Source organism: Rhipicephalus microplus, chromosome 2 (assembly GCF_043290135.1).
Source record: "Rhipicephalus microplus isolate Deutch F79 chromosome 2, USDA_Rmic, whole genome shotgun sequence".
NCBI classification, from domain to species: domain Eukaryota; kingdom Metazoa; phylum Arthropoda; class Arachnida; order Ixodida; family Ixodidae; genus Rhipicephalus; species Rhipicephalus microplus.
In genome coordinates, this window is record NC_134701.1 from 142,539,043 (window position 1) to 142,683,221 (window position 144,179).

The 144,179-nt window shown below is 46.9% G+C and overlaps 2 protein-coding genes across 2 annotated transcripts; one reads left to right on the forward strand and one right to left on the reverse strand.

Annotated features, from left to right (window-relative positions):
* Positions 1-18,625: 18,625 nt before the first annotated feature.
* LOC142786377 (uncharacterized) lies at positions 18,626-21,178 on the reverse strand. Its single transcript, XM_075884041.1, has 2 exons — positions 21,141-21,178; positions 18,626-20,285 (listed from the first exon to the last, which is right to left on the reverse strand). Exons 1-2 carry the CDS (start codon positions 21,176-21,178, stop codon positions 18,626-18,628), a joined length of 1,698 nt encoding a protein of 565 aa, XP_075740156.1.
* Positions 21,179-34,358: 13,180 nt separating this feature from the next.
* Positions 34,359-91,736, forward strand: LOC142791927 (uncharacterized). Its single transcript, XM_075885587.1, has 7 exons — positions 34,359-34,587; positions 50,173-50,343; positions 71,348-71,570; positions 78,772-78,922; positions 80,277-80,389; positions 84,147-84,297; positions 91,701-91,736. Exons 1-7 carry the CDS (start codon positions 34,359-34,361, stop codon positions 91,734-91,736), a joined length of 1,074 nt encoding a protein of 357 aa, XP_075741702.1.
* The last annotated feature ends 52,443 nt before the right edge of the window (positions 91,737-144,179 follow it).

Below are 144,179 nucleotides of genomic sequence, written 5' to 3' on the forward strand. Positions count from 1 at the left end.
TCGATGAACGCACCCGCGGGCATCGAGGCACCATATAGCCGACACGAAAGCGAAAGCTCGGTCCATTAACATGCCTGACACAAAATAAAGTTTTTTATCCATCCGTTTAAATAAAAAAAAAAGGCAGATCTTCCAATCGACGTTATGCAAAGCATAGGGAGGGAAGGTGGTCGCGTTGTAATTTTGTTATTGGGCCTCACGTTACGAAATGGCGCTTCATATATGTCCAAATGTTGCACGCACAGACAAATGTTGAACAGTTGCAGATGTTTATGTAACCAGTTGGTTGCACTGGCGCAGTGGTGCCAACAGGTACATGAGCATTAGCAACACCAGAAGCGATAAGCTGATAAGAAGCGCTGGTGCTTGTTATCAACATTGACTTACTATTTGCTTTTAGTGTCCCTTTAAGGTCTTTTTTTTCAAAAAAAAAGTGCACGTTGGAATTGGGTAAGTACGGTCTCTACAGAACGGTGAAGCTGCGAATTGTACACCAAAATCGCTCGTGAGGAGGTAATGTGAATACGCCTCATAGTCGTTGAAATTATGGTCCCGGGACTCCAATACGAACCAACACACCACGGTGGCTCATGTGGCCTCTGTGCTACTTAACAAGCCAAGAGGCTAGAGCGGGAATAATTCGGCAACTTGACGCACACAGACACGCAATATGATAAATCAGTTTCGTGAGACGTGGCTAGATGGATGACGCATGATGACGAAAAAAAAAAAGGCATCCAGCAGTTTGTAGCTGAAGGCTACAAAAAAGCCGTTCTAATTTCTCAAAGTTGAGCTTGTTGGCGAAAAATTCCTCACGTGTAGGTCTTGGTCCAGGTTTTGACCCCCCCCCCCTCCCCCAAACAGAATTATTTTTCAGTCAACTATGAAGCTGTACTTCATGTTATTGGCATGATTTCCCTCGTAGCTTATAATGTTACAAATGGGTCTTTATCAGTTTTTTCTTCCATAACCCTTCCGCCACAATGCAGGATTCCGCAGAAATGATTTGCTGAGCTAAGACAAGCTATAGCTTTTTTTTTACGTATGAAAGAACGCTGGTAGAGTTTGTGCAACTTTGAATATACACGCATTGATATTCCTAAAAAAATCAATGAGGCTAGACTTTGCATTGACTGTTGCAGGATAAAAATTAATAAGAACATTTATGCCAACCAGCCTTTCGAGAGTTATGTAAGATGAATCATTGAACGAAGCACAGAGTTAGGAGCGTAGATTCAAGTTTACTCACATTTCTTGTACCGCAGGACGATGCCTTTCACAGAATATTTCAAACGTTGATCGTTGCGGGAAAGAATATCTGCAAGTTCCAAGGGGCGCTTGTTGTCATCAGGTCACTCGCGATAATATCAGTGACTGTCTTAGAGCACACTGTCTTACGACACACAGGGTCCATCATGTGGTCATGAGCGAAGTGGAAATTTTTCATTAGGACACTACGATCATCGCTCCGCCCGAACTGGTGCACGAACGAGGTCAGTCACGCCTGAAAAAATGCACACATCGTTCGCCAGATCACGTCACGTGGCGAAGACGAATCCGCATGGAGGTTCACTGAAGAGGTCACCAATATGCTGTCATTGATCTTGAGGACGCGTCACAACACAGAGCTTGGAAATCGATGTTTGTAGAATCAGACATCAACGCAAAGTCCTATCATCCTAGAGGATGATGTACGGATGAGTTTCTTGCGAAACGCTGTGACACTAACGTCAGGTTAAATAGTCAGCCGAGGTTCGCTAGAAATGCCAGCAGCCGATACTACCTACAACTTGTGATCGTCCACGTGAAATCAGCATGTCCAGAGCACGCAAAGGCGAAGGTTGTCCAGTTGTGTCCACTGGTAGCTGCAGCAACCGCGAACGTCACCTCTGGTCTCCACAGGGGCAAACCGTACACTGCGGGTGCACCCAAGCCGCAAGCGGTCTGGTGTCAGCCAGCAGTGGCCAGTTTCCATTTGTGCGTGTTTCGCTCGCCGTCGACTACAGCGCTGTTGTCTTGTTTGTTTGAAGTGCACGATTGCGGGCGGGAGAGAATGCAGGCGGGACGGAAGCGGCAAGACCAAACGGCGCCTGCGGTGGCGGGGAGAGGGTACACTCGGGAAATAAGAAAAGGACGCTCGGCGTTTAGCGATGGGCGTGAAAGAGGCAGTTTGAAAGCAAAACACAAAGGGGAGGGAAACGGAGACGGGGCCTGCACACAACGGCAACAGCGGTTGTCAGACCTGGAAATTGGGCTCGTTACACGCATGTAGCTACTCCTGTGCACCCGGGGCAGTGTTCGTGTGCTGAGGAAGCTATTGCCTTGCGGTGGAGTTCCAGATCCCCGGCTTCCGATTCCCGCGCATTTTGTTCGGAAAGGAACGTTCAAGAGGCAATCATGGGAGAGTAGCGGTAGTGCTGCATGGCAGAATCACGACCTTTCTGTCGAAAACGTTGAGACATTAGCGCCACCCACTTTGCGAGTTGGCTTTGTCTCGGAGGAAGCGCTGTTGGTTGCGCTTGAAAAGACATTTATCTGAACCGTGGCGCCTCGTCTCCGGTCAACTCTGGACAAGTCCTCCGGAGAGATAATCGTTTATCCAAAAGATGTTACAAGATGTTTTTGTCAAATAACGTGTACTTGGTTTCTAATTTGTTTTTCATTTTTTCTGATAACATGCACTTGGTTCGTACTGTGCGAATGGCGCCACTGTCATGTAGTCCATGCGCATATTACTCATTTAGGGCTACACGCCCTGTCGAGACTGAATTGTTCTTTTTTTGGTGCACTCCAGACAATTGAAGCTTTATGTACTGCTGTCGAATAAACTTTATGGACAATTCTCTGAACAGCGCTGCATCATTTGGTTATTTCAGTGATAATCCTGCAATAGGGACACGATCATCGACTGATGCAAGTGGTTTTACTTATGCGTTTAATATAATTTTACGTCAATACACTAAATATAACCTTAATTTTAGCTTTGAAGTTTTTTAGTTCAGCAACGGCACTTCTAGAATGCCCTGTAGATAATTGTTTATGTACATTTTTTTAGAATGTTGTGCCCTCTGTCACGATGCGAGTTGCTTTTGTGGCGACTTCGAAGCATATTGGGGCATTAATTAATAATAATAATAATAATAATAATAATAATAATAATAATAATAATAATAATAATAATAATAATAATAATAATAATAATAATAATAATAATAATAATAATAATAATAATAATAATAATAATATGCGTTAAGGATAATTGTCTGGTGATTAATCAGAAAAAAACGAAATTATTTTCCTTTAAAAATCTATTGAAAGCAATGGTTATGAATGCACACCTACTTCTTCATGCCCGTGATTGCGCCTCCTGTAAGTGTACTCCCATTAAATATGTTAATTCTATAAAATATCTTGGTGTGTTCTTCGATAGCGACATGTCCTGGAATGATCATTTGGCTTACATTTGTGACATTGTGACAGACTACGAAAAATCTCGTGGTTACTCTTCAATATTAGATCAATTGCACCCACCAATACTAAAGTGACCATCATGCGTATAGTATCCTACGATATGGCATCACTTTATTTGCTTTCTGTCCTTCGCGATGGCAACGTCGGGTTGACAATATTTTAAAAAGTATGTTGAAATCCATTGTATACAATCGTTCCTCAACAGACAATGTAAATTTATTTTTTCTACTTCGCCTGCCGTCTTTCAAAGCGCCCTTTAACCAAACTGTTGTCTTACGGCATTTCTGGGGCTCTCAGTTCAAAAACGAATGCATTGCCCCTCGTATATTAAGAAAAACTTCTCGCTTTTCTGTACCATTCGTCAAAACACGATATGGCAAAGCTACTAGAAAGGTCTATGTCCCTACTGTTTTTTTTAATGACATCCCTGACAGTGTTTTTTCGGCAACGACTAAACTCAGTCTAAAAAAGAGCCTAAGGTCTCTTTAATGCTGCATCAGTTATCGCGTTATTATTTTTTTCTTTCCTAGTTTCTTGCATACTGGGTATAATCTGCTTAAAATTTTTCAATGCTTATCTTCACATTTCTGCTGTTTAGGTAGTATTTCTTCCGCTAATTTGATTTTGATTGTTATTGTGTTTAAATGTAGCGTAAACGATTTACAAGTATTCTTTCTCTGATTGTTTACATGAAAAGTTTTTCAACATGTATGTCATCTCTCGTTTGCTGATGTGCCGGGCCAAGTCCTCCAAGCCATCATCTGGCTTTTACAGGCCTGTTATTTGTTTTGTACAACTCAAGATGACAATAAAGATTATTATTATTATTATTATTATTATTATCAACATTTCAATAATATTTTGAGTAGTAGTAGTAGTAGTAGTATTAGTAGTAGTAGTAGTAGTAGTAGTAGTAGTAGTAGTAGAACATAACATTGGTGTACTGTTTGTAATTTAACCCCTGCGCGTGTCACTGTGGTGCTGCTTTTGCATGCAATTGTTTGTAAGAACTTTTTGGAAATATGTAACTTCTAAATACGCTTGTTCATGTTAATGTTGGCATGTTAGTATTCCCCTCTACTTTCGGGCCGGCAACATCGGCCTGCAGGATCATGAAATAAAAAATAATAAAATTATAGCGGAATTCACTTATATTTTTTATGTACTTTCAAAGAATAGCAAAGCTGCTTTTATCTGCCTACAAGTTTCGGTCGTCCCAAGAATTTCCTGTTGCATTAGATTTTAAACAAATAGGGATATGCAAAAACCACTGACAACGATTGTAGGCCTTGTGAGTGCGAAGTACTGTAAAAATCAGGAGCTATTTGAGAAAATGGGGGCGAGAAAGATGCTTAGCGTGAGCCTGACTGACCTGTTATTTTTATTCGCTTCTGTACTTTATTACATACCACTGCGCAATGCTCCCTCTTTGCTTATTCCTGCGTCCATGCCAGGAATCTCATTCAGGTGGGTGCTTAGCAGCGCAAAGCTTCCGCTGTAACAGGCAACACTGCATGGACGCTCATGCCTGAAGCATTGAAATGCAGCAATGAAAAGCAACAATCAAATGCGGCAGTGTTAAATGACAAGTAACCTCGACAAAAGGTTAGGCTTATTGCCGACAAGCCCACCATTGAGAGTGCATTGGTTATTGCGAACCTGCGCACGCTAATACGCACCTTCGGGAGCCTCGTTTGTGTAGTAGACCCGCATTTTTGTACACTCGCCACGTCGGGCTTTTCGTGAACTGTGTCGCCGCCATCACATTTGAGCTCCCCATGAAGCAAATCGCTTATAGAAACGCCAGGAGTCTTATGCAATACACCAGAATGCATTATTTATTCATACAAATATCTCACAGGTTCTCCAGTCTCCGCGTGATGGGGGAGAGAGGAAAAGGTGTCATGGAATGACCAAGCATAAGAAAATAACGCAAAACGTAGTAGAATTGTCGACTCCTGAATATAGAAAATGATTACAAATAAGCGTTACAGACATTCATGTATTACCGACAGTATTGATGATACGTCACGTGACATCATCATATGACATCGTCGCTTAGGCTAAAGTGAGCTGTAGGTCACGGAGGCAACGCAAAACGAGGTGAAGAGCAGAATGCTTGCCTACAACCCCGGAGGCAGTGCAAAATCATAATAATATCAACAGAGAAGAAAAAATATAGTGGCTTTAGCATTCGAGTAGCTTTGAGAAACCGCATAGAAAACCTTGTGGTTTCTTAATATTGTACTCATGCTCACGGAGTTACCCTGGCGTCCCTGGTGCCTACCGCTCGCGCAAATTAAGCAACAAGTAAGGGGGTCTTGTTCATTTGTTTTCCCGCGTCTTTTTTTTCTGACCACTTTCCTTCTTATCTTTATTCCCCTTTTCTCCGAATGCCAAAATTCTGGTTGACCTCCCTGCCTTTCTCTCAATCTGCTCTTTCTCTCTCTCTAGCCGATTGCCTTGTCTCATTTGTGCGTGAGCTTTTATTAACGCGACCACTAGTCATTCATTCTAACTGCGCACATTTCACGTCGTTGCCATAATTGTATTGCGCATACGTCTTACGCACTTTTAGGGCGCAGAATTTTCAGCCACTTATTCAGCCGCTTAGCATAGCAACTATTCATATCCTTTGTCATGTCCTGGTGCTCTTTGGCCACGGAACGGCCCTTCCGCCATAAAACAACACGTAGCATGAATCAGTGCTAGCGGAAGGCGTGAGAGACGTCAAGAGAACTAGCTCTTCGGTCAGCATGAGTACGATGACACTCCTCTCTCCCCCTTCCCCCCAATTGCTCGTTGTTGTGGCTTGAACAATTGTTTCGCATCTTGCACCGCCATCTTGACACAAAGCGAAAAAGAGGCGACTCGGTCAACTCTTTCAAACCATTCCATCCCATTTTGTGGTGAAAGACAGGGAGATAACCCCACACATTTATTCTTTTGATGCTTTAGGTGAGAGCATGAGCGGACAATTGTAAATAAACGGGCAAATAATACTGAAGACTTAGTTACTGAATACCGACCAGAATTACCAACAATCACCGACAACATTAGCAAGAATTATATCTGGGGCTTTATGTCTCAAAAGCACGACGTGATCACGGGAGACGCTGTAGTGGAGCGCTCGGCAAATTTTGACCATCTGGAGTCCTCTGGTGTACACTAACATCGCACACTACACGGACCTCTGGAATGGCACCTTCAGCGAAAATGTGAGCGCCACGGTCGGCATCAAACTCTCGACTTTCGGGCCCACAGGAAACCACCGTAACTGCTACACCATCGTGCCGGAGTGCTGCTATAATATAATACAAGCGAACGTGATAGGTGTTACAAACCGAACGTTTTTGTTTCCAGAGTTCATTTTCTGTTCAAAATAATTAATGGTATGCTGTATATTATTTCTTTATTTTCCGCTTTTGTTCCATGGGTTTATTTTTGTTCTAAATAATCAACATTAGGCTGTCTATTGTTTCTTAATTATAAGTTTATGTAACAATTTTTTGTCCTATTTCACTTGGCTGATACTCGATCTTAGCACAAGAACAGCGCTCCTTTAGGAGAAGCTATAAAGAGCCCCTGCAACCCGCTTTACATATTTGGAATGATATCCTTCGCATTTAGAAGTAATGCCGCCCCTTTCATTCGGTATACGTGGTTGTGTGTTTTGAAACCACTGTCGGGAGTACACGGAAAGAAAGGTACGCACTTGCCACAAAAAGCTGCACAAATTGTCTAGCTTCTTGGAAAAGGAAGTTCTTCGCTTCTTTTATGAAAGAATTTTATTATAAGAACCACCCGGTTCTTGGCCAATTCCTCAGCGTCGGTGTGTGCTACAGATTCAAAGCTGTTTGGTTTCTTGTTTCCTCAGCATCTTGGCGCAGCCCTATCCGGGGGATATGCCATGAATCGGGCGGTACCTTGCTTAGAAAACTAATTCACTTACTGAGGGAAAGGATTGAAAATGATTCGTTCAGCCATTGCGAGTAATAATTTAAACTTGTAAGGCTTCAAAAAAAAAAAGAACTATTAGAGAATCAATGGTCTGCTTTATTCTACTTCTATTCCTATGTTTTTGCAGATGCCAGCCTGCCTGAACTGTCCCACTCATGCTAGCCCTTCGGGATGCTTATGATATTATAGAGTTAACCAGTGCTGCAGAGTTGCCATTCCGGAATTGGAAGGATTCCGGAATCATTCCACATTTCCGCGACCCCGAATTGGAATGGGAAGGGAATAGAATTAGGCGCCTTTTTGTGTGGAATAGAGTGTGAATGAAATTAGGTACTTTTACAAAAATAGAGCACGTTTTTGTCCACGTGATCTTTTCCAAACTTCAATCGTTAGTTTTCACAGCATACTGATGATTTTCTTATTACGTGCTTCGTTTCTTACTTCACTAACCCAAGCTACCAGAATGACATGTAATGCCGCAAACACTTTTGACTTAACACTTGAAACGCATCCTGACCTTGCCTACAACATGTTTATTTATTTATTTATGTGATTTGCGTACACGAACACACAAGCACACAGAGGAAAGGAGAAAGCAAGCTGGCACCTGCCACCTGGAGGGGCCCGACGCCTGCTCACTTTTTTCGGAGGAGGGAAGACGTTACATTCCAGTAACTGTTTCCACACGCCTCCCTTCTTTGTTCTTGCGTCTCTCGCTGCCAGTGCAGTCGGACGCATATTCGAAAATACGCTTTTCCAAGTTGCGGTGCCTATTGACGCTCGCGCAATGATTGTGTTCCCTGCAATCTTTCGTATACCGGCTGGCACGCTAGCCGACTTCATACTCCCCCCTCCCCCCTCTACCCAATTTTTTTTCTCTTCAAAACTGTCCTTTCCTCCCCTTCTAGACAAACGGTCCCGTCTGTTTGAAACTGCACGAGATATGCCACCAAGGTACTAACGTTAGACCTTGATAACGTGTTTTGCGTACTTGTACAATTCTTAATTTACGTTGCCCCCTTTTCGGAAGTCTTTTTTTAGATTTTTGTCTTAAACTACGGCGCAAGCGACTCTTGTTATGATCCCATAAGAGCTTTCGCTGCAAAACAAAGAAGTTTTACCAACGTTTTATATACGTAAAGGGAACGTTGCAGGACACTGAAAGCCGCCGGGCTAATAGCTGGGACCTTCCTTGGGTGCATTGAGTTAGCCTATAGGTGGATGAGCAGCTCCTATAGTTTTTATGAAGCTTGTCTTTTGTCAGCCGTTGAGAGGCGGCTGGCGTTCTTCAAGCGACTTCAGTCCTTGCTAAGGCAAGCAGCTGTGCTGTAAGCGAGGATCGACAACTTCCTGCCTCAAGATATCCGCTATTTGCATTTTTAAACTTACATATACAGTACTATAGTTCAAACAAAACAGTGCACGCGCCTACATTGATATTTTTTTACGGACGCGCTACCAATGCATCCCACTGAGGCATTTATTCGTGTTGTGGGTTTTTTACGAAATATTTTATGAAAATATCTCGTTTAACAAAGCTGAGAATGCACAGCTTTTTGTTTGTTCAAAAGAGAGAGAGAGAGAGAGAGAGATAAAGATGCAAGGAAAGGCAGGGAGTTTGGGTTTTGCAAAAACCTACCCTGTGCCTGCATTGCCTGTTAACTCACAGCTTTTACTCGGTCACAAGCCCTCCAATTTTCACTCTTTGCGTTCCTGCCTTTGTTTCGCTTAGCACTTAGCCACATCTTGTTACACTCGGTAAGACAACAATTTCGTACACTAAATTGGTGCAAAAGTAGCTTTTAAATTGTTAGTACGACATGCCGGTGCAGTGTAAACACGATGTTACTTCGTGCGCTCTGATGTTGCAATCTGTGCAATCTAAATGTTCGCAATCTCATTAAGCTCTAGTAAACTTCACCAAAAACCCATTTAAATACACCCTATGAACTTGCGAGCAAATATAGGTTTAGTTTACTGATTATAGTGTAGGTTTCAAAATTATCAGTTTCTGTTTCGGAGAGGTCTATCAAAGTTGTAAAAAGAGAGCACAACTCTATAGAGAACTAGATAGAGATGCCATTTTTGCTGCAGCACAATTCTGAATATCTCTAGATTATTAAAACATTAAAAAGTGATGTTAATTTTTTGAATATCATTTCCAGGGGTGGAAACATGCCTTAATGTATCTGGTGACACAAGTTTGTAGGGCGTTCATTCTTAACTTCATAAATGTATCAAGATGCCTTTCTTAGGTTTAGGAGCTACTGGACTGTAGTGGAATGGCCCGGCCATTGACGGAGTGGGAACGGGCTAAGTTTAATAATTACGAGGAATTCAAAGGAATGGAAATGGGGCAAGTTCCAATTCACCGGAATGGAATTAGAATAGAATGAAGGCACCCATTCCGCAACGTTGGTGTGAACGCTCTCACGTCCCCAATTTGTCGGAGGACACCGCAGCGCAACCCTCCCGCGGCTTCTCGCAGTGAGATTTCCTTTCACACTCTGTTTCCGTGCGGCGCCATTTTACGAGCTCCCCGTGTTGCCCTCCTTCTCTCGATGCGTTTTCGACAGCGCTCAGTGCTAGCTTATCGCCGAGGTTCAATGCTATCATCAGCCTACACTGCGTCCCTCTCGTTTTCTCTCTGTTTACGTTCCAATGCTCGTTGTCTTCGGTTAGGGGCCGCAAGCACACAGGACCGACTTTCACTCTCCACTTACTTCCATTTCGTGCTCTGCGCTCTCTCCTTCTCAGTGCGAGCACTCACTAGCAGGCACGCAGGCTGAGCTGGCTTCGTGGATTGCGATTCGCACGTCGAAAAGCCCCGTCTTTTTGGCTGGGAAGCGCCGGCGCCCGCGGCAGTGGTGTTCTGCGGTATTATTGAGGGTATGGTCGCGGCGATTCGCACTTCTATTGTTTTGTTGTTGTCTGTTTTTTATGGGGTGTTGCAGACTGCTTCTTTTGATGCACACAGCGCTGCGTATTTCAGCTTCTCTACTGCGAACCTCAAATTGAGCTCATGATCGTTTTTTTTTTTGAAGAGGGGGAAGGATACTGCCACTTTCGATCGGCATCGCTTAGGACCAACGACTTTTAGTTTCAAAACTGGTGAAAACAATCGTATAGAGTTTTTACAGGACGTCCACTAAGCTTTTTCTTACTGATGCGTTGACTTATCCTAAGTACGGCAGCCGGACTACTGTAGCCGCCGCATGCGGCCTCACACCGCGGTAGCGGGGCCCGGCTGCTGATTCGAAAGACCCGCGTTCGATGCTGCGTGGTCGAGGATGTCACATTTCGATGGAGGTGAAATGCTAGCGGTACGTCTACTTCGATTTAAATACACGTTAAGCAACCGCAGATGAGAGAAATTATCGGATCCCCCCACCATGGCCTTCTTAACCATATTAACCAATCAATTGACGGAAGAAACGAATTTCCCGGATATTTTCTCTGTGGCCTTGTATTTTGTAACTCGTATTGAGAAATTACGAAGAAGCCGCTCGTTTCAATGCTCAAAACTATACCTATCGTTCAAGTGTGACGCAAATAAAACTATCTCTTTCCCTCGGGCTGTCAAGTGATGGCCGTGATATTGCCTTGTTGTCGTTATTCCATAACTACGTGTACCATCTCGACCGTCATGCGTTGGGGCCTGCACACATCACCGCACACATCTCGTAGAATACGTAATAATATAAGCTCCACGCGACTTGACGGTTCCACAGACGCCTTCAACTATTCCTCGCTTCCGTGAGCCATGCACCTATGGAACAGCTTACCTGATGATATATAGTCGCGCAAACTAACTCGGCTAAATTCAGGCAATCTCTTACCGCGCGTGTCACCGACAGACCACGTTCTGCCCAACTTATCGCTCGTAATGATCAGTGCTTTCACTCGGGCGCTGCGCAGTTTCATGCGCAATAGCGTAAATGTTGTAATCTTCCTCCCCCCCCCCCCCCCCTGCCTTACTTTTTTGCACCGAAGATATTCATGTGTCGTAGAATTTGTATTCTTCTTGGTGGTAGTTTAACATGCCCTATATTATACAGTACAACTCGTATTTCACTTCTTAATTTTACCATTTCTGCTGGTTATTGTATCGTTCACCATCTATAGAATTTCGATAGTACTCATTCTCTGTTTTACATGCTGTGTTCTTGCATAACAAATTTTGCTTTTTCATGTGAATTGGTTTATACCTTTGGTGTATGTAATTTCGGTAACGTCCGCCTAACTCAATGCCCATGTGGCCATGTAAGGTATTTTAAATAAATAAATAAATAAATAAATAAATAAATAAATAAATAAATAAATAAATAAATACTGGAAGGACGCGCATTGGGATGGTAACAAAAAGCATGGCTTCGACGTAGGAGCACGTTCAATTTTCATCACATGTGTATGGCTTGGATATATCTAAAAAAAAAAAAAAGACCCTTTCTGATCTAACTTGAATTTACTCCGTAGACTTCTAATTTCGGCATATACTTTATCTTATTTTGATAAGTAAATTGGAAAAACAGCGCTTAGAGGTGACTCATTAATAGTCAAGCAGTCAAACTACCTCCAGGTAGTATTGAGCCTAACAGGCAACAATGCCAGGGAGAGTATAGGGAATGTTATTAGATGTAACAGTAATATAAAAGTGTAATTGACGTTTACATTACAATTACATCTAGTAATATCCCCTATAGTTTCCCTGGCGTTGTTGCTTGTTATTTTTTTCAATATTGTTGTGTCTAACAAAAAAAAGCAGATAAAATTACGCTTTAATGTTTCCAGTTAAGTAATTTATTAAGGAATTTAACCAGAGAATGAATAGTGAATGAATTACTAGTAGAGGTTATCCTTAAATGAATCAATCGGGCATGAGATAGCTGACAAGAGCAAAGCCTGATGAATTATTCGTAGACTCCGACCACGCAACGAGGCGTATTCCGAAGGTAATGCTGACGACAACTCATGGTTTTGCGCCATGAACGCTTCGGGTGACCCCTGTTGGCCGGTGGAAGAGATGGGGCTTGCAGCTACAGATAGCGGGGGGTCACAAATGGACATAACACGCCTCGTGAAACAGCTGCCTTTTATTTCTACCTTAAAGAACGGTCGAACTGAAGCGCCACGCCAACTCGATCTGAACACTTTGTCAATAAGTTGTGCGGTGTGCGGACACATTCAGCCTATTTCTAGCTGCGTTTGTGTTTCAAGTATGTGAGTCTAGAGAAAGTATTCTATGCATAAGCTTTAGAAAACTACAGCTAAAGCTTTACCGCCAAAATAAAAAAAAAGTGGAAACATAAATAAGTAAGCTCCGCCGCAGTGCAAAAAATACTGCGGTGAAGCACAACAAAACGCGAAAGGGGTCGCTGTCGCGGGACGTTGTAGCCCCGAAAAACGTATCCCTCCGAGCATGAGCTTTACGAACCACCCTGAGTTCTGTGGACCCTTGCATTTAAAACCATCCCTATATCTCGCAATTATTCCAAAACAGTATCGTTCATGCACCATTTCAATATTTTTATTTAGAAGGGTGAATTACGCAGGGGGGGGGGTGCCTTGTACTCTCCCCCCATCAGTTCTTTCAGGAGCTTGTTGATAAATAAACCTTATGTTGTCATGCCTTTCAATGCAAATGTTTTTGCTGGATTGGAGCTCTCATAACTCGAATTCAAGGGTGCTATGTCAGAAGGCGCCAAGAAGAGCACTGATTTCGTGAGATATCACATTTGTTTTAAAGAACATAGACGCCATAATCTAAAAAGCTAATTACAGACTTACATGACTCAAGAGTCGACTCACGAGCATTCACTCAAACTCAGATCGAGTCGTGAGTGTGAGTATGAGTGAGTCCGGGTGAAGTAAACTTTCGTGAGTGTGGGTCCGAGGCTGTCCGGCTCAGGAAGATTTTGCTTAGTCTGGTCCTAAGCACAAAATATGTTTAATGAGGGAGTCTGAGTGAGCTCTACAATTTTAGCCGACCTATGAGTGGGTGCATAGCCAGGTAGAAAAGATTTCACGCGCACGATTGGTCGTGGTTTAAAGCATGCGACCCATTACGCAATGCGATAGCTTCCCTGGCACAAGTGACTTTCAACTTTATCAAATAGATTGTCGTAATCGACAATTTAAACTTCTTGAATAACATCATACAATGAAAACTACGCACTAAGGGGTTGAAGTAGGTACCAAAGACAAGATGTCGCTATTGCGTTGAACTTTTTTAGCGTTCCCCAATTTTGCTGTCCTCACCTGTGCAGTGCTCCAATATAGAGATACAGTACAATCATTTATAAAATCTGTGGCAGTACAGCTCTGGAGAAACTTGGCTTTTCTTAAATAATGCTACTCGCTGACAAGCACCATGTCTACATGATGATGGGGCTTTACTAAAGATGTCTCCGCAAAAATATCGGTTGAATGAATTTCTTCAAATGTTTTCGATAAAGTATATGGTACCTGTTTTTATGGCACGTGTCACGTTGCGGCATATCAAACACTATTGTGACTGATATCCAAAACGGGCCCGCAAGACAGATTATCCGCCGGCGCGTGCAGCGTTTCACCTTTCGTGTCCCCCAATTTCGCTCCGTGTCCTGCAGTGTAGCAAAAGACAACCCGAATGCAATGACGCAAGACAAGACGATGCAGGGAAACGCATCAGCTGGTGGCGCAACAATAAATTTCACAATATGTGCACCACTTCTATCGTTCGCAGACACCACGTGCACGGATCGCCCACCCAGTGGAACGAAACGCAAACCTCAAGACGCGAACTGTCGCTTGCCAGGCGGCTGGACCTGACCGCAAAGCGGACACTGCTGCGCCGTTTTGACGAGAGCTTAGCCCTAACGAGGTCCTGCCTGTACGCAATACGAAGCCAAGGCAGACTGCGTGGGAACGGGGGGATGACATCGTGGTATGGGGAGGAAGCAGGAGGAGTCGAACCATAAAAGAGGAGAATGCCGTAAAAAGAAGGGCCGCAATGGGAGGAAAAGAAGATGGCGAAAATTTTCTGAAGAGGGCAGAGATCGCCGCCAAGGTTTCCTCAAACTGAACAGCGGGCGTCAGAGGGAAAGGGCGGGGTTGGAGGACGCGATATTTTTACAACACTGGGCCTCACGGTCGGCAGATCTCTTCGTCTCCCAGTGCAAAAGGGCAGTCGAACTAGGCTGTCGCTTGTCAGGAGAGTTTGGGGACAGGATTGAAAAGATAGAGCGCCGTGGTTGCCTTCTCTGCGTCGCCTCGAAGTGCCCGTTTAAACGAAACCAATTAGTGTGGTTTCGGTACTGAAGGAAGGCGATCCCGAAAGAAACGGCTTCTTGTTGCCGTTTGCACCCTGAGCGGGGGTGGAGGGGGGTGTTACCGGGGGGTGCACTCAGAGGGGTGCCGCTTTGTAAAGAGAGAGCGGGAGACGGCAATTATTGGGCAATTCGGAAGCAAGGGAGCACACCCGGCGGCGGGACTTGAGACCCCCCGGGGGAGCTTGTTGTCGGCGATTGTTCAGCCGATGGGTGCCCGTAGACGCCGCTGACGGCTTCCTTTTCGGCGCCGATGCGGGTGCGTGCCACCCCCACTATCTCTCTCTTTTCTTTCACTCGTACAAGTCCTGTACTGGGAAGTTCAAGCCGCGCTCCCAACTAGGGTTACATAAATGTAAATGTCATTTTTGCCTCACCTGAACGGTTCACGGTCGTATTTCGCTTGCTTAAAAAAAATGGCTTTGACTACTGTTATCCGATTGCGGCAGCTTGACAGCAAAAGCGTAGCGTTGACGACGCAGGTTCAATTCGCTGCAATGACGGTAACGTCGCTATTAGAATGAATTGCCAAAAAAAAAGGAAAGAAAACGGTAAACACACGTGCTCTTCGATTTAGGCACACCTTAAAAGCACCTACACGGGAAGAACCGATTTCACACTCTCTTACTGCGTCATATCTAGCACTCATATCTCGGTTATAGAATTGAATACCTACGCTATAAATTATCGTCTTTTATAGCGATAGGTGTTATGAGACCACAAGGGTCGCCTGCGCCGCATAGTTGTCCGCCGCCGCCGATGTCCGTAACCAATATGGCGCGAAATAATAATAAAAACTAAGTAAATGGAAAACGCGAGGAGCACAATGCGACTCGAATCCGGGTCTTCGGCGTGCCAGCCCGGTATTTTGCCACACAGCTACGCTGGTGCTTGAAACTCCGTTGCAAACAAGCCTTAGGTAGGCTTGATGCCGGGAAAGGAATCGCGTTAATGGGAGTATGCAGCCTTTAAGAACAACCAAGCAACAACCAGGCGTCACACATTGCGAATCGCCTAACGAGTTGGTCATCAAATGCTCCAATCCACTACGAAAGCTTGAAGCGTAATTCTCCATTTTCGTCTGCCACAGCATGAAAAAAAAAATCGTACTAAATTCCTTGCACGTATGTAGCGGGTACCATGCTTCTCCGAAGAATGACGAAGGTTGGAATAGTGGATGCCTCCGTACTATACAAAATTTACGTTGCTTTATGGCGTAGTGGGTACCCTGGAAGTGTGCTTGTAGCAAGTACCAAATAGTGGTTAACGAAGCCAGCGAAAAGCCGCTCTTCCATCTTTCGCTGTGACTGTGCTGCGCGTTCAGCGCATGCCTGGCGGTATTTTAGTTGGCTTTTTTTTTCACTGAAAGTATGTTATTTACCTGCCAATGATAACTTGTCACGGACATATTCGGTAAATCTGTAGCAATTTTGTTCGATGTCTAGCGAAGAGTTAGACTGCACCACTTCACCGACTACTTCAATGATAAATGTCGTTTTAATGTTTTAGAGACGTGGTATAATCTATGCGTGATTATATTACACGCATATATTTCGCGATCACAAACATCGCAAGCGCCTCGTTTAAATGTTTTGCGCATGTGAATACGGTAACTTATTGGCTATGTGATAGCATCTATTCACAGCTAAGCCCCTCCAATTCAGATATTTAGAAATTGCAGTGGTACGCGTTAATATGTGGTATTCGTCATGATTTATTTATCTTAAGTATAGACAGATGAGAAGGTTAGCCTTTTGAGGGGTCATTATCCGAAAAGATGTCGCTATGCGGAAAGTCTGCGAAAAGAAACATCTCATTCATTACATGCACAAACCGAAGTGTCATGCCCGCACGGAGTTTAACAAACTGAAACAACAATGAACCATGCTTTCAAGTTCTCCTACTCCCTCATAACGACGTGTCGCCACACTCGCAGCACCATGGCGGAACAGTCCCATGCGGTGAAGTCGACGGAAAACGGTTGCACACGACGGGGTGAAGAGAACCGAGCGGGAATGATGGATGCTAATGGAGAACATATTGAGGATAAGTAAAGTGCGTAGAGCACGAACTGCGCGTGCGAAAGGACGAAATGAAGACCGAAATGTTCACTGCTTCGGGCTAGAAGGGTGAATCAGAAAGTGAAGAGAGGAAAAAAAAAGGGGGGGGGGGGGGCGAGGAAGCCCCGGGGTGGTTAGAAGAGCTCATGCAACTAAGGAAGCAAGGGAAAAAAAGTGTGACGGGAGGGTTGCGGCGCAGGAAGCTATAGAGATAAATGGTGGAGTAGTTGACAGTGCGCTAATCGCCACGAAAAAAATTTGAAGGGCCTTGAGCACGCACACACACAAAAAAGCGAAACAGCAAAGAAAGGGCAGGAGCAACGCACATAAAGTGGGCCCTGCCAACGTGCTGTTCATGGAGCTTTTTATGGAGCTTTTTTTCCCCAATCCTCGCTCATAACAATTGTTGCTGTCTCCGTACATTCTTGCATGAAAATAATGTCACATCAGCTGCGATAGACGCTTGGTGTATCGCCGGGTCAGATTGACGTGGATGTACAGTCATTCATTGGAAGAGGTTGGGAGCAGCTGCAGAGAAAACATTAAAGGGGCACAGAAGAGAAAGACTGACTTGGTTTAGATTGATAAACTGTACTTTGATAACTCTAATGTGATATGTTTCACTATATTAGGGTTCTTATTGGCAGATAAAACCAAGGTTTAAAGTTTCCTTTTTAATTTTCGCACTCATCGATACCTCGACTCGTGACGTAACAAATTTCAAAATGTATTTTTCCTATTTTCGTAACATTGGCTCAATAAAATTTTCTGAAACTTTGTATGTCAGGCCAATGGCATCCCGAAACGAAATTGTATTTCAATTTTACTGATTGGAAGCAACGTATGACGTGATTGACGCCTTCGAAATTTACGCCGTCATAGTGTTGGCTGCGGGAATTTCAAGGTCACGTGTCCACTCGCACTTCTTCACGTATTTTATCGTTTACCTAGCGCCATGTCACGGTAAAATTGTTGTTTTCAGAATAGTGAAATTTTACTACACCTTAACGCAAAAAAATGGTTTTGCTCGTTAATGCCCCCTTAATGCTATCGCTACCCATGGTCACTGCATGAGTGAAATAACAATAAGTTGAGGGAGAGTATCACCAGACTTTCCGTTTTAGAACGCCAAAAAAGTGGGGTTGCTATGAATTAGTCTTTATGGAAGCAAATGTGTGCTCAATAAAGACACAAAAGTGTGCATGTTGTGCGCCTTTACTTCTTTTACGATACTCCACGGCTTAGGGTGGTAGGCCACTCAAAAACAAAAATTTTTTAAGGGCAGGCAGCGTTGAAATAACTTCTTCCTCAAAACCAGCATGTCTTATTTATTTTACCCAGATATTTACAGTGCAAAATATTGAATAATGTTTATTGGGAGGTAACCTTTGTCAAAAATTGCATTAAAAGTGCTAGTCACGCCAGCTGTGATAAGTGACTAATGAGTGGCTTTATTCAGTAAAACTTTAACATTTGTGTAACTATATATAATAGCTGGAGCTATGCAGTGAACTAGAATAAATATTATGCAGTGAATATCAAGGATCTAATAAAAGGGGAAAAAGAGCCAATTTAGACTGAACTTGTTGGAGAATTCAGCTGTGAACTGAAATATATTCCATTAATTTCTTTTATTCTAGTTCACTGCACAGATATATATGTTGTAAATCATTGTGCAAAATTTCAGTTCAAAGTATACGCTGAGAAATACGTTATGAAAGTTTGCGCCGCAGCATTTGGAGCAAACTGTTATTTTCAAATAAAAAAAGAAAACGCAAACAAAGATTTCCGAGCTTGTAAAAAGGGTCACAATCTTCGCATGCAGGCCTAAAATGCACCATATTCATAGCTGGGCCCTTCTGCGGAAGCATTATTGTCTCCTTTTGTTCGGGTGGCTGCTCGTCTTTTCCGCCTGGCCTGTTTTGTTCCATCCGCTGACTTGCGTTTAGCATTCTGCATGCGCAGGGGATCCCTGGCGATGCAAGCTTTCGTCGTGTGGTACCCTGGTTCTATGCCAGTTTGCCTCAGGATATCTAGGGTGCTTTTACTGCCATTATTAAAGAGTGCCACAGCATCATGCAGGGCAAACATTACCCTACGCAAGCTTACGTAGACCGCTCTGGGTGCCCGCTGCCATATTAGACCATTGAAACACTCATCAGCATTTTGAGTCTTTCCATGAAGGCACTTCACTAGAAGTTCATCAGAGCACAGATCACTGTAGACAGTTTTAACTTTGTTGAGCACATCATTTGGAAGTCCTCCTTTGTGTACATATTTCTCTTCGCCAAGTGCTTTGACCCTTTGGTATCCGCACCAGCTTTTCGGTCCAAGTGGACACAGGCCATGTCTCGGCTGCTTGTCGGTAGAGCTGCAGTGAAAAAGACTGGCAAGGGTAGTCTTTTTCATTGCAGAAAGGTTCCCCACATTAGCCCTTATGGCGATGCCATAGTAGTTTTGCAGTTGGTCAATGAGGGTATCAGTGAGCTTTCCCTTACCACCGAGTCCACGCACTGTCTTCTTCAGTTTTCTGAGGCGGCAGCCAACACACTTCTGGACATGTCCAATACATTCCAGTTTCGGCACACTGTCCTTTCCATACATGTCTTTGACAGCGGCATAGCTCTTGGAATCACCATCGCCGTAGTACTGCAGGTACTTCAAATCTCTTTTGCCTTTCGACCTTTCAAATATTCGGTATAGACCAACCGTTTCTATACTGCCAGCACTTCCTTCATAGTTTGCTTGACAGGAAGTGTGGTTTGCCTTCCATTTCTGGTACGAAGCACTATCTTGCTTCAACTTAGTTTTGGTTTTACAAGACTTATACGAACTAGAAAGGGCCTCAACATCAATAACCTTTCCCGTGTCAACAGAAATTACAGACACACAACCGTTCAAAGATGAATGGCCACGCTTCTGCCGCGTGCCATCACCTGAAACACCACACTCGGCACTCCCCACAACACGACGAACCTCCACAGCAGCATCAGTCATTGACTTCGACGCCACTTCTCCTGCCGCTGCAGAAAGCGGAGATGACAATTTGTCGTAGGCGGAGTGACGTGGAGGAGCAGGCATGTTCATCAATTTGGAAAAAGTTTTCGCACCAGCGTGCCCTTTTCCTAACTGGCGCATCGCGTAAACCAGACGTAAATTGTTCTCATTGGCACGACCCACCTTTCTCGAAGTATGAAATCGGCGCTTGAACCCACAGTCGGTACACATGACCGCACAAGCCGAGCATATCTCTTGGCGAGAGCGTTCCTCGAGCTTCAATGTTCTGTTCATGTATTCGGAACATGCCAGCGATGGAAACACTGAAGAAAGAATACCAATGTCCATTATACTGTTCCCTTGGAGCGCAGAGTTCTCTAGCGGAGCCTGGTACGCCTTGTTTATGTCCCCAAGCTTCTTCGCTGTCGCAGAAGTACCTGCGTCTGTGTCAGTAGGCAGCCTCGTCGTCGTGTAGCGATTTCCAGCAAACATGACGCCACTGCCTATCGCAACAACCGAGACTTCGCCGCGGTCAGGTATCATCCACGCAGCAGACTCTTAACTCTGCCACAATCCTCAACCCGAAACCCCGAAGTTGCGGAGCAAGTAGCTATAGCTATAGCTATGCTCGACAGCAAACGGGAATGAGGGCATGAGCGACTCCAGGCCGGCCATCGAAGCCTTCGAACGCGGAGTCATCTCCGACCAGGCGTTACGTATCCTGCGCAAAGCAGACCCGAGTGCCCTGAAGCACCACACTGTCATCTGGTTCCCCACCCATGTCGGCCAGGTGCCGGGTGCCCTATCCAACCTCAACGAGATCGCTCATGATGCAGCGCGCGCACTTACCGACCGCACTGCCACAGGGCAACCCCATTTTGCTGGGTTAGATACCAATCGGGATGCACCAATTACGTACAATGAAATTACAAGGCACTTTTACCTGGAACGCCGCATTTTTCCACCCCCACATCCGAAACATAACCGACCGCAGGCATTAACCCTACACCTATTACAGACACACACGTACCCAAACCTTGCCACGCTTCACGTTTATTATCCCGATGCATACTCCAGCGACACATGCCCATCATGTGGACACACAGCGACACTCGCACACATGCTCTGGGAGTGTAGAACAACTCCTCTCGACTCTACCTCAAGCGATTGGGAGAGGTCCCTCAGGAGCTCACTTCTCGCCGACCAGCAATGGGTCGTCCAGCCGGCCCACGAAGCGACCGCCAGGTACTCCCTGTCGGTCCCTACGTGGGAGACGGCCGCTACGCGCTAAGCGCGTCCTGCAGGACTGAAATAAAGTTTTTTCATTCCATTCCATTCCATTCCATTGCGCTTCCTCGTCTTCTGTGTTCTGCACTTCCCCATGCTGGTCGTAATATGGTCCAGGTGGCCTAAGGATACAGCCCTAGTAGCGTTGACACGTGCAACAAATGCAGAACGAAGCCTGACGTAGCCTGACCAAGGCAAACAAGAAAAATTCCGACGAGCATCGTGCGTGCCCCTTGAGGCTGTTGTCAGAGATCAATGAAGACGTTGAAACACAAAGTTGTATTTAACGACATCATCTTATATAACAGTCACAATAAAATGCATAAAGTATTTTGAATAGCATTATTAAGGACGAAACAACACTTGCTTTTGAAAGCGATTTTTCGAATACGAAACCACGGTTGGAAATGTGGTGTCAGTTTTGCTATAGGAGCATAGGGTATAGAAAACTTGCTGAAACTCGCAAACTAACGACGCTAGGAGGATAATTTTTGTTGCAACATATGTGTGAATGTATGGGCGTGCAAGAAAAACAAAAACCTAAATATTTATTTCGCGAAAAAAAAAGATGTCTTTTGAAGGTGGCCTACCACCTTATATCATTTTATTTGGAATGATTCCAGGGCGCGCAGCGCCGACAATTAAAAGGCGGAAGGAAATCTGTTCTGTGTGCACTGAAATATTCTAACAATCGATTCCTAGATACTCTCTGAGTTTTCATAACTTTTAAATTAATCCGTAGTGGCGTATGTTTTGTATACAAAATAATAGAATAATTGTAGGCTTTTTCGTCAAAAAAAAAAAGAGAAAACCAGCGGTACGATTACGAAAGACACCGCAGTGGAGGACTCGAGACCGGAAATTTCGGCACCTTATGAATATTTGGCCTGCATTGAAATTTCTGTACAGGGGCCCTGTAGCATTTACCTGCATCGAAATGCAGTCAACGCGGCCGGGATTCATTCCCACGACATTCGGATCAGCAGATAAGTACTATGATGCCACCCAGCACCGCCTACTGTAGTGGGGGCAAAAATAAGCTTAGTTTACGCAGAGCACACCGAGCGACTGAACGGAAGTCCGGCGTGCAACTAAGGAAACGATGCAGAACATAAGTGGCCCATTCACTAAAGCTTCTCGCCGTTTCGGCGGCGTTCTACAACGTTTTAGCTGACACTGTGTTCCTAAGCAACACGTAAACTGACAAAAGAGCTGTCATAATTTTTCTTTCTTCACATCAGCACTTCATTTAGATTAGTTCGACCGGGATACATTTTTCACCGCAATCGGCTTGCATAGCCTTCTTTCGACAACCATCTGTGGGGACCAAATGACTGATTGCTAGGACGTGAAAACGAGAAAAAAATATGGAAATTAATCGAAAGATAATCTATGATGTGCTATCACTAATGAAAGCACAGCATAGCCGGTTGCACGATATATGGTATGGTATTGTATATAAAATATATGGTAAGGTATATACAGTGTGTCCCACGTAATATTAGCCAGTGTTTAAAATATGCCGGAACACGTAAATTTTACGCGACCAGTTGCATGTTGCTCACTGTTGCCTTGGGTTAGTCAGACTATTTTTTGTGTTGTCAAATATTGTTTAATTAGATATGTTTAAATAACTAACTTTTGAATTGCCGAAGATGGATAACAAATGTCAATGAAAAAGTTGTAGATCGGTTTGCAAAATGTCCAAATAAACAGTTCTGAACTTTATATCTGTGAAGTATTAGTGTTTTTTCTGCTAATTACAAATGCCCGCGAAAAACAAAAATACCACGTGACAAATCCGCTCACGCGTCAGTGCGCACGGTGATTCCAGTGCTCCCTAACATTATACGTACGAACGACACGCTTCCCTCGCACAGGTTCATGACAGCGATAAGCCGTCACAACGGCTATCCTTTTTGTGGCCGATAGCAAAACGTGTTCATCGTAAAGCCACCACTATCATTACGGCCCTGCCAAGACAGCACATTGGGGCAAATGCTATGGTCACTCGTACGCGGAACGCTATCATCATTAGCTAGCATCTATTAGCGTATTCGAACCTAGTAAATCGCTAGCATCTATTAGCGTATTCGAACCTAGTAAATCGTTTCTAGTTGGTGCTGAAATATGCGACGTAAAGCCAAAGCAGTATAAACAGTTCATATATTCTAAGCATGATGCACTATCAGGATCAATAATGTTTATATTAAGATCACCACATAAAACAACGCTTTTATTTTCCTTCCCTAGGTTATTAAGAATGATGCTTAACTGATTACAAAAATCGAAATACGATGATGAAGGAGACCGATAAAGGGAAGATATAATAGTACTACGGCTATTCAATGGTGTAACACTATGGTTGAATTGAAGCCAAACAGATTCACATAAAATATTGTTGAAGGTTATGTCACTACGGCGTGTGTAGGTTAAGGATGAGTTGACAAGTATGGCACTACCACCACCATGACGGAGCTCCCGATTACAGTATTCAGAATAATAACCTGGCAATCCGTACAAGTTACCCTCATTACCAGACAACCAAGTTTCAGATAAACATATGACAGAGAATGAATGTTTAAGCAAGGAAATCAACGCAACAAGATCATCCTGGTGCTTTCTAAGACTGCGAATGTTTAAGTGAAGTAGTGATAGGGCTGGTGACTTCTCGAGTAGCAATTGTGAGGTTTGCTGGCACGAGAACGCAGCCATGTTGATCTAAGCTTGGTTTAAAATGGGGACTGATAGGATATCTAAGAGAATACTCGGAGATCTTCTGCGCATGCAATTCGAAACACGCGACTGTCATCCGATTTTCTGGCTTTGATTGTACAATTGTCAGTCCAGAAATGCTTCCACTGGTTGGCTTTGTTAAGCGCAAGTGCCTGTGCAAAAAGGCGCTTTCGCTCTGGTGTGAGATGGTCATTCACATACACAGGTTTAGGGCCTGTGCTCTGAGAAAACCCTATATCTGTAATAGACAGGCGTGCCTTTCTTGCCTTCTTAGCGAATTCAGCCTTCTTGTTTCTCGAACAGAATCACGCAATAATGTTGCTTCCATTCTTTGCGGGCACCCGATGTGCGGCGTCTATGTCTGTATTGGCAATTGAACAACCAATCTTCTCACCGATAACCTGGACGACTGCCAAGCAGTCTTCGCCCTTTGTCTTAGGGATTCCCTTCAGCTCAATAATATTAAGTCGCGAGTATTGTTCGAGATCACACATTTGTTTACTGAGCTTCTTATTCTCATCCCTCAGGACCTTGTTTTCTTTAGTTAGTGCCTCATTGTCATTCTTTACACGTTCATAGAGGTCATTGAACATCACAAGGCTTGTTTTCATCTCTGCGACCTCCTGCCGAAGAGCCTGTAATTCCTTTGCTAGTTCCGCTCAAGTCGGCAGTCTCAAGATAAGTAATGAATATAAGTAAACTCAAAATACGGAACACAAGACACAAAATAAAAACAGAAAATAAACTATAATAAACTATATTAAAGGCAGCAGTGGAAGCGAGAAAAAACGCAAAACAGAAAGGAGTGCACCGAGAAGCAATGAGCCTGGACGGAGCGAACACAAGGGTCAATGCTTGTACACAGCCGCAACCACTGCTGCCAAAATGACGAGCAATGGCAAACGATGGTCTATTTGTAGGGCTCCTTGTCCAGTAGATGGCGAACGTAGCGGCTGAAGTTCAGTGACGTAGTTGCACGTGCCGAGGATACAGCAGCAGCAGCTAAGCAGTGCCGTCCAGTGAGCCGTGCAGATAAGATTCACCACCTGGACGGAGCGAACACAAGGGTCAATGCTTGTACACAGCCGCAACCACTGCTGCCAAATGTCCGAATTAAGATTCTCGGCATGTGGATACAAAGCAACTGTCGTATAGACCACACCGTCAGACAGCTTTCAAACACTACAGCGCAAATCACGAGGGTGATCACCAGAATCTCAAACAAAAGACGGGGTATGAAGGAGGAGGACACTTGTAGGCTTGTACAGGCCCTCGAGGTCAGTAGGATTGTAAACAGTGTCCCCTATCAAACACCACTCCCACAGGAAAAAGAACAATTAGAGGCAATCTTCAGAAAAGCCTAAAAGTGCGCCCTTGGTGTACCTGTCAGCACCTCGACAGAGAAATTCCTTAAACTCTGGATAAACAACACAGTGCAAGAACACATCGAGGCGCATCTTGTTGCGCAGAAAATGAGATTACTGTTGACTGCTACGGGCAGGTACACGTTGCAGACATTGGGCATGTGGGGTGCTTGTGGAGAAATCAATAACACGGCGAGCATACCAAAGGACATTCGCCAGACCATTGAAGTCAGCCCAATACCTCGAAACACGCATCCAGAAATCCCTAAGGATCGAAGAAAAGCCTGATCATAAGCACAAAAAAAATTCAAGGCGAGAACCGACGTATTGTACGTTGACGCGACCACATACAGAGAGCACTCCGGGACAGTTGTAAGCGTTGTTGATCACCAACTTAGGAAAGTCAACAGCACTTCGATCAGAAGCAACAACATCCTCGAGGCTGAGGAAGTAGCGATCGCTCTCACCATCACACACCAGAGCGAAGAGTCTACTACAGGAATAGTTACTGACTCGCAAGAAGCGTGTCGACGGTACAGCAGTGGACGCTTATTCAGTGCTGCCATCCGCATACTCAAGGGAAGAAAAATCAACTTCTCGAGCTACTCCATAACGTGGACACCAGGCCATGAAACTATGACAGGGAACCAGCGTGCCGACGCCATTGCCCGAGAATACGCCGACCCGGGGCGCACAACGACGAGGAACCAGCCACAGTCACTAGACGCTATGGAGCAATTTTAGAACACCAGAGAGCCCTGAGGAGGATATACTCCCCTCCCCACAAAGACCTCAACAGAGAGCAGTCGGTTGCCTGGAGACAGCTGCAGACTAATACGTACCCCAATCTCAGTCTTCTGTGTAAAATCTATCCGGGAATATACACCAACAAATGCCCGCTATGCAGAGAACACCCCACATTTTTCCACGTGAAATGGGCCTGCCAACACACACAGGTAGTGCCAAGAAACTGTACACCAACACCGGCGCAGTGGGAGGCTGCGCTGTCCTGCTCTAAGCCTGAAGAACAGCTCAAGCTGATCGACAGAGCTTGCCAGATGGCAAATGCCACAGAGGCCCTGGACTGAGGGCTCCACCTTCACCGGAAAACAAAATGGCAGCATATCCACGGAGTGAATGATGGAGAGTGGGGCGAAGCATTCGTCCGTCCATGCGTCCGTCTGTGTGACCATCCATGCATCTGTTCGTGCGCCCGTCCCTGAGTTCGTTCATGCATCCGCCCCTGCGTCCGTTCATGCGTCCATCCGTGCATCTGTCTGTGTGTCTGTTCGTCCATCTATTCAACACTCCAAGTATCACCATCTAGCATCTTTTCATCATATATTTCCCATATAGAAGCACCGCCATCCAGCGGACATTCCAAAGACTAAATGAGAGGTGGCACACGCACACTTTCTTACGGCTTGCGCTTCGGGTCTACTTCCCACTTTTAACCACCTCGAGTTTGTGGTATATACTAGTTCACTGTATTCATGGCACTACGGCCCAACGTTCGCTAAACCTTTCTAAAACTAAGGAGGTTACACCCAGCGAGTATGACGTAGCAACCCTTTCTTGTCAGATAGTGCTCAATGTACATGCCAATGGCTGCTAATGGGGATCGCAGCGTGCGCGTTGACTAAAAGCCGAATGCTCCTGTCTCTCATTCCCCATTAGCAGCCATTGGCATGTACATTGAGCACTATTTTTTATTGCTAAACAACGCACAGAAGAAATCTCTCACCGGCACCACCTTGAAGGTCAAATGTTATACCTATTTCGGGTATGTGCCACTGGTGGTTACGTACTACGAGGGACGCCCAAGCCACGCCGTAAGGAGCTTCGCCCCTAAAACTGTTTGTAATAAAGTTTTGCATTAATTCATTCTAAAACTAAGGAGGTTACACACAGCGAGTATAACGTAGCAACCCTTTCTTGTCAGATAGTGCTCAATGTGCATGCCATTGGCTGCTAATGTGGAATGCAGCGTGGGTGTTAACTAAAAGCCGAGTGCTCCTGTCTCTCATTCCCCATTAGCAGCCATTGCTGTGTATATTGAGCACTATTTTTTATTGCTAAACAACGCACAGAAGAAATCTCTCACCGGCACCACCTTGAAGGTCAAATGTTATACCTATTTCGGGTATGTGCCACTGGTGGTTACGTACTACGAGGGACGCCCAAGCCACGCCGTAAGGAGCTTCGCCCCTAAAACTGTTTGTAATAAAGTTTTGCATTAATTCATTCTAAAACTAAGGAGGTTACACACAGCGAGTATAACGTAGCAACCCTTTCTTGTCAGATAGTGCTCAATGTGCATGCCATTGGCTGCTAATGTGGAATGCAGCGTGGGTGTTAACTAAAAGCCGAGTGCTCGTGTCTCTCAATCCCCATTAGCAGCCATTGCTGTGTATATTGAGCACTATTTTTCATTGTTAAACAACGCAAAGAAGAAATCTCTCACCGGCATTACCTTGGAGGTCAAAATGTTACACCTGTTACAACGGCTACGAGGGAGGAACGGGTGCCGCTATAAGGAGCTTCGCCCCTAAAAAGGGCCGTGCAATAGCCACCGAGCCCTCTAGCGTTGTCCCTGGTGCTCGCGTAATCTCTCAAATGAACTTGACTGTTCGCGTACGGAGCGTAATGCTAACAAAATGAGTAAAGTAATTGTGAAGCTTCTAAAACTTTGCGGCACGTTCTGCACTGAGTGTAGCTGACAGTCTCTGCGGGTGAAACTTGCCCACGTAAAAAGAAAGCAATTAACATACATGGCAATATTGGGGCTCAGGAATGACAGACACATAGTTATTATTAATTATTGTTTCGAAATGACTGAGATAATGAAGTAGAAACAAAAAATAAAGTAAAGAATTGTGATTGAGAAAAGAAAACTGAAATCAGATAACCTCCTCATTCAATTCGTTTTGTATTGATTCGATTGTGTAGAGAAAAAACTGCATGGCAGATGTTTTTGTAGCCAAAACTCAGTGCGGTCGTACCATAGGAAAGAATCACTGTGAGTGGCAAATTTGATCCCATTCTTTGAAGAAGTCCTTCTAGTAATATTTTTCTTCGAATTGTAAATAAACAACGTGCGTGTTAAATATATGACTCTGATATCCATTCTCATTCGAAGAAAGACATAAAGGTGACAGCGTCAAACGAGACCTGTGAAAGGGAAAATTGATTAGCGGACTCAGCATCGTAGTATGGTAACTAATATTTATGCCTTTCAATTACGTGAAGCAATTAGGGAGGCACCACCAATTTTTTTCAGAACAATGAGGAAGAGGAAACTGAAAGGCTGACAAAAGAGATTTAGAAAAGATATTAGGGAAGAAAGTTATGAAAGGTATCCGGTTCTTGGCCGATCCCCCAGCATGGGTATGCGCCACATCGTCAAGGATCTTGACTTGACTTGACTTGACTTGATTTAGCCAGTTTTCTTATGTGACATGACATACACTTCGAATCGTGCCACAGAAACAAATGCCAGCGTGCATTGGTCGCGGACCATGATCATCATGATCATCATGCGCAAGCTCATTTTTTTCCCTCGAGGCGCACGGATTTCTCGAGCCAGCTGAGCTGCTGCTGATCCTCGGACGACATATTTATCTGAATCGGTGAGTGAGGTTTTTCTGCGTAATGCGATTTGACTAAGCTGCTATCACTACTGAGTTTATCGTTTTTCTACAAATGCCTAACCAAAAATGGACATCTTGATTTTGAATACTGCCTGCGACTGCCCCGTATCTGCATGTTACAGTGCAAAGAAGTCGAAAGACGATAGTCTTGTGTCAAGCGAGAGTGAACAAAACGTTTATTTGATGTTCTGCGCAAGAAATCGGTGAATGGTATTCTGGGTTAGAATGCCCCGATGCGTGCGGCGGAGGCGAACGAGCGCATCGAGCAACGTCACAACTGAGACATGAGCGCTATCTGGCAGTTATCTTGGAAACGAAAGCGTGCGTCGTGCACGCCCGTTTCGGAGGCGATAAGGTGTAGAACGCAAAGCGACGGGCAGGTGTCACCACCATGTCGTCTTAGTAAAGCGTTGGAAACACTTGCTTTTTCGTGCAAGCGTTACATTGTCAGCGCAGCGTGATAAACGCTATGGTCCTTATAATTACAAATGTGTGCCTTCACTGGTATAAAACACACATAGAGAACATTGACGTGTTGTTATGGTGTCTCGCATATGCGAATTAATTGCTTTCTAATTGACAATCGCACAAGTACCAATGCTGAATATTGAGCAATATTGGTGAGTGGTGCGGATAGGGTTGGCCGTTTGGAACATTGTTTGGTGCCGTTTGGGGTGTCGTTAAGGCGGAAACAGAGCAAATTTTTTTGCGTCAAAGGTCACCAAGAAAGACTATCATCTTTGAAAGTGAATATGTGAAGGCGTAGAAGGGCGTCCACCGATGGTGCGCGCCGATGCTACAACTCGTTGTGCCAATGGCCGTGCTGCTGAATAGACCTCTCCCTGTTTGCAAAGAGCGTGACGTCACTGCCCCACCCACCATACCCTCCCTTGGACCAGGTGCTGATCAACGAGAAAGTTGCGTCGGTGGGATGCTTCTGCATGGCAGCGCTGCGTGTGTATGCATTCCTTCGGCAGATATTTGCCCCGCCGCGGTGGTCTAGTGGCTAAGGTACTCGGCTGCTGACCCGTAGGTCGTGGGTTCAAATCCCGGCTGCGGCGCCTGCATTTCCGATGGAGGCGGAAATGTTGTAGGCCCGTGTGCTCAGATTTGGGTGCACGTTAAAGAACCCCAGGTGGTCGAAATTTCCGGAGCCCTCTACTACGGCGTCTCTCATATTCATATAGTGGTTTTGGGACGTTAAACCCCACATATCAATCAATCATTCGGCAGATATTTCTGTCGTTTGCTATTCAGAGATTTTAAAAGGAAGCGTTGCTGCATATGGTGCACAACTCTGTTAGGTTAACATGTAGAAATTTGCGCGTCGTAGATGGCAGCCATACACATACTACAGCTAATGTTGCTATTGTGACATAAAGTTTAAGCTTTGAAAAAGGAAAAAAAAACTAGCCCCAAACAACGCGCTACTGTACCACGCTCAACCACCAGTGTGGTTGTTTTGCCAACCACCGCCTTCATGTGAGCCGGTGGTGTCATGCTATGACGTACCTCGGTAGAGGTCTATTCCTCGTGGCCCCGCCATGGTGGTCTAGTGGCTAAGGTACTCGGCTGCTGAACCACAGGTCACGGGATTGAATCCCGGCTGCGGCGGCTGCATTTCCGATGGAGGCGGAAATGTTGTAGGCCCGTGTGCTCAGATTTGGGTGCCCGTTAAAGAACCCGAGGTGGTCGAAATTTCCGGAGCCCTCCACTGCGGCGTCTCTCATAATCATATGGTGGTTTTGGGACGTTAAACCCCACATATCAATCAATAAAATCTATTCCTCGCGTTATGCACCAGGGCTAAATTTCTGCCAGTCCGGATGCTAGACATACCTCATTATCGAGGGTAGCTGAGCGATGACAAACGGGTCTTGCGCACGACAAGACTTTCGAAGTCAACCACGCAGAAGCAGCCTGCGTGTCGTACGTTTTGGAGGAGAGTTTCGCTCTCTTTTGTTACCTTTTTTTTTGTAACGGCTCGCAATTAACGTTTTGCTGCAAAGCCACACGTAGTGCTGCATTAGCGTGCTTTTTGCGAGAACTTCGCTCTTGAATTAACGGTGAACTAAGTCAAGCGTGTCCGAGAGCACCAAAATATTCACAAAAAATTGTGCTGGTGTTGTAGGACTAAATGCGGTGCATTACAAGCCCACACCTGTATCGTAAGGCATGCTTGGTGTTCTGCTTTGCGTCGCATGGTGTCGCATGGCATCACACACGCCGAAGCAGTGCCAGTTCAGTTCATTTCAGTTCAGTTTTATTTCTTTAAGGGCCCTCATTCAGGGGGTGTTACATAAGGGGCGGGTACTACAAGTAAAAATCTAACAGTGATGATTCAATTAACATTGCAGGTTATCAGTGATGCATTCTTGAAAAGTAGATGATGAGGCAATATTGACGATGTTATAGAGTAGGCCGTTCTAGTCTGAAGCTGCTCTGAGGAATAATGAAGCAAAAAAAAATTGCCCGCAGCTTCCCTCGGGGGAACACTGAGGAGGATGCGGAGCATATAATTGGTTAACGGGGTGTTAAAGTGCGACTTACTTGGGTCGATGGCTAAATTGGTTAACGTGGTTGTGAAATGGGGTGTTAAATTGCGACTTACTTGGGTCGATGGCTAAATTGGTTAACGTGGTTGTAGGAGGGGGTGTTAAATGAGTGAACACGTACACACGTATGCGAAAGGGCGGCGCTGGTCGAAGGGACGTCGATCATTGTGTTTGTGGATTCGTTGGAATTCATTTCACCGCGACCTTGGACGTCGACGCGCCGTACAAACCAACCGACGAGCGGCAACTGAGCGAGCGAGCGCCGACCTTGAGTATATATACAGCGCGACGGCGCATGCACTATCAGCTGTCGAATGTTCGAGAAGGGGGAGAAGCGCAACGGCGCATGCGCGCGCGTCAGCTGCCGATGTTCTCGAAGCGCGACGGCGCATGCGCGCGCGTCAGCTGCCGATGTTCTCGAAGCGTGACGGCGCATGCGCGCTACATTATACAGCTAGCGAATGTTCGTGAAGAGGAGAAGCGCACGCGGTGTGTAGAGGAGGAAGGGTGCACAGATGGTGGAGGAGTGAAGCGCGCGCGGTGTGTAGAGGAGGAAGGGATGCACAGATGGTGGAAGAAGGAGGAGGAAGCTTGCGGACGGCGCCGCACTACAAGCCTCGAGTATTAGATGCTCCGCATCTAAAACGCTGTAGTATGCGATGGTGGGCGGGCAACTTGAAGTGGATGACTGGCGCGGTGGGAAATGCCTGATGCGGCTGTGCTTGATTGAGAGACGAATAAAAGGTGGTCGCATTTTTTGTTGTAGTGTGGTATCGCGGACAATCTCACTTTCTTGAGACAAATTGAACGTCAATCACTGACTTGCTGAGCAAATGTTATGCTTAGACGTGCGTTAGATATCATCGTCACCTGATGCTTCGAAAACCTGAATGCACTTAAACATCTGTTCTAGTTGGTTTTCCAACATCTTACATCAGCCATCACGAATTACTCAAAGGCAGGGTTGCCAGGTTTGGCTGCTTTGAGCTAATCGGGCTACCTTTTTAGGTGCGTGACGGCATGAAAATTGCCTTGGATACTTTTTGGGTGCTTTCTTCTCCACCCGATTCAATCAAAGTGATCAATATCTGTGGCTTCTCAGCGTTAGTTCTGAGCATATGGTGCCAAACATGCATAGCGGTCAAGACGAACTTTTAGTTCTCAAAATTGAATTGTAACTTTGATTCTGCAGACATACAGTTTCCTAATATACTCTGGAGGGAACTCTGGCGCTATAGTGTCTATGGCAGCTGCAACGCACGGCGCTTCAGCGAGCACGGGAATAATGGGTGATACAAACATTTGTCTAATCTCCGTACTTCTGGTCTGCTTTTGGCTCCATGTGGGTTCGTGTGGTTTGGAGCTGTTTTCTCACGTAACAAATATTAGCAAATGTTCAGCGGTTGTGCTTCACCATCTTATTCTTTTAAACTTACCTTTCCAAATCGGGTCACGAAGTTCAAAAGGGTTGAATCCTTCTTTCAAAACTAAACCAAAACACAGTAATAAACGAAGCCGCAAGCACGATTCGCCGCCCGCAAGTACGAAGATTAGGCATATGTGTGTACTACCCATCATTCCCATGGTCGCCGAACGATCGCAGCGCCAGAGTCCCCTCTAATTTTAGGAAACTCGATGTCTGCAGATACTGAGTAAAGATACTACACACACACACACACACACACACACACACACACACACACACACACACACACACACACACACACACACACACACACACACACACACACACACACACACACACACACACACACACACACACACACACACACACACACACACACACACACACACACACACACACACACACACACACACACACACACACACACACACACACACACACACACACACACACACACACACACACACACACACACACACACACACACACACACACACACACACACACACACACACACACACACACACACACACACACACACACACACACACACACACACACACACACACACACACACACACACGTGTGTTTGAAAATATGGCGCTTGTGTTGCCGTATGCAGGTTTTTCAGTGCGTATACTTTTAAATGTCGTAGTCGTAGACTCTCATTTATTTAGGAATTATTCTTGACAATTCTCTTTTTGTACCAATTTTTAGGTTTAGGTATGAACTACAATTTCGGATTTATAATCACGAGAGAAATTATTGCGAAAGACTAAACAATTATGCCTCAATGTGAGCAAGTGGGATTTTGAGCGTGCTCATCATACCATATCCGTTTACTTCTTGCTGTCGCAACTTCTAGTCAGTAAAAAAAGTCAAGACGCTTGAGTTGGCATTCTTTCAACGTCATGAACAGTACGTCGTAATGGAAAAGTTGATTTCAAAAGTAAAGAGTTTGTGTTCAAATTTCAGGAATTATGGTTTTAATGTTTTAGTGGTGGAAATATTTCGATTTTTTGTGGAGGCAGTTTGCATTTAGTCGCGTGAAAAAGACACTAAAGGAATTTGCACGCATGTGTGGCTAGTATTGGCTGATTTTTTCGATTTTGTTGCCTTATTTTTTGCATTTCCAACCAGGCAACCCTGGTCACAGGTCTTATGTGTGGTTAACGACACATCAGGTCCATGACAACAATGACGGATATCACGTCAGGTCTATCTCATTAGGCCACATGCCTCATCACATAAGCTCATCTACCCTTCCGACGCAGGTAGCAGGTCCATAATACCAGGCCCCAAATCCTTAGTGCGGCATCCGGTCACAGTCCAGATTTGTGGTGCTCGGGGATTGGACGCGATGAAAGTGACGCGATGGAATTACAACTGTAATGTCTTTAGTATAACGATTGCTACGCGCCCAAACTCTGATAAATGATGAGTGATGACCATAGTTAGAGGGCTTCCACTGCCATTATCTTCTCTCGTTACATCGGGAATATTGATCCAAAATGTAACTTCCAGGTTGTCAGCTTCCTCGCCGTCATGCAGTACGATCCATCCGGCTACGGTCAGGCGCAGACGCCGTACGGACAGACACCATATGCACAGACCCCGACTGCACAGACACCATACGCGCAGACGCAGTACGCCCAGACGCCATACGCCCAGACGCCATACGCCCAGACACCATACGCCCAGACGCCATACGCCCAGACGCCGTACGCCCAGGCGCCATACACACAGCCGTACGACGTCGAGCAAGCCACCGAAGGTAGGTCACACAAAACTACGTGTCACTATATGATTGCTGCAAGACTTACAATGTCGTATGAGGGAGTCTTACAATGAGGGAGTCTTACGTGCGCCACGTGAAATTTAGAAATTGGGAGTTTAGTCCCTGTTTAACGATGTGTTTCTGTCAGTTGTCGATTTCCCTCTACTGAAACTTTTTGCATCCTTTTCAATAATTTAATGTGCTTTCATAAGGAATTCATATAGAGTCCATTCTGACACCATATCTTTTCCGTATATTCAACCGAAGCTTGTATTTCCCGATTCAAGTTGGAACGGCTGTTGCCGTATATACGAGAAAACCCCAAGTCACGCTCGCCCTTATCCTCGACACAGAAACCTTCCTCACCCATAGCTGGCACTCCATAACTCCCTGCTATCACGAAGTGTCGCTCCGGATCACATCGTTTCTAGCCAATCACAGGGAATCCCTTCCTCCAGATGATGTCGCAAAATCATGCTCTACAGAACGTAATTCTATCGTTTAATCACAAGCGCTCCCTTCCTCCGGATGCTCTCACAAGGGTACACACTGGATAACACCATTCTCTTATCCAATTAGAAGCGTTTCCTTTCTCCGTATGCTGCCACCAAGTGATGGTCTTGAACACACCATCCTCCCAACCAATCACAAGCGCTTCTTTCCTCTGCATGCTCTCGCAAAGGGGCTCTCAGGATCACACTGTTCTCCCAGCCAAGCACAAGCGCTGTCTTCCTCCGGAAAAGGTCGCCATTTCAAGGGCAGTTGCGCTATAACGTGTAGGTTAGGAGGCGTTGGCTGCACTGCGCTCCGCCGAAGAGAAGAAAGCTTTCAAAGAACTACGGGAGCAGGACTACGAATTTGCGTGAGCTTGCCGAAGTACTCTAGAGTTTCGCCAAGTCGAAGCAGAATTGAAACGCCAAGACTGGTTCGATTCATTACATCAGTCCCACCAGTCACATTGGCGCTGGCTTCAATCTTCACAGTAGTCGAATGGCTTAGCATTCATTGTTTTATTTATTCCCGTATTAACCTTAATGAAACTCATGAAATTCTTGGAATGCCATACAGAAAGTTTCAGTAGGGCCATCAATCATATTTAGAACACTATCCTGACTTCAGTGTGGTAATGACATGTGCCAAAATATACGACTGAGTCATTTCAATTTACTGAATGTCAACGTCACTGATCGGAAGCGTTTACGGGGTGAACCTGTTACGGCGTCAACCTTTTAACTGCATGACCACTATTCACACAGTCTAGGACATTGCATTGACCCTGGAGTGCAGATATCGTTGCTGAAACTGTTGGTTTCGAGCTAAAAAAAAAAAAACTGACACAGTTTCGCCGTTTCGGCAGATGACGTCATTCATTTCGCTTGTTCATGCACTAGTACAATTGCGCGTCGTGGTTTTGTTACGTTAGGTAGGATGTGACATCACCTTACAACGTGAAGCGGCTATGCCAGTGTTGCTTCCGGTGCCTCATTGTTGCTTGAAAAATATTGCGTATTATTGCGAATCGAACCACCCTATCACCAAAAGACTCTCAATTCCATTTCGGAAATGGCTGTGTCTTGATATGTTATAGGAAAACTATTGAGTAGCCATATTATTTAAGACTTGGTCTTAATTCGTGCTGTTGCGCTTTGTGCAACAATTTCCGTGCCTTTAACCGTGCATTGAGCCTACAAAACACTAGAAACTTCTACTATACACCCCACCCTGCTGATTCTATAAGAGTTTTTATAATTTTTCTCACTTCTTTTACACGTAAGCTCATTATTAGTAATTAGGCAACGTCGCGATAGCAGGTTCGTTTCTAGCCTTACATTTGCAGCTCGGATGATAGACCACTGCTGAGAGGTGATTTGGCCCAAGGCAATGTGCTTTTTCACCATTTCCCTTGAGTTATCCCGAACTCGTCGTGAGTGGGCTGTAAGTACATGTGTTGTGGGGCTCTATATGGTAACGCACCGTGCTCGGCAGGTGTGCCTGTTTTAGCATGAATATCGCGAGTTCACGTTTCTTTTATGCGGGAATCCATGTGTTCATGTAAATGAGCCCCACTAGTTCTTACTATTCTAACATGAGACACTTCAGTAGCAGCTCTAGGGCTTCTTTTTTTTTAAACTACAAAGCGAAGGAGTGGGAGGCTGGAACTTATGGGGATAGGGGGTTGCCACCCTTTTCATTCTCGCCCCATTTCTGCCCCCCCCCCTCCCGGCAACTTTTGACATGTATCTCTTTACTTCAATCCACCTTATTACATGGTGACCTTTATGCTGATATCGTTCAGATCCAAATGTTATTGCATCCAAATGATACAATAGCTGAATCCATTCTCTTAATAAACCATCTATTCTTTGTTTAATGATTCGCAAATGAGTGAAATGTGCTTGTTTGTATACTTAACTTTTTTCACAGATTATAAGGAAAACAATGCGTAAGTACACTTCTTTATCGTGTAGACGTTTATATTATAGTAGGTGTCGAAATAGCGACAACACACCGTGAACGAGGTAGCGTGAACTGGTGAAAAGTGTTTGTATACTTGTTGAAAACGTTTGTTTTAAACTGACGCTTACAATAAATAACGCTTCGTGGCCATTTCAGCGAAATATGTTTAGGCACATGCCCTAATTTCGAACATAATCATTCTTTCACTCTTTCTCATTGAACAGCGTATTCTATGCCCACAGAAATTACAAAAACCTGTCCAACTGGTTTTCGAGTCACCTTGTCTTGCTCGAAATGATTCAGTCTGATACCTGGGAACTTCTTAATGTCATCACACCACCTAAATCTCTGCGAACCATATGCTGTTACCATTTTTTAGGCATGTATTCTGCCCCTCTCGTGTGAGCCACCGAGGCACGCATCTTTAAGCTTGACGCCAACATAGCTGAAACCCGAGGTTTTTTCTTCCCTCGGATAGTTTCTACTATTTTCCCAATCTCTTAACTGCTACGCCAGTTCATTTTTTTTTTCTAAGAAAAGACTAGGTCACGGTTTCCGTTGGGTGGACTTCAAAAGCGTCAGAATACACCGGGCCACATGGAGCCATTGTAGCCGCATCATTTATTCTTGTCACACAACAAATAGCCAAATAAAAGAGTAGTGATAATATGTTCAGTCTTTATTATTGATGAATAAGTAAAGCCATTTAGAATGTGCAAAACGAGAAGTTTAAGCGTAGCCAGAAAAGTGCCATGGCGCCGACTAAAACTTTTCGCCACCAAATGGTTCGGAAAAGTAGCATATCTGGCGAAATGTGGCCACCAACGTCTACCTTTGACAGCGTCGTCCTGTAGCTCTTTCTCCATTTATAGCAAGTGGGACCTCTTACTTTACTACAGTAACAAGGTATTTATGAGATTACAGCCTGCAAAAAATACAGATTAGTACACGTACCAAAAAGAGAGCGTCAAATATTTTGGTGGTTACATCAAATCGAACCATGCAACATGACGAGTTGGCGAACCCTTTTTGAACGCAATTAAGATAGAAAAGTGACAGCTTTGCCGCAAAGGCGAAGCAATGAACGCGATAGTAACAAGTTGGATGTTCACGTGCAGATTGGCAAGCAGATCAAAACGTGCCCCACGTTTCTCACGCACAAATGACGCACGAAACGTACTTTAAAGTACAGATGAACGCGAATAAGCGCCTTAGTTGTAACTCCCCTGTGTCTTAAAAGCACACCGTTTTCGTAAACGACGACTGTGAAACGATTGCAGTGACCCTTGTGCGCCTGGTGACTACAACAGAATCGTTCCGGTGAAAGCCCAAGGACAGCCAAGACGTACGACTGTCCCCACCGCGAGATAAGTGCGCGCGTTAGCGTCCACCCTGCTGCCTCTCCACGGGGCGAAGTACGCGTGGGAGATGAGACAATGCCTCCTCTAGAAAGATGCCTGTGACATCGCACGCTTTCCTACGGGGACGGAACGTTAATCGTAGTTCAATGCTTTCTCCACAAGGAGTGCTCGAAAATGACACTACTACTTCCGCTGGATTCGGAGAAGACGCCATCGCAAATAAGACCATGTGGCCTTCGAGATGGCAGTAGCCATTGCTTCAATCTCAGAGGCTTCAAGGTTTAAAGCGGTTGCCGCTGCGAGCGCTGGTAGCCGATACTGTTTGGGGGATCGGAGGAGGAAAGAACGGGAAAGGACCGGGAACCCAGATGACGTCATCCAGTTAACTTGTTCACATGCTAGAACAATTGCGGCTCAAGTCGCTGGTATCTTTCTAGAGGAGGCGTTAGATGAGAGCAGGCGCTGCCGCGTCGTGACAATGTGGCGACGCGCGCTGATTGCGCCATCTTGCTGGTAATGCTGGAAACGCGGTAGTTCCCCCGAGGTTCCTGTCCCCAGCGGTAGGTGGTAGATATAAATAGCACTGTTTGAACGTTGAAGAAGGTGCTCCTTGGTGGCTCAGTAGTTAGCGCCTTGAACTCACAATTTAAAGGTCCCAGTTCGATTCCGCATACCGAAGTATTTTTCCGAATTCTTTTTCTTTCTTACTTTTCATATATAGATACGTATACATATGCGGTGAGTGACGGCGACGCCAGTGGAAAAATCCAGCCGAAAGGGACCGTATAACTGCTATGGCAATAAAAGCACTTTTAGCTTTCGCTCAAGCACAAAAATCGGTAGCGCCGGTTCACACGTATGAATCACAGCATGTATTGAAGCGAAATGCTTAGATGCTTCATCGATTGGGAACATCGATCGGCGACCCGCATCGGTTACGAAATTTCTATTGATGCTAAAATTCTCACATAACAATGTGAACGTATGACGTTACGGACCGCTAAAGTTGTAATGTCGTCATCACATGACGTGTTTGGTCAAAGGTGCCTCGGCCCCGGAGGCAGCGTAAAGCTAGGTGAAGTGTGGAAAACTTCCAATTGCCTCTGATTTTGGAGTCCGTGCAAACCCACGTGAGTTGCAGAGAAGCTATTGAAGGGAGACGCAGAAGGTTCAATTTACAGACTTCGACAAAAAAATACAGTTTATAGACAGCAATAGTTTAGCGTTAGCGTGATAGCGTAGGTTAGGGAAATGGTGTTACCGTGCAGCAAACGTTCGTTGTGGGCAGCGTCTTATAGTTTAACCGGATAGCGCTTACGTGGTTTACGTGCCCCAACTGGGATGGTGGCGCCACCTATTAGATGATTAAAAAGTTAAACAGTGAAATTGAAAAGAAAACGAGAATGTTTTGCCTATGACACCGTGCGAAGCATTGTGAAAAGTTGATTTTAGTGATCTTAAAAGTAAATAAATATGAACCACGCACCAAACGCGAAAACATCTTCGTTGCCGATTTGTTTACATCGATCTTGTAGTTAGGCCTAGGTGCGTTCGAAATGGGAAGCTATCTCAAAAACTACACCAACTTATCCGTCATACTCGGTCATCGAAGCTAACTGAAGGCAGGCGAAGCCACTTTGAACAGTCGTTTGCTGCGAACAAGGTGAATTTGTCCAGAACTACGCCAAAATCACTTCGAAGCGGGCTTCCGAGTGCACCGCCATGTTTACGTACATAACGTACACCCACGCTACCATGGTAACGTGAAATCTGAAAAATACCGCACGTACGGGAAGCGGTACGGGTGACTTATGTATCTGCGCATGCGCACTTCGATTCAGACATAACGGTACACTCGGTAACCCGGTAAGCCCGGTATACTATAAGTCTCTTATCTTTCGACTGAGGTAGTAGTAGTAGTAGTAGTAGTAGTAGTAGTAGTAGTAGTAGTAGTAGTAGTAGTAGTAGTAGTAATAGTAGTTGTAGTATTTTTATTTACAGTAAGCCGGATACAGAGCTCACTGTAGGGGCAACGGGCTAAAGGCGAACAGCCTGACGAAGGCCCTTGTCCCTCCGCAGTCCGTGACAGTGCAAAGCTTAGACATCAGCACTGACAAACAATATATATATTCAATACATTGGTTTCAAGCAACCTGCTATTGTACACACAAAATTCAAACATAAATAGCATAAGAAGTTTACATAACACATTTTAAGAATTAGAGGTCACTCTCGTAAAAATTCACAACTAAACGATATCAATGAAATAACTCAAAAACAGACACAAAATGCATGCGTATACAATGAATTGCGCTGTATACATTCGTATAATTGACATAGAAATTTATGAACAATTTAAGCATTTGCAAAAGCATGAGACTCCATTACGTAGTTTCGATAGTGTAGACCGGTGGTTCTGAATAAGTTCTTTATTTGTTTCTTGAAAGTCGCACTACTAGCCCTAAAGTTCAATTGATCTGCAAGGGTATTTAAAACCTGAGGTACCTGGTAAGCAACACTTTGTTTTCCATACTTGGTTCTTGTTCTAGGAGCTCGTTTCTTTTGTTCTCGCAGACTGTAGTGTGGTCTTTCGGTGCAACTTTCTTCATATAGCTTAGTCTTTTGTATTAACTGAAGCAATTTAAAACGATATAATTGATCAATTCTGAGTATGGAATGTTTAATGAATAGTGGAGCAGTGCGCAAGTCTTGTAGATTCCCCCTGTATTTTTCAAAGCAGCGCAATATTTTCTTTTATATAGTTATTAACTTATGGTAATTCCATCGTGATGTCGTTCCCCAGTCTAACATCCCATAAGTTACTTTAGAATGGAAGAGTGCATAGTAATTCCATCGTGATGTCGTTTCCCAGTCTAACATCCCATAAGTTACTTTAGAATGGAAGAGTGCATAGTACATACTTATTTTTAACCTCAATGGGATTAAGTGCATTGTTCTAAAAAAAACAACCAACTACTCACGCTAATACGGTGATCAGATGATTTACATGTGTGTTCCAGTTTAATTTCTCTTAAAACCATACACCAAGGAACTTTTGTTCCCTAACATGTGCGATGCAATTTCCTTCGAATTTTGCAGCTGTTACTATTAGGTTTGTATATAGGTCGGAATATCATATAGGTTGTTTTTTTTGCATTCAAGCGCAGTCCATTTTCCTTAACCAATTTGAAAGATTGCTTAGATAATTATTTACACTGACCTCAAGTGATATTAGATTGTCTGATGAAAAGAAAACATTCGTATCGTTAGCGTACATTATAAGTTCAGGAGAATGAGGTATATCGTCAATATCATTTATATAGGCAAGGAACAATAATGACCCCAGTATAGACCCTTGCGATACTCCTTGGTTTAATTTTATCTTTGCAGAAATAGTGTTATTTAGTTGTACATATTGATAACGATTTTCAAAGTAACTTTTAAACAGTTGTAATGCGACTCCACGCACCCCATAACTTGATAATTTATGAATCAATGATTTGAATTGTATGGAGTCAAATGCCTTTTGAAGATCGAGGAAGAGCCCAAGAGTATATTTTTTGTTTTCCATATTTTCTATTATCTTATCTTAGATATACAGTAGAGATTGTTCTGTTGATTTATTTTTTTGAAAACCATACTGACTTTTTGTTATTATTTGAGGCTTATCAAAAAAGGATGCAAGTCTATCATAAATAACCCCTTCAAATATTTTTGATTTGTTGGAAGCACGGATATAGGTCGATAGTTCACTAAAGTATTGATATCACCACCTTTATGTACTGCAGTGAAGTTTGCCACTTTTAACTGCTCTGGAAATACACCGTTAGTGAGGGTGAGGTTGATAATATAGGCCAAGACATTAGATATCAATGGTGACACTATTTTTAACTCAACAGAACCTATCTCATCAATCCCTGATGCAACATTGTTTTTAAGTTTTCTGATTAATCTTTCTACTTCAACCGGTTCTGTGGGTGCGAGAAAAATAGAATACGGCAAAGGAGACTTATCTGGAGTTGAAGCATTATCTCGCTTTTCATCCGTTAAAATAAAGGAACCCGCATTTATGAAATGTTCATTCATAACATTGGCCAACCTTTCACCACTGAAAATCTGACCATTAATTGTTAGGTCCTGTGTCCTATTACGACCCTTATTTGTGTTCGTAAGCCCATTTATGACCTCCCATAGCTTCCTCTGGTCATTGTAAATGCTTTCAAATAATTTTTCATGGTAGTTCGGTTTAGCCTTTAGCCTTCCGTATTTCTGAATTTAAAACGTTTCTGTATTTGTTGTACTCAGCTAAGGCGTCTGTGTTCCGCGAACGGATAAAATCATGATACGATTTATTCTTTATTTTTATGTGCCGGTAAAGATCGCGATTTATCCAAGGCTTTCTGCATTTCTTATTTCTGCCACGTGAGCGCTTCTGGAGTGGAAATGCCGCATCATAGCTAGCACTCAATAACCTCATGAATGTGTTATAAGCATCATCAGGATTTTCTTGTCTATAAACAGTGTTCCAATCTATGTTCTGAACTAGCTGAAAAAAATGTTCCTGAGTTTTGCTGTTTTTAATTCGGTGGAAAGATGTCTCTGTTTTCTGACCAATTTGAGAAGTAAATCGTGCAAGAAAGAAGATGGGCATATGATCACTTATGTCATACGCAAATACCCAGGATTTTATATTCTGTGAACTTAAATTTGAGGCGCATATATCAAGGAGCGTAGCACTTGTTGATGTAATCCTAGTAGGTGAACGTATAAAATTTGTACTTCCATATGTATGTAAGAGCGTTTCAAAATCTTTAGCATAAGGATCATTGGAACAGAGGTCAATGTTTATGTCACCCATGACTATGCAAGGAGTATTCCCGCGAACAGTTGATAACACAACATTAAGAAACTCAATAAATTTCTTTTTGTGGCCATGTGGTGGCCTATATACACCAATTACTATGAATGGGCCAACACACATTGTAATGCATTCAACATCATCGTTCATATCAGTATACTTATCAAGCAGTTCACTCGAAAGCGTATCCTTAAAATAAATAGCAAGACCTCCACCTTTTTGCTGGTTACGACCGAGAAGTTCATGACTATAGCCTGGAAAGAACGGCGCACCTTCTTTTTAAGTAATCCATGTCTCGGAGAAAACTAGCACATAAAATCCGATAGCTATAGACCATATAAAATTAGCAATGTCGTCTACCTTTCTTTTTATGCTTCTACAATTTATATGCAATGCTTTAAACAAGCCTTTTCCGGATGGAAATACCCTATTAAAGTCTTCAACACTGTAATACTTTTGGTTATTTACAAGATCAGTCATAGTGGAATGTTGTTCAATTTGTTATGACACATGCCACATCTAATTTCTAATTTTAGCCAGGCTTGTCTCATCCACAATGTGTATCACTCATGATCCTTCATCTTTGCCATTCTCTTATTCGTCAGGTGAACGTCTCTTCTTCGTCAGGTGAACGAATAAGAGACGCTGTCAGCTTTTTGGGCAACAGAATGATGTTACTGTTGGCTACCTTTGGCTAGAGTGGGCCCTCAAAGTGCATTAAAGAGGCCCCTAAACAATCTCTTGAAAATATGAAGAACACGTTCATTATTCTATCTTCATGGTTCCCGTCTTTGCGACACAATTTCGCAACTTCACAGAAGGTGGCATCGCCATGCGGCATCCGTCGTAACTGTCGTTCGGTGTATGCCCACGCAGCCAGCCCATGCCATCGTTTAGTCGGCCTTACTTTGGTGGTTCGTGTCTGCTTTTTAATATCTTGTCACTAGAAATTTTTACTACGGTTATTCTGAATTCGGTAGTGAACTACCGATGTCGGCCAGGTATTGTGAATCATAGTAGCAATGATTCACTCCTTATTGTTTGCTTGCTGAGCCCTCTTGAATGCCGCTGCGCAGAAGCCGTGCAGTCAAAGGCGAGGTTTCCTGCTTTGCACGAGCACAGCCGCTTGATCTTCCCCGGCCCTGGTACGAGCAGTGTTCACAAAGCTCAACACTCACAGTGTGGGATATAATACATGCTAGAGTCAATGACCTTCTCAGCAAAGCCTTAACAACATGGTGGCTGCAGCCGAAAATATTACGCAGTTCGAAGTGACAGTACACCGGTGGCGGCTGCCGGCGCACCTACAGTTAGTGTATATGCTACCTTAAGGCTACGGTGGCATATACAATAACTCTAGGCACGCCGGCTGCACGATCGCCCAAGCGACAGCCATGTTGGGCCTGCATTAGTGCCCTCTCTAGCCGGTTAAAGTTGCGAATTGATGACGCCGACATTTGTTCCCGCGACGTCAGGATGAAATTATCTCTCTTGTTTTATGGGTCGATATACGAGACATATATCTTGTGAATTCTCTCGTAACCTGCTCTGCCGTGCAGTCGCATGCCCGTTGTGTATTTTCTCGCGGGACTATCACGTGTAATAAACTATTAAATTTCACTTCGTTTTCTGCGTTTTGCGACTGAACAAGTGCAAATATCGGCGTGTTGTCGATAAGGGCGAAATCAGGTGTGTCTCAACGCGTGTAGTGCTGCGATTCCACGTGTTTTACCAAGATTTAGGGGCGAGGCGGCAACAGCACTTGTAGGAAAGGTAGTGAAGGCAAAGAAGAAACTTGTTTCGCCTTTGAACTCAGTGTGGTTTAGAGCACTTTAAAGTTGATATAGGTTATGAAAAAAAATCGCCACGCGTTTTCTTTGTATACACCTCCTAATCACTACTGAAAATTATAACTTCCTTTCGGGTGCAGAGGTTGGCTGACTTTATCGACGGTGTGTACGGCAGTCGTGGTCCTGATGGCGATTGTGCTCGCCATCGTGCTGGTCACGGGGACTATCGGTGAGCGTTATTTTCTCACGATAATAATAATAATAATAATAATAATAATAATAATAATAATAATAATAATAATAATAATAATAATAATAATAATAATAATAATAATAATAATAATAATAATAATAATAATAATAATAATAATAATAATAATAATAATAATAATAATAATAATAATAATAATAATAATAATAATAATAATAATAATAATAATAATATAATTATTATAATAATCTGGGGTTTCACGCCTAAAAAGCACGACACGATCATGAGGGACGCCGTAGTGGAGGGCTCCGGAAATTTCAATCGTCTGGTGTCCTTTAACATGCACTGACATCGGACCGTACACGGGCCTCTAGCATTTCGCCTCCATTGAAATGCGACCGCCGCAGCCGGGACCGACCCCGTGACCTTTGGGTCAGCAGCCTAGTGTCAGACCGAGTGTTCCGCTGAGGCGCACTATTAACCTACGGGACAGTGATACCGATGCCTGAAGTGTACACTGAGCGGATGAGGTGTTGCTTGGCTGAGCTAAAGTACGGGGTTTCGGTTCTCGGTTGCTGAGGTCGCACAATGCGATGAAGGCGAAACGCAAGGATGCACGTGTATTTAGGTCCACGTCAACAAACCCCAGGTGGTCGAAATTGATCGAGGCCTTCGCCACGACTTGCCGAATATCTATACCATGAATTGGGCACGTGAAACACCATCATGCTCCACCACCACGCGCTCCAAGAACAGAGTTAAAAGCTGAAGTGACAGAATGAATATATAACCTGTAAACACCCATCCCCCCTGAACCCTGAACTGTTCTGTTCAGCTGCAACGTGATTTATTTTGCGACTCGTACTTTACGTGTTAACTCAGAGCATGTTCTTTTGCAATGAAGATTTCTCTTAGGGATATCTTCCCCTGAAATGTTTGGAGAGCCCTATAGTGGCTACGTGAAATGTGAAGAGGACAAGAAAAAAAATGAAAGTTCGAAAGGCGTTGCAGTTAGATAATATTTATAAAGTCAGAATCAACTGTAACGGTAGTTTGCGTAACAGTTACTGCGTAAAAAATAACACTGTTAACGTTCCAAGTTCTTCTAGCTAAAAAGTAAATAGTTACACATACAAGTTACTAAAAAGTATCTACTTACCGCTAACGCGTAACTACTAACTACTAACAATGAACTTTTCACATGGGATGAAAGCAACAACTTGAGGGTCAAAATCGACGGTCGTCAAAACAGTTCCAGAAATACTTGACTTTCCTCCGTGGAGGCCTCCTCTGAATTTAAAGAACTTCGAGTTTTAAACATTAATGCCCGCAGTGTCGTTAATAAATCGGAAAGCCTCGAGGCTACTATTTTAAGTTACAACCCTCATGTAGTTGTCATAACGGAAACTTGGCTGCATGATAATATTGACGATGCAGTTGTGTTTCCTACGTCGTACAGGGCGTATCGCCGTGACAGAAGTACTAGGGGGGGCGGGGTGGCTGTTTTGTTAAAAAAACACTATAGCCGCTACCCCATTACGACAGGCTGATAACTTAGAAACCGTGTCACTAAAGTTTTCTTGCTGGGATAAATCATTCTTACTTTTTGCCGCTTATCGAGCACCTGACTCTCCCCCCGAATTCTTTCGCGATCTTTTTACGCACATGGCGTCTTTCGCAAACAATAAGGTTCTTCTTATAGGTGATTTTAATTTCTCAGATGTCGATTGGGAAAACGGATTTTTTTTTGCACCGCGAATAATTCACATTTACAATATTTGCATGACATCATCCTATCTCACAATCTTGATCAGATAGTTAAACAGCCAACGCGCACCTGTGGTATGTCAGCATCCATACTGGACCTTGTGTTTATTAGTCGTTCATTAGAAAACTTTTCTATATCGGTTGATCCCGGAATTTCTGATCACAACCTAGTATACTGTTCTTTTTCTTTGAAGGTACCTAACACCAGCAAATGTAAAACAATAATGGTTAAAGATTTATCTCGTGCCAGAGATGAAAGTGTCTTGGATTATTGGGAACTATGCCTTGATAATCTTCAAAGCAACAATACTGCTGTACTTTGAGATGAGTTTAAACAAATTATTGCTTACTGTCTTAGCAACTTTATTCCCAACAGAACTAAAAAAAAGCATCGAAAACTACTCCTTGGATAACGAGAGAAATCTTGCACCTCAAAAGGAAAGTAAAGCGCCTAAGGCGACGGCGGGCCTCCCGTGTGATTATTCACCAAATGCAAGATAAATTAAACTTTGAAGTACAGCTAGCTAAGTGCTGGTATTTCCAGCACACGTTGCCAAACTTCATTTGCACGGCACCCCAAAAATTTTGGTCTTTTATAAGCAGGAAAACAAACTCAATTGACCAAATCGTTCACTAAGGCCTCGTCGCCGTCGATAAGCAATGTATCGCAGAGCGCTTTAATCATTATTTTCAAAGTGTATTTTCTAGTTCTAATACCATTGTAAACCCAAATCGCTTGCCATATGATTCGAACACTGATATTGTATCACAACCAGGTGTGGTATCAATGTTACTGAACCTTAAAATTAAATCATCTCCCGGACCAGACAACATACCGAATGCCTTTCTGTGCAGATATGCTGAAGCGTTAGCCCCCTTTTTGGTAATCATTTTTCGTTCCTCGTTGTCGTCAGCTATTCTTCCTGTAGATTGGCTAACTGCGCGTGTCATTCCCATTCCGAAAAAGGGCGCCGCAGCACAAGTAACCAATTATCGACCCATTTCATTAACGTCCACGTGCTGCAAATTAGTATTATTGCTAAAGAAATAACAAAGTTTCTAAATGATAACAATATACTTTCTCCTCCCCAGCATGGTTTTCGCAAAAGGAAGTTTATCGACTGTAACACAATTAACGACAATTATTCACTACTTTGCTAGTACACTTGACAAGTCGAGCCAAATCGACGTGATATTTCTGGACTTTAAGAAAGCGTTTGACCTTGTTCCCCACAGTAAACTTATTGAAAAACTGCAGTCAATTAACCTTCCCGCATACATAGTTAACTGGGTAGCAGCTTATCTGTATAATCGCAAACAGTTTGTATCACTCGGTAATTACTCTTCTAATGAAGTTTCAGTAACGTCTGGAGTACCCCAGGGTAGTGTTTTGGGACCTTTACTATTTTAATATATATAAATGACATCGTTAACGAAATTTTTCCCCCTATTCAAATTAGGCTATTCGCAGACGATTGTATAGTGTTTAACGAAGTTTGTTCTCTTAATGATCAATTAATGCTTAATTCTAACCTTCAAAACATCTTGTCGTGGTGCGGGTGATGGGGTATGGAATTGAACAAGGAAAAAACAGTCTACATGTCTATAACAAAAAAAAAATAATATGATGTCGTTTGCTTATAACCTAGGATCTACACCGCTCACCAAAGTAAACCAATACAAGTATCTTGGAATCATGATAACTAGTGACCTAAGTTGGCATAACCACATTTCCAACATATGTAACTCCTCCTTCAAAAAACTGTGTATCCTCAGGCACAAACTAAAGCACACTCCTCATTATACTAAACTGCTTGCCTATACTTCACTCATTCGCCCGAAACTAGAATATGCAAGCATCGTATGGGATCCCACACAAAAACTAACATAAACGCTCTAGAGATGATTCAACGCAGAGCAGTTAGGTTCATTTTTTCTAAATATAGAATAACTGACTCTCCCACTAGCCTAATGAAACAACACAATATCCAGACACTACAGCTTCGAAGGAAAATACACAGGCTAAAATTTTTCTACCAACTGAAAAACAACTCTTTCTCTCTGAACCACACGCGTATGTGACACCACTTGCAGCACATCGAACATGGCATCGTCACGAATTTTCTTTAACACCATATAAGACCAGAACTAACCTTTTCAGATGTTCTTTCTTTCCGCGCACTATAAACGATTGGAATAATCTGCATTTATCACAACTAATAAGCGCAGATTCCATTGAACATATATCTACTTGATGTTTCGCCATTGTCATGTTGATTAATATTTTATTTCTTATTTTGAGTGTTTCTTTTTTGTATTTCAATTCTTTGTTTTGTATTTCAAGTGTCTTGCGGGGGTATAGGCAAATGTTTATGCGCATGCAATGTGTTCTTACTTCTGTTATTTCTTTCTGACGTTGTTTTCATTGAATATGTTTTTCGTATTTCTTCAGTGTACATCTTACATAGTTGTGACTTTCTCCTTTCATTTTTTTGTGATTGCTGTTCATGTATATATATATATATATATATATATATATATATATATATATATATATATATATTCATGTATTTGCCCTCCTGCTTGGACCCAAATAGGGTCTGCAGTAGTGTATAAATAAATAAATAAATAAAATAAATAAATAAAAAATTGTTACAGCCCAATACTGGCCTCAAGCTGCAATGCTACTTGCCCACCAACGCGAATGTGCAAGAGTTCCGCCTCCGTATATATACCTTCGCTCCAATGTCAAGATAAGCTGTTGCCGCGTGTAGAATATTCCTTCTGTTAAGTTGAGCTAAATGCCATGAACCACGGTCATCATCCCTTAGGATCACGGTCAGTGACGTTCAGAGTATATAGCGTTTGGGACGTAGGGGAGGCGTGCGCACGATTTCTCTTTCTCGCTCTTGAAGGGCGGCTGCCTGAAAATAACAGACGTATGCCTAATCTAATCGTCAATTTCATATTTTTCGATATTCTCTTTTTTTACATTGCAGGATGCGAGAATTTATATATTGTTTTATTTAGTTGAACCCCTAATAGGCAACTTCTTCATGTCTTTTCCCGCGAGTTTTACACATAGTAACACTTCCGATGACTCGGGCGTTATTGAATTGTGTGTGATTTTCGTTACAGGACAATCCTCCGGCACTACAGAAACGGAGGAGGTTCCCGGACTGTCTGAGCAGCCCTCAAGAGTGCTCGTTCACAGGACGGTTACCACCACACAGAGCACACCAGCGCCTGTTATCATCTCGAGGCCCTCTACTGCAGCGACCCCTGCAGGAAATCACTCGACGGGTTTCGGTTAGTGCATACAGAAACAGTGGAAGTCTTTCAAGTTCACCGTCAGTTTTGCTAAAAATCTTTTTTTATTGTATAATGCTAAAAAACTTGGCCCCATATCTGCAAGTTTCACTCCAAATGTCGTTGCGTATGGAGATAGTCAACAAAAGGTTTATTTGATGTTGTGCGCGAGAAAATCGGTGAATTGTATTCTGGAAGCGCTGCGTTAGAGAGTCGCGATCCGTGCAGCGAAGGCGAACAAGCGCATTGAGGCACGTCAGACAAGAGCGCCATCTGGCAGTTATCTTCGAAGACGAAGGAAGGCGCGTGCGCGCCCGTGGAGAGATGCGCACCTGTCTCGGAGGCGATAAGTTGTAGAACGTAGAGCGACGCGGGTAGGTCCCACCACCGTGTCGTCTTAGCAAAGCGTTGGAAACACTCGCCTTTTTGAGCATCGCGTTGCACTGTCAGCGCAGCGTGATAAACGCTACGGTCCATAAAATTACTTGTGTGTGCCTTCTCTAGTATAAAGGCACACATACAAGACATCGAAGTATTGTTATGGTGCCTCAGATATGCGCAATAATTGCTTTTTGATTGACAATCGCCCAAGTATGAACGCTGAAAATTGAACAATATTCGTGGGCGTTGTGGATGGGTTGGCTGTTTGAGGTATCGTTTTGTGCCGTTAGGAAGATCATTACCGCGGACAGACACATGTACAGAAAGATAGGCAGACCAAAATTTTGGCGTCGAACTTCCCCAAGACAGACTCTCGTATTTAAAATTATACCTCCCGCTGAAGGGAACCGTGAGTAATATTCATGCGTCCACCTAAAGGGCCCGTAAACCACTCAGAGGCAGAAGTGTGGATGTGGCATTTGTTACGAAGGCCTGACGCCAACACGGTCCCGAAGGCGCCACTGCTCTGAACTCCGCCGACACGGTCACTAGTCGTTGGTAGCGTGTGTTACTATGTGAGGGCTGGGCGGGCTAGGCATGAAGGCTGAGAGGCGTTGTGAACGAGAAGAATGCGCTTTATTCGAACATGAAAACGTGCCGACCGCCCCGGAGGCGGGAGCGAGATTGATAAAAAGTGTCCCCGGCCCTCGCTTGGGCTTGGAGTTTATCTGAGTAAAGGCGCCGCAGGTGGCGCTGCCGATTAGATAGGCCGCTACGCTATAGTGCGCATGCGGGCGCTCACATCCGGCCCCTCCTTGTCTGACCAAGTCCCATTGGTCTCTGAAAGGAGCACTACTTGGTGGCTTCACTGCGAGAGAGAATAGTCCTTCAAGCGCTCGGGTGGGCGCTTTTGGCGGTGAGGTCGCGAGGAGGGTACCGCTGGAGGCAAAACTGCAGGGCCAAGGGAAACTGGTGGTTGAGATAACTCATTGCCAACACTGGGAGAGCCAGATAAGTCACACAAAGGCCACTCTTGGGTTTTCACAATGTAAGGCTCGACATAAGGTGGCACGTAGTGCTTGAGTTGAGAGACGTGCACTATCCTGTCTTGGAGTCGATCACGAGGACCTTGACCAGTTACGCGGCTAACGACAAACGTAACGGGTGTTTTCTGGTTGGTGATTTGGTATATTCCCTTGAATTTGGGTGCCAACTTTCCAGTTCCATCTGCTACAGGCTCTTGGCGGCGCACCCAGACGAACTGGCCGACTTGGAAGGAGTGGTCTCGATGGGACTGATCATATGCTGTCTTCCGTTTCCCTTGTGCTTCCTCGGTATTACTTGCTGCTACGGCCCGGTTCTGAGACAGCATTAGGAGACGGTCTTGTAGGGTCCTGGCTGTGGCGGGACGGTGGCGTTGATATGGGAGCTTGGGGACGTATCCATACAGTAGTTCAAATGGAGAGAAACAGCTGCTGGCGCTATAGCTTGTGTTGATGGCAAAAGCAGCTTCTTCGAGTTTGCTTGCCCAGGAGGTCTGGTCCGTTGGACACAGCTTACGAAGAACGGAGACTAAAGTCCCATTGCTTCTCTCTACAAGACCATTGCTGGCTGCGCGGTATGCCACTGAATAATGAATCTCAGCACCGTGCATGTGCATGAAGTGCTTAAACTGGTGAGATTCAAAGGCTGCTCCATGGTCAGACATGCAGTCATCAGGACAACCAAAGCGGAAGAACACCGACTGTAAATGTGCTATAACTTCCTTAGCTGATGTTGAAGTTACAGCCGCTGGGACAATGAAACGCGTGGCAAAGTCAATGACATTCAAAATGTACTTCTTTCCTGAAGCAGCCGGCATTGTGATGTGATCAATGGCAATTAAGGCAAAAGGAACATCCGACACTGGCATGAGACCCATTTTGCCAACACTTTTAGATATTGGGCGGTTGTTGCTTTGGCAGATCTGGCATGCTGTGACGTAGTGGGTCACTGAAGACGTAAGGTTTGGCCACCAGTAACGTTCTCTCACTTTGGTCAGTGTCCGGGTTACATCCATGTGGCCTCCACCGTCATGAACAACCTCCAGGACAGCCTGGCGCATCTTTGCTGGCACTACAATAGCTTGAGAACCTGAAGTCGCGTCACTATGGTACAGGATGTCATCAATTATGGCAAGGTCATGGTCCCACGATTCTGAAGATGACAGAGAGCGACGAAGGTCCTGGCACTCTTTGTCTTCTGCTTGCATAGCTGCGAGAGACTGTGTCTGATGGAGGACTGCTGCAGATAATCGTGACAGCATGTCAGCAACCACGTTTTGACGGCCTGGATGGTGCTGCACAGTGAAGTCGAACTCTGTAAGATCCATCAACATGGTCGTAAAACGACGTGAAGGCCTGATGTTGGCTGTTAAGCATGCAACGGTCCAGTTGTCAGTCAACAGGCAAAATTTCTTGCCGAGCAAGTAGTGTCGGAACTTGATCGTAACCGCCCAGTGGACACCAATACACTCCCAAACGTTGCTATGCAACTTCTTCTCTGCGGTCGTGAGTGCACGACTCGCATATTCGATCACAGTTTCTTTTCCACACTGTTTCTGAGAGAGCACAGCACCAATTGCGGTTCCTGAGGCATCTGTTGTGACTGTGGTTTGGGCGTCTGGATCAAAATGGCCCAGTACAGGTGCCTCTGTTAATGCTGTGCGAATTCGCTGAAAGGCTTCATTGCAGTCGCTGGTCCAGGCAAACTCCTCAGACCGTATGAGACTCTGCAACGGTGCTGCTATCCGAGAGAAATTCTTCACAAATCGGCGATAGAAGTTTGCTGTCTGGAGCCATGACAAAACTGCTTTGCTGTTTGCAGGCTGTGGGATTTTCATGATGGCTTCGACTTTGGCAGGGTCAGGCTGCTTGCCGTCCCTGCTCAAAATGAATCCGAGAAACCTGATAGACTTCAAAGCAAACTTACACTTGTCAAGTGAAACTTTGAATCCACTGGCAAGGAGTGCACCAAGTACTTCGTCGAGTAACCTTGCAAACTCGTCAAAAGTTGGCGCAAAAACCAGAACATCATCCAAGTACACCCGCACACCGCACTTTGGGCAATGGGGCTGCAGGTTAGCAAAAATTGACTGCATGGCTCGCTGGAAAGTGGCAGGTGCGTTCTTCAGCCCAAATGGCATGCGGGTCCACATAAAGGTGCCATAGTGGGTCACAAAAGCAGTTTTTGCCTGGTCTTCCTTACGAACGCGAACTTGCCAGTAAGCAAACTTTAGGTCAAGGCAGGCGAAGTACTGTGACCCAGCAATGTCATCCATGATGTCATCCGCATGTGGAAGTGGTTGCACGACGTTCACAGTCATCTTGTTTAGGGGCACATAGTTAACACAAAGGCGCTTCTTGCTACCTCGGCTGACAACCACTGCGGGGAATGCCCAAGGTCCTAAGGCTGGTAGAATGATGCCTTGCCGAAGGAGTGTGCTTATTTGAGCCTCAAGAAAACGACGGTCTGCAGCAGAGTAACGGTAAGGGGATCGACTGTATGGCACAGCATCGGGAAGAAGGTCGATTGAGTGTTCAACACCCTCGTACAGACCTAAGTCATCCTCTTCACGAGCGAATACTTCAGCGTGCTTCGAAAGAATGCTCGTGATTTCCCGTTGTTGATGTGCTGGCAAATGGCTACCAACCTGAGCGGCAGGCAAGGATGGGTCAATGCAAACCTCTATTGTTGAAGAAGCACCTCGCCTGCATTCAGAAGACGGGCCGTTGGTGTTTGAAACCTCATATTGACAAGATAGTGCTAACCACGGGGGTTCATCTGGGCCTGGGAGTGGCATTCGCTGGAGGCCTGCTGAGCTGTGGTGTCCAGATACATGGTAATTGAAAGATGACCCCTGGATCATAACAGCGTTCGACATCCTGGGCAACAGTCGCTCATAGCACCGCACACTTGTTCCTGTGGTGGGATGACGAATTTCAGTTGGCATGGGTGGCTGGAACACCAACTGTGCGTGACTGGCAGCAAACCAGTCTTCCCCCAATATAAGTGGCATGGCATTGTTATCGAGGACGGCGGCTTCCACCAAACCGGTGATGGGTCCCACAGAGATCTTCAAGCAGATAGCACCAGCAGGAGCCACTGTCGTTCCTCCAACGACAACTAGAGGGGGTCTGGTCCAGGGCAGGAGGGGCAAAGATCTGACAAGGTGACGAGAAACAAGTGTCACCTTGGAACCACTGTCTGGAAATGCGTCCACTTGGCCGCTTCCAGCAATTGTGGCGTTTACAAGGGCGCATTGGACCAGCGATCCATCAAGGGTCTCGGAAAGTGTGCTGTGAAGAGCTGGCGAAGGAGGCGTTGTAGACTGTGTGGCAGTAGCTCTGGATGGGCACTTTGAAGCTAGATGTCCTTTTTGGCGGCATTGAAAACACACGGCTTCGGCCAAGTTCTGGCCAGAACGGTAGGCAGGAGCGCCGTGCCTCGTAGAGATGGTCAGGTACCGAGCCTCTTGTTGGTCTGGTGGTAGGGCTGCGATTCGCTGCGGCTGTCTTGTTTTGTCTGGTACCGCCTGAACATTCGTGCCCTCTTCACTGTGGTGGGGCACCTGTGGGCTTGGCATTACTAGTTTGGTGCTTGAATACCCTGGGCGTGGGAGTCGACGAGACAAGTGGCTCAATGTTTGGTCAAGCTGCGTTACGATGTCCATATAGGCGGCGACGGTTTCTGGCCGTTGTGCTGCTATAGTAGTGGCCAGGTTCTCGTCGGAAATGCCCTGAAGGGCGTACTCTATGCGCTGAGTGTCGGTAAGAGTGACTGGGCATCCCGAAATGAGCTTCAACTTCGCCAAAGAATAGTGGACCAGGTTCTCTCCGTGCGCTTGCACGCGACAAGTAACAGCTTGTTGCCACTGTAGTAAGGTTTGCTTGGCGCTGAATTGATCCAAGAAAGCTTGCCTGAAGGCGTCCCAGGTGGGACACTGACGGCCAATGACTGCTTTCCAATCCGCGGCTGCTCCACGGAGCTTTCCCAGAGCGACGGCGAGTACGGTTGAAGGCTCCCACGAAGCTAGGTTTCGAGTTCGTTCCAACTCTTCAATCCAGTGGGACGCTGAAATGCTGCCGTCTCCATTAAATGTAGGAAGCGATGCGGACAGGTCTGGAAGGGTCGTGACCTGAACTGGCGCTGCAGCGCGTTGTGACACTTGAAGGAGCTGTTGAAGTAAACCCGTCAGCAACTCGGTACTTTGGGCTGCATCGAAGCTCGAAGGAAGCGGCGTAGTGTTCGGGCGCTGGCTGGACGCTGAGGAATCTGGGGAAGGCGACAAAGGCGTCATTGAGCGGTTTTGGGCTATATCGGCGAGGAGACGATTGATCACTTCTTCCTTCGGCCCCGTAGCGTCCAGGTTTCGGCGAACCAACTCTTCACGGAGGAAGTCTGCTGTAAAGCCGGCGAGGTCCTCAGGCGTAGCCTCGTTCCAGTTCACAAGCGGCATGGCGTTCACAAGAAATTAGCAGAAGGAGCACAAGACTCACGAGAGACGAAAAAGGCGGGCAGGTCAAGTTGGTTCGGCTCTGCAGGCGAGCTACTTCATCGGGCGGGTGGGCGTCAGCACGACGGTCGGCGAAACAAAAGGCAAAGGCACGAAATGACTCGGACGAAGCGGCCGAAAGGCGTATCGGGCGGCGGACGGTAAACACAGGACGGAGCGCCGCGCGGCTAGTCCGGCGGATCACTTCACGAGGCGGGCAAAAGGCGACGTTCCAGGCATGGTTCGGAGTCGACTGCGCCAGTTGTGAGGGCTGGGCGGGCTAGGCATGAAGGCTGAGAGGCGTTGTGAACGAGAAGAATGCGCTTTATTCGAACATGAAAACGTGCCGACCGCCCCGGAGGCGGGAGCGAGATTGATAAAAAGTGTCCCCGGCCCTCGCTTGGGCTTGGAGTTTATCTGAGTAAAGGCGCCGCAGGTGGCGCTGCCGATTAGATAGGCCGCTACGCTATAGTGCGCATGCGGGCGCTCACAACTAAGCTCGCGACTGCTTCTGCGCAGAGCTAATAGACGAGCGGACGAGACGACGGTGAGTTAAGGCAAGGCTTAACTATAGGCTTACAGTGTAGAAATAGAGGCGTTACAAATTCGTCACTGGGGCCGACAGCTTAGGAACTCGAAGAGCCGAGATGTCTTCTCTGACACATAGGTCTACTACTAGCGACGCGCCGCAGGGCTTTTTTTTTATAGGCACCGGGTGGATTCTTTGAGTAACCAAATGTCCATCCAGAAGCGCCGCTGGCCGTGATGTCGGAATCCTCCAACGGGGCCCGCCGCTGCGCGTGGTTGCAGCCAATAATGAGTGACGTTCCCACGCTTTGCGTAAGACTCGCCAGACTGGAAGGCGCCAATTGCTTCAACGGGCTCGCGGGCTGAGGGAGCTCGCGGTGCGTTGGGTGACAGACCGGCACCGCCGCTTGATGACGTCGTTGAGTTGATCACGTCAGGCGGGCTCAATTGCTGGCCTTGACACAGATTGCCTTTTGCAGAGGCATTGACGTTCGGTGTGGACTCGCAGGCGTGACAGCACCCCCGCCGCCAGACAATGCGCCGGAAAGACGAGCTGCTTCCACGTGGCTCGGATGTCGGGAGCGCTCGTTCGCCATGTCCCTCCAGGTTCACCTCCTGGGCCATGGGGAGAATGCAGCTCCAGACTCCGTTCCGTGAACACATCCTATTCTTGAGGACCAATCCCCGCTCGACTTGCTTGTCGCCACAACTTGTCGACCAGCTTCGCTCGTCTCTTCCGACAATCTTTGGTTTCAGCACTTGTCGATGGTTCTGCAACTTGCCAAGAACGGTTCGACAACAGACAACACACGACACAAGCAAGTGCCCTCGGTCACCCGACAGAACACCAGACAAAGTATAGTACAACATATACCTAGCTACGCGTCTATCGGAATTTCGTTCCCTCTAAGTCAAGAGGCACATGTGGGGCACAAGACTCTTAAAATGAGAACTCAAATTTTTACACGTACAACAACGTAACAAAATAGAATACAACATAATGTTGGGCCCTTGAGATCTCTCTGAACGAGAGCGCTCAGCTAAGGCCGTGATGAGGACAAAATTTTGCCCCGAATCGCTAGAGAGAAACCGAAAGGTGGAGATGGTGCTAACTAAAACGCACAGCTCAATGCGTCTGCATTAGCGTTTAGCTTTCCTTTTTTGCAGCGAACGTCAAAGTTGTGCCGTTGGAGTATCAGGCTCTACCTCAGTAACCGGCCACTTTTAGGAGACATGTTATTTAATCAGGTTAGAGGAGAGTGGTCCGTTTCGACTACAAACCTCGAACCGGAGACATAACAGGCTAGCTTTTGAACGACCCACACGGGGCAAGCGCTTTCCTTTTCAGAGGTACTGTATGCCTCTTTCCTGCTGCTGAGTTTTCGACTTTCGACTTAAGTACAAAACTGGCCTTTCGTTTTCCGCACTGTCTTCCTGGCACAAAATAGCTCCCATGCCGCGATCACTCGAGTCGCATTGAATCACAAATCTCTTAGAGAAATCGGGTGCCATGAGAACGGGCTTTTTGCTTAGGGCCTGTTTCAGCTGGCAAAACACATTCTATTTTTCCGAGTCCCATACTACTTTAACCGGCACGGACTATCGAAGTGCCTCAGTTAGAGAGTTGGCAATGATAGAGTAGTTTTTCACGTAATGCTGATAGTATCCAGCTAGGCCAAAGAATGCCCTTATCTCAGATTTTGTGGTTGGTCGTGGATAGTTCACGACGGCGGCTAGCCTAATTTATGAAGGTCTACGGTGGCCACGCCCCACAACGTGTCCCAGGTAAGAAACGTCGGCGAACCCTAGGTGACATTTAGTAGGTTTCACAGCAAGACCAGCTTCTTTCAACCTGTTCAGCACGACGCGTAAATGTTCGACATGTTCTTCCCAGTTGTTTGAGAAGATGGCGACATCGTCAAGATACGGCAGAGCGAACTCAGAGTGGCCTTTAAGAACGCGGTCTACTAAGTCTGAAAAACAAAAGGGCGCATTTTTCACTCCAAAACTCAGCTTAAGTGGACGATACGTTCCAAATGGAGAAACGAATGCGGCATAGCGGCTAGCACGCTCCGTAAGGGGGACTTGTCAATACCCTCGCACGAGGTCTAAAGTGGAAATATAGCTGGACTGTGACACAGTTTCTACCCTCTCCTTTAGGTTTGGTATCGGGCAAGTTTGGTCACGAGTTATGGCGTTAAGACGCCGATAATCGATGCTTGGCCTCGGATCTTCTCCCGGCACTTGAACCAATATTAGAGGGAATGTATAGTCACTCTCACCCGGTACTATGTCTCCCAACTCCCAAATTTTAGCGATCTCCTCTTTCATTATCTGCTTTTGTACAGGGGAACAACGATACAGCTGGCTACGGCTTGGCTCCTCGCAAGTTAGCTCGATATCGTGTTCAATCCCGTTAGTTGATCCGGAAAGGTCCAAAAGCACGTCTTCAAACTCGGAAACAATCGTTCTCAGGTCCTCCTTCTGGATTTTACGTAACCTAGGCTCTGGGTTCAACTGCTCCAAGATTACCTCCAATCCCCTTTCGATTACATCACTAGAACTCAAATTTCTGCTTCCTCTTCCTCTGAAGCATTCAACAGCAGATTTACGACCGCTTGACATTGAACTTATTGCTTCATCAAGTTACAGTGGTAAAGTTTGTTGGGCCGCCTTCCTAATTTTACTTCATAATTGGTATGAGAAAGCTTCTATATTACTTTGGCTGGCCCTTCTTAATGAACCTCAAGCTTGTTCTTTTTGCACGGTCGCAGCAGCATTACCTCACTACCTACTTCAAAAGCGCGCTTCTTCGCCGATTTGTCGTAGTACTCCTTCGACAACACTTGTGCAGCCTTCATGTGGCTTTCCACAAGATCTTTCGTTTTTCCAAGCCTCTGAAGGAGATCTAGAACGTACACAACTACATTAGGGTCCTCATCGAATCCCTACCAGGACTCGCGTAGCATCCACAATGGTGTTCTCAAACTCCTGCCATACACAAGCTCTGCAGGGCTAAAACCAGTGCTCTCATAAGGAGCTGATCTCAATGCGAACATAGCGGGAGGAATACACGCTTCCCAGTCGCATTTGTGCTCGTAGCAAAGAGCTCTCAGTATCCGTTTCAGAACGGAATGCATACGCTCTACCTGATTAGATTGCGGGAGATGGATCGAGCTGTGCACTACTTTTATTCCACATTTATCCATAAAGGTAGAGGTAAGGCAGCTGGTGAAGACACTACCATTGCCCCATTGGATTTCAGAAGGAAATACGACGCGTGCTAATATAGATAACAGTGCATCCACGACATGAGGGGAATGGAGCTCCTTAAGTGGTATCGCTTCCGGATATTTTGGGGCTACACAGAGAGCCGTCAGGATGTACCGACAACCTTGCCTTGACTCTGGCCACGGCCCAACGATATCAGTTACTAGGCGCCGAAAAGGTTTTGTGGTAATTGGCACAAGCTTCATGGGTGCCTTCGACTTGTCTGTGGATTTCCCCGCTCTCTGACAAGTGTCGCATGAGCGTACAAAGTCTTCAATATTCTTCCAGCATTTCGGCCAATAAAACTCAAGGGAAACTCAAGCCTTGGTCTTTTCTTTATGCCAAGATGCCCTGCGCACACGTTTTCATGCGCCAGTCCCAATAGTTGGCGACGCTACTTTTGTGGCACCAAGAGCTGCTCATACTTGCGACCTTTCGCATTTGCGTAGCTCCGATGCATGATCCCTGCTTTCTCAAAAAAGAAAACACTCTTTTCTTTTTTCCAAAGTTTACACTTTCCATTAGCGCTTTAATCGAGAAATCCTCATGCTGCTCTCGAATGGGCGTTTCTCGATCAACCCTCGACAGTTCACTCCAACTTTCCGCTACAGGCGAGAGCGTTGCACTCCTCTCGCTCTGACTCAATGGTGCCATGTCGTCTCCTCCGCCGACACAGACAGCGCCAGTCGCTTCCGCGACGAGCCGCTCGAGTGACTGCTTGAATGACTCACACGGAGAATTTCCTGTCTGAGGTTCCGTCGACTCGCTGCCAAGGTCACACAGATCAGCAGCTTTTGAACTTGGTGCTTCACCACGTGGAACAAGATTAAGCTCCTGCGAAAGCTTCCGCGCTTGCTATCACGTGAGGTACATGTACGCTAAGTTGGAGAAGAACGATTTACCCTGCTCTTTGAGAAGCTGCTCTGAGTTATTAGAAAATAAATAAGGAAAACGATCGGGAAGTGCGGCAGACACAGCCCCTTCGGTGCTAAGCTTAATGAATGGGCCATCAATGACAACCGTAGCGATTGGTAAGCAAGCACTCTGCTCCTCGGCGACTTGTATGATCCACGTGCATTCTCCTGTAAAATCATACGGAGACACCAACGAAGGATGACAACGTCCATGGTTGCCGCTGAGTCTCAAAGTGCTCCACACGTTTCCCCATTCACACTAATTTCTTGGAGGTACGGCTCCAACAACTGCATGTTCTTTTTATATTCTCGGATTGTTGCGAAAGCAAACTTTTGCTTACAGTTTATCACGATGTGCCCTTCCTTTTTGCAGTTGTAGCAGATTAGCGGCTTCCGTGATTCAAACGCCCATGTGGTATCGGTGCGTTGTTTAGGAACCTCACTCGATTTCTCCGCATCCGTTTGCCCTTCCCCTACAGTGTCCTTCGTAAGAGACGGGTCCTTCTTGAAATTACGGTGCGGAGCGGGTTTCCTTTGATCAGGTTTCTTTGAAAAGCCCTCTTTCCTTTCATCCTTTTCCCCGCGCACTGCCCTGCTATGCAAATTTCGGCGAGTATAATACTCCTCAGCTAACTCTGCTGCCTTGTTTAGCTGTACTTCACCAAGTTTGTCCTGCAGCCAAAGTTTGACATCCTCCTCGATGCAGTGGTAGAATTGCTCCAATGCAACGCATTCCTCCACTTTATCGCGGTCGTCATAAACACCTTCGCCCTTGATCCATTCAATTAATTCAGCTTTAAGACGAAACGCGAAGTCAACGTGTGACTCATTCCCTTTTTTTTTAGCATACCGGAACCTTTGCCTGAAAGCCTCGGGCGACAACTTATTACCTCTCAAGAGCACTTCCTTAACCTCGACATAGCTCTCAAACGCTTCCCTCGACAAGCACGTTATCGCGTCGGACACTTCGCCGGTAAGAAGAGCTAACAGGTTCTGCGCCCAAAGAGACCGCTCCAAAGCATTTCGCTCACAGACGTGTTCAAACTTGACGAGATACTTCGACATGTCCTCGCCTACTACGAACGGTGGCAGTTGGTCGCGAATTCTCCGACCGCTGACCTGAACTCTCACAGAAGCTTCGCTAGGCGCCTGCGAACACTGTAGGATTGCCAATTTTATTCGTTTCAACTCAAGGCGCTCCTATCTCTCGGTCTCCTCACGGCGTTCTCGCCTTACAGCTTCTTCGCGTTCGCGAACTTCTACCTCTCGCCTTTCAGCCTCCTCGCGGCGTGCTTTCATATCCACCTAGACCTCATCGACTTCTCCAGTCGTCACTCCTGCATCCCTCATGATCTCAAGTATCGCTTGCTTTCGTTTCGCACGGCCCAAAATAAGGCCACTTTCTTCACAAATTTCGATGGATTTCTTCACTATAAGGTTCTCCATCATTCACACTAGCCTCTTGCTGTTTGCCCCTGTTAAGAATCTACTTGCCGTACCCACTATAAGTCTACTAGCAAAACGAGCAAGCAATTTTTAACACTGCTGTGTTTACACCCTCCGCATTAACTTTGGTTTCAAAGCGCTTCGACTTTGCTTGAAACGATCAAAGCTCACTTCAATGCTTCACACAGCCCTTCTCTAAACTACTACAACCTGAGCTAGAGTAGTCTGGTGAACTGAGGGGAAAACATCAGGCACTCACCACATCGATGTCGCTGACGCCGGCTGATCCCGCAGCTGCCAACCACTGTTAAGAAAGCGTGACGCCGACACGATCCCGAAGGCACCACTGCTCCGAACTTCACCGACGCGGTCACCAGCCGTTGGTAGCGTGTGTTACTCAGCTCGCGACTGCTTCTGCGCAGAGCTGATAAACGACCGGACGAGACGACGGTGAGTTACGGCAAGGTTTATGTACAGCATAGCAATAGAGGCGTTACTAATTAGGCACTGGGGCCGACAGCTTAGGCACTCGAAGATCCGAGATGTCTTTTCTGACACATAGATCTACTCCTGGTGACGCGCCGCAGGGCTTTGTTTATAGGCACCGGGTGGATCCTTTGAGTAACCAAATGTCCAACCAGAAGCGCCGCTGGCCATGATGTCTGAATTCTCCAATGGGGCCCGCCACTGCGCGTGGTTGCACCAAGGGCGAGGGATGTTGCCACGCATTGCGTAAGACTCATCAGACTGGAAGGCGCCGATTGCTGCGCGTGGTTGCAGCCAAGGACGAGTGACGTTCCCACGCATTTCGTAAGACTCGCCAGACTGAAAGGCACCAATTGCTTCAACGGGCTCGCGGGCTGAGGGAGCTCGCGGTGCGTTGGGTGACAGACCGACGCCACCTCTCGATGAGGTCATTGAGTTGATCGTGTCAGGTGGGCTCGATTGCTGGCCTTGACACAGATTGCCTTTTGCAGAGGCATTGACGTTCAGTGTGGACTCGCAGGCGTGACACATTGCAGTTGTGTACGCGTCTGCAGTGAACGCTGGTGGAATTGCACCCGTTTCCCCCAACCAAGGACAATACTGGCAGCTTCCTCCCTCGAGGCGTGAAAGTCGCTCCTGTCGTCAGCTGACTACCGTTTTCAAGCAGAAGTGGTTAACTGGGCCGAAACGGTCGTGGCAAGCTTTTGGCCCCCACCGTTCAAACCACGGGCAAATTAAGTTTACCGACCTCGCTATGCCATCAATGAAGTTGTTTCTGTCTCTCGTCGTTGCGCTCTTTCCTTCGCTAGGTGTCGCTCGTCGGCTCATTTGTTCACCTCTCTAGTGTTCCAGCTGTAAACGCAACAGGCAGGCGTGCGCGGGCTAGCAGAAAACAAGCTTTCTCTCACCCAATGACAGCATCTCAGGTACGCAGCGTCATGCCAGCTGTTCTCGATAAAGGAAATGCACGCAGAGCACCATGCGAGCGTCCGTTGGTGGTTTACGGGCCCTTTTGATGTTTCATCATCACGGACACCTTGCCCGATGTTAACGCGACCTTGCAAGTGGGACAAACTATAAATTCACTGTAGTTTCTGTTGCTGGTTTCATGCGTCTGCAGAATCTCTTTCCCCGGCGCCTTCACGTTATTGATGAGGGAAAGTAGGGGGGAGGGCCACAGCCTCTTACCAACCAGTTACGCAGGTCCGAACGCGCTTGCGCATGCCAGAACGTACTGACTAGCATACAACACGTTAGTTAATCCAACCTCTTTGGGTTAATCATGCGTCTCGTTGCCCGACGCCATCAGGGTGATTTCTGAGAGATTGTATGGGGGAGAGGCCACAGCGTCTTACCCATCCCCTTAGAGAGGCTCGAACGCGCTAGCGAGTGGGCGCGTTTTGGCTGTGCGTGGGCCAGCTGTTGCGCATGCACAGTAAGGGTTGTCACGCACACTGGATTGAGCTTCACCATAAACTGCTTCGCATCTAAAGCCTAGAAAAGGACAGAAGACCACAATACTAGCAGCTGTTTATTGTCGACAAAGGCAGGAAACATAAAAAACTTACACGCGTGCGCAGTCGCGTCATAGTGACGTCAGCATAACACGTCAGCTGTACATGAACAAAGGAATGCTCAGATTGATACAGTGCCATTGGTGTGTCACTGACACAAGCAGATTCCTCCCCGTTAGGTCTCTGCCCGTGACAATTCACAATGTCGACAGAGTGTCACGCCGCCAAGCGAAATTCCGGAGCATCCTCTCGAGGAGGGTTGGTAGCTGGGGTGGCAGCAGGATTTTTTCTTTGGGGGTAGGGCGCTCACAAGTCAGTATTCAGTAGGGCACAGAGGCTGGGGACATATGAGTTGTGTTTTGACTACATTTGCTCAAAAGAGAGGGCCGGCAGTAATTTAGGCAAAGGGTGCTCCAGCCCACCCATACCCAGCACTGGCGCTGCCCATGCCTAAAGAAGGCACGTACAACCGCTGTAGAATATAGGGCTATGAATGCGTCCATGTTTTCCGCGTGAAGGTAATGAATAGAAAAAAAAAACATTATTTTATACTAGATGTTGAAGAGACGCTGCACGCGCCGAGGAGATACCATTATTTGTTGTTGCTTTTTAAAGAGTCATTTCGTGTTTTTGTGCGTCTGAAGACGTCGCATATTTTACGTGCACATCACAATCTAAATGGCATCTACATCTATAAGTGAGCGCGCGTTGCCCTCCACCTATTCTGACGACTAGCCGAAGCAGCTTGTGTCAAATTTGTTTCACAAATGGTGGTGTAAGCAGGCGTAATAAATAGTGTGTAGTGGAATTACATGAACGCAGCCATCGTTCGAAACGTGAGCCGAACCGGATGACTTCGCGGAGGAGTACAAGAGCAGTAGCTCCGCCCGCGTAGCCTTCCCTTCATTGCGACAGAAAGTTGTCCCCGAGTATAGTAGACGACACAATGGCAGCACTGCGCAGTCGTTCCCTTGGTCGGCTTTCCTCGCCTCAGTGCTAACGCGCTAGCAAGAAAGGAACACTGCGACTTCGCACGTTTCTTGAACCAATTAACAAACTGGGTCCTCTTTGACACGGTCAATCTGACTTGTTCTTCAGAGACACGAAATTTTCGTGAAAATACATGACAACGCGCGCTTTCACTCATAGTCCGCAGCGTACACATAACATCGAAGGCTACCGCGCACAAACAGAAGGGGACGATGGAAGCGCAGCGCCTTCATTTTCATCCGTCATCGTCATCATCACTGGTTAGTCACAGCGTTGCACCCCTCGAGCTGCTTCTGCTCGGAGATCGAGGCGCTTGCTAGTATAGAACGAGTCCTCACACCTGGTGGTACGGACGCAGTCAACCGCCGCCGCCGCTCTACTTTGGCTCTGAAGAATAAAGTGGCGAGATTAATCATGTCTCTCTGCCTTTCGCTACACGTTGTGACCCTGCGAACGCGCACTTCGACGAGCGGCCGCTACCACTGCCCCATGTCTTTGCGCGCCAGTGAAGCCCTTCTATACCCGAACTACCGCAAAGTATTCTTCATGCAGCTAGACGCAACTCTCGCGTTGAATGTTCATTTGCACGAGGGCCATTTGATGATGTAGCGAAAGGCAGAGGGACGTGATAAATCTCGCTACTTTACTCTTCAGAGCCAAACCAGAGCGGTGGCGGCTGCTTGCGTCCGTACCGCCAGGCGCGAGGACTCGTTATGTTCTGGCACGTCCCTGGAGCTCCGAGCACGACAGCGTGAGAGGCGCAGTGCAGCGCTGTGACAATGATGATGATGATGATGATAATGAGGAGGAGGAAGAGGAGGAGGGGGAGGAGGAAGGCGCTATAGAAGTCCTACATACAAGACAAGCCCCGATGAGCACTTCTCCACATTCCTGTCTTAACGATATTCCTATCTTGAAAATTCCTGTCTTGCAAATCAGGCTCACAAGGAACGTCTTTCCTGCAGAGGTAGTTAATGTTATCTTGCAGCATGCGTAGTTGGCGATTGTGTCGCTGCCAAAGCACGGGGTAATGCGTGCGTTAGTGCACCTCTTCCCCTATAGGGGAGACCCACGCCGAGGGAGGCGCTGCGGAGCGTGGCGCTGTCAGTGAGCTTCATCGATTTACCAAGTCCCGGATCACTCGCGGACCACGACCTTAATACTATAAGAACTAGCAGTAACCCAGATTACACCCCACCAGTAATGATAGAAGAAGTCAGAAAAGCTTTGGAGAGCATGCAAAGGGGCAAAGCTGCTGGTGAGGATCAGGTAACATCAGATCTGCTGAAAGATGGAGGACAGATTGTGTTAGAAAAACTAGCCACCCTGTTTACGAGGTGTCTCCTGGCGGGAAGAGTACCAGAGTCTTGGAAGAACGCTAACATCATCTTAATACATAAGAAAGGAGATGACAAGGACTTGAAGAATTACAGGCCGATCAGCTTGCTCTCTGTAGTATACAAGCTATTTACAAAGGTAATTGCTAACAGAGTAAAGAAAACATTAGAATTCAATCAACCAAAGGAACAAGCAGGATTTCGAACAGGCTACTCAACAATTGACCACATTCATACCATCAATCAGGTAATAGAGAAATGCTCAGAGTATAACCAACCACTATACATAGCCTTCATAGATTACGAGAAGGCGTTTGATTCAGTAGAAATATCAGCCGTCATGCAAACACTGCGGAATCAGGGCGTAGATGAAGTATATATAAACATTCTGGAAGAAATCTACAGGGGATCAACTGCTACCATAGTGCTTCATAGAGAAAGCAACAGAATACCAATCAAGAAGGGTGTAAGGCAGGGGGACACAATTTCCCCAATGCTGTTTACCGCGTGCTTACAGGAGGTTTTCAGAAGCCTAGAATGGGAACAGTTAGGGATAAGAGTCAATGGAGAATACCTTAGTAACCTGCGCTTCGCCGATGACATTGCATTGCTGAGTAACTCGGGGGACGAATTGCAACTCATGATTACGGAGTTAGACAAGGAGAGCAGAAAAGTGGGTCTTAAAATTAATCTGCAGAAAACGAAAGTAATGTACAACAACCTCGGCAAAGAGCAACGCTTCGAGATAGGTAATAGTGCACTTGAAGTTGTAAAAGACTATGTCTACTTAGGGCAGGTAATAACCGCAGAGCCGAACCACGAGATTGAAGTAACTAGAAGAATAAGAATGGGGTGGAGCACATTCGGCAAGCACTCTCAAATTATGACAGGTAGATTGCCACTATCCCTCAAGAGGAAGGTATATAACAGCTGTATCTTGCCGGTACTTAGCTACGGAGCAGAAACCTGGAGACTTACAAAGAGGGTTCAGCTTAAATTGAGGACGACGCAGCGAGCAATGGAAAGAAAAATGGTAGGTGTAACCTTAAGAGACAAGAAGAGAGCAGAGTGGATTAGGGAACAAACGGGGGTTAAGGATATCATAGCTGAAATCAAGAAGAAGAAATGGACATGGGCAGGGCATGTAGCGCGTAGACAGGATAACCGCTGGTCATTAAGGGTAACTGACTGGATTCCCAGAGAAGGGAAGCGGGTTAGGGGGAGACAGAAGGTTAGGTGGGCAGATGAGATTAAGAAGTTTGCGGGTATAAATTGGAAGCAGCAAGCACAGGACCGGGTTAACTGGCGGAACATGGGAGAGGCCTTTGTCCTGCAGTGGACGTAGTCAGGCTGATGATGATGATGATCACTCGCGGACGGCCCGCAGACGCCTCGGCTCACAGGTGGTTACGTCACATGCACGTGATATAAAAGTTCTGAGCCAGCCCGAGCGGCCCCGGGCCATCTGTGCGCTTGATGCTGACTGCATTCGCTGTGGCGTCTGCTATGCCTGGCTATGCTGTCTGCTACCTCCATAGCTGTGACACAGGCCACAACGCCGACCCAATTCGAACCTAAACAGCAGTTAGGTAGTGAATTATACCTATTTCTGTTGTGATGCAACTTACTGGAAGTGAACTACTCGAGCGCGTGCGCATCGTAGGGCCGGCGCGGTCGTTCCACCACTGTTTCTCCTAGCGAGCATAACGCGTGTTTGCCCGACCTTCAGGAATACGCACATGCTCGACGCGGCTGAGAACGCCGATGATGAAAGGTGGGTGCGCTAACAATGCGAAATCCTGAAACATGCGAGAAGTGGACAGAAAAGCAAAGAGAGAGCAAGAGCGCATCGAAAATTTCCCGAGTCTAACTTAAGATGGCCGCACAGCAAGCGCACCACGCTGTCGTCTGCCAGCGGCCCGAAAGAAATTGTTCAGGTGGTCCCAGGCCACCCGCAGGCTGCCAGGCACGCGAAAAACGAACATGCGTCCGAGTGATCCCGGACCAGTGGGCGGAGCTTCCGGTTGATCCCCGTGAAAAACGAATACGCCGGCCGGCGTCCGGGGCCGTCCGGAGCCGTCCGGGACCTGTAAATCGATGAAGCTCAGTCAATGCGGGGAGAAAACTGGTTACTGGAGTCTTCACCCCTCCGCTGTCCCATTCAACCTGCCTTGAAAACGCGTTTCTTTGCTCGCGCGCTGCACGCGTTCTGCACGTGTTTTTGAGAGTTTCGCGTCGCGTGCGGTGCACTCTGTCCGCATTTATTAGGATGCCGCAATTGAGGATTTTTTTTCGTGGCAGCAATTTAGTAAAAGGGCAGCGAAGCAAGTTGTAGCAGACGACGCCGTCCTCGTCAGAGCGAAGTGCGTTTCGCAAGTGAAAGACGACGCTGTTTACGACGTTAGAGGTGAATAAAACTTTCTGTACGTTCATTATTATATACTTGTTTTATTTGGTTTACTCTGTGTACTATGCACTATGTTTGTTCCTGGATGGATGGGTAAGGCCGCTTCTCGTGCTTTAGGTTAAGCGGTGCTTTAGGTTAAGCGGTTAAGCGCATTGCTATAAAGGCATTTTATCTTGGTCACGTATCAAAAATGCACCGTGTTGTTCGGGCTGCCCCTGCACACTCAGTAACAACTAGTTCACTGTATCTGCCAACGGACGTGCAACAACGGCTAATGCATTTTTTTCTTTTTTTTCATAGTTGTCCAAGTTTTTGGCAACCACACACTTCCGTCGGCGCTACGTAGATTTAAAAATATATAACAACACATTACCAATACCACATGTGCACACAGCTTCAGCTACTACGTCCCCAACATTATCGAATAATAGTAGCAGCATAAAATATTCACTATTTTTTAACAGTGCTCTAAAGACGGGCGTTGAAAATCTATACTTTTAAGATGGGGACGTGCATCTCCCAGTAACTCGATAGATTAGAGAAACGGTGACGCTGGGATTAACACACGTAGTTTTGAATGTATTGTGCGCGTGCTAATGTTTATGAAAAAAAAGATTGCCCGCAGCTTCCCTCGGGGGAACACTGAGGAGGATGCGGAGCATATAATTGGTTAACGGGGTGTTAAAGTGCGACTTACTTGGGTCGATGGCTAAATTGGTTAACGTGGTTGTGAAATGGGGTGTTAAATTGCGACTTACTTGGGTCGATGGCTAAATTGGTTAACGTGGTTGTAGGAGGGGGTGTTAAATGAGTGAACACGTACACACGTATGCGAAAGGGCGGCGCTGGTCGAAGGGACGTCGATCACTGTGTTTGTGGATTCGTTGGAATTCATTTCACCGTGACCTTGGACGTCGACGCGCCGTACAACCCAACCGACGAGCGGCAACTGAGCGAGCGAGCGCCGACCTTGAGTATATATACAGCGCGACGGCGCATGCACTGTCAGCTGTTGAATGTTCTCGAAGCGCGACAGCGCATGCGCGTCCACTGGAGAATCAGGAGAATTGTAGAATGTTCTCGAAGGGGAGAAGCGCGCGTGGCACAGATGGTGGGTGACGGTGCATGCGCGCGTCAGCTGTCGAATGTTCGAGAAGGGGGAGAAGCGCAACGGCGCATGCGCGCGCGTCAGCTGCCGATGTTCTCGAAGCGCGACGGCGCATGCGCGCGCGTCAGCTGCCGATGTTCTCGAAGCGTGACGGCGCATGCGCGCTACATTATACACCTAGCAAATGTTCGTGAAGAGGAGAAGCGCACGCGGTGTGTAGAGGAGGAAGGGTGCACAGATGGTGGAGGAGTGAAGCGCGCGCGGTGTGTAGAGGAGGAAGGGATGCACAGATGGTGGAAGGAGGAGGAGGAAGCTTGCGGACGGCGCCGCACTACAAGCCTCGAGTATTAGATGCTCCGCATCTAAAAATTGTTTACATACTTTTTTCGGCGCACTGCTTTAATCCATTTCTGTCATCTGCTTGTTTCGTACCATCGGTTTGGGAATCGGTAGAATTTAACTGGTGGAGTCGACCTCTTCGTGTTTGCATGGTTATTGTGACAGTTGACGACGCAGCGATGTGACCCCCTTTTCTGTTGGGGTGACATCGCGGAACGAGGGACGTTTCACGTGCATCGCGTGCTTCGCAAATGCGTGGAAGCCAAAGGGAGCGGGAGGGTCGGAAGGCTCTACTGTTGTGCGCTTTTTCTGGCAGGGGAAGGGCAAGCGCTGGCGTCGCCGGGCAAACTTGAGCGGGTCTCCCCTATTTCACTTTCACAGTATAGACTATTTTACGGAGGTGTTGCAGCACCACCATGACGTGCTCCTAACCTTTGTTACGATGTTTCGTGGCCTTATTAATTCAGATTGCAATATACAGAAACAAGGAGACATCGAATTAACAACGCGAGATGGCGGCGCCCATACGCCTGAGGTAAAATATTTGATAGTGGGAGGAGGGTGCACTTCAGTGAGACTTCGCCCCCGCGTTTTCTCTTAGAATACTCGGCGCACGCCTAACTGGTGAAATTGACGACCGCAGAGTTATAAGAGAGGACTAATCGTTAATCATTTCACTTCTTGCCCTTTTGGCCTTGTCAATTTGTGGACGTGTCGATTTGTCACTGCCGACTTTTCCCCTCTGCTGCAGCCGACAGACAACCCCTGGTGTGCATCATGGGTGACAGGCTTAAATCGGTCCACCAGTTCCCGCCGGACGACCTGTGCAACTATATATTCTATGACTCGCTCTACAAGGAGATCGACCACAACCTGCTTCCCCATGAGAACACCTACGCCCATAGCCTGAACGTTTTCCTCAACGACCACCGCGGCTACCAACACACGACGCTTGGCCTCGGCTTCGCTTTCGAGTAAGCAGATGAGGTCATACATTTGTCCTTTTGGTGTGTCTCTTTTTTGGCACCCGTTCAATAGTTCAGCCACCCAGCGAAAGTTTAAGCCCGTACTCAAAGCTCACCCATTTTGATCTGGTGGCCGCGTTCGTACTTCTGAACATTGTCAGTCATGAAGCATATACTACGGATACTTGAGGCGCAACATCAATGGGAAGTGTTAGGCAGTGTGTCTTTTAATTTAGAAAGTGTATAGATAGTAATTCTAATGGCTGAAGTGCTCATTACGCAGCGCTGACAATGTGACGCTATAAACGAAAAACCGGGTGTTTCCTACGCTTCGCTAAAAAGATTTGGGGACTTGAAAGACTAAAGTCCAGTGCTGCTACCTACCAGTGGGCCTGCATTAAAAAAACTTCGCTTTCTTAACATTACTGCCAGATGGGGCCGTTTATAACGCATCGCCTGCAGACAGGACCCATCTTTTGACGTGTTTGCTCAGAAGTGCGGATATGCGTAGCCATTTTAGGGGCGAAGCTTCTTGTAGCGGCACCAGTTCGTCCCTCGTGGTCGTAGCAGTAGTGCGTAACCAGCCTTGCATTTTAACCTCCAACGTGGTGCTAGTGGGAGATTTCTTCTGTGCGTTGCTGAACAATAAAAAATTCGCAGCGTGTGCGTTAACTAAAAGCCGAATTCTCATGTCTCTTATTCCCCCTTAGCAGCCATTGGCATGTACATTGAGCACTATCTGACAAGAAAGGGTTGTTACGTTATACTCACTGGGCGTAACCCTCTTGGTTGTAGAAAGGTTGAGCCGCAGTGCCATGAATACAGTGAACTAGTATATACCATGAAGTTGAGGTGGCTAAAGGTGGGAAGTAGACACGAAGCACAAGCCGTAAGAAAGTGTGCATGTGCCTCCTCTCGTTCAGTCCTTGGAATGTCCGCTAGATGCGATGCTTCTATATGAGGAATCGGTTCAGACTGTCACGGTGGATGGACGTGTTTTTTGAGCGCTCCCGATTGACTGCACAGATAAGTTGTTTTGCATGTTTTGAGCTTTCCTTTATATTTATAGGGCTCTGCAGCACTTATTTTGTTGTACGGCTTTTTCGGCGGTCAGTCACCAGTTATTTATTAGTTTTGTGTGTGTGTGTTTATTTTTGTTTTTTTGCTGTTTTTCTTTTCGTTTGCCACCCCATGGGGGAGGTGCACGTACATTGAACACGCAATTTTTCGTAGTAGAGCTTAGACTTTCTCTTTTTCGTAGGGCAGGGCTCGAGTTTTGTAATTATCGAGTGGGACAAGTCATAGAACAATTGGTGTCAGAAAGAGATGGTTAAAAAAAAACTGTGAAGTGTTCAGGATGTGGGGTTGGTTTTAAAGTGGACCCAAGTGTAGAAGCGGAAGGAGAAGAGGCTGACGTGAAGTGTAGGCAATGGGAGGTCGGAGAAAAAATGGAGAAAATGATGGTTACCCAGAGTGACATGTTGATGAAAATCACCGAGCTCGAGACTGCGTTGGCGACAGAGCAAGAGAAAACGAGGGCTATGGGAGAAAAGCTGAAGTCCGCCGAGGAAGCACTAGCCAAGGTAAACAGAGGAGTGGCCTACGGAGAGAACAGTAGGGAACCAGCAACCAGAACTGCGGAGAAGAAAGAGCAAGCAAGTTTGGAAAAAACAGGTTCAGCCGGTTCATTTGTCGCAAGGCCCAGCTTCAGCGAAGTAGTGGTGGGGCTGGGAGGGGACAAAGCAGCCGGCGTTACAGGTGCAAATAACCCACAGGTGCAGGACGCTCCAGCTGAAAAGTCACAGCATGTGATAATCGCCGGGGACTCGAATTTAAATCGATGCACAGAAGCCATCAAAGAGAGGGTAAGAGGTGACAAGAGGGTTGCAGTAGGGGCGTTCCCAGGACGCAAGCTGGAAGCAGTCATGAGGCAAGCGAGCACAAAACTCAAAACTACAGCTGATAGACGAAACGTCGTGATATTTTCAGGCGGTTTAAACGATGTCTTAAATGAAGATACAGCAGGACCAGCAACCACGCTGGCGAAAGGCGTCGATGACATGCGTGCCACTTCTCCTGAGGTACAGGTAGCGATATGCACAATACCGGAGGTACCAGTGCGTGATAGCAACCTGCTAAGAGCGGTTGTCAACGCAAACCAAGAGATATGGCGGATGAGTCGAGAGAAAGGCTTTGAGGTGGTGGAAATAAACAGAGTGCATAAATAGGGTGGTTTTCAACGAGACAGAATTCACTTCAATGGGCGGCTAGGTCATGACGTGGGTTGGCGACTTGCAGGACGTGCAGTAGCTTTTTTGGGGGGCAAGCGGGCCCTTCGGGGTGCAGGATAGCTAGTAACGAGGAAAACAACCAGGGAGACTTTTTGACAGGTAGTATGGACAGATAAAATTCCAAAGTGGCACCAGTATCTAAGATAGGTAGAGTCCGAGGCAGAAATAAACATAGCCACGAGCGCCGAGCCAATTCAGACATAGGGTATATTAACATGCAAGGTAGTAGGAACAGGCTGAAGTGGGAAGACATAGAAGAACAGCTAAGGGAGGAGAGGCCGATGGTGTACGGTTTTGTAGAAACACTTCTCAGGGACATGGAACAACCTCCTAACAATGCGAAGTACGCGTGGGAATATTGTAATAGAACATAAGGCAGCAGAAAGGTGGGTGGTATGGGGCATTCATTCATAAAAGCACAGACTGGCAAAGCGTCAGGCAGGAGTGCCAGGAACATTTATGGCTAAAAGGGAAATTGGCAGGGCAAATGACATTCCTTGGTTTCGTGTACTTGTGGACGGGAGCAAAGGACAGAGAGGAAAACCAGGCACTGGTGGAGTGTATATCAAAGGATATTCAGGAGTTAGGAGGAGAGTGCGAGATAATTATACTAGGAGATATGAATCCACACATAGAAGATATCTATGGGTATACTGACCCGACAGGCAAAATGATCATGAATATGTGTGAAAGGCTGGATTTGATCATTTGCAACAGTACCGAGAAGTGTGAAGAGCAAATAACATGGGAGGTAGGAAGGCTGCAGTTGACGATAGATTACGCACTGATGTCACATAGGATGTATGACAAGCTCAAGGGAATGCACATAGATGAACGTGGCTCCAGAAGTCGGGGTAGTGATCACAAACGTATCAAGCTAATTTTTGAAGAGCAATGAAAGTGGGAAGGAGACAAGATAAGCAACTACAGGAAAATTTTTATTCAGAAAGGCAAATTGAAATAGCCACTAAACAAATTGAGAAAATAATCACTGAGGATAATAAAACAGTGTGGACATACACGAATCTAATTAGACTGTTTGAGTAGAGCTTGCTAAGGCACGTGACAAGTTACCCCGGAAAAGAAGACACAAACCCAAAAGTTGGTTCGATGAGGAAGTTAAGAGAGCCATAGCAAAACGTCAGGAAGCCTCTAGGGAAAACAGACAGACCAAGCAGCGGGATAACCGACAGATGATGTTGAAAGAAAATGGGAAATCTTTCTAAGCTGTAGAAGGAATGCATCCCTTCTGATCAATGAAAAGATTAGAAAAAAGGGGGCCCAGTGGCTGGCAGAAGTACATAAAAAAGATAGAAAGGCAGCTGCGAAATTTTGGAACCATCTAAACTCCCTAAGAAATGAGACGAGCCTAGAGCAGAGGTTTATAACTACAGCTCAATGTGCTAGGCTAGAAGGGGACGAAGCTATTGAATATGTAAGAACAAGGGTGACAGAAAAATTTCAACACAAAAGTGCTTTATGCACCACAATAGACAAGGATGAATCAAGTGGCGCAATGGCTCCATTTTCACAACAAGAGTGGGAAAGGGCTGAGAAAAGGGTTCTTAGTAGTACATCAACAGGCCCAGATGGCACTCCGATTATGCTGATGAAGACATTAGGTCCGAAGCCTAAGCAGGCTTTGAGAGTGGCTGTGAGCTAAATAATAATCGATGGAGAAGTTCCCGATGGATGGAAACTTAGCAGGATGAGCATGATCTATAAAGGAAAGGGGGACAAAGCTGACATAAACAACTACCGTCCTATAACAGTAACATCAGTGGTCTACAGGCTGGCGATGCAGATTATAAAGGAAAGACTGCAGACATGGATAGAGGATGAGGGGGTGCTGGGGGAACTGCAGAATGGGTTTCGGAAACACAGGAGTTTGGAAGACAATCTGTTCTCACTGACGCAGTGCATCGAAGTTGCAGAAAAAGAACACAGGCCCGTGTGGCTAGCATTCTTGGATATAAAAGGAAGCGTACGATAGCGTGATTTAAGAGGAATTGTGGGGAATACTGGACACACTAGGCATGGAAGATGTAGTCACTAATTTTTTAAAGGAGATCTCTAAAAGTAACAAGGTAGTTGTAAAGTGGGAAAAGCAGGTATCTAAGCCCACAGAGGTGAAACGGGGGCTCAGGCAGGGGTGTCCTCTGTCACCCTTGTTATTCATGATGTATCTACAAGGATTAGAGGCCAAATTATAGGGGAGTGGACTAGGCTTCAACCTCCTTTCGTCAAACAAGGAAAACGCATTGCACAGGCACTACCAGCATTGATGTATGCAGATGATATAGTGCTAATGGCCGACAACAAGGAAGATTTGCAGAGATTGGTGGACATCTGTGGTAATGAGGGATATAGGTTAGACTTCAGATTCAGTAAGGAAAAATCAGCAGTCATGATTTTTAATGACAATGAAGGTAGTAAGCTTAGAATACAGGAGGTCACGCTAGAGATAACAGATAAATACAAATATCTGGGCGTATGGATAAACAATGGGGCCGAGTACCTAAGGGAACACGAAATATACTTGTCGACTAAAGGTAACAAGAATGCAGTGGTAATCAAAAACAGGGCACTGTGGAATTACAATAGGTATGATGTTGTGAGAGGAATATGAAAAGGGGTCATGGTTCCTGGTCTCACGTTCGGCAATGCAGTCTTGTGCATGAGATCAGAAGTTCAAGGGAGATTAGAAATTAAACAACGTGGAATATGTAGGCTCTCCTTAGGAGCTCACGGGGATAGACCAAATTAGGGAGTACAAGGTGATATGGGATGTGCATCATTTGAGGGCAGGGAAGCTAGCAGCAAGATAAAATTTGAGAAGCGATTGAGAGAAATGGGGGCGGAGCGTTGGGCTATGAAGGTATTCAGCTACTTGTACATGAAGAACGTCGATACAAAATGGCGGAAGCGAACCAGAAAATTGACTGGTAAATACTTGGAAAACAGCAGGGGGCCAAACCGAAAAGAATTATCGGTTAAGAAGAAGGTGAAAGAAGCTGAGACCGATACGTGGAGAATTGAATGATTAAGAAGTCCGCACTAGAGAACTATCGCTTTTAAGCAGGAAATAGCAAAGGAAAGGCTCTATGATAATACTCGGGGTAGTTTTCTACTGTTTGAGTCCAGGACGGGAGTATTGCGAACAAAGACATATCGGGCCAAGTACGAAGGGGTAGACACGGTGTGCAGTGCGTGGGGAGAGGAAGAAGAGACTGCCGAACACTTGATAATGTTCTGTAAAGGGCTTCACCCTGTAGTTCAGATTGATGGCGTAGAGTTTTTCAAAGCACTGGGGTTTAGGGACAGTGAGGGCAAAATAGACTTTAAGCGGGTAGAATTAACTAGAAGGAGGTTATCTGATTGGTAGTTAAAGTCAAGGCACGAGTGAAAATTGTACCCTTCGCCGCAAAGTAGGAATCCTCAGCCTCACTATTTAAAGGAATAAAAATAAATGTAGTTTTTGGTTCATTAAGTATTACGGCTTGGTGGCGCTAGCCACCGCCCGTTCTAAAGGGTACACCCATATCCGTCCGTCCGTCCGTCCGTCCGTCCGTCCGTCCGTCCATCCGTCCGTCCGTCCGTCCATCCATCCATCCATCCATCCATCCATCCATCCATCCATCCATCCATCCATCCATCCATCCATCCATCCATCCATCCATCCATCCATCCATCCATCCATCCATCCATCCATCCATCCATCCATCCATCCATCCATCCCGAATATATGATGAAAAGACGCGAGACGGGGGTACTTGGAGTGTTGACTAGGTGGTCGAACGGAGACACAGACAGATGCATGGACGGACGCACGGATGGCTGCACGGACGGATGAACGCATAGACGGACGCAGGAGCGGATGCATGTACGGACGCAGGGACGGACGCACGAACAGACGCACGCACGGACGGGCGGAATGACGCACGGGTGGCCACACAGACACAGGCATGGACGGACGGAAGCAAGAATGAATGGACGGACGGATGCTTCGCCCCACTCTCCATCATTCACTCCGTAGATATGCTGCCAGTTTTTTTTAAAGGGCGACATTGATAAGCGTTATCTGTGACATCATTTAGGGCACAGCCATGCGATATCGTGTCACATGTGATAGCTTGTGATGACGTCCAATACAGTGACGACACATAATTTCTGACCACATTCAAGCGGTTGTCTTCAGTAGAGACTTCTCGTAGGGGTAGTTGTGCCGCATTCACTCACATGCCACCGTCTCTGGTAGGTCTTCGTTAGTAGAGACTGATGTGTGCTAACTTGCAGCGGAAGTGATTTAAAGCGAAATTGATTAAGAAAAGCGGCACTGAATGTATGGACACCTTGCGAACCATTGCCGTTGGTAGAAGCCACGGCGTAAAAATATGGAGGCGTTGACACTGCATGCACGCGCCCGAGCGGCCGGTTTCTTTGGTGCGCGGCATGCGTGGCATTGATGTCGACTTCCTGACGACATCGCTTGGGCGTATGCATAGGAGATTCAGCCTTCCGCGGTGGCTATCTAGGTTTACTTCACCGTGCCAGGCACTTACGACAATTCTGAAATAAGGTGTAAATGAATTTTGTAGAGTTCGGGGGTTGCGTTTCTCAAGCTTTCTCGGTAGAGTGACAGCACCTGTCTATGAATCTTACACCGTGGTAGGAGCCAAATGGGACACATATTCAGCAAACCGCGATGGCAGGAGATGTGGATGAGAATTTCGTAGCATGTCTGTCGTGACAGAATGTATGTTGATTGGAGTTTTTCAGCTCATTCTTGAGTCACTAGAAGTGAGATGATGAAGGCGTCATCTGTTAAGCGCTTACTTATCACAGTCCAATTTGTTGCTGTCGCATTTGTTGATTATTTATTTGCTTTATTCGCCATTTATTCGATTATTTATTCGCAGATTTCTGGACAAGGCGATCGAAGATCTAAAAGTTAGAAATCCCAGTCCGCTTGCGCCCTTTTGGAACAGGAGAATTTTCCATGCCGGAATCCTGGACACGCCCATGCAGACGACTCGAGCTCAGACAAAGGCGGCCATCTCCTCATTAAAGGTATACGATCGTGTATCACGCATTCGACCATGCTAATAAAAAAGGAATAGACTTGCCTAGCTGAAATTGCGGTTGCGTATCGCATATTTGATAGTGCCACTTCGACACGAGACAATACGGTTTTTAGATTTAAATACGGTTTCCTATCGCCCAAGTGTTGAAGATTGGGCAAATTGATTCGTCGTACTTGAAGTGGTATAGTGAATTAGAGTAGAGAAAAAATGGCGAGCAGACCAACACGCTTTGTCTTCTTGTGTCTGCCTGCTCGGTCATTTCTTGTTTACTGTAGTGCGCCGTACCAGCACAAATTTTGATCGCACAGTTAATAACAGTGCTACTTTGAGATCAGGTGAAAGCGGTCATTTTCATATTACAAAATCGATAGTATACTGACGTTTCGACACGAGGCAAACGTGGCAAGTACACTGACATTTCGAAATGAGACGAAAGCAGCCAGTTCCACACTGTAAGGTATGTGATACCTTATCGTCTATTCCATACTGTTTCGACATGAGAAGAAAGTGGTCACTGTCACACTTCAGGTATGGTTCCGTATTCCACGTTTCACTCTCGCCATTGTAACCTTATGAATGACGAAAAGGGTGATTGACACACATGAAGTACGGTTTCGTATCAAAAGCCATAAATCAAAACGGAACGATGGCACCACCGTACCAACTCACTGGGCGCGTTGGTTTGTACCGGCGAGGTAAATTTGATTCTCTTGAAAACAGCGGAGCAACGGGAGGACGAAGAAGAAACAAGGGACAGGGGCCAATATTCTTAGGATGAATATCTATATACCAACATGCCCAACTCTTCACTCCCTTAAATTTGGCTTTGGCGTGTACGTAGAGGAACTTCTCTGTGCAGCTATCGAACAAGATTGCGGACTATGATTCTTTCCTGGGGTGTAGGCAGAAATTTTTTTCTGGAGGTGGGGTTGGGGCTATTTCATTTGAAGTGGGGGCCAGGTAGGCAGATGAGATCTAGCGTCATTTTCGGCTGTGTATGTTATAGCAAACACAACAGTTCAGCTGGCACTCTAGGCAAAGGCCTAGTGTGCCACCTTCTGGTTACGCCGATACTAGGAGCATATTCAAAGACAACAGCAGTGACCACAGTAAAGTGCGAAAAGGCTTTGGGATCGCAAGCGAAGTTGCAAAAATGTGTTGGCTGACGTAAGGAGCACGTTGCGTGCCATATTCTGCTGACGAAGAAGAGTTACTTGCACTTTCTCTTGCACCTTTTCGCCTTCAAATAATTATTTTACATCAACTTCTCTTCGCACCTCAGTCCTTACAATGAAGTTTCGCATCCATCCATCAAGTTTACCATTTTACTTACTACTCAGACGATAAACCGACTGCTCGACTCTCAGAGAAGCCGTGGTGACTTCGCAATCACGGTGATGGCTGTTCCTCATCCGGAGTTTGACTGGAGCCAAGCCTTTGCCATGGACTTCAGGTCGGTGATTAACCAGTCTAGGGATATCAGTCAATAGGTATAGATGATGCTTGCGTTGTTGCACTCTCAGTTTTAGACGAAGTTTCATGCCTTGACGCTTTTAATATGCATAAAAAGAGTTTGGTTTGTTCTTTAGCTTAAGCGTTACAATAAAAGCCCGCCGCTCAACGTTACTGGCATATGGCGATGCTCCAACGTTTCATCGATGGAATAACATTCCAAAGTAGGACACAATAAAGGGTCAGTTTTTATCCTTTACGAACTTGTCAGATGACAGCAAGTCCAATTACTATCGTGCACCGCGAGTGTATTGAAAGACTACGGTACAAAAAAAAAACACATGTTGTGTGTAGGCCGAAAGTATAGGCTAAGTACAAAACAAATTAATCTAGTGGGAAGTATTTGGTAGTAACAGCACACTGCAAGGTGAGCGGAGCCAACCACCAATAAAGCGTGGACTGGAAGTTAACCGGAAGTGAGGAAATTTTAGCCAGACTCGGAAATGAAACGCAAATGGCAAGTTTGCTTCTTTGGTACTTCCGTCAAAGGGACTTCACGAATCTTTGATAGTAAGCGATCTTATGTAACAATAGTAACAATTCAGTTTTTCACGGCAGCCCCACTTCTAATTATGAAAAAAAAACAAAATAAACTAAAACAATAAATGAAACTGTAAATAAATTCACACCCTCTCAAAGCAGAATTTTCGTCTTGCTGCTAGATAAGAACAATTCTGTGTTTTAGAAACAACTGGTGAACGATTGAGAGTACTTGGTACTCTACTATGGAAGAGCACTAGTCCATCCCATAGACAACGAGAACTCCTAACAAGACAATAAAATAGTGGGTGTTTACAAAAAATATTTAACGATTTGGAGTACTTGGTACTCAACTATGGCAGAGCAGTAAGCCGTCCCACATGTCCACTACGCTTTTAGACTGAGAATTTCCTTTAGAACAACAATCACGCATAGATGGCATCGCGATTGCGTTGACCGAACGGCGCTTGTCTAAAACCGAAAACGCGTGTGGCGCTCCGGTAACGTTCAGTGTTTGAGCGGAATGAAAAGTGGAGCGCAAAATCGGTCAGCTAAAGGTGCATGCAGAAAACGACGGTCGCTGACAGTTTTGACAGATTTTAGGCAGCTTGCCGCAACTACCTACAAGGGCGCATCAGCCAGCCCACGCTCAACGTTTTCCTGGAGGCTACAGACACTCCCGAGCATCCCAATAGACACCCACTGAGACTTTGGCATCATATTTAATAGACCCCGGGTCACATGGGACAAGAAGAAAACCAGGCAGCGGATAGGGTAGCTCTAGAGTATGCGAGCGGAGCACGTTTCAACTCTGCCCCTGGGAAACCCGTTCCCGTCGCTTGCGACTGTTCGGCCATTAAAAACCATCGCAGAGGACGTAGACAAGTTTATTCCCTACGACACCGAACACTGAATAAAGAGGAATCGGTCAGCTAGACCAAAATTTAAACCGGTACGTTTACAAATTCACATATACCTGTGTAAAATGCATCCCTCGGCATACTCTCCTCTCTGCTCATGGTGCTCAGCTAAAGCCACTCAGTACCAGGTCACGTGGGAATGTCAAGCTATTATAGCTTTAAAACCAATACAAAATCCAACCACAAAGCGGTGGGAGGAGCTTCTGGCCAGCGAGAACCTGGGAGTTCAGCTGAGCCTGATCGACCTTGACTTGCCCGCAGAGCGGCTGCTGCAAGTTAAAGCCTGGACTAAGCCCCCAACTGCAAGCCAAGAGCCTCCGACTACTAGGAGCTTCTCCTCAGAAATCATCCTATAAATAAATAAGCAAGCTTTCACCACCACCCGTAGAAGACGCCGCTATAATGAACTAAAAAAATACCTAATAAAACATTCTATTAGCTACAGACGTACGCCGCAGGGACACCACGGCAGATGTACGTACTTATTCGAAATCGAAAAAAAAGTGCGTCCATGAAGTTTTAGTCATGCCCGTCACCGTGACACTGTGTAGTAGGAAGGGCTCTCCGGTGTACTAACTCGCGTACTTTTGTATGATTCTCCAAAAAGCAAGCTGTGTGAAAATCGCCTCGCATGTGTCCTCCCGTGCAGGTGCTCTAGAAGCTAGTCGCAGCGAACGGGATGCACGTTCTTTATATTTATAAAGTGCGTGTGGACCAATTTCAGCAACTCTGCGCACGTAGCCTGCAAGAAATCATAACGGCAGGCTGCGTCAACATAGCTGTAGCAGACTACACCTGCTGTCGTGTTTTCATGTGAAGGAGTGTCCCTCAGTGGCCAGGTCCCTTACCTGGCTTCTGCTGGGCTTGACGTGGGGAGGAGTGATTGATCATCTTCCGAACTTTTGAAACTATAAAGAGTGTGTGTGTGTGGGGAGGGGGAGGCGCTCGCTTGGGTGGATTGCACCGCGACTCGGCCTTTCATGTCTTGAGCCATGTGGCCTGGCCGTTCGTTGCTGTTCACACCGGCATGTCCCGTACACACCTGGTTACTCCATAATCCTGTGTGACGGTCGGTCCCACGATACGCAAAACCCTGGCCGGCAGAACTGCCAGGAAGTGTGAACGACATGCGTCCTGAGAATCTCCGAGCGTATATGTTGATTTTTCTTCGCTTTAGCGGCTCCTATCTTATGCTTGCCAGGGTGACAGCAGTGGCTTCCGTCGTTGGGATGAAATAGGTGCGTAACGCCCACTGGGAACAAGGCCGTATGTCAATCCCATTCCACGCAACGTGTGCCCTATAGATACCACGCAAGATGAAGTAGTCCTGCCTCCCGAGAAGAGCTGTCGCTAGAACGGCAGCTCTGGTAAGGAGGCAGGGCTACCCAGACACGTATTTGGCGGACGTAACTCAGCACGCTAGCGCGACACCGAGCCCCACTTCCGCAGCGGTCGGGACAAATAGGGAACGTCTGGGAAACGAAAAACCATACAACAGCACTACACGCACTGTACATACTCTGCTAGCAGCGGAAACAGAGTCGGCTGTTGGTAAGCTGATCATCAGCGGAACTCGTCGTCTATTATACAGTATCCACTGAACCTTCCAGCGTTATGGCTGGTGCTGGCGTACGCTCTTGAAAAAACTTGGTTATTCACGTCATGTGCGCAATCTTAAAGAAATGATGTGCAACAATCGCTAAGCTTCTCGAATACTGCGGCTCGCTCTGCACAGAAAGTTGTTAAGTCTTTTCAGGTCTTGAATTTAATAAATTAAACTGCACTCGGCAATATTATGCAATGGTGAGATGTGACGTTACGTGACGTCCAGCCAGAATTTTTCGCAGCATGATGACGTCACAAATTCGCAAGATATGTGACGCCATGATGCCGTCACCACGTGACGATAACGTTTTGCAGCACTCATACTGTGCCCCACGTAGCGGGACGCGGATGCAGTCGACGGTAAATTTTCGCTTTCGAGAAGCCTTTAGACATCAAATTCGAAATGAAAACTAAGTCAGCTGAAGGCGAGAAGTGATACGAAGATGAAACATAAGTGACGGGAAGTTCTCAGACGTAAAGAAAGGACTCGGCTTGCTGAGTCCTTTCTCAAAGACTCAGCAAGCTGAAAATAGGTCTGCTTGCTGAGTCTATTTTAGGTCAGCTTGAAAGACTCAGCTTGCTGAAAGGAAGAAAGAATCATAGAGGTAGTACCAGTGTAGGTTACAAATATAGGCCATTGATTCCTACAGTTTCGTACCGATGCCTTCTTCTAATTATATCCCTCCGAAACAGCGATCTCCGTTTCACGCCATACCTGTTCATCTCGTTTGGTCACTACCGACGCGGAGACAACTTCCACAAGAACTGCGCCACTATGCCCCCGACACGGCACCCGGACGACTCTCCGCCAGACGCAATCTTTCGGGACTACAACTTCGATGTGGTTCGTACTCGCGTATTTTGTCATTTTTAAAAAAAAATCCGCTTTTGCACAGTGCCAGACATGTTGGGTAAACAAGGACGTTAAATTATATTGGCGGTAATTTCATCGCTCTTTCATGGTGTCAGAGCGCAGAAACTGACGGGAAAGCAGCAGAAGAGGCCCAAACAAGCGCTCATATCAACCGAATGAACATTCAGTTATGAAAATAAAAATTTTCATAAAGCGCGCCAATAAATATAGTTTCAATGTCCAAGAGAGAGAGACAGAGAGAGAGAGAGATAATTTATTTACAGAAAGGTGGAGAGGTCGGCCAGAGCTATAGTTTGCTCTGGCCTGCTACTCTACACTGGGGAAGGGTGACTGGAGAGTGAAAGAGGGATGAATGACGATGGTAAGGTAGAGAGATGATATGTTCTTATTAGGCTGGGTAACTCTACAGACGTGCATCCAGTCCAGTGGCTTCTAAGAAAGCGGTGATGGCTCGTATAACTACACGTGTGCTGCTGGCGTCAGGCCAAGGACCTAACACAACCTCATCGGTTAATGGTCGACTAATATATCGGTCAATCGAAGATATCAGTTGCTGACGTTCGCTTGCATTTGCTGGCCAGTTGTAAAATACATGTTCGAGCGTTTCTGGCAACCGACAGTGACCACAATTGGGACCTGTGTCATTACAGCCAATCAAGTGAGTGTAACGTCTCGTGTAAGCCATACCGAGGCGAATGCGGTGCATAATGCATGAGATGCTTCGCTTTTCCTTGTGAGGCATACGGAACATCATTTCCGGGTCCCATTTGTGCAGCCGCTTGTGCTGGTGTTCTGGTTTCTGCTAGTGCTCTAAGATGGAGTTGCGCATTACGCGTCGAAGTAGGATGTTTGTATCTTGTCGAGAAAATGCGATGCCCTTTTCCGGGGCACTATTTAATGCTCTCTTAGCTTCAACGTCCACCTCTTCATTGTCCAAGATTTTGCATCCCGAAAACATGCACGATACAATTGAGAGACGATTGGAAGGCTCCAAAAGTTTTGGCCATCCGTGGTGTTCTTTCACGAGCATGGAAGTGGGTCAATATTGCCACCATTGATGAACGAGCCACTGTGGCTCATACGCGTTTTGGGGGGCGAAGAAGAAGAGAACATCTTCGTTGCTCTGGTTCAAGGGAACTCCTGGCTGCAGGTCTTGTTTTGTTCGTGACATTACTGGTGGAGGTGCTGGGTACGTGTACTTCGGCTGTGTCGGCCATCGTGGAGACAGCTACATCTCCCAGAGCAAGAATCAGCCACCGCCTGCGTGGGTTACCCCCTGAATTTGGTCCCTTGGCATCGACACCCAGAAAGATGGCAACTGCGATGACAAGCCAGGCGGTCCAAACCAGCGATGGCCATGATTCGCTTCTCGCCCATGTTTTTCACGTGCCACAGACACCAAAGCCGTTCCATGGAGACATCTTCGAGGATGTTGACGACTGGCTAGACCACTTTGAACGGGTTGCCAGTATCAACGAATGGGACGATGTTCGCAAGCTGCGCCGAGTTTATTTCTACTTGGAGGATTCTGCGAAGACGTGGTACGAGAACCACGAGGGCTCCTTTGCAACATGGCAAGAGTTTAGCCGACAGCTCCGTGACGCCTATCGCAACACCGAAAGGAAGGAGAGGGCCGAACAAGCCATATCCAGCAGAAACCAACGGCCGAACGAACGTGTATCCATGTTTGTCGAGGACATGCTTCGACTCTTCAAGCGCGCGGACCCTGCCATGCCTGAGGAAAAGAAGGTGCGCCATTTGATGCGCGGAGTAAAAGAACAGCTTTTCGCTGGGCTCGTGCGCAATCCACCGACGACAGTCGCCCAGTTCATCAGTGAGGCAGCTACGATGGAACGTACGCTGCAGCAGCGGTCGTCACAATACGAACGCCAGATCCCGGCCACCACATGCTCTATCGGCTCTCACAGCGAGAGACAGACCCTCGCAGACTTCATTCGAAGTATCGTTCGGGATGAATTGCGACAGCTGCAGGCAGTGGGATCCCATCCACCCGTGTCAGCCCTCGCGGATGTAATCAGACAAGAAGTCCGGCAGGCCGTCACACCCCTAGCCCCAATCGCACCGCCGATTCCCGAGGCCCCAGTCCTGACATACGCAGCGGCATTGCGATCCCCTGCGCCACCGGCTACAGATACTGCTATGCGGCCAAGGTACCAGGCTATGCAGCCATTTCACGACACTGCTTCAAGCCCACCTCTCGGCTCAAGGTTTTCGAGCCCACCCACCTATCCGCCGTCCATCTCAAGACAAAGTGGTAGCAAGGCAAGCACGTGGCGCACCTCGGATAACCGTCCGCTCTGCTATCACTGTGGCGAAGCGGGTCACGTATACCGGAACTGTCAATACCGGCAACTAGGTCTCCGCGGCTTCCACCCTGATGCTCGATGCCCGCGCTACGGTGAGCGCCCCCGCGAAATTGAAGCCTATCTCACGGGCCAATGTACTCCTTCGACTATTCGGCACCACCAGTCGAGATCACCATCGCCTCGCCGGTCTACGTCACCCAGTTTGCCCTCATCGTCTTCCGCTCCTTTCAGGAGCCGGTCACCAAGTCCCCACAGGGGAAACTAGGAACGGCGACTTCTGGGGGTGAAGTCGCGGCCCGGCGAACTGTAAAAGACCCTCCTTCGACGCAACGACCAGACGAGGGCGATTCCGGTTTCGCAGTGTTCTCCGACAGCAAAAAGATTGTTTCTGCCGAAATTGCCGTCTTCGTCGACAATCATGCTGTTAACGCCCTCGTCGACACCGGTGCCGACTATTCCGTAATGAGCGCAACACTGGCATCTGAACTGAGGAAGGTTACGACGCCTTGGCAAGGACCTCAGTTGCGCACGGCAGGTGGCCAGTTGCGTCTGGTGACGCCTACTGGTATGTGCACGGCACGCATTCGAATACGTACGTCAACATTTGCGGGCTCTTTCCTTGTATTGCGCGTGTGCTCTCGGCCAGTCATTCTAGGAATGGACTTCCTTCGTGAATACGGCGCCGTCATCGACCTCCGTGAATTACTTGTGTCGTTCGAGGATCCTTTTTGCGCTGCAACTGACAGTATGCAATTCCGGAAAAGAGCGCTCCGTGTTACCGACGATTCTCTGACTCTCCCACCTCGAAGCAGCCTCTTTGTCAAAGTAGAATTGGGACAGGACTTGTCTGACGCGGTAATTGCAGAGGCCAATTTGTCTCTCCTTATTTCACAACAAATCTGTGTTGCCCGAGGAATCATTCAGCCTAGCAATAGGCATGCTCACCTGCTGGTCACGAACTTCAGCGACGAATATCGCCACCTAACGAGACACACTGCCATTGCATATTGTGAAGAACTTGCCGATGCCGACGGTCCATCTACGTTAGCTTCATTTTCATCGAATGGCCACCCTGACGAGGCCTTCGTGAGCACTCTCGACGTAAACGAGAGACTACCTTCGGCTCAACGAGAAAGCCTTTTGCGTATACTCGGCTCATTTCAAGACTGCTTTGCCACTACGTCAAAGGTTAAACAGACACCACTTGCTCAACATCGTATCATCACGGAACCCACCGAGAGACCCATCCGACAACATGCCTATAGGGTGTCACAAAAAGAGCAAGATGCTATACGTGACCAAGTCCAGCAGATGCTTCAGGACGACGTCATCCAGCCATCGACCAGTCCCTGGGCTTCGCCAGTTGTGCTAGTAAAGAAGAAGGACGGTACGTTGCGTTTTTGCGTTGATTACCGTAAACTGAACAAGGTCACCAAAAAGGACGTTTATCCTCTACCCCGGATAGATGACTCATTGGACCGTATACGCAACGCTAAATATTTTTTCTCCATGGATTTGCGTAGCGGCTACTGGCAAATCGCAGTGGACGAGCGCGACCGCGAAAAGACGGCGTTTATTACTCCCGACGGTCTGTACGAGTTTAAAGTGTTGCCTTTCGGTCTATGCTCAGCGCCAGCTACTTTTCAAAGAATGATGGATACGGTTCTCACGGGGCTCAAATGGCAATCATGCCTTGTTTACCTTGATGACGTCGTGGTCTTTGCAGACACGTTTGAAGAACACGTCCAACGCCTTTATGCAGTTCTTCAGGCAATTAGAACAGCGGGGTTGTCTCTCAAACCCGACAAATGTCATTTTGGATATGAAGAACTGAAGTTCCTTGGTCACGTTGTGAGCCATGCTGGAATCCGCCCAGATCCCGAGAAAACCCGCGCCGTTGCCACCTTTCCCGTGCTCACAAATAAGCGCGACCTATGCCGATTTCTGGGGCTCTGTGCGTATTACAGGCGCTTTGTCAAAAACTTCTCGAAGATTGCTGAACCCCTCAACAAGCTTACAAAAGATGGTGTCTCGTTTGTTTGGGGTCCCGATCAGTGCCATGCGTTCGACACCCTCCGAAACCTCCTCCAGGCTCCGCCTGTACTAGGTCATTTTGACGAAAGCGCTGACACGGAATTACACACTGACGCCAGCAACGTTGGACTAGGAGTGGTATTAGTTCAGTGGCAAAATGGCATAGAGCGCGTGATCGCTTATGCGAGCAGAACGCTATCCCCAGCGGAGAAAAACTATTCTGCAACCGAAAAGGAATGCCTCGCTGTTGTCTGGGCCATAACAAAGTTCCACCCATACTTGTATGGCCGCCCATTCAGGGTAGTTAGCGACCACCATTCCGTTTGTTGGCTCGCGAATCTCAAAGATCCCTCAGGTCGTCTAGCACGATGGAGCCTTCGGCTACAAGATTTCGATCTCACCATCGTCCACAAATCTGGGCGGAAACACACCGACGCCGACTGTCTCTCACGTGCACCGGTCGAAAATGCCAACACTGACCTTGAAGACGACGACACTTTTCTTTCTGCCGTATCAGCGACCAGCTTAGCGGAGCAACAGCGTCATGACTCGGAGCTCATCCCGCTCATTGACTACCTGGAAGGACGCAATTCCCACCTTCCTCGAAGCTTTGCGCGCTCACTATCTTCCTTTTGTTTCCGTGATAGAGTGCTTTATAAAAAGAACTTTCATCCTACACAAGCTATGTATCTGCTTGTTGTGCCAACTACGCTTCGTGGTGACATTTTACGTGCGTGTCACGATGAGCCATCATCCGGACACCTCGGCTATACGCGCACGCTGCAACGGATTCAACGCTCCTACTACTGGCCACGTCTCGCGAAGACTGTGAAGCACTACGTTCGCACATGTCATGACTGTCAGCGACGTAAGATTCCACCTTTACGACCAGCGGGACTACTGCACACAATTGGCCCAGCAAAGGCGCCCTTTCATCAGATTGGCATGGACTTGCTGGGGTCATTCCCCACGTCTTCGTCTGGAAACCGGTGGATTGTCGTCGCTACAGACTACTTAACACGCTACTGTGAAACCAAGGCACTTCCAAAAGCCACCGCAGCAGATGTCGCCCAATTTTTTGTTAACAGCATCGTCTTACGTCACGGTGCTCCAGCTGTCGTCATAACTGATCGTGGGACAGATTTCACCGTAGAGAGGCTGCAGGAAGTCTTGCGATTAAGTGGCACGGAACATCGTAAAACAACGGCTTACCACCCGCAAACAAATGGGCTGACTGAACGACTCAATAAGACAATTGCAGACATGCTGTCAATGTATGTGGACATCGATCACAAGAACTGGGACACCATACTTCCCTACGTAACTTTTGCATATAACACTGCTGTTCAAGAAAGTACCGGTTTCACGCCTTTTCGCTTAGTCCACGGTCGTGACGTCACGACGATGCTCGACGCCATGCTCCTGCCCGACAACTTAGGAATATACCACACGGATGCCGCCAAATTCGCGCAGTGCGCAGAAGAGGCCCGTCAACTTGCTCGTCACCGCATTCAACGTCACCAAACCGCAAACGCGCGCCGCTACAATCTTCGCCACCGTGAAGTTATTTTTAAGCCAGGTGATGAAGTCTGGGTGTGGACCCCTATCCGACAGCGTGGACGTTCCGAAAAGCTTCTTCGCCGCTACTTCGGCCCTTACAAGGTTGTGCGACGTCTCAGTGACGTCACTTACGAGGTTCTCCCACAAGGCAATTCGAGACGTTCCCGTTTCACCCCGCAAACTGAAGTCATTCACGTTTCACGTCTCAAACCATACTTTTCGCGCTGTGAATCGCCAGGGAGTGACTGACTTTATTAGTAACTTCGCGTCTTTCTTTTTGTTTCGTCTTTTCCTTACATTTTTCCTATTTTTCTTATTTCTCTAACTTTTGTCCCCACAACCAACTACGTTATTCCGCCTTACGCCATTCATTTTACTCGCATGCTAATTTTCATCTAATTTTCTTTTTTTGCCTTCATGTACAGCATCGAGACGATGCTTCTTGGGAGAGGGGGTAATGCCACCATTGACGAACGAGCCACTGTGGCTCATACGCGTTTTGGGGGGGCGAAGAAGAAGAGAACATCTTCGTTGCTCTGGTTCAAGGGAACTCCTGGCTGCAGGTCTTGTTTTGTTCGTGACAATATAAAAGACAGGAGGATAGAATAGCGATGGGGACCAAGATAAAAAAAATGATGACACATCAACGATGACACACCCTTCACACAAGTCCAAGGCAATTTATTTATTTTCCATGTGAAGTCACTGAGGGGCGCTGGCGCACGACTAAGATTCTTTGTGTGTATGCGCTGTTTGATACGTTCATGCGCTCAGAAATTTTCATGACGAAACAACCCTGAAGTGTCACAAAATAGTGGTGCAAGTGTCGTAAATGAACGAGAGATCGTTGAACAGGGGTTGTCACTGTATCCAACGTTTCGACAGGTGTACTTGTACTCATGCAGTATGAGAGAAAAAAAAGCCCGCATATTCGCTAACTACCAGCAATTTGTTTGGTACAAAAAGCACTAACCTCTTGGTAAGTAAAGTAATACAATGCGGGTTAGTGAAATCACCACCACCTTAGGTAGTGATAGTACGAATTGAGGGTTTGTACCGAAGTTGTTAGTAACCACACTATAACTTCGTAACCGTACTGTCATCACTAAACTACGATTGCCGAAGAACAGGCTGACGCCCATTTGGTTTACATGGGCCACGTCCGTTTGAACTTCGAGTTGATACTGCTGCAAAAACATATACAAAGGTGAAATCAAAAAAGAACACAAATGCAACGGCATGGCATTGCCCAGTTTCTCATAATAATAAGCGCGAAATCTTTATTCTTTATGGTAAGTAAGCTTCTCGTACCCGAAGAATGACAAAGAAACTTGGGACGGTGTCATAATATTTTTTTTAAATTTTATTGTAAATTTTATTGTAATTATTATTGTAAATTTTATTGTAATAATTATTGTATATTTTATTATAAATTGTTAATTTTATTTACAGACACTGCAGACCCTTCTCGGGCCCATGCAGGAGTGAAATCAAAGAAATACATTGACAGAGAGTTGACATACAACTTGACAATACATCAGTGTTGCTTGACGTAATTTTAAAACGTACAACACACATAAGGGGAGGCGTAAATATGCTTACACAATCGCGTCTAAACATACGATACGGTATGCATACGGTAAAAGAACACAATGATAATTTATTCCAACTTTTAAACGACACTTTAACCAAAGCTTATAATACAAATACGCTGAGAAAACACCTCTAATGACACCGAGTTGACCGTCTCTTCAGGTAACATATTGCAATAATAAATTGCTCGAGGAAACAAAGAAAACTTATGCAAATAATGTGACTAATCGGTTGCCTAATAGTCTTACCGTGATGACTTCTCGCTGATCGTTTGAAAGGCTCTTGGATCTAGTGTTTCTGCGACGTTTTGAAGTGACCATAGTAAAGCTGATAGAGAAATTTTAATCTAAATATGACCCTACGCTGCTCGAGTGTTTGAAGGTTTGCGCTATTCCGTAAAGTGGTTCTACTCGAGTGACGCGAATAAACAGAATAAATGAAGCGCAAATGTAAATTTTGTACTCTTTCAATTTTACTTATTATGTATTGTTGGTTATGGCTCCAAATGAAATCTGCATACTCCAACTTAGGTCGTACTAGTGCCTTATAAGCGTTTAATTTCACAGCAGGAGGAGTACTGCGCAACTTTCTTTTCAAAAATGCCAATTTTTAAGTGCACCCTGACAAATGTTATCAATGTGTGTTTCCCAACTGAGGTTGCTTGTAAGTGTGACGCCTAAATATTTAACCTTGTCGGATATGTTGATCGTAGCATTACCTAAAAAATAAGTAAAGCCAAGAGGCCTGTTTTTGTTGCTGAATGTAAAAGAAGTTGCCTTAGTAGCATTTATTCTTAAACCCCAGTTCGTACACCACGTCTCAATTGAATGCAAGGCATTGTTTAATTTAGTTTGGTCATCTCGGGTTTTAATAGCTGTGTATACCACGCAGTCATCCGCAAATAATTTAATATGAATAGGGAGTTCAACAGTAAGATAAATATTGTTTATATATACTAAAGAAGGAGAGGGCCCAGTACTGGGCCCTACGGGAATCCAGAGTACACATGCAACTCTTCCGAGGTACACTCATTAATGGCGACACACTGTGTTCTATTTCTTAAGTAACATTCTATTCATTCGACTACTTTTCTTTCAACGCCAATTGAGTGAAGTTTTGTTATCAGATCGGGATGGGGGACGACATCAAACGCCTTTAACAAATCTACAAATATAGCGTCGGTATGACCATTAGTATTTAGTGTACTAATTAAGTCATCAGTTATTTCAAATTGTTGAGTAACTGTTGACAAACCAGATCTAAAACAATGCTGTTTGGAATAAAGCAAATTGTTATATTCGTGGTAAGTAATGATGGCCTTATAAATAATATGCTCGAAAAGTTTACAAGTACTCGTTAAGGAAACTGGTCTGTAGTTGCTAATTTCTAGAGAAGAGTCGGATTTATGCACAGGAATATATAGGCATAGTCAGATACAACTTTAGAAACTTATGGTATTCCTTAACTTAAAAGCGGATACACAGAAGCCTTAACCAATAGGTGGCCATCCCACACTGACGTCTTGAGCCGGACGGCGGGTGACGTCGCCTTCTGAGAATGTGTTCGACTGCATGAGTGAGATTATTATTATCTTTTTTTGTGTTGAGGAGGCGATTGGCAGCTGCTCTTCGGCCATCTGGTTGGGGTTTCTGTGCACTTATATCCCACGATGGGCTTTGCACTTACTAGCAGAGCAATTTGGCTGCACTGAAATCATTAGACAGGTAGTATATAGATTATGTACAAGTGCACCAGTTGCAATTTTAACACAACAATTTGTGTACTGCGCAGTCGACGCCCGTGTTCAGTCTTCGAGAGCTCTACGCAATCGGCGTGGACACCAGAGGCCTCGTGTCCGTAACGCTGAAGGGGCGTTGGACACACCCACTGTCTACAAACGACGTGGGCTTCTTCAAGCCCTGCGTGTCTGACGACATCATCGTATCGTTCGGCAAATACAGCGATGTAAGCGAGGGCAGCGTATACATGCTCTGAAGTGTATGGTTGAAACTTACCACTCTTGTGTATGCCCCTGTAGTTAACAGCTTAAAATTTGCGGTAGGACGTTAAGGAAATTTTTTAATGCAGATCGCTCTACGTTTATAGAGGAAATTAATTTTTAAAATTCAGGTTCTTGGTGTGTCGAAAACCTATTTTACATCAAGAATAGCGAAAAATTTTAAGTGAAGTATTGTGTACCATAAGTATCCCTAATTTGATCACCAGTACCAGCACTTGATCTCAACTAGCATTGGTTAGTAATGCGTGGCTGTTGCGTACCCAGTTTCTGTTTTTGCAACTCACCTGAAGTACTTCCTCGCTACAGGTGTGCCCCGGCGGAGGGGCTCAGTTCGTGGCTCAGTTGGACTACTCGTCTGAGCACCATGCCGTCATAACGTACATAGCCAGCCTGCGCCGCACCTTTGTCTACGATGACGAAAGGGCTTTCGCTGAAAAGGTGGGAATGAGTACTTTATTTGCCCTTGTCAGATAGGAAGGAGAGGTGGCGCCGAGGCGCTTTGTCCCAGAGTCTCACGTAACTCATCAATCCATCATCGCCCAAACGTCCGTCGCAGCACTTCCTCCCCACCAGAGTAGTGTGAGAAGGAAGATTTGCTTTGGGCAGACGGCCATACCCTGGCAAAGGGGCCACCGCTCGGCGCCAGGCGCCAAGTATACGTGGCCTGCCTCTCGGCGTACAAGCCAGAGAGACCCAACAAAGGCGTGGTAACTTCGGTCACAACACACAAAGCGAACGTACCCTGACAAGGTGGACTATCAGAACTCGTGAGGCGCGCTGCGGTCATGGCCCATATTCTGACCGCTTGGGCCCAGGGAGACTCAATGGAAGGGCTACCGTTTGGCACGGTGACTTCATGGTCACAGCGCACAGAGCGAACGCACCCAGACCGTCGACTAAGGTACTGCCCTTCGGCGCGGTGACTTTCGTCACCGCACGCGAAGCTGACTCACCCAAACACGTGACAACGGGACTGCCCTTCAGCGTGGTAAACGTCACTCACCGCACAATTTGTGCACGAGCCCTGACACTGTAGCACAACTGAGAGCCTGTGACGTCCCCTCAGACGGATGGGCTATCGCTCAGCGCTAAGCGCTTGCGGTCAAGGCCTGTCTCCTTTATCAAGCGAATATTTCTAGTGACACACAAGTGTCAGCGGCGATGTCTCACGCGAACAACGAGACTCACCGCACAATTTGTGCACGAGCCCTGACACTGTAGCACAACTGAGAGCCTGTGACGTCCCCTCAGACGGATGGGCTATCGCTCAGCGCTAAGCGCTTGCGGTCAAGGCCTGTCTCCTTTATCAAGCGAATATTTCTAGTGACACACAAGTGTCAGCGGCGATGTCTCACGCGAACAACGAGACTCACCGCACAATTTGTGCACGAGCCCTGACACTGTAGCACAACTGAGAGCCTGTGACGTCCCCTCAGACGGATGGGCTATCGCTCAGCGCTAAGCGCTTGCGGTCAAGGCCTGTCTCCTTTATCAAGCGAATATTTCTAGTGACACACAAGTGTCAGCGGCGATGTCTCACGCGAACAACGAGACTCACCGCACAATTTGTGCACGAGCCCTGACACTGTAGCACAACTGAGAGCCTGTGACGTCCCCTCAGACGGATGGGCTATCGCTCAGCGCTTGCGGTCAAGGCCTGTCTCCTTTATCAAGCGAATATTTCTAGTGACACACAAGTGTCAGCGGCGATGTCTCACGCGAACAATGAGGCGCGGGCAACCTGTAAAAACACGGCCGTCAATGTTGCACCAGTCTCACGCACTCATGTATTCACTGTTTTCAAATAATTATTGGTCTGTCGAATGTGTGCTCGTCCGTAATCAGCCGCTTCTGATGCGGAAGTCTGATGTTTTATTGATGTGTCTTCTCATTACATGGTATCTCATATCATTGTTTCCTGGTAATGAAAGCGAAATTGTTCATGTTGCCTGCAGCACTTGAACTGTAGCTCTGCTAAGCACGGGGAGAAAGGCTCAATCAACGGCACGCAAGAAGAAAAAAAAAATGGCAGCATATCCGCGGAGTGAATGATGGAGAGTGGGGCAAAGCATCCGTCCATCCATTCGTTCTTGCTTCCGTCCATCCATGCGTGCGTCTGTGTGGCCGCCCGTGCGTCCATCCGCCCGTCCGCGCGTGCGTCTGTTCGTGCGTCCGCACGTCCATTTGTGCATCCGTCCCTGCGTTCGTCCACGCATCTACTCCTGCGTCCGTGCATGCGTCTATTCGTCCGTGCAGCCATCCGTGTGTCCGTCCTTGCACGTGTCTGTGCGTCCATTCGTACACCTATTCAACACTCCAAGTACCACCATCTGGCATCTTTTCATCATATATTCCTCATATAGAAGCACCACCATCCAGCGGACATTCCAAGGACTGAACGAAAGGAGGCACACGCACACTTTTTTACGGCTTGCTACTTCCCACCTCTACCCACCTCGAGTTCATGGTATATACTAGTTCACTGTATTCATGGCACTGCGGCCCAACGCTCGCTAAACCTTTCTAAAACCAAGGAGGTTACGCCCAGCGAGTATAACGTAGCAACCTTTTTTTGTCAGATAGTGCTCAATGTACATGACAATGGCTGCTAAGGGGAAATGAGAGACAGGATAATTCGGCTTTTAGTTAACGTGCACGCTGCGAATTTTTTATTGTTAAACAACGCACAGAATAAATCTCCCACCTGCACCACCTTCGAGGTCAAAATGTAAGACTGGTTGTACACTACTACTACGACTACGAGGTACGAACGGTTGCTGCTATAAGGAGCTTCGCCCCTAAAATTGGCAGATCCCACGTACAGTGGGAATCGATGATATGTGAAGACCGAATGAGGAAGGGTGATAGGTCACTTTAAAATCGGTACAACGTTAGGAGGCGGATGTAAATTATGCCGTATATGACTTCTATGTCTTGAATGATTATCATTTGTGAACGTTTCATTTATCTTCGTCATTTATTAACGTCACCTGATACCAACTTTGGTATATATGGGGCTAGCGAAATGGCTAGGAGCGTACTATGTGCATATAGCATGTAGTCATATTTTAAATGAAATCCATATCGTGATTATCATATTTGGACGTGCCATTTACATTCGTCGTCCATTCACGTCACGTAATACCAAATTTGGTATATGTGGAACCAGTGAAACGGCCGCGAGAATGCTATGAGCCTAGCATTTAGTCATGTTTCACATGAGACGCATATTACGATTATCAGATTCACTTCCCGTGATACCAAATTTGGTACAAGTGGATCGAGCTAGCGCAACGGTGGCGAGCGCGTCATGAAGGGCCCAATATACTCCTACGCAACGTTGACGCACGTGCAGGCTGGGCGCAGTGACGCCAAGCTACCAAAACGCGAGCACTCTATGGTGTGATGCCAGGCGCGACCGGCGCGACCAGTGTCAGTCAGCGCGGCCCGGTGGCAGCCTGCGCGAAATGTGACATGCTGCATTTCGCGCCGACGACGTTACTTAAGGCCGTTTCACATGACACAAAAAGTAGCAATTTTCAGGCCGCGAATTCGCTCGCAGTGAAAAAAAAAGGCAGTTCGCTCCCGCCGCAGCGGTCCACGGCGACATGTTGGAAACATGTTGGACATGTTGGAAATTTTCGCTCTGATCACAGCGGCGCGAGATATTTTTGTTCGGGACTCCACAGAACACCTACCACAGAACACCACCTATCGAAATAGGGCTGGTCTGGCCAAGCCGTCGAAAGAGAGTCGACGTGTTTGTTTTGGTAATGGCCGATGCTGAGCATTTTAAAACCAATTTAGGCTGGAAGGTGTTTTTAAATGACGAAACAAGCGGGCCCTTCGTTACCGTTCACGGTAACATCATGATATCATAATGCACATATTACATTACATTCGTGTCTGTCACAATGAGCGGTAGCAAGAACTCGCCACTCCAGTCGCAGAGCGAAAATCGGGGACAGTTCACGGCCCATGTGAAACAAAACTTAGACAGCACCGCGTCTGCCTCCTTTCGTGACGGAAAGACGCCGTGTGCGCTCAAACGCGCATGCGTCAAAGCAACGCAGCGCGGCACGCGCCTGCGAGTATATGGCTTGCAGATCCACAATGAAGGTCAGCGGGCAGATCCACTGATCTCTACTGGTGGGATATCGGCGCCCGGTGTGGCATCGCCGGCGTGACTTGAGAGAGAGAAACACAATTTTATTGATGGCATAGCAAGGTCGGTAAACTTAATTTGCCGGTGGTTCGAACGGTGGGGGCCAAAAGCTTGCCACGACCATTTCGGCCCAGTTAACCACTTCTGCCCAGGAGTGGAGCCTGTGGCTTGATTTGACTCAACATAAGGAAACTTACCCGGTTCGGACACTGGGAGGATTGACAGATTGAGAGCTCTTTCTTGATTCGGTGGATGGTGGTGCATGGCCGTTCTTAATTGGTGGAGCGATTTGTCTGGTTAATCACCTGCGTGACGCGATAAAGCGAACGCCGGCGCCCACGCGTGCCGGCTCACGTCGAAGTGTATTGGCGCCTTGAGTGTGGCGTGTATTAATGTTCTTACGTGACACGCATATCAAGATTATCATGTTTGCACCAGTCACATACCTTCCTCATCCATTCACGTGCCGTAATACCACATTTTGATTGATTGATATGTGGGGTTTAACGTCCCAAAACCATTATATGATTATGAGAGACACCGTAGTGGAGGGCTCCGGAAATTTAGACCACCTGGGGTTCTTTAACGTGCACCCAAATCTGAGCACACGGGCCTACAACATTTCCGCCTCCATCGGAAATGCAGCCGCCGCAGCCGGGATTCGAACCCGCGACATGCGGGTCAGCAGCCGAGTACCTTAGTCACTAGACCACCGCGGTGGGGCGTAATACCAAATTTCGGCATTTGTGAAGGTAGCGAAATGGCCGCGAGCACATCATGATTGTGGCATGTAGTCATGTTACATGACACGTATGTTATGATTTTGATGTTAAGGTCTGTCGCTTGTGCTTGCGATGCAGTCATGTCATACCATATCATGCGAGTGAATCCACCGCAAGAGCAGCGAAACCATGACAGGTAAATTGTTACAATTATGACATAATTGTCAAGATTTTCATGTTATGACTAGTCAGTTATGTTCGTCATACAGTCATGTTATATCATACGAAGTTTGGTATTGATACCATTTTTCAAACGGCCAGGAAAGCTACAACTCGTAGGCGGCTAGATAGATAGACGCGCTCGAAGTCGCCGAAGTTAGCCAAGAAATGCTTCGCATTTAAAAGCTATGAATACGTACGCCAAGCGCGCCCATGTCAACCTTCGCTTCCTCGTGAAAGGACGCTGGGAGGAGGGGGAGTTGATAGCATGGCTCCGCTGACAACTGCGAGCTTTGATCCCAAGGGCGCGATCCCTAGATCTGGCGCGCGCTATCACGGCAAACATCAGCAAACGACGCACTTCGCGTTGAGATAACAGCACGAAAACCACTTCACTCCCTGGAGAAGCAGTATTGGCTTACGCCAGTGTTACGTGAGATAGAGTCTAAGGAAGCTAGTTAATAGCCTTTCGGAGTATTTTGTCCATATCATAGTCACTACTTCGCGTTCACGGTGACAGTGGTATAATTTTTTCGAAACTGCACACACCCGGTTCTTTACCGCACTACTTCACCAAAATATTACCAATTGAAAGCGAAATGAAGTGGTCGCATGTAATATTCAAGTGTAACATTACAGTGATGGTCAAACGCATACGCTTATATACCTGTACGTTTCCGTGTTATTGAATTTTAGCCAGTTTTGCATCCATTCTATTGTGTGCTACTTCTGTTACGTATTATCAAGCGATCAAAGCGACTTGGTGACACAATACGTGCGCCAGTGAGACCTACTTAATACAGATTCCTGTACTAGGCTTACCCGCCTGCTTCTCTGGGGCCCGAAGTTACACCTTATAAGCACTTCTCGCCAAGACAAGTTTGATTTTTCATACCTTACATATTGGAAGTCCACTAATCTGAATCAGTGGCTACGGTACTCGGTTTCTGACCCAAAGGTCGCGGGTTCGATCCCGGCCAGGGCGGTCGCATTTCGACGGAGGCGAAACGGTAGAGACCCGTTTACTGTGCGATGTCAGTGCACCTTAAATAACACCAGATGGGCGAAATTTAACGTGCCCTTGACTACAGCGTCTCTCACTATCCTATCGTGTTTTGAAACGTTAAGCTTTAGATATTAAGGAGCTTTAGAATAGGGGCCCCAAAAGTTTGGAGCCTCAAAGTTTTTTTTCGTGGGCACGCTTTGGGTCAAGTATGAACGAAGAGTTTTCGAAGAGGGTCTGCAAAGCTTTGGACACTCGCCCAATTTTAGGGGCGAAGCTCCTGAAGACCTCACGACGTCCGCCGTCTCCCGTCTGTCCGTAACACGTCTTAATATGTCTGACATGCAACAGAGGGCGTTGGTGGTAACCGTCTTGCATCTAACCTTCAGTTTATAAGCAACAGAGGCCGCTGTGGTTAATTGTAGATGTGATGGCGCTGCTGTCATATATATATATATATATATATATATATATATATATATATATATATATATATATATATATATATATATATATATATATATATATATATAACAACAATCAGGCAAAGCATAATCAACATAATCAGGCAAAGCAAACGACTAACTTCTATTTTCGCGAAGCCACCTCACGTGATGTACCGCAGGGATAAAAATCTGAAGGACATTCTTGTCAGAGCAAAAACAAACACCCCCAAAATTCAATCAGGGTGCCATCCCTGCGGAAAAGCTCGATGCAAGGTATGCCCACAGATGGTCACAACACGTGAATCCAAAGCGAACTTCTCGGATTTCAAATTCTGCATAACTGAAAGCCTTAATAGTGACTCCAGTAACGTAATATACATGCTCCATTGCAACATCTGCGGACAAGAATATATCAGCCAAACAGACACGCCTTTACGGCTGCGGTTCAATAATCCCCGGTACCACGCCACTTCACTGCTGAAGCTACCTTTATCTAGACATCGGCGCCTGCCAAATCACAGTTTTGAAAATATCCGCGTAACTTTTTTGCCATCTGGTTTCTCAAACAGGCGCGAGCGTGAGCAGCGTGAGGCATATTTTATTTTCAAATTTCGAACATTAGTAGCCGGCATCAACGAAGCCCCCGGAAGACTCTCCTGCCTCCGAGAAGTAAGCCAGGAGGAAATTGGTGACAAAGATTGATAGCTGGAGACCATGCTTGTTTTTTCTGACTGACTCGTACGTGTACACTGTCCTTTCTTATTTTTGTTGTTTTTTTCTTCTTTTTTCCTTTTTTTCTTTTTTCACATGCACATACAAAGTATTTATGTTTGCCTACCACTTGATGACCATTGAAGGTAAACGGCCGAAGATGAAAGGTAAAGAGCAGACCGACCCATTAAGGGGAAACCCTTTCCTTACGCACGCCGTCGTGGACCCCTCCCGCCACCGCGGCGACAATCTTGGGTGGCCCGACACAAGTCGAGAACTGACCATCACGGGATAAGAACCGGATGTGGACGTACACGGACATTTGGTTTCGTTCTCAGTGTTGACAGTGGTTCTTCCTCTTTTTCACTTTCTTTCTTTTCTTTCTTTTTCTTTTTTTTCTTTTCGTCTTTTTTCTTCTCTTTCTTTCTTTCTTTCTTTTTTTAGTTATCTTTCACTCTCACAAACATCTTTCAAGGCGAGATGGACGCGGCAGCAACGAAGTTTGGAAGTTCATGTTAGTATAACTCATCCCCTGATGAAGGCAGGACCCCTCCCGAAACTGTTGGGAAATAAATATATTTATCCTTGTTGACAACGCTCCCGTTGTGCCATATCCCATACCTTCACGAAGACTAACTGGCCCATTGAATTATTACTCGCGCGACGTGCTGAGTATCAGCGTCGCCATCGACGGGAAGCTACCGCGGAGACAAAAGAGAAGGAAGCGGATGCAAAGCGGTGACGGCGACAACAAAGTTCTACACCACAGACTAGGGCTAAGGAAGCAAAGCCTAAGCGGAAAAAACGCCAAGCTGACGCGCAGTTGAGACAACTTGAATAGGATGCAAGGCGGCAATACCGACAAGAAAATTCCACACCAGAGACGATAGCTAATGAAGCTGTGATTATGAAGTCAAAACGTAACCCGGAACTCGGAACCTCATATCAGCTACAAAGAAGAATCACCGCTATATCATAATCAGTCTCAGCACTATCTCCTTGAATAAAAAATATATAAGTAACCATAGTCAGTATCAGTAATATCTTAACTTTAATCACAATAATCACCTCCGAAAGCTTCGCCCCATAATTATCTTCAAGCAGCTTGAAATGCAGTGATTTTTTTTGGTCACTCTAGTACAGAACGGCAGACGTCACATCAATGAATGCCGTCGAGTTTGTCCAACGCAAAGCTTTTGAAGCAGGTTTCGAGGATCTCGCTAAATTCTAAAAATAAAATCTCCAGCCTAAAGCGCAAATGTGGTTTGGGTTTCGCGCATGCGCAGTGGCCTCAGCGCTATTTCTTTGAAGCCCCAAGCGTTTGGTGCCCATATTCGCAAACTCCCTATTATTATATGAAATTTTGGTGGCGATACATGGTGGAACGTGTAGCGAACCTACAAAAAGAAAAGAAAGACACGAACAAAGCAAGTGGCGGAGTCTTGTCATCACTCGCTTTGCCAGAGTTTTTTTTTGTGCTACATGTTTCACCATCTTGCCTTCTGGCTAGCGTTAACTTTCGCTGCCTTATACACACATCCCCTCATAACATGACCTATTCTAATGAATCTTCAGGCATGATGTCATATATGTTATTAATACCGGTTTGTTGCACATAACGTTTTTTTCTTTTTTTCTATGCGCAGCTGTGTAAAGCAAAGGCGCTGGGCACCGACGTACCGTTCGGGATCGCCGCCTACGACCTCGATTTTGACGACTTCGAGAACAGATGCCCCAAACAGAACATGTACGGAGCCTTCAGCCACTTGAAGGCACTGAGGAAGATAGTGGATTACTTCAAGGGTAGCGGAGACTCTTTTGACGAGAGTACCTGCAGGAATTACGCGACAACATAATACGGCGTCAGCATCGCCGTGCTCGATTGCATTTCACGATGAGTGCGGTCAAATAGAGTGGTGGGGGTGATGTGTGTGGTCATATTAAAGAAAATGTTCAAAGCGGACTTCCTGCGAAGGCTTATGACGCGCTCGATGGGCCCCATGGCGTGGACGATAATTGCGGACGCTTTTTGCCTGTCCAGACTACAGGAGTTTCTTACTTACAGCTAGGTGTCGAACTTACTCACACGTTGTCCACATCGGCTTTACTACTTGCTCGAACACTGTCTATACGGATTATTCGCTGACGATGTATTGTATTCAATAACTCTTGATTGTGATTTAGTAGTGTTAGCAAATGGGGACAATCGTTGGCCACTGTTGGCGACTATCTCCAGAAAAGCTGAGGTTGGGACAGCTTGGTAGTCATTTCATTGTCCTAATGAAGCGCACATGAAAACGCGAGAAGAACGCGTGCACGAACAGGGCCAATGAGAGCACTTGCTTGTGTTACAATCAAGGAGGATGAAACAAAAAAATCCTCCTTTGTTACAATTGATATAGTACATTTAGGCAAACAAAAATGCACAAATCGCAAAAAATAAACGGAACAATAGGATCAGTTTTCCTATGGCATGTAACAATGTTTGTGAGTGTTTTGTGCTCTCGAAGTTCATCAGATATACGAGTCCTTTACTTACTATGTTGTAATATTTATTATTAATTGTAATAATTGTAATAATTGTAATAATTATGTTGTAATATTATGTCGTGTATTATAATGTTATTTATTATGTTGTAATATTACGTTCTCTAAACACGATGCTGACTGTTCTAGCGTACCAACGTTTATCTTGCATTTGTTAGCTATAATCAAGTGCCAGTCTATCTATCTATCTATCTATCTATCTATCTATCTATCTATCTATCTATCTATCTATCTATCTATCTATCTATCTATCTATCTATCTATCTATCTATCTATCTATCTATCTATCTATCTATCTATCTATCTATCTATCTATCTATCTATCTATCTATCTATCTATCTATCTATCTATCTATCTATCTATCTATCTATCTATCTATCTATCTATCTATCTATCTATCTATCTATCTATCTATCTATCTATCTATCTATCTATCTATCTATCTATCTATCTATCTATCTATCTATCTATCTATCTATCTATCTATCTATCTATCTATCTATCTATCTATCTATCTATCTATCTATCTATCTATCTATCTATCTGTCTATCTATCTATCTGTCTGTCTGTCTGTCTGTCTGTCTGTCTGTCTGTCTGTCTGTCTGTCTGTCTGTCTGTCTGTCTGTCTGTCTGTCTGTCAAGTACAATTGATATGCTCATCCGCGGTGTTTGAACTCGAGGTCCTCTGGTCTTCCGGAACCGGCGTGGGCGTGGCGTTACTGCAACAAACCCCCCTTTCGTGGGAAGAGAATGGGCGTCTCGTCAATTTGTCCAGTACAAAATAGTCTTATTTCAATTCGCCCGCCCTGATTCCCGACAGCGTTAAGTATACGTAGCAGTTCTTTCGTGTTAGTTGTCGTGAGCAACAGATGCGTCACCGCGCCGAACACTGCGAACGTTAGTGAACATGGCAATCAAGGCGAGCATATATACACGCAAGCAGACATGTCACGGGATACATTTTTGTATCTATTGGGCATCTGTAGTAAGCACATTCACACTAATACTCAGTAGAAACTCCTAAACTGTCTTATGGGTCGTTTTAAATCTATTTGCTACTTTGTTGATGAAACTTTTGCCTACCTACATTGCTTCACAAGTTAGCGCGTGCTGCAGTGGTAACGGTACTCGGCTGCCGACGTGGAGGTGGCGGGTTCAATTCTGTCGGCAGCAGTCACAATTTGATGGTGGCAAATGCTAGAGCTCCACGTGATGTCGGTCGCCGTTATAAAGCACCAGTCGGTCCAAATTTTCGGAGGCTTCCACTACGGCGTCTCCCACAAATGTAGGAGGGTTTGGGGTCACGTTAAAGAACCCCAGGTGGTCGAAATTTCCAGAGCCCTCCACTACGGCGTCTCATATTCGTGTGGTGGTTTTGGGACGTTAAACCCATCAATCAATCAATCAATCAATCAATCAATCAATCAATCAATCAATCAATCAATCAATCAATCAATCAATCAATCAATCAATCAATCAGAATAGTTTAGGGACGTAAAAACCACGTTATAATCATTTGTGGTCGTTTCTAGAATGTTCATAATATAAGTAAAACGTCACTTTTTTAGGAAGAGGAAGCTGCCCGTAGGAAGCGCCAACGACAACTGCGCATTAGGGTGCTTTCATATGCGTTCTCTGCTATTGCGCATGAACGCGCATGGTGTCATCGGGCGTTATAAAGCCTGCTCCACGGATACCGAATACATGCGCAAGCGGAGGGACTGAATAACGACTATTCGTCATCGATGTGCACCTTTAAGGCTTTAACGTTACTGAATTAAAAAAGTTGCAATGACAGTAGCGACACGGAGCTCCTAAAAGTATACTTTAGTAGCACCTGTTCGAAAAAAATTCGGCAGATCACACTTACCTGGGAATCGACGGTTTGCGAAGCATGCGGAGGGAAGGTGACCATGTCGTAACTTTTTTATTGAGTGACACGTCACAAAATGACGCTAAATATATTGTTACAGAGATGAAGTAAAGGAAGAGGAAGGACAGAATCAGCTGACAGGCGCGCGAGTGTGCCACTCAGCCATTGTGATTCTTGCCCAAGTTTCTTCCACTGTAATTGCGTTTGTACAGAAGTCACCGACCCCGTAACATATTGGTGGAGGTGCTGGGTAACCATAAGGCAACGGAGCTCCGCAGCTGACGCCGCATCGGTTGTCCAGCCATGGCCAATGCTGAGCCCTTCGCGTCAACGTCAGCGTCTCCGACGAACATGGCGTCGCAACCATACGTTTTCATGCCACTTAAGGATCCCGGTACATTCTGCGGGACTGATGGCGTCGACTTTGACGATTGGTTGGCCGTGTTCGAACGAGTGAATGTGCCGAGCAGATGGGATCCCACACTGCAGTTGACTAATGTGCTGTTTTACTTGAGAGGCACGCCGAAGCTGTGGTATGAAAACAACGAAGAAGAACTCACAAGCTGGGACCACTGCAAAGAAAAGATGCGAAAGGTGTTTGGCAATACCACCAGTCGTAAGATCGCCGCCAAAAAGGAATTGGCCTGCCGTGTCCAATCCCAAACGAAATCATACCTCGCATACATTCAAGACGTGCTGGCCCTCTGCCGAAAGGCCGAAAGCGACATGACAGAAGGTGACAAGGTAGGGCATGTCCTGAAAGGGATTGCCGACGACGTGTTCAATCTCCTGCTGTGCAAGGGCTGTTCCACCGTGGACGCGATCACCAAAGAGTGCCGTCAGTTTGAGCAAGTAAAAAGCCGCCGCATTCTGCAAACATTCGCCCGACTTCCAAACACCGCTGCAACATCGACTTGCGAGGACCAGTCCGCACCACAACGACCGTCGCCGCCGGGAGACCTGACACGTATTGTTCGTCGCGAAATGCAAGCAATGGCACCCTCGGCGTTCGATTCGCGCAGTACCGATACCACTCCTGTTACTGTGACTCTTGTTCAAGCCATCTTGCGCCAAGAGCTTGAAAACATCGGAGCGCATTCCGTGTGCCGTGTCACCGCGCCCAGAGTCAGGGAACGCCCTTTCGCGATGCCCTCCTCCGGCCGACGGTTTTCTCCACGTACTCGCAACCCGGCTGAGTGGCTAACTGCAGATGACCACCCTATATGTTTCAACTGCCACCGCGTTGGACATATTGCTCGTTACTGCCGCAACACATTGTCCTCGGCACCCCGCGCAACGACCAATATGACCCGTTTCGGTGGTACCGCCCGCACATTTTCACCTGCCGAAGAGTCCCATGCCGTTGACCATTTTCGGAGCACTTGGTACAGCCGCTCGCCTTCACCGCGTGGGCACCCGTCTTGTTCGCCGCAAATACGTCGCCCATCGTCCCATTCGCCCGCAGTCACGGCACTTCTCGTCCCCTGTGGCTTCCGGTCGCATCGTCTCGAAAAAAAAACAGAGAAATGCAGCCCCCGGAGGTGGTGCTGCATTGACGACTTCCACAGCAAATCCTCTCTCCGTTCCCACCAGACGAAGTGTAATAGACGTTGAAGTAGATGGCGTACCTGTACAAGCACTTGTAGACAAAGGCGCCAGCGTTTCGGTCATGAGCTCAAACCTAGGCTCACGTTTAAAGAAAGTTCTGACAACAGTGCCGGCACAAATGCTCTGTGTGGCCAATGGCGGCATGCCGATGGTTCTCGGTCTGTGCACTGCCAGCTTAAGTATAAATGACCACACTGCTTCTGTCATTTTAGCCGTGATTGACCACTGCCCTTATGACGTTATCCTAGGCCTGGACTTTTTGTCGAATCACTCTGCTCTTATCGATTGTGCTACCGGCGTCCTTCAGCTAGAACTGCCTCAGATAGTCGCTGAACACCACACTGCCCCGCCGCGCCAGTGCTCTCTTCAGAATGTGCGACTGTCACCTCAGGCAGCCACCTACGTCATTTTGACCGCACAGCCACAGGCTCCCGATGGTCAATATGTTCTCCTTCCTCTCGCTGACGTCCTCTTGGAGCGCAACATCGCCATTCCCTATACGCTTGTGACTGTCATTGACAACTGTACGTTGCTCCCACTTCTCAATTTCAGCTTTTGCCCTCAAGTGCTTCCTCGTGGCATGTTCGTGGCCAGCGCATCTAGTGCTGACGAATCTGAAATAGCGGCTCTCACCACCGAGATTGATTTGCTTCAGTCTACTGTAACTGACAGTATCTGTTCTATGCGAAATCGTTTCTCGAAGATGATTGCACCCGACCTCGATCCTGCGCAAGCCAACGACATCCATCGCCTTCTCGCGTCGTATACCAACATTTTTTTTTATTTTGACGACAGACCTCTAGGGCAAAAATCCACCGTTCAGCACCGTATAAACACTGGTGACGCCAGTCCCATTCGCCGACGGCCCTATCGTGTCTCCCACACTGAGCGCAGAGTTATCCAAGCGGAAGTTGGCAAAATGCTGAAAAAAGGTGTCATATATAGAACCATCAAGTAGTCCTCGGGCCTCCCCTGTCGTCCTTGTGAAGAAAAAGGACGGTACCTGGCGCTTCTGCGTTGACTATCGCCACCTATACAAGATCACGCGAAAAGACATATGCCCGCTACCACGCATCGATGACGCCTTAGATTGCCTGCACGGTTCTACATACTTCTCGTCTATTGATCTTCGGTCCGGCTACTGGCATATTTCTGTCGATGAGATGGACCGCGAGAAGACAGCCTTCATTACACCAGATGGTTTATACCAGTTTAAGGTGATGCCTTTTGGACTATGTAACACCCCTGCCACATTCGAACGAATGATGGACTCTCTCTTGCGTGGTTACAAGTGGTCTACTTGTCTCTGCTACCTAGACGATGTGATAGTCTTTTCATCCACTTTCGATAGCCACCTGATTCGTGTCGCTGCAATTCCGCAGTCTTCAGAACAGCTGGGCTACAACTAAACTCCAAGAAATGTCAATTTGGCCGCCGCCAGATTACCATTCTGGGCCGTCTTTTAAACGCCGATGGCGTCCAAACAGATCCCGAAAAGATCCGCGCCGTCCGTAACTTTCCGGTGCCACGTTCTACATCCGACGTCAGGAGCTTCATTGGCTTGTGTTCCTACTTTCGTCGTTTTGTAAAAAACTTCGCCGACGTTGCCAGGCCACTCACAGATTTGCTGAAAAAGGATACCACATTATCAAGGGGCCCTGAGCAGGCCCAAGCGTTCACAGCTCTCATCGGCTGCTTAACTACGCCCCCCCCCCCCATATTTGCCCACTTTAATCGTTCTGCGGCCACAGAAGTTCGCACCGACGCCAGTGGCCACCGTATAAGCGCAATTCTCTCTCAGCGGCACCACGGCAGACAGTGCGTGATAGCTTACGCCCGTCACCTGCTTTCGCCCCCTGAGAGCAATTGATCCATCACCGAGACAGAGTGTTTAGCCTTAGTTTAGGCCGTCGCCAAAATCCGGCCATATTTATATGGGTGAATGTTCTCCGTCGTTACGGCCCACCACGCCCTCTGCTGGCTGACTTCTCTGAAGGACCCAACTGAACGTCTGGGTCGCTGGGCTCTGAGGCTCCAGGAATTTTTGTTTAGCGTCAGCTACAAGTGTGGCCGTTTGCAGAAGGGCGCAGACTATATTTCTCGTCATCCGGTGGACCCTCCTGATCCCATTGCGACTGACCTGGAGAGCAGCGTAACGGCGTTCACTGACATCAGCGATATGCGCATCTGACAACGACGGGATAAGTCTGTGCGCACTATCATCGACGCCATCCAGACTGACAGCCATGATGCTGAATCCCGTATGTTCGGGCTGCACAACGGCACCCTCTATCACCGCAACGTCAACACGGAAGCCCCTGAGCTTCTGCTTCTCATTCCCCGTCATCTAAGGCCTGCCATACTTGAACAACTTCACGACGCACCAACAGCGGGACACCTCGGTGTTTGCCACACATACGACCGCGTGCGATGTCGGTTCTTCTGGCCAGGACTGTACCGCAGCGTGCGTCGCTATGTCGCCACTTGCGACCTCTGCAAGCGCCGGAAAAGACCTTCTTTGCTGCCAGCTGGACATCATCACCCAATCGAAGTCCCCTCTGAACCATTTCATCGCGTGGGACTCGACCTTCTTGGCCCTTTTCCGACGATGACACTGGGAAATAAATGAATTGCCGTCACCACAGATTATGCGACCCGTTAAACAATAACGAAGGCTATGCCATTCAGTTGCGCTACTGACGTCGCGAATTTTCTTCTTCATGACGTCATATTACACAACGGTGCACCCCGACAGTTGCTTACAGACCGTGGCCGCTCTTTTTTGTCCAAAGTTGTCGACGACCTCCTTCGATCGTGTGCTACAGCGCATAAGCTATCTACCACCTACCACACACAAACTAATGGCCTGATTGAACGTCTCAACCGCACGCTCACAGAGATGCTTTCGATGTACGTCTCCGAAGATCATCGTGACTGGGACGCCACATTGGCCTATGTGACTTTAGCATATAATTAATCTCGACATGACACCATGGGATTCTCACCTTTTTATCTTTTGTATGGTCGCGACCCCATATTGCCATTTGAAACCACCTTACCTCTCAAGCCATCTGCATCCGAGTACGCTTGTGAAACCATTGATCGGGCTCACATAGCTCGTCAAGTTGCCCAGTCTCGTCTCACCAGATCACAGGATATGAAAAGCCCGCTACGGCCACCGGCGTCATAATATAACGTTTGCCCCAGGTGACCGCGTGCTCCTCTGGTCACCGTGTCGCCATGTCGGTCTCTCCAAAAAACTTTTGTCCCGATACGCAGGACCCTACCTAGTCTTACGTCAAGTTAGCGACGTCAACTACGAGATAACGCCATTGACTCCAATACGTCACCAAGTTCGTCACTTCTTGACATTGTCCATGTTTCGCGCATGAAACCCTACTTCTATCGCACTTCTCCGGACTCGGGCCGAGACGGCACTCCAACGCCCGGGGGTCCTGTTAGGGAGATGAAGGAAAGGAAGAGGAAGGACAGAATCAGCTGACAGGCGCGCGAGTGTGCCAATCAGCCATTGTGATTCTTGCCCAAGTTTATTCCTCTGTAATTGCGTTAGTACAGAAGTCACCAAACCCGTTACAATATCTACAGTCGAGTGCGTAATTTTAGAGACCACGGGAGCGCGTGCCGAGGCGCGTCGCTGCGCCTTCTGGCGGCGGCACGGCTCTGTCCGGGAGCGCGTACTGCGCACGCTCGTCCCATATCACCCGGAAGCCTGCCCTTTCGCTCGTTTCAACGGCGCGCATCTCGAAACGATGCGGACGGCGCAAGATGCCACTTCTGCAGTCCCTGTGCAAGCACCGGTACTCCCGAGCGATAATATAGCGGCGAAAGTGCCTCGAAGGTAATAGCATGGCTCGAGCGCGCCATGCAATACGCTTTCTTCCTTGATGCAGCGCGGAAAACATGCAGTTTCTCAGCTTTTCTCAAACAGAGTTGCGTGATATGCTCATCTTGCAGTGATGAATTTTGTGCTCTGTCTCGGAGACGTTATGCCAGCACCATTTTTCGGTGCGAATATCGCGCGTGCAGTGGTATGCAGTAAACCACTGAATATCGCGCGTCCAGAATGGATAGCCAGGAATCGCGATAAAAAAAGCAGTTTATTCTTATAAGCCAAAAAAAAACGATAGCTATAACTGCTATCCAGGAAAGATCACTACTTTCAGTATTTAGTCAAACGCCCATCGGTGGCAATCACTTGCGCTACACGAGATGGCATTGAATTGTAAAGTGCGGCCACGATCTCGGCGCGTGAACGAAGTGCTCCCCACTCCTCCTGTATGGCCGCGAAGAGGGTCTCCTTCATTGAACTTCCAAGATTCCGTGCCGCAATACGGCGTTTCACGAGACCCCAGACGTTTTCAATGGGGTTCAGGTTTGCTCCTACAGGTGGCCATTCCAATGTGCGAACAGAAAGGCCCTCAAGCAAAGATTTCACACGGCGAGTATTCTGAATCGGGCTCCTGTCATGCTGGTATACGAAACAACCATCATTGAACGGCCCATTCCAGACACAAGGAAGCAATTCTCTCTCTATAATAAGGGAGTACGTGGAGGCTGAAAGGTTCCCATCGATAAGAACCAGTGGTACAAGTCCTTCCCTGGTCATAGCGGCCCATACACTCGCAGAGCATCGGCCACTGGCAAAGACCGACTGCGTGTACTGTGGTGAATACCCGGCGAGGAAGGAAATGCTGGATTGGTTACACGGATTTATAAGAACGAAAATGGCACATAGTTTATCCCCGAACAATTTCGTCTTACTTGAAGATCCATATAATGAAATTTGTTTATGTGAGATCGCCAAGATGGTGCGAAATATTCGGCATGTTGGTAAGGCACCCTTAGTGCGTTCCAGAAGGCCTCGCAAACTCAACTGTATTTTTCTAAGGTAATGAGGTACAATATACAAACATTGGCTAAGGTGCTTAAGTTTGGCGAGCTGCTCACAATAAGAAGTAACACAGCAAAAAGAGAATCGAAGCTGAGCAACGTTCTACAGTAAGTTTGAAGACAATAAAGTGCTGGGATTTACTTGCCTTAACCTCAACGTAATTAAGGCACACTGCAGTGGGTGACCTGCTATTTATTTTTACCAGCTGCTGTTACTTACCCTGTGCACTACTCTTTTTACACATTCAATGGTAAATAGTACAAGAATGACATTAGTGTAGAAGACAAATCGCAATTTTTACCTCGAGTTCATTGGACGCCATACTCGCCGCTCCTGATCCCAGCGACTTGAAAACGTTGATTCATCGCTGAACACGACTTCTCCCCACTCTTCTGATCCCCATGTCTGCACAGAACGCGCAAACTGCATTCGCATGGATGTTTGCCTGTCCATGATGTGGGGCTTCTGGGCCGCGACGCAGTTGGCAAGCCCTGCTTCTGCCAACCTCCTACGGATAGTCCAGACGGACGCGTTGAGATGCAATGCATCTTTTATGTCTTTCGCTGTCATATGGGGATCAGCTACTACGGCGGCGATAATTAGCCACTGTTCACTTCGTCATCTGTGCATCTTGACCTTCCAGCACGGTCTCTGTCACTGATCCTCCCTGTTTGTCGGTACGCTTGGATGGCACGACTCACCCCATTTCTTGACCTTTGAAGGAGCCGGCAGATGACCCGCTGAGAAAATTCTTGGATGCTTAACTTTACGATGCGTCTCCTTCCATCAGCAGGTATTCGTGGCGACATTTTTGAAGACGAATGTGGAGGCCTTGAAACCCCCGATCTTATACTCTTTCGAGAATGGCACTGTCCAATAGCTGTCTGATAGCTGGGCTGTGCCGCGATATGCTGCCATTCAACATTTGCTGTACGAGATAATTTCTTATCGTCACCAAGCACGAAAGACCACGAAACAAGGCAAAGAATGGACAAAAATGACAAAATAGTACTGCGCCTGCGTCGCAAGCACGCGTGAACCTTCTGAGTGCCCAATTTTTCTGAGAGAGCTACAATAAAGAATCGCATTTCCACGCAGTTAGTAATGTGTACAAAAGGAGCGGTGTGCCACCGTTCGAGGTATTTGGTCGCACAGCTTAAGGAATTAACTTTCGTTTACTTGTGGGGCCTCCAACATTTGAGCACTTTGAGCTGAAATGTGCTCGCCTGTAATTCACTGCAGTATTTTACAAAACAACTTGACCAGAATACCAGAATACAGGCTGATGCTTGAGCGACGGAGGTTAATGGAGGCAGTCTCAATTCCCGACTACTTCGCGTTCGAGAATGTTCCGTGCATATGTCATGGGTAGAATTGTATTGAAATACTGAAAGCGGTGATGCCCCTTTCAACCTTCGTAATTTTCTCTGGTTTCCGGAAAAAAACATTCCCAGATACCCCCAAATATAGAAAGATTCGAAAGTGAAGCCTATGACATCTCTTGCACGTCTCGATCCGCATTATTTCACGCTTACTTGTCTTAATCTACCATAATGCATCCAAATTATGGGCTGACTGCAATCGGTGTTTATGGTTCGAGTAGTAGAAGACGACACATGAATATCTAAAATTCTAATCCTAGAAACTCTTGGGTCGAGGCTCGACTCCCACCAATAATAAGTGCGGGCTCTCGACGTGACAGAACCACGATATAGAGAGAGAAATAAATTTTAATATATAGATAGGACATAGAGCTCCCCCAAAGTAACGTCTTGGGAATGTTTATTCATTCGGGGTTCTTTAACGTCCACTCAGTATACTAGTTTCAAGTATCTCTCCTCTATCGAAATACGGCATGCGTGACAAGACTTGAAGATGCGTCTTTCGAGTCAGCAGCCGAGCATCGAAACCACTGCACCACCGCAGCGGCCTTAATAAAAGATTTATCCTTAATAAACCGAGTTTGTTTTCACCTTTCTTCCTCGGCTCTTTTCTGCAGCTGTTGGACGTTTGGTGGTTTCATGCATGTTCATAGACACATCATATTTCGACCGAGTATTACTACGTGCGTTAGTTCGGCGAATGAGAGCGCAAAAGGCAACACTGCTGGCTGAGCTTATTGACTGCCTAACTCGACATTCAAAATGAGATCACGCCGCGGATCGCTTAGGAGTAACGTGCACTATGTGCAGCACGCCGAAACCCGCAAATGATGTGCTGTCGTCACATTAGCGCTCGGCTTTTTTGTTGTCTTCACAGCGACTACAGAAGTGGCACCTTGCGCCGTCCGCATCGTTTCGAGATGCGCGCCGTTGAAACGAGCGAAAGGGCAGGCTGCCGGGTGATATGGGCGAGCGTGCGCAGTATGCGCTCCTCGACAGAGCCGTGCAGCCGCCAGAAGGCGCAGCGACGCGCCTCGGCACGCGCTCCCGTGGTCTCTAAAATTATGCACTCGACTGTACAAATATTCCACACACAGATGTTTATATAACCAGTTGTTTGCGCTTGCGCAACGGTGCCAACTGAAACATGCGTATTATTAGCAACTCCAGAAGCTGATATGAAGCGCTGATGCTCGCGAGCATGCTGGCCCTGGACACGGCTACATAAATCAACTTAAGCGCATGGCAACTAACCACAATTGACGTTAACCCGACGTGACGGCGGTGTCAAAGGAGTAGATATGTAATGTTTATAAAATTGGTTAGGCTGCTTGGAAACCACCATTGACGTTTCACGAAGATTAGCGTCTATTTGAAACGTAGTTCCGGGACCTGGCCTAGCTCTGCGGTAAAATGTTTTGTTGCCACGCAGAAGTTTTGGGTTTGATTCCAGCGGGGACCCTGAAATTTATTCTTTGCATTCGTCGGGTCGACGCTACCGATGTCGAGTATTTCTTAATGGTTGCGCGTTAAAATTGCCCATGTGTGTTCTCGTCGTTCCTGGGCAGACACTAATTGTGTATAACCTGTAGCGCATACCCGCATACCAGTGGCACAAACGCACCTGCGGGTATGTGCCACTATCCGGCGGGAAGTGTTTCACGACTTACGTGACGGGATTGTGACATTATTCATCCCTTGAACAGCGCATCATATTCGTCAAACGATCTTACTCTCCCAAACTAATTTTAGTTCACGCCAAGTTAACGGGGTGACCACGAGAGCATCCAAACGTAAGCGGCTAGATAGATAGATATATAGATAAATACGCTATAGATAATGTCACCGAAGTTCGATAAGAAAAGCTTCGCATTTAAAAACCGCAGGCTTGCGCTGACCGCGCAGTACTGTCGCAGCGAAAGCTAGAAGAGTGGCTTTAAGGAGCCTTTTTTGTACACTTTGTGTGGCTGCTACAAGCACACTTGCAGAGTACCCACTACACCATTAATAATTGTGTATAGGCAGGCACTCACTATGCCTCCCTTCGCCATTCTTTGGAGAAGCGTGGTGTCCGCTAAACACTTCCAAAGAACTTCAAGAGCATTGTGTTTTTCATGCAGTGGCTGACGAGGATGAAGAATTACACATGAAGTGTGTATGTGCCACTGTTAATAGGTGATGAAGAACACGCTTTTCTAATGGGTTGGAGCATTGACCCACTCGTTATGAAATTCACATTGTGTGACGCCTGTTGTTCCTTTGCTGTTCTAAAATGCTTTATTACTCCTACTAACGCGATTTGTTCCCAACATCAAGCCTGCCTTAGGCAAATTTGCAAATGAGTCCCAGGCTCCGGCATGGCTCAGTGGTATACAATACTACGCTGGCGCGCAGTCGAAGTATAGATGTTGAACGGTTGAACCTAGTGCGATTCCAACTATCGCCTTGTTGTTTTAAACACGATAGTCTTTCTAGGAGACCTTCAACGCAAAACTTTAGGTCGGTTTTCTTATCTGTGTGTCTGTACATTTCGGTATTTGTTCGCCGTCATGATATTAGAAACGACACCAAACGATACCTTAAACGGCCAACCCCATCCGCAGCGCCCACCAATATTAGACAGTTATAGTTTAGCGTTAGCGTGATAGCGTAGGTTAAGGAAATGGCGTTACCATGCAGCAAACGTTCGTTGTGGGCAGCGTCTTATAGTTTAGCGGGATGGCGTTTACGTGGTTTACGTGCCTCAGCTGGGATAGGGGCGCCACCTATTAGATAGTTAACAAGTTAAAAAACAGTAAATATGAAAAGAAAACGAGAATGTTTGCCTATGCCACCCCACGAAGCATCGTTAGAAGTTTATTTTAGTAATAATAAAAGAAAATAAATATGAACCATGCACCAAACACGAAAACGTTATGTTGCCGATTTGTTTATATTGATCTTGTAGTTAGGCCTACACGCGTTCGAAATGGGAAGCTATCTCAAAAACTACGCCGGCTTATCTATAATACTCTCTCATCGAAGCTAACTGAAGGCAAGCGAAGCCCCTTTGAACAGTCGTTTGCTGTGAACAAGATGAATCTTTCAACAACTACGCCGAAATCACTTCGGAGCGGGCGTCCGAGAGTGCCGCCATGTTTACGTACACTACGTACACCTACGCTACCATGGTAACGCGAAATCTGAAAAATACCGCGCGTACGGGAAGCGGTACGGGTTACGTACCTATCTGCGCATGCACGCTTTGGTTCCGGTATCACGGTACACCCGGTATCCCAATAAGCCCGGTATACTATAACTCTCTTTTGCTCAAGTTTCAGTGTTCATGCTTGTGGGATTGCCAATTAAAAAGCAGTTATTGCGCATATCTGAGGCACCATAACAACACGCCAATGCTCTGTATGTGTGTCTTTATACCAGAAATGGCACACATAAGTAATTCTAAGGCCCGTAGCGTTTATCACGCTGCGCTGACAATCCAACGCGTGCACGAAAAGGCAAGTGTTCCCAACGCTTTGCTAAGACATCACGGTGGTGTGACCTACCCGTCGCCTTGCGTTCTACACCTTATCGCCTCCGAGACGGGTGTGCACGCCGCGCGGTTTGTTTTCCAAGATAACTGCCAGATAGTGCCATTTACCGATTTTCTTGCGCAGAACATCAAAGAAAGGTTTTGTTCACTCTCCCCAGACGCAAGACTATCTTTTTTCGACGACATTTGCCGCGTAACACGCAGATATGGGGCTAATTTTGAATGCGAAACATTTCTTCGCAAACTTCGGCGACTTTGAGTGTATCTATCTATCTATCTATCTATCTATCTATCTATCTATCTATCTATCTATCTATCTATCTATCTATCTATCTATCTATCTATCTATCTATCTATCTATCTATCTATCTATCTATCTATCTATCTATCTATCTATCTATCTATCTATCTATCTATCTATCTATCTATCTGTCCGTCCGTCCGTCCGTCCGTCTATCTATCTATCTATCTATCTATCTATCTATCTATCTATCTATCTATCTATCTATCTATCTATCTATCTATCTATCTATCTATCTATCTATCTATCTATCTATCTATCTATCTATCTATCTATCTATCTATCTATCTATCTATCTATCTATCTATCTATCTATCTATCTATCTATCTATCTATCTGGCCGCCAACGACTTTTAGCTCTCCTGACCGTTTGGATTAAGCTATCGATACCAAACTGGGTATGATATAACATGACTGCATTACGAACAAAACGGACTAGTCATAGCATTAAAATCATGACATGTACGTCATAAATGTTATAATTTACATGTTTTGCAGCTCTTGCGGTGGTTTCATTCACATAATATGTTGCAAAACTGGTATGGTATGACATGACTGCATGGCGAGCACAAGGACAGACCCTAACATCAAAATCATGACATGCGTGTCACGCAACAACATGACTACATGCCACACTCATGATGTGCTCGCGTCCGTTTCGCTAGCTTTACATATACCGAATTCAGTATTATGAGACGTGAATAGATGACGAAGGTATGTGACCGGTGTAAACATAATAATCATGAGATGCGTCTCATGTAACAACATGACTGCATGCCATGCTCATGATGCGCTCTTGGCCATTTCGCTAGCTTCTCATGAACCAAATTAGGTAATGCGGGACTTGAATGGATGACGAAGGTATGTGACTGGTGCAAACATAATAATGAGATGCGTGTCATGTAAAAACATGACTACATGGCACGCTCTTGATGTGCTCGCGGCCGTTTCGCTAGCTTCACATGTACCAAACTCGGTCTTACGAGACGCGAACGGACGACATAGGTATTTAAATGACACGTCAAAACATGATGATCATGACATGAGTGTCATGTAGGAACATGACTACGTCCCACACTGATGATGCGCTCGCGGCCGTTTTGCTACCTTCACATAGCTAAAATTTGGTATTCACGTGAATGAATGACGAAGGTATGTGACTGGTGAAAAGATGATAATCATGAGATGCGCGTCATGTAAGAGCATGACACACTTTCTTCTACAATTTTTTCTACGCATGTGTGACATGTGTGTGAATCACACAGCTATAACCGGAGCATGGCGTAAACGTTCAGCCACGGCCGGACTAGAGGAGCGGCACGCGCAGAGTGTGCCGGCCACTTCTCTAGCCCAGCCGTGGCTCAGCTAAGCTGTAGTTTTAAGCGCACGAAAACACACTAGCAAAGACGTTACATACGAAGGCGCTAACTTGAAACAATGTTTATTTTGAGAACAGGGAACCAAACATATAGGTAGCATCGCTTTTCAACCATCGTCATTACAACCCCTCTGCAAATTAAGCTATCCATACTAAAATAGGCAAACTCCTTAGAGCAAAGGGCAACCGGTGGTACCAACACGTCCACAATGCTACGTTACTAAGCTCAGCTAAAGACGTCTGGTATAGTGACAATATATGTGATAAAGACCGTCTCCTCATCGTCCGCACACTGACAAATTGCGGTGATGACCCACCAAGAGCTCAGCAGTAACGCAAGACGTCGAGTCATAACTTATAATAGTCGCGAATATCTCGTGATCGACATTAAGGAAAATGATTGACCTCTGCTATTCAGTGAACAGAACACTTCCTTATGTGTATATTATTTCATTGCGTGCTGTAAGAAAGGACACGACCACCACGGAACACACACAGACACACAAAAAAGAACCCCGAGTGTGTAAACGGACTGCTGTGAATCTATGAATAAATTAAGAGAATCACTGAATTTTGTCGACATGGAATTCAAGGAACCGTCAAGTACTCATACGAATAATTGTACTAATAGCCATATGATGAACGCATAAAAATTATTCAACTAGTTACTCTAATGTGCACTGCCATCCATAATGTCCCGAGAGGAAACGACAAAGGGTCGAGACGTAGTGAACGGCTGCTTACTTTCAGTCGCAGCAGCCGTCAACATCTTTCTTCTCAGTTTCGACTACCCCTAGCGTGTTGCCTTATCTCTCCCCAAGAAAAAAAAAATGCTTCGTCTGGGTGCTCTAGCTTGAAACAAAAGTGAAAACTGAGCTGACAAAGTTACTGACAACTTGAATAGTAAAGCACAACATTGAAGAAAACCCCAAAAAAAGACAATGCTTTTGACTGCAGGTGCGACACAACAAAGTTTGTAGCATGCAGTCGGCGCGAATAGCAGTGCTTCATCCTGGTGATGTGAACCACATAACGTGGGGCATGGAAGTAGCGCCATGTCTCCGCTGGCACAACTTCGTAGTCGGCTCCGCTAATGTGATGCAGAATGTGGTGGAGTCTAAAGTACCGGCACAACAATTTTTCTGTACGGCCTCGTCATCGTATAGTCATCCAAATCCAGACTGGGTCACCCGTCTTGTGGGCCACCGCTCTGTGATGGCTGTTGTGCCGGCGAGCATCTTGGTCTTGACGAGACAAAACACGTTGCTGCGCGAAATTCTGTGCTGCATCGGCGCGCTTAACGAAGGCGTTTGTATCCGCAGAGGTGGTGGCAGGCGGAGTTGGCAGGAGCATCAAGTCAATCATCGTGGTGACATCGCAACCGTGAATGACTCTAAAAGGTACAAATCTGGTGATTCCCTGGAGAGCTGTGTTTAAGGCAAATGTTACTCATGGGAGGAATCTGTGCCGATTCTTGTGATCCGAGGCTACATACTTCGAAAGCATATTTGCGATCGTTTCGTTGAGGCGCTCGATCAACCCCTTGGTTTGCCAGTGGTATGCTGTTACTGTTCGGTGTGTGGTACCACTCAGCGGCAAGATGTCACTGAGCAACTGCACCGTGAAGACTGTACCACGATCTGTGATGACCGCAGCTGGAGCACCGTGTTTTTGATGAAGTTGGCCACATGCCAACTAGAAGTATGACCCACTTGGTCAGTGTGTCATACTTCACCAGCTTGTCGGCTACTGCCAACTCTAGCGATGTGGGCATTTTTAGTGTTCTCGCTCTATTTGTTAGAATTGATTTGGAGGTATAGATGCATTTGTTGTCTACTTTGCATTTCTGTGTGATGATCTTTTTCTTTTTATCCTCTCTTTATATGCTCAGCCTCTACCTTCTCTTGAAAAAAAAGACATGGCGGATGCTCTGTCTCTTTGATTGATGTATATATTGATCACTTGTTTCAAAAGAAACACAAGCGCGATGAATAAAGCCGTAGTGAAGTATGGTTACCTGCATCTCTTTCTAGTTGAAATGAGAATTACGTCATGACCTCAATTTCGAGCTAGAGAAGATAGGAGCTCACTAAATCAAAATAACGAGCAATAGCCATGCCATTTGGGCCGAAAAAAGTGGTCTGAAATCATTAACCCTCGCCATAGCCAAACGTTGGTTGTGCATAGTAATCCGAAATTCGCGCCAGTGAAACCGAAACAGGTAGCGCAGGTCAGTCGCTCTCAACAACCACCAGGTGTGCTAGGGTCAATTGAGCCGCAGGGGTCTATGGGAATGTCTGCTCTTAGTTTGTTTCTCTATGATTTAGAGTATTTAAATAGTACTCGACTGCTGTAGAACAGAAAGCCATGTTTAGAAAAAAAAGGCAAATCCCACGTACAGAGGGAATTGATGGTATGCGAAGCACGAATGAGAAAGGTTGATATGTCACTCTACAATCAGCACAGCGTTACACGATGGAGGTAAGTTATACCGTACATGACTTCCATGTCATGGTTGCCAAGTTTGAACGTGTCATTTACCTTAGTCATCTATTCAAGTAACCTGATACAAAATTTAGTAAATGTGATTTTTTTCATTTGATATGTGGGGTTTAACGTCCCAAAACCACTATATGATTATGAGAGACGCCGTAGTGGAGGGCTCTGGTAATTTACAAAATTTAGTAAATGTGGAGCTAGCCAAACGGCCGCAAGCTTGTCATGAGCGTTACATGTAGTTAAGCTTTGATTGACACCCATGTCATGATTATCATATTTGGACGTGTCATTTACCTTCGTCGTCTAGTCACGTCCCGTGATACCAAATTCAGTATATAAAGAGCTAGCGAAATGGCCGCGAGCGCATCGTGAGCGTGGTATGTTGTCACGTTCTTACATGGCACGCGTCTCATGATTATCATGTTTGCACCAGTCATATACCTTCGTCATTCGTGGACGTAACATAACGCCAAATTTGGTATATGTGGAGCAAGCGAAACGGCCGCGAGCGCATCGTGAAGGACCCATCGTGAAGGACTTCGACGTAAAATTGACACGTGCGCACACTGGGTGCAGCGAGGCTACGGTGGCCGAACACGAGCACTGTGTAGTCTGACGCCAGGCGCGACCACCGTCCATCGTCGCGGCCCGGCGGCAACCGGCGCGAAATGCAACATGCTGACATGCTGCATTTCACACCGCCGACGTTACCGAGACAGCACTACGTCTGCCTCTCTTTGTGACGGAAGGACGCCGGGCGCACTCCAGCGCATGCGTCAAAGCAACCTAGTGCGATGAAATGAACGCAGGCGTGCACGCGCGCTGGGTCCAATAAAAGTGTATCGGCGCCTTGAGTGTCGCATGTAGTCATGTTCCTACATCACACGCACCTCATGATTATAAAGTTTGCACCAGTCAGATACTTTCGTCATCCATTCACGTGACGTAATACCACATTTGGCACTTGTGAAGCTAGCGAAACGGCCGCGAGTTCATCATGAGTATGGCATGTAGTCATGTTGTTACATGACACGCATGTCATGATTATCATGTTTGGACGTGTCATTTACCTATGTGATCTGTTTGCGTCACTTGATACCAAGTTTGCTACATGTGAAGCTAGCAAACGGCCGCGAGCGCATCATGAGCGTGGCATGTTTTCATGTTGTTACATGACACGCATATCATGATTGTCATGTTTGCGCTAGTCACATACATTTGTCATCCATTCACGCTCCGTAATACCAAACTTGCTATATGCGAAGCTTGCAAGACCGCCACAAGCATTTCATGAGGGTGGCATGTTATCATGTTGTTACATGACACGCATGTAGTTAATTTCATGTTATAACTTGTCACTTGTGCTCATCATACAGTCACCTTATGCCATACTAAGTTTGGTATCGATACCATTATCGAAACGGCCAGGGGAGCAAAAAAATGACAGCATATCCACGGAGTGAATGACGGGGAGTGGGGCGAAGCATTCGTCCGTTCATTCGTTCTTGCTTCCGTCCGTTCCTGCGTACGTCTGTGTAACCGTCCATGCGTCCATCCACCCGTACGTGCGTGCGTCTGTTCGTGCGTCCGTCCCTGCGTTCGTCCATGCATCCGCACGTGCGTCCGTTCATGCGTCCATCCATGCATCTGTCTGTGTGTCCGTTCGTCCATCTATTCAGCACTCCAAGTACCACCATATCGCATCCTTCCATCATATATTTTCCATATAGAAGCACCGCCATCCAGCGGAGATTTCAAGGACTAAACGGGAGGTGGCACATACACATTTTCTTACGGCTTGCGCTTCGGGTTTACTTCCCACCTTTAACCACCTCGAGTTCATGGTATATACTAGTTCACTGTATTCATGGCTATGTGGCCCAACGCTCGCTAAATTTCTAAAACCAAGGAGGTTACCCCCAGCGAGTATAACGTTGCAACCCTTTCTTGTCAGATCGTGCTCAATGTACATGCCAATAGCTGCTAATGAGGATCGCAGCGTGCGCGTTATCTAAAGGCCGATAGCTCCTGTCTCTCATTCTCCCTTAGCAGCCATTAACATGTGCATTGAGCACTATCTTTTATTGTTCAACAACGCACAGAAGAAATTTCTCACCGGAACCACCTTGGAGGTCAAAATCGTAAGGACCGCTATTTCGGGTATGTGCCACTGGTGGTTACGTACTACGAGGGACGCCCAAGCCACGCCGAGAGGAAGACGAAGAGGAAGCGATCCTGTTGACGTCCCTGCGTGTTCCACGTCAGGGACGTCCTCCTCATCTAGCCATGGCGCCATCGACATCGTGGACGCCTTCGAAGGCGCAGGCCTTCGACGTTGTTGTCCCTGCGGGGACTAGTCCGGAGACCGTCGTCGACGCGACGGCCTCAATAGTTGCCCTCTCAGAGGTACACTGCGTTCAGCACATGGGAGGCATGAACTTCCAAGTAACTGTCAAGAGCATGGCTTTCATGACTCTCATCGTCGACGCTGGCTACCTGACCATCGGTGGCGGGCGTATCCCTGTCGTTCTCGTCGGCCCGCAGGTAACTAACGTGTCCTGCCTGTTTTTACCAGCCTTCGTCTCCAACGAGGTACTCGTTCAGGCTTTGTCCTCATACGGCAAGGTGTTGACTGTGACCGCTGGCGTCATGAGCGCAAGACGCGGAGTTCTCACAGGCACACGCTATGTCCGGATGGAAATGAGCCCCACAAATCGCGTCCCCAACTATTTTCGCGTTTCTGGTCATCGAGTCACTTTCGACTACCGCGGTCTGCAACGTGTTTGTCGTCGGTGTGGCTCTAGTGGTCATTATCGAGCACAGTGCACAGCACCATTCTGTGGTCGCTGTGGTGCGCAGGGACACGAAAGCGAAGGTTGCGACCGCCCCTGCCGACGTTGTGGAGATAACCACCCTACCACCGCCTGCCCTGTGCGTCGTTCATATTCTGATGCTACTGCGGGGACCTTTCCTGCCCTACCGTCCGTGTCACCAACGGCAACAGATGAACGAGAGCCCGGAGCTGTACTAGAAGAACGCCAGAATCCGATTCTGAGAGCTCCATTAAACGATGAAGAAGTGTGCAGCTTGGCCAACCCGAGCGCTCCACGCCTGCGAATCTCAGCGATAGAAACAGCCACCGCGATTGACCTCGCGTCTGTCCCAGGCAAACATGTCGTGCCATGTTCGACGTCGGCGCAAGCCGAGGAAGAAACGCTGGTAGGCACCGAGGCACCGGACTCATCGTTAAACCTAGCAGCTGAGTGCCCAGAAGACGCCGACTTTGCGAAATCTACGGGCGCTGGTGTCTCGCCAGGAACAAAATTGAAACAGAATGAGCAAAGCCCATTGGATCATTCTGAAAGCCAGGCTCGTGACTTCCTCGAACAAGTAGCAAGACGCCATGGGAGTTCTTTACTGACGCGTCTCGACAAGCAATCCGTGATCAAGGTCGTTGGGGGCGGCGACAACGTTAACGCTGCAGCCCTACCACCATCTGATTCGTCAGACAGCAGCTTCAGCCTCGAAGTCGACAGTAGCATCGGACTCTCTTCCAGCCCAGACGGATGTGACGTGGAAATGCAAGCCCCGCGAGAGGTCAAGCGTGCTCACAAGTCTGGCACCAGCTCGGACGGCACCCAAGATAGCCACTCCGAATTCCAGCAACTGAAGAAGCCTCGACCCTCTTCTAGAGGGTCGAATTGTGCTGTGTAGTGCATGTACTCCAGTTCCCCCGGACAGATCCCCGGGGTATACCGAATCGAAAAACACGACCAGGTCAGTCACCCATCTTTGTTCAATATGGCTGACACCCTGAAAATCCTTTCTTTAAATGTTCAAGGGTTCCGTAACCCAGTAAATCAAGCCGAAATTATCAGCATAGCCCGCGCAGAACATTGTGATATTCTGTGTTTACAAGAAACAAATTTTTTCACCATTGGCCACGTTCGTGCATTCAAACGCGCATTTAATTTAGACTGTTATTTTTCCTTCGCGACATCTCACTCCTCTGGAGTTGGAATTATTATTTTTAACCGCGCTCTTTTGCGCAATCATCATGTTTTCTATGACGGGATTGGACGGGTATTGGCTTTTGACTGCGTCCTATGATCCTTCAAGCTGCGTGTTTTGTGTATTTATGGGCCAGCTAAAGCAGAGATGTCTAACAATTATTTCCGTGACCTGGACATGTATTTTCTAGACGGTCGTAATGTCATACTCACTGGAGACTTTAATTGTGTATTGACACGCGAGCTGACGTGCAAGGTCCAGGATGGGTCGGTCTGATTGGAACGCGCGAGAACTGCGTCGCCTAGTGTAACATTTCTCTTTGATAGATACGTACAAACTAGTGCATGGACCACAGTATGCCTGGACTTGGCGGCGTAGCACGTCGTCTAGTCGTTTGGATCGTTTCTATGTGCCGAGCATGCTAGCTTCTTACGTATCACACTCTGATGTAGTAACATTGCCATTATCGCCTGTTTATATATCAGACCACCGACCAGTGACGCTCGAGGCTCACTTTCCTTTTTCATCATCAGTGAAACCTTGGCGTCTTGACATCTGCATTCTGCACGACGCGCGTACACGCTCCAGTTTATCTAGAAGCTTGCGTGCCTCTCTTTTGGGATGCGGTCCGGAGGTGTGGGACGCGCTCAACACACAGTGGCGTTTACACTGCTCAGTAGCAGGGCGGGCCCTTTGACGCCGTGCGTCCGAAGAACTAGCGGACACTGCCACAAAACTGCTTATTGCTCTTCAGGTTGATCGACTAACTCCCTTGCTGCGCGCATGGCAGCGAGAGTTAAGGGGTCGTTTTCAACGCCTCATTGCAGCTTCGTCATTGACGGCGGCTGCTTGGCGTTGCAGACGTAATCCATGTGCTCACCCTGAGGTTCTACGCTTTGCGAAAAGCTCGCTTTTCAACCCGTCGAGTCGACTAGGAACTCCGGCGGCCAGATTCTTACACACTGCGTTGCCACCGACACGTGATCAATCAGTTTTCCTAGCTCACTTTGCCAACATGGCTCGTACGACAATGTCATCACATCACGGTACCACCGAGACAGCCACAATGTTAAGTAGGCTACCTCAAATTTCATCTGAAGTAGCTGAACCACTGTGCACAAGTCCGTCAGCTGACGAAGTGAGAGGCACTGTCTTCCATGAAGCGTGGCTCGGCCCCCGGGCCGGATGGGTTGCCTGTTGAGTTTTATTTAACGTTTTGGGACGACATTGGTGCTCTTTTCACCTCTGTTATTTGCCGCTGTTTCGAGAAATTTGATTTTCCTGATAGCTTTCGCGGTGGTCGAATTGTTTTAATACCTAAACATGACCCATCGTCAGTTCGCCCGGAGGAGTGGCGACCAATAATGCTCCTCAACGTTGATTATAAAACTTTCGCGGCAGTTATCACTCGGCGTTTGAGAAGCCTGATGCCATCCTTAATAGGTCATCATCAGGCGTGCTCTATTCCTGGAAGAGAAATACAGAATCTCTCCTTTGTTACGCGCGATATAGTTGCGTACACGTTAACAAGATCAGCTCGGGGACTCTTGGTTTCACTTGACCAAGAAAAGGCATTCGATCGCCTCGAACATAGTTTTATATTTAGCGTAATGGCAGCATTTGGCTTCTCACAAAACTTTGTCGAGCTTCTCAGAAACGCATACCGAAATATACGCAGCACGTTATTTCTTGATGGTTTAGTGAGTGTGCCATTTCCGGTTACCCGTGGTGTTCGCCAGGGGTGTCCTTTATCCCCTGCACTTTTTGTATTCAGCCTCGAACCATTCCTTCAATCGCTAATCGCTGATCCTTACGTTTGAGGCCTTCCTCTTCCAGGTAGTGGTACCGTGACAGTGACAGCATTTGCTGATGACATCACGTTGTATTTGAAGAATGAGGACAGTTTATCCTGTAGCCTACGACATTTTACAACGTATGGCACGATTTCAGGTGCTGCGTTAAATTATTCCAAATGTCGATATTTAATAATTGGTTCCCCAGACGCATGTATCAGTTCCTTTTTTGGTCTTCAAAAAAGTGACTCTATTCGTATTCTGCGGCTTTATTATACTTGCTACGGCATATCAGCCTCCTTGTGGAATTAAGTAGTCGAAGATGTAAAACGACACGTCCGGGAAGCACAAGAGTATGATTTACCGATGCTCGAAAGAAGGTATTTAGTACAGACGGTGTTTTGTGGCCGTGCATGGTACATATCTCATGTCTTACAGCCCCCATTACGAATCACCAGGTCGTTGCAATCCCTCATTGGCTCCTTGTTTCTGGTCGGGTGGAACAGACCTGGTTTGCCGAGCAGCTCTTTGGCAACCGAGAAACTGCGGTGAATTCGCATTCCCATCCGTCTCTGTTCGCTGTCGGCTGCTTGCCCTACGATTCTTACTTCGGTTGTTGCATGGTGATCAGTGCCCCGCGCGTGATCTTGCCTGTTATTTCTCAGGCACCAAGCTACGCTATTTACTACCAGATGCACGGCTTCATTCTGCACCGCAAACACTTAACGTGCCTGCATTTTACTCAACGGCAGTAGCATTTTATCGACACGCGCAGTAGGTTTGTCACGATGTGGACATTCTTGAAAGCCGCATTGTAGATACAACGGCGGCTCTTCTGCTTCCTCTGGTTCCTCCAGCCCGTCTAGCACGATCGAGTCATGTCTCGTGGAGCGCGATAACGGCATCGTTTTTGCCTGGTCACCTCCTTGACTTTATGTGGCGTCTTGGATGGAGAGTACTCTCAACACGGGACAGACTGGAGAGGTGGCGCATGGTCCGATCTTCCACTTGTCCTAACTGCCCGTTACAGGTGTCTAACCAGCATATGCTGCAGCAATGTGTCATTGCAAAGGTGTTTTGGAAGTCAGTTGACACTAGTTTTCGTGGCCTAGGTGTTAGGTGTTAATCGCCTTGTAACAACTGGTCGCTGCTCGCATAGTCGCTTTGCACGCCTTCTAATAGCTGCGGGAGCTTTTTGTTTATGGCGTAATAGGTGCGAAGCTGTTGCGGCAGGTCATCGTCGTCGTGCTCTTCTTCCGATTCTGGAACGCCTCTACGCTGAACTCTTATCGTTTCTGTCGGAGGAATTGTTCTTCCTTGGGGAGGAAGAATTTCTGCGACAATGGTCGTGCCGCTTTCTTTCCGTAGTTGACAGACGCGTTCGAGTAGTCTTCCACCTGGCCTAATTCCTATAGCCAGGTCACCTGTCAATGTCTGATTGGTGCATGTAATCAGTATGTGTTTACTATTTTTATGTGTTTGTGTATGTCCCATATGGGTGTGAGCTCTTCTATATATGCACTTCATTCTAACGCTGTAAGTTATGTAACGTTTATGAATATTGATACCTGTTGTACATATTTTCTAACATCTTCACCAAGTCTTGTAAATTCTGCACATATATCATCATGTACATTGTCCATATTGTGATTAGTGCATTTATGTAGTGTATGTATAGTTATTAGTACAATGGACTTTGGACATTCTACGGACTTGGACACTTTTGTTTAAATGGGTAATGTATGTTGTGCTTTGTCTTTTGTTTATTATTGTGCCTGTTATACAGACGCTTGTCCCTTTGCTTTGTTGCGTCCCATGAGAGAAAACTTTTTCTAAACAGGAGCTTCGCCCCTAAAAATTGGCAGAACCCACGTACAGTGGGAATCGATGATATGCGAAGCATGAATGACTAATGTTGATATGTCACGTTAAAATCAGCATATTGTTACGAGGTGGAAGTAAATGATGCCGTACGTGGCTTCCATGTCATGATTATTATGTTTGGATGTGTCGTTTACCTTCATCATCTATTCACGTCACGTGATAGGAAATTAAGTATATGTGGATCTAGTGAAACGGCCGCGAGCACGCTATGAGCGTAGTATGTTGTCATGTTCTTACATGGCACGCCTGTCAGCATTATCATGTTTGCACCAGTCATATATTTTGTCATCAATTAACGTCACGTAACACAAAATTTGGTATATGAGGAGCTAGCAAAATGGTCGTGAGCGCATCATTGGATTGGATAAACTTTTATTTGGTCCTCCAAAACACAGATCACTGTGTTGCGGGCAGCTCCCACGTGGGGACTGAGATGCCAAGCTCCTCAGCCACCTCGCGGGCTTGGTGGACAGCCCAGTGCTGGTCTGCCAAGGATGAGCTGTGGATTGCCGCCTCCCATCTGGCAGAGGTGATGTTTGATATATGAGCGAATTTGGTGCACTGCCAGAGCATGTGTTCTAATGCAGCTATTTTCCCACAATGTGGACAAAGATTACTTGGGTATAGGTCAGGGTACATGATGTGTAACATTTTCAAAGTAGGGTACATCCGCGTTTGCAAAAGCCTTAATGTAAGTGCTTGGGGCCGGGTAAGAATTTTGTGAGGTGGAAGGAAAATCCTTCTAGACAGGTAGAAATGTTTAGTGAGCTCGTTATATGTTGTAAGAATTTCCTGGTTATCCTCTTCACCGGTAGAACGCATCCCCGGGGAGGCGCGGTTGGAAAGTTCTCGTGCCGCCTCGTGTGCAGCTTCATTGAGATTGGGAGGGGAATCGTTGATTTGCCCAAGGTGAGCCGGGAACCAACTCAGAAGATGATGCGTTATGTCATGAAGGGCCCAATATAATTGAATGTAGCGTTGGCGCGGACGCACGCTGGGCACAGCGACGCTACGTGAGCAAAACGCGAGCACTCTATAGTTCGACGCCAGGTGCGACCAGCGTCCGTCGGCACGGCCCGACGGCAACCGGCGCGAAATGCGACATGCTGTGATTCGCGCCGATGCGTTGCACACACAGCGTATGCCTCTCGTCGTGACGGAGGGACGCCGGATGCGCTGAAACATGCGCCAAAGCAACCAGCGCAGCACGCGCCTGCGAGCGGCGCCTGGCGTGGCAACGCCGGCGTGACGCGACGAAACGAACGCCGGCGAGCACACGCACCGCATCACGTTGAAATGTATTGGCGTCTTGACTGTGGCATGTAATCAACTTCGCACATGACAGGCATCTCATGATTATCATGTTTTCACCATGCTGCAGTCACATACCTTCGTCATTCATTGACGTCACGTAACACCGAACTTGGCGAATGTAAAGCTAGTGAGACGGCTGCGAGTGCATCATGAGGGTGGCATGTAGTCATGATGTTACATGACACGCATGTCGTGATTATTATGTTTGGATGTGCCATTTACATATGTCGTCCATTCGCGTCACGTAATACTGAATTTGGTACATATGAAGCTAGCGAAACGGCCGCGAGCGCATCATGAGCGTAGCTTGTATTCATATGTTTACATGATACGCATTTCATGTTTATCGTGTTTGCACCAGTCTCCTACCTTCGTCATGCATTCATGTCCCTTAATACCAAACGTGGCATAAGTGAAGCAGCGAAACGGCTGCTAGCACATTATGAGCATGGCATGTAGTCATGTTTTTACATTACACGCATCTCATGATTATCATGTTTGCAGCAGTCATATAGCTTCGTCATCCATTCACGTACTGTAATACCGAATTGGGCATATGTGGCGCTAGCGAAGCAGCCGCGAGAGCATCATGAGCGTGGCATGGTGTCATGTTGTTGCATGACACGTATTTAACGATTAGTCATGTTAGGGTCTCTCGCTTGTGTTCGCCATGCAAACATGTCATACCACACCAGTTTTGCAACATGTCATGTGATCGAAACCGCCGCAAGAACAGCATGACCATGAAAGGTAAATCACGACTTTCTTGACATACATATCATGATTTTCATATCATGACTAGGCAAATATGCTCGTCATACAGTCATGATATGCCACACCAAGTTTGGTATCGATATCATCAAAATGGCCAGGAGAGCTAGAAGTCGTAGGCGGCTAGACAGATAGATATTTTGATAGATAGATACGCTCAATGTCACCGAAGTTCGCTAAGAAATGCTTATTTAACCGGGTTTAATGAATCAGGGTACTTAGTACTCTACTATGGGAAGGCAGAAAGCCGTCCCGGCCAAGGGCCCAGAGTAGATCGGTGGGGGGGGGCGGAGGGTAGACAAAGTGGGTAAAGATTCAGAGTACAGGGCACTCTACTATGGGAGAGCTTAACGCCGTCCTAGGATGCAGCTAAGCAAAAACGAGAAGAAACTAGTGTTGTGAAGCTGATTACAAAATCGAATCCAGCTCTGATCAGCCAGCGCGGTTTCTCTGGTTACCCTGACAAAATTGTCTCGAGTGCTCAGTTTAGCTTTCCGTTGTGGTAGTAAAACAATTTTTTTTTCACAGGACTTCGTATTCAGCAGAAATTTATTAATCAAAATCTTTTCGGCAAAGCACACAAAGACGCGCACACACACAAAATGCCGCCTGGATCTTTCATGAGGAAACTCGAGTAAATGCGTCGCAGGTTGGTGGTAGTATGGGGTGAATAATATGCGGGCTTTTATTCTTCATAATTATTGTATGATGGAGAAGCGTTGCTTTTAACGAGTGGTGGGAGCAAGAAGGTTTGGGTGGAACGCTGATATTTCGTTGTGCCCTACTACTGGCTGAAGCATGACCTCCGAGACGGCAGGCGCGAGGTGGGTTTTCGCGGGCGTGGACCGCTGTTTTCTCCGCGCCGTGGCACTGCATCGTATGGTCGAAAAGGCTTCAGTGCTGTTGGCGAAGCTTGCATGTGGCGAGAGAAAAAAAAATGGCAGCATATCCATAGGGTGAATGATGGAGAGTGGGGCGCAGAATCCGTCCGTCCATTCGTTCTTTCTTCCATCAGTCCATGCGTCCATCTGTGTGACCATCCGTGCGTCCATACGCCCCGCCGTGCGTGCGTCTGTCTGTGAGTCCGTCCCTGCGTTCATCCATGCATCTGCCCCGGCGTCCGTCCATGCGTCCATTCGTACGTGCAGCCATCCGTGCGTCCATCCATGCATCTTTCTGTGTGTCCGTTCGTCCATATAGTCAACACTCCAAGTACCAACATCTCGCATCTTTTCATCATAAATTCCCCATATAGAAGCACCGCCATCCAGAGGACATTCCAAAGACTAAACGAGAGGTGGCACACGCACACTTTCTTACGGCTTACGCTTCGTGTCTACTTCCAACCTTTAACCACTTAGAGTTCATGTTATATACCGGTTCACTGTATTCATGGCACTGTGGCCGAACATTCACTAAACCTTTCTAAAACCAAGGAGGTTACGCCCAGCGAGTATAACGTAGCAACCCTTTCTTGTCAGATAGTGCTCAATGTACATGCCAATGGCTGCTAATAGGGAATGAGAGGCAGGAGAATTCGGCTTTTGCTTCGTGTCTACTTCCCACCTCTAACCACGTCGAGTTCATGGTATATACTAGTTTACTGTATTCATGACACTGCGACCCAGCGCTCGCTTAACCTTTCTAAAACCAAGAAAGTTACGCCCAGCGAATATAACATAGCAACCCTTTCTTTTCAGATAGTGCTCAATGTACATGCCAATGGCTGCTAATGGGGAATGAGAGACAAGAGAATTCGGCTTTTAGTCAGCGCGCACGCTGCGAATTTTTTATTGTTGAAAAACGCACAGGAGAAATCTCCCACCGCACCACCTTGCAGGTCAAAACGTAAGACTGGTTACGCACTACAACGAGGGATGCACGGCTGCCGCTTTAAGGAGCTTCGCCCCTTAAAAATGGTTTTGCGCTTTTATATAACTTTGCGCTCATTTCGAAAAATCAGGTCAAGGTGTACGAGAGGCAAAGTCAATGCTTGGCGTATATATTCTCAAATGGGCATTTTTTGCTTTATATTTGTGCCGGCCATATTGGTACACTTCCAACTCGATGCCTCGGGAAGAGATTCAGAAATTTACTGTACTTCTAAGTTTGCAAGCTGAATAGTGTAGTGGGCACTCGCGAAAAAAAAGGACGACCCTTAAGCCACACCTTTTAAGTTTAACACGATTGCAAAATCTCCTCGAGCTTGGCGTACATAACACGCTAGAAGAAATCGCTGAAGCTAAGGAACGCGTCCAATTGACCCGACTCACTACCACCAAGGTGGGCCGCCATATTCTGCGCGAGCTCGGCTTCTTCTCCTCGAGGGCCAGGGACCCCCTAGAGTTGACTCTAATTCCCCGTGAAATCCGTGACATTATCACGATCGCTCCCATACCACGAAATGTACACCCCGAATACAACAGAGGCAGGTGCCTTGCGTGGGCGACCGCCATTCTCAAGCGCATAGACATTGAAGTGGACAACGTCTCGTTCGTGGACGCCGCTGCCTATCGCAACAACCAAGCCTTCGCCGCGGTCGCGGTATCATCCGCGCAGCAGGCTCTTAACTCAGCCAGAATCCTCACCCGAAACCCCGAAGTAGCGGAGCAAGTAGCTATAGCTATAGCTATGCTCGACAGCAAACGGGAATTCATCTACAGCGACTCCAGGCCGGCCATCAAAGCCTTCAAACGCGGAGTCATCTCCGACCAGGCGCTACGTATCCTGCGCAATGCGGACCCGAGTGCCCTGAAGCACCACACTCTCATCTGGTTCCCCGCCCATCTCGGCCAGGTGCCCTAACCAACCTCAACGAGATCGCCCATGATGCAGCGCGTGCACTTACCGACCGCACTGCCACAGGGCAACCTCATCTTGCTGGGTTAGATACCAATCGGGATGCACCAATTACGTACAATGAAATTACAAAGCACTTTTACCTGGAAAGCCGCATTTTTCCACCCCCACATCCGAAACTTAACCGACCGCAGGCATTAACCCTACGCCTATTACAGACACACACGTACCCAAACCTTGCCACGCTTCACGTTTATTATCCCAATGCATACCCCAGCGACACATGCCCATCATGTGGACACACAGCGACACTCGCACACATGCTCTGGGAGTGTAGAACAACTCCTCCCGACTCTACCTCAAGCAAGTGGGAGAGGTCCCACAGGAGCTCACTTCTCGCCGACCAGCAATGTGCCGTCCAGCAGGCCCACGAAGCGGCCGCCAGGTACTCCCTGTCGGTCCCTACGTGGGAGACGCCCGCTACGCGCTAAGCGCGTCCTGCAGGACTGAAATAAAGTTTTTTTCATTCCATTCAATTGCAAAATCCGGCCCCTAGTGCGCATTTCGACCGCTAAGTGCACACTTATTAATATGTTTTGTTACATATACACGCACACGCACACTGTAGATCGTACCAGCGCGCACGCGCGCGCGCGAATGGTACATACAGGTTTTTGATCTAAAGCAAGAGTCGCATGGCCTTCAAACACGCCGTGTGCTCGCCATATTGGAAGCCATAAAGTCTCACATTGCCTAACAGATAGCAGCACATTAGCGTTTGTTGTTTGCTTGATCAACGCCTCTGGAAAGGCATGATATCTTTCCCGCTAGATGGACATAGTTGTCTGTTTTTAAAGCTGCTCGAAAGTTCCTGTGTGTTTTTAGCGGCGATGGCTGCACTATCCCGGCCTTTTTCGACGTAATTTAGGCTTCCAAAATATCTAAAAAGCGCCGAATGGGCACGTTTTGATCATTCACATCTGTCGAGCAAAATGCGTTAAAGGGGCCCTGATACACTTCTTCAAGTAACCATGGAATGAATTTACTAGAACTTATTGCCTTACGAATTCAATGCTGCAAAAATTTTAGGAACCCGTTCAGTGCGAGTGGAGTTACAAAGATTTGTCGCCTGCTGGAGTTGCACTATTTCTTTTCTCGCCGACAAAGCGCTGGATGATAAGCAGGGAGGGGTGGCAGGGGCAAAGACACTACCATTCCTCGTGACCTCGCGCACTTTCTTTTAGAGGCGAAACAGGGAAGTTTATTGCAAACTGGTAACAACATTTCTGGTGAGTACAACTGTCTCGTGTAACAAAATCACTTCAGTGGCGTGTACAAACAAGAGAACTTAGACAGGATGTAACACACAGCACTACTAATATTCTCACAGATCACGAGTCACTCAAGAAAACAAAGAGAAAAGAAACGCAAAAAGCAGTAAATTGGAACAGATTCACATATTACGTGCGACGAGAAGCAATTTTCCCCCGAGTTAAAACAGCAGTAAAGGAAGTTCAATATTCCCGTTCCGAACTCCAAAATAACGTGTATGCCACCTTCTGATAAATGCTTCTTCACCCTGAGTTTCAGTCTGTTCGGTAAGGTACCAAACCATGATCATTCGAAGCTCCTTAACGCACCCGTTTGTCCCTGGTAGCCATTGTAGTAGTCGTAGTGTTTAACCAGTATTACATTTGGACCTCCAAGGTGGTGCCAGCGAGAGATTTCCTCTGTGCGTTGTTGAACTATAAAAGATAGCGCTCAATGTACATGGCAATAACTTCTAAGGGGGAATGAAAGACAGGAAAATTCAGCTTTTAATTAACGCGCACGCTGCGAATTTTTTATTGTTCAACAACGCACAAAAGACAAGAAAGGGTTGCTACGTTATACTCGCTGGGCGTAACCTCCTCGGTTTTAGGAAGGTTTAGCGAGCGTTGGGCCGCAGTGCCATGGATACAGTGAACTAGTATATACTATGAACTAGAGGTGGTTAAAGGTGGGGAGTAAACACGAAGCGCAAGCCGTAAAAAAGTGTGTGTGTGCCTCCTCTCGTTCAGTCCTTGGAATGTCTGCTGAATGGCGGGTCTTCTATATGAGGAATATATGATGAAAAGATGCGAGATGGTGGTACTTGGATTGTTCAACAGGTGGACGAACGGACACACAGACATATGCATAGACGGATGGACGCATGGATGGACGCAGGAGCAGATGCATGGACGAAAGCAGGGACGGACGCACAGATGAACGTGTGGACGCATAAACAGACGCACGCACGGACGGGCGGATGGATGAACGGGCGGTCACACAGACGCACGCATGGATGGACGGAAGCAAGAACGAATGGACGGACGGATGCTTCGCCCCACTATCCATCATTCACTCCGTGGATATGCTGCCATTTTTTAAGTGTGAATACACTTTATAAGCGACCCCAAACCATCCACCGCTGTCGGCGGCGTCCGCAGTCTTCTCTCTATCTTTAAAAAAAAGAGGACTAGGCGGGCCGCAGCGCGACGCTCTACCGAATAAGCCACGGACGCGACGCTGATATCGGTGTCAGTAACGGGCCTTATACCCCCTTCCCTTCGCTCGCTCCTCCGCTCTCCTCGCTCGCTGCAGCTGCGCGCGCACCCCTCTCTCTCGCGCGCCCGCCTTCTCTCTCAGTCTCCCGTCGAGAGCGGGTCGTGAGGGGGAGTAAAGTTAAAATCCGTTGGCATTCGCCAGTGAGTTAACGTAAACACCCCCGTGTGATCAAATTGCGATTCCCAGGAACCATTACACCGTAAAGGCACCATAGGGTGATTAATAAATATAATAGTGCGAATTAATAAATACCCCTTATAGCATCACCCCGTGTATTCGCACTTAACCATGCTCACCCTCGGGGAAATGCTTGGGAGTTTTTTCTTCGAATGCGTGGCTTTCTCAGCGTGGTCGCGTATGCACGCGTGGACAAGTAGCGGCCTCCCGTGGCGATCTCTGTAACTTGCTTTTTCGCTGACAGAATCACAGACAATTTTTCGCTCACAACCAACTGGGCCGACGCCGACGGCGGAATTTCTGGGACACAAGCTTTCCAACATTATTGCGTTAAAAAATGGCAGCCCGATTAACAAGCTAAGTCAGAACAACGCCTCTTAGAAAAACTATGCCTGGAACGTCGCTCTCTTTTCAATTGGGAGCCTCCTGCCAGCACGAAATCTCGGAGGCCATGCACTTTGCCTTGTGTGGTGACCGGCCGCCGCGTGAGACCGCTTGCCTCTGTACCGCTCAGTCGCGTGACAAAACCGTACCGCTCTGTTACGTGACATGATGGCGGCTCGGAGGCAACTGTGAGAGCATTGCTGTGTTCGCAGGGGGTGGCCGTTGGAGACGTTCACCTTCGTACGGAAAGAGGAGGGTAAAATCAGAGGGTAGGGCATCGCGTTCACGGCTCACGTTTCAGGCATAATGTTTTTGGGAGACGTCGGTCAGAAGAGAGCCGTATTCTGCTCTCACTGGTTACACTCGATTAACTGAGCTGTCTTTCCTTACTTTTCACGAAACTAGCGCTGCTTTTCATTGTAGCGCTGTTTCATGAGTCCTCCCGTCGAGCCGCAGTAGCAGAATACAGAGAGAAGGGGGCAGGCGTTCGCCACGCGTAATGTCTATGTCTAGACTGAACGACGCTGATTCTGCGACAACTACGAGCTAGTCACAGGCATGGTTTGATCGATTGATATGTGGGGTGTAACGTCCCAAAATCACCACATGATTATGAGGGACGCCGTAGTGGAGGGCTCCGGAAATTTGGACCACCTGGGGCTCTTTAACGTGCACCCAAATATGAGCACACAGACCTACAGCATTTCCGCCTCCATCGAAAATGCAGCCACCGCTGCCGGGATTCGATCCAGCGACGTGTGCGTCAGCAGCCGAGTACCTTAGCACTAGACCACTGCGGCCGGGCACAGGCATGGTTTCGTCGCTTGTGGTCGCCCATTCGCACTGTGAACTTGACGGTGTTCAGTAGATGCGTTGGGCAATATAATAACGAGCACGGAAATATTCTGCTTGTCCAAGAAGCACGCAACACGCGTTCAGAGTTTGATGGCCCTGGTATGAAACACTGGGGTGTTACATTGCACTGAAAATTTGCACTTTCTCTTTCTTTAGTAGTTTATTTCGGCGAATATTTAGTTTGCATAGGAATTACGTTGTTATATTATATGTGCGACCCTTTGATTTGAATGCAGTTGAGGGTACAGTAAATGAACATGACACTGATATTGTCATTGTGCTACCAAAGCATAATCAAAATTCAGATGGCAAAAATGGAGACGATGACAGCTCAGGCACTTTCACTATGAAGGACGTGGGGAGTGAATGTAGGTCGACGAATTGAAGCTGTCCACAATACTCCGGCACACTCTCTTCTCACGTACCTTATTTCAATGACACGACCAGAGCACTTGGTTATTTAAGGCGTAACTACGCTTCAATTGAACACCTCATAAATATCCGTACGCAGTATAATAAGAAGATTATGAGTCAGGATAGGAGATCTATACGAGTCAACGACGTTATTTAGCCCAGTTTCCCCCATACAAGTCTGCGGAAAGGAGGAATGCTATATTGTCTCTATATTTGTCAAATCAAGTATTTAGAACCAGGAAAGACGAACGAGCCGCAATGAGAAAAAAAGATTGGCCGACCCCACGTAAAGTGAGAATCGATGATATGAGGAAGGTTGATATGTCACTTTAAAATGAGCACAACGTTATGAGGCGGATGTAAATTATGCCGTACATTACTTTCATATAATGATTATCATGTTTTGACGTGTCATTTACCTTCATCATCTATTCATCTCACCTGATACCAAATTCGGTATATATGTAGCCAGCGAAACGGCCGCTAGCGCGCCCAGAGCGTAGCATGTAGTAATGTTTTACATCACACACATATCATGAATACCACGCTTAGACGTGCCATTTACCTTCGTCGTCTCTTGACGTCACGTGATTCCCAATTTGGTATATGTGCAGCTAGCAAACGGGTGCGAGGAAATCATGGGCGTGGTATGTTAACATTGCTAAGACGTTTATTAGCCGGCAGCCAGCGAGCATACACAATGGTGACAGTCACGGCCAAGCACGGACTCCCAGCGCGAGCGGCGTCCTTGTTGGGTAGCCCCACTAGAAGGTACTAAAGAGTTCGACCCATTTCAGAGTTCGGAGGCTTCGCTACAATTACCCCGGGGTCGACGAGGGCTGCCTGGCGACCTAACAGCTTGCAACTATGAGCGGGTCATAACAAGACTTCAGGCGCTCCACGTTGACCATGTCGAGCCCACGGTGGCGCATGTCCGAAGATTGTTCGACGGGTTGGATCAGACAGTTTACCGGAGATGTGCGCTCGATGACATGGTAGGGGCTTTCGTATTTGGGAAGTAAATTGTAAGAGAGGCTAGCTACAGAGGTCGGGATCGAGAGCCATACAAGCGCACGAGGAAGGAACGTGGGCTCAGAAGTGGTGGAGCCATCACGAATATTCTTCTGTCGCTCATGCTCAGGCGTCGTAAAAGTATTGGCAAGCTCGCGACACTCTTCAGCAAGCCAGGCCGTCTCAGAAATAGGTGCACACTCAGATGGATCTCGCGTGTACGGGAGTATCGTGTCCATGGTGTGCGATGGGTGCCTTCCGTACAGCAAGTAGAAAGGTGAAAAACCGGTCGTGCTCTGAGGGGCGGTGTTGTAGGCATAGGTGACGAAGGGCAGTATATTATCCCAATTCGTGTGGTTGGCGGCGACGTACATCGAAAGCACGTCGCCGAGGGTGCGGTTAGAGCGTTCGGTGAGGCCATTCGTCTGCGGGTGGTAAGCAGTAGTTTTGCGGTGGACAAAATGGCACTCCGTCAGAATGGCTTTGAAGACTTCCGACAAGAAGACATGGCCTCGATCGCTGAGAAGCTCTTGGTGTGGTCCGTGGCGCAGTATGAATTGATGCAGCAGGTAGGACGCAACATCGCGCGAAGCAGCCGCTGAGAGAGCGGCGGTTTCGGCGTATAGCGTTAAATGATCCACGGCAACGATGGCCCAGTGGTTATCAGTCGACGTCAGAGAAAGCGGTCCATACAAGTCAATACCTACCCACCCAAACAGATGATCAGGGCAAGGTAATGGTTGCAGACCGGCGTGCGACATGTGTGCTGATGGTTTGCGGCATTGGCAAGCGAGGCAAGAGCGAACGAACTGCTGCACGTAGTGGTACATCCCACGCCAGAAGTAGCGTTGTTGAATGCGGTGGTAAGTTTTGGATACCCCAGAGTGCGCGCATTGCGAATCAGAATGGAAAGATTCACATATCTCTAACTGCAGACTGCGGGATATCACGAGTAACCACTGCCAGTCATCGGCGTCGTAATTGCGTCGGCGTAGGAGGCCGTCACGGATGACGGAATGGTGAGCTCGACGACGCAAAGCACGCGTGGATGGTGTTGCGGACGGATTAGAGAGCAAGTCGATCAGTGGGGTGATCCAATTATCCTTTCGCTGTTCGGTAGCGAGGATGTCAACACCGATGGCTGAAACAGCAATTAAGGTTACTGAGCAGGGCACGTCATCTTGAGGTAGAGGAGAGCGCGAGAAGGCATCGGCGTCAGCATGCTGGTGTCCGTTGCGGTACAGCACGCGGATGTCGTAGTCTTGTAAGCGAAGAGCCCAACGGGCTAGACGGCCTGAGGGATCTTTCAATGATGAAAGCCAGCATAGTGCATGATGGTCGGTGACGAGATTCAATGGGCGACCATGCAAATAAGGTCGAAACTTTGTAAGGACCCAGACGATTGCCTGGCACTCTTTCTCCGTAACGGTATAGTGTGTCTCGGCTCTCGTGAGCGTAAGGCTTGCATATGCTACGACATATTCAGAGAGTTGGTCAGCTTGCCGTCCTCGTCCCATTTGTTGGGGACGCTCACGCGCTCGTAAATGGCGAGCCAGTCCTCCATACCAGTGCCATCAGCGCCTGTGAAGATGGGTGGATCACAAATCTCGAGGACACCGGGACAAGGGGGTGGCATGGGAGGAGGCGTTTGCTAAGAGGCGTCGTGGGACATAGTAGATGGCAGGGTACGTGATCGTAGCTCCAAGGGCATCGAAGGGGATCGCAGCACTGTCCAACAATTCGTTAAGGCGTTTATTATCCGGCAATCAGGGAGCATACACAATGGCGACAGTCACGGCCAAGCACGCACTCCCACCATGAGTGGCGTCCTTGTGGGGTAGCCTCACTAGAAGGTACTCAGGAGTTCGACCCATTTCAGAGTTCAAAGGCTTCGCTACAACATGTTATTACATGACACGCGTGTCATGATTATCATGCTTGCAACAGCCATGTATCGTTGTCACCCATTGACGTCACGTGACGTAACACCAAATTTGGTATATGTGGAGCTAGCTCAATGGCCGTTAGCGCATCATGAAGGGCCCAATATACTCCGAAGTATTGCTGACGCGCGCGCACGCTGGGCGCAGCGACGCTACGCTAGCAAAATGCGAGCGCTCTATGGTTTGACGCCAGGTGCGACCGACGCGACCAGCGTCCGTCGGCGTGGCCCAGCGGCAACCGGCGCGAAATGCAACATTCTGCATTTCGCGCCCACTACCCACACAGCAATGCGTCTGCCTCTCTTCGTGATGGAGAGACGTAGGGAGCGCTCAAACGCGCATGCGCCGAAGCAACGCAGTGCACCGTTGTCACAGAAAGAGTGCTAAAAATGGGCGCGCCGCCAAATTCTTGCAATAACGCGCGGGAGAGAGACGCGAGGTCAAAAGAAAAAAAGAAAACAAACATCCAAGGCTCCCCGGGCGCGCGCTTCTCCCCTCGGAAGCGTGGCTTCGCCAACGAACCTCTTCACCCCACATTGGCGGCCGAGAAAGCACTGGAAATTTCTAGAAGGAAAGGGGCGTGTTCTGCCGGGTTGGGTCATCGGTTGGGGACGGCTCTCGTACAGTCTCGCGCCTCTCCCCAGCCTTCGCTGCGTATCGCGCCGACGAAATGACGAGAACTTTCTGGAATGTCGTGCGGAAGGTATTTAACCGAGCAGCAGAGACGAGAGATCAGGAGAAGACGGAAGTTAGCGCAAGAGCGCGTAGGGTATACCGCCGTGTAGTCGGCGAAGGTTTTGTCCGTAGAGACAAAGCAGGAGAAGAAGATGGTTTCCACCTGAGGAGTGACGACTCGAGCTACCGGCAAGAGTGTGTGTTTACCGCTATTGATCGAAGACGCGCGGCAACAGCTGCGTGTGGGAAGCCGACGTGTTTCCGACAAAGAAGTTTGAAGCTTGGAGAGTGGCCTATTGAAGACGTGAGGTTTCCTGGAAGAGAAACTTTGGCGAGGTTTCCTGGAAGAGAAACTTCGAGGGCTGCCGTACGACAACAACGCTGAACTTTGAGTGAGTGATTCTCGGAAGAGTATCATCTAGACTTTGGTTCCAAGAACTTTGGACTGAATAGGTTTTCTATCTCTTTAGTCTTTAAGTGTTTTGGTTGTTCAATGCATGCGACTGCATTGTAGTGCGTATTGTTGTCTGTGTCCGTTGTTTCAAGTGTGGCTGATTGTACTGTGTAGTACGTTGTTTGTTTGGTGACATATTGTACTCGACTGTTGTGGAGTGTGTATACTTGTGTGTTGTTTTGATCTGCCTTTATTGAGAATATAATTCTGTTTTTGTTTACCAACTCTCGGCTCTGACTTGTTCTATGGGCCACAGCCGGCGTCCGCTGGCGCGCCAAAAAGGACCACTTCTAAATTGTCCACGCTTTCGTGGTGCGGTTCGGCGGGCCGATACTTCGGCCCTTGCAATTAGCCCGGCGAATTAGCCCTCCCCAATTAACGGGACCTGTGTGACAATTAATCTGGCGTCCGCGACAGGACCTTTTGGTGCACAGAGTGTCCAAAGTAGTGAGAAAGAGCCTCGAGTTGTTGATAGTGCTATCGGAACGATTTTGTGTGTTGTTCAGTGTTCTCGTTAACGAGTGCAGGGGAGTGTCCCGATAGACTGATTTAGGCAGATACTTTTTGCACGCGGCAAGGTTTTATTTGCGAGTTGCGAGGCACCATGGATCTCGAAAAGTTTGTCACTCTTGGTGAGAAGATGGGTCTTTCTGGCGCCGAACTACGGAAGTGGGTCACCCAGAAAGAAAAAGAAGAAAAAGAGAGGGCCAAGGAAGAAAAAGCAGCCGAGTTGGAACAAGAGAGGTTGGCCGCTGAGAGAGCCAAGGAAGAAAAAGCAGCTGAGTTGGAGAAAGAGAAGTTGGCAGCCGAAAGGGCGAGAGAAGAAAGAGAAGTGAGGGAGCGACAGCTGAAAGAAGAAAGAGAGGAAAGGGAACGGCAGCGGCAGATCGAGATGGAACTCGAGCGGCTCCGTTTGCAACAGCGAAGCGAAACTCCCGCCCAAGCTAGAGTTGAAAGCAGCGAACGGGAAGATCATGGCTTCCGCTTGAACCTAAGCAAGCTGCTCGTCGCGTTTGATGAAAGGAAGGACGACCTTGACGCGTACCTTCACAGATTTGAGACGATTGCACGGAGCCAGAATTGGCCGGAACATCAATGGGCAACTGCTTTGAGTACTTGCTTAAGTGGTGAAGCACTCAGTGTGTACGGTAGGCTGACGCCGACCGATGCAGCCAACTATGCAAGGGTGAAAAATGCTTTGCTGAAGCGATTTAGATTTACTGTTGAAGGATTCCGGGACAGATTTCGGACAGGAAAGCCAGCTGATGGTGAGACGGCTACGCAGTACGCCGCCCGACTTAGTCATTATTTCGACAGATGGATTGAACTTTCAGGGACAGCGCAGGAGTACGATGAGCTTAGAGAGCTCCTAATTAGAGAACAATTTCTTACTAGTTGCCACCCAAGCCTGTCGCTGTACTTGAATGAGAGGAAGGCTGAGTCACTTGAAGGAATGCTTGAATTGGCTGATCAATTCTTGGAAGCGCAAGGTGGAACTAATTTGGCCAAGGTCAAGAAGGATTGTCCCGATGATTCAAAGAAATTGGCTCCCGAAGAAAAGAAGCGTGCACCAGAGAGCATTCCGCGATGTTTTCTGTGCAACCGAGTGGGTCATCGCGCGAAAAACTGTCGAACGATCTTTACGAGCCCTACGGCAGTAAAATGTTTTAAGTGTGGTCAGACTGGGCACAAAGCAGACGCATGTCGAAACGGAGCGAGTCAAACTCACCAGGTATCCTGTGTGCAAGCGGCACCGAAATCTGATAATAATGCCGTCACCGATGGATTCGTAGAATTAAAAAATGGGGAGAAAATTCCTATTGTTGGTGCTGTAATGTCAAAACAGTCAACCGGTGTTACGAAGCGAATGCCAACGCTGCCTGGAAAGGTTGCAGGCAAGAAGATTACAGTTCTAAGAGACACCGGTAGCTCCACAGTTATCGT

Coding starts and splice junctions, on each gene's coding strand:
- LOC142791927 (XM_075885587.1), top strand. CDS start 34,359: ATGCAGTACGATCCATCCGGCTACGGTCAGGCGCAGACGCCGTACGGA. Junction 78,923..80,276: donor CGGCCATCTCCTCATTAAAG/GTATACGATCGT, acceptor CTTACTACTCAG/ACGATAAACCGACTGCTCGA. Junction 84,298..91,700: donor GGGACTACAACTTCGATGTG/GTTCGTACTCGC, acceptor TTTTATTTACAG/ACACTGCAGACCCTTCTCGG.
- LOC142786377 (XM_075884041.1), bottom strand. CDS start 21,178: ATGGGGAAGTGCAGAACACAGAAGACGAGGAAGCGCAA. Junction 20,286..21,140: donor CAGAAGACGAGGAAGCGCAA/TGGAATGGAATG, acceptor CAGTGGCGTCAT/GTTTGCTGGAAATCGCTACA.